General features: G+C 49.3%; 4 protein-coding genes across 10 annotated transcripts; 1 reads left to right on the forward strand and 3 right to left on the reverse strand.

The window, feature by feature from the left end:
* Positions 1–2,070: 2,070 nt before the first annotated feature.
* Positions 2,071–6,779, reverse strand: LOC111833351 (protein sprouty homolog 4-like). Its single transcript, XM_023791541.2, has 2 exons — positions 6,613–6,779; positions 2,071–5,136 (listed from the first exon to the last, which is right to left on the reverse strand). The coding sequence occupies exon 2, from the start codon at positions 5,117–5,119 to the stop codon at positions 4,256–4,258; it is 864 nt and encodes a 287-aa protein (XP_023647309.2). The 5' UTR covers positions 5,120–5,136; positions 6,613–6,779; the 3' UTR covers positions 2,071–4,255.
* A 21,395-nt stretch (positions 6,780–28,174) lies between these two features.
* Positions 28,175–31,282, reverse strand: fgf1a (fibroblast growth factor 1a). Of its 3 annotated transcripts, none has more exons than XM_023791554.2 (4): positions 31,154–31,282; positions 30,095–30,479; positions 29,397–29,500; positions 28,175–29,294 (listed from the first exon to the last, which is right to left on the reverse strand). In XM_023791554.2, the coding sequence occupies exons 2-4, from the start codon at positions 30,261–30,263 to the stop codon at positions 29,094–29,096; spliced, it is 474 nt and encodes a 157-aa protein (XP_023647322.1). In that variant the 5' UTR covers positions 30,264–30,479; positions 31,154–31,282; the 3' UTR covers positions 28,175–29,093. The 3 variants fall into 3 exon arrangements, with proteins under 3 accessions (XP_023647322.1, XP_023647323.1, XP_072573823.1); XM_023791555.2 differs by lacking the exon at positions 31,154–31,282 and adding an exon at positions 30,756–30,912; XM_072717722.1 differs by lacking the exon at positions 31,154–31,282 and having other exon boundaries at positions 30,095–30,656.
* A 2,699-nt stretch (positions 31,283–33,981) lies between these two features.
* On the forward strand, positions 33,982–75,006 carry LOC111833369 (rho GTPase-activating protein 26-like). Of its 2 annotated transcripts, none has more exons than XM_072717723.1 (24): positions 33,982–34,605; positions 51,595–51,690; positions 51,800–51,861; positions 52,478–52,549; positions 53,695–53,796; positions 53,880–53,990; positions 54,084–54,188; positions 54,299–54,428; positions 54,699–54,799; positions 56,015–56,109; positions 58,027–58,192; positions 58,312–58,348; positions 58,677–58,742; positions 59,616–59,690; positions 60,322–60,409; positions 60,546–60,604; positions 61,428–61,533; positions 62,376–62,535; positions 63,372–63,513; positions 63,889–64,045; positions 70,064–70,099; positions 71,471–71,572; positions 72,908–72,999; positions 73,675–75,006. In XM_072717723.1, the coding sequence occupies exons 1-24, from the start codon at positions 34,452–34,454 to the stop codon at positions 73,761–73,763; spliced, it is 2,403 nt and encodes an 800-aa protein (XP_072573824.1). In that variant the 5' UTR covers positions 33,982–34,451; the 3' UTR covers positions 73,764–75,006. The 2 variants fall into 2 exon arrangements, with proteins under 2 accessions (XP_072573824.1, XP_072573825.1); XM_072717724.1 differs by having other exon boundaries at positions 58,114–58,192.
* Positions 75,007–75,008: 2 nt separating this feature from the next.
* On the reverse strand, positions 75,009–114,415 carry nr3c1 (nuclear receptor subfamily 3, group C, member 1 (glucocorticoid receptor)). 4 transcript variants are annotated; one of them, XM_072717726.1, is made up of 9 exons: positions 113,304–114,415; positions 110,554–111,617; positions 84,881–85,047; positions 82,022–82,138; positions 81,296–81,577; positions 80,260–80,404; positions 79,097–79,227; positions 78,585–78,742; positions 75,009–78,407 (listed from the first exon to the last, which is right to left on the reverse strand). In XM_072717726.1, the coding sequence occupies exons 2-9, from the start codon at positions 111,606–111,608 to the stop codon at positions 78,255–78,257; spliced, it is 2,208 nt and encodes a 735-aa protein (XP_072573827.1). In that variant the 5' UTR covers positions 111,609–111,617; positions 113,304–114,415; the 3' UTR covers positions 75,009–78,254. The 4 variants fall into 4 exon arrangements, with proteins under 4 accessions (XP_072573827.1, XP_072573826.1, XP_072573828.1 ...); XM_072717725.1 differs by lacking the exon at positions 113,304–114,415 and adding an exon at positions 112,599–112,929; XM_072717727.1 differs by lacking the exon at positions 113,304–114,415 and adding an exon at positions 112,588–112,929.
* Between the last annotated feature and the right edge of the window lie 12,553 nt (positions 114,416–126,968).

Here is a 126,968-nt window from a genome sequence, read left to right on the forward strand (position 1 = left end):
AGGAGGGGGTGTGGGGGGGGGGGGAGCTGGGGCAGGACAGTGGCTCTTTTGTTTCAGACCCACAGCTGGTCAGGTGTCATGGAGCATGGAGAATGAATGATTCTGGTTGGTTCAGTTGGGCCTGAAGACTCAGGCTTGGCTCGCCACCCCCCTCCCGATTCTCTCTCTCTATCTCCGGACCCCCATCCAGTTGTCAGAGACGCAGATGTTTGCTGCGTTAGCATATCGGTACTTCGCTCCCAGCTGGCCCAAATGGGATCCAGGTGCAGAGATTTGTGGGGCTTAACCACAAGGGACTCACCGCGTGCCAGGAGTCCGGCTCCGGCACGTCAGCAGGGACCCAAGCTGAGGATCCCTGAAGACGCTTCAGAAAGAACTGGGCCCTCACCAGCAACGTCAAGGTGGACTGGTGGGCTGGCTTTCAGAATTCTTCAGGCTAGATGTATTCATAAAAATTCAAAATATATGATTTATTTTTTCTTATCTAAGTCACTTGTGAGCTTTTATTCTGTTTTCTAGGGTTAATGTTTGAGTCACCTGGGAATACTGGAATGGGACACTTTGCTGTCCTGAAACAGACAGAGCAACCTGGCAGGTTTTTAAGTCCTGCTGCTGATCTCTATGAAAGTCATGATATTGTGTTTTTAAAGACATATTCACTTTAAAAAGGTCAAGTTGCATATCATCCGGCCTTACAAGCCTTGCGGGATCTTCTGCCATGAGACAGGGGGAGGGTTAGATATCGCGGTCCAGCTTTCTGGTGTTTCAGAGCCCAGGAAATCGAAACATATGGGCTCGATCGTGAGCAGTCTGAGTCTGTCCTCCGCTGAAGCGCTTTCTGGGCCTGCGGCTGGCAGGAGGTCAGCGTGACTTTGCTGCCACGGGATACGTGTGAGAGGGCTCTGCTGGGCGGAATGACGGACGGACAGGGAGGCAGGCAGGAGGTCCCAGAGCCAAAGGCAAGGGGGGAAGCTTTATAGATATAGCCGGATAGAAAGTGAGAGCAGCAGCTCAGTCGTCGTCAGATTCAGATGGACTCTCACCTGCCGCTCACCCCTGCGTGACTAGCACAGGTTGGGCCAGGTGGTGAGGGGGCCACTGAAGATCAGAAGAATGTTGCTCAAAAGATATAAGAGCAGCCAGCTGCCGCCAACTGCTCTTCTCCCTCAAACACCGTGACACAAACACCCCGGCTAAGCTAAATATGTTTACGGCATGAGGAAGTAACAGCACCGCTGGTGAGCATTTGCACGTCGGAGGAGGATCCGTCTGCCTCCCTTTTGTCCTGGCGGCCCTTTTACTGGGAGACCTTACATTCCTCTGGAGTGGCAGAGATACAGCCCAGCTATGCCTCTGCTGGCAGTGAAGCAGAGGTCTCTGTGGATCTTCTAGGGTGGGGGGCGATGCTGCCTCAGCCATAAACGTCTCAAACTGTTAATGAAACTGGGCTGGAGCTCCAGAGGACACCAAAAAAAGCGTAAAACAGTCACAGGTCCAGCTGATCTTTCAGCGCGCAGGACCCGACCAGCCCAGCGCTATGCCGGAATGTCCGCTGGACGCCGACACCATCCTGAAGGCCATAGTGGTTCTTGGGAATTTTGTTTGCTCTTGATGTAAAACAGAGAGCTCAGTGCCATATCTGCAGCCCCTAACCCATGTCTCGCAGGAAGAGCTCTTTATAGAGTATTGGAGCAACATTCGTCGTTGCTAAACCAGGCTGAACTGAAGGGGTTGAAACTGAGCTGCTGAATGCGTGTTTTAACCTCAGGCAAATTTAGGAAGTCCACACACACACCATAGCGCAAGGTTTCCCTGTAATTAATACGGAAAGACAAGCAGTGGCCTGTCGTCCACGTGAAAAAATCCAGCACCTGCCTTTTCTGCCAAGAGCTGCAGTAGGTTTTTGTGATTTGTCTCTCGTTACAGTTGCCAGTGTAGGGAATGCATTCTCCAACCCGCTGTTTAAGTAAAATGCGGAAAATAGCAGGTAGGGCACCTACAAGAATCACTTAGTGCTTAAAAAGAGTCGTGGTTTGGACAGACATCACTTGCTGGAAGGACAACACAAGGTTATGTTTAACAATATATATATTTAATTTCAATGTACATTCTGTTTTGACAAGGCTTTTAAAACTCTTCATCACAAACAAAAAAAAAAGCAAAAATAAATACTATATAAAATAGAACTTCAAAATAAATATTTCTATAAAGGGAAATTGTGAGTTTCTTAAACATGACAAAAACTAATATAGATTATTTTCTCAACATTTAAATGGCACAGAGAGTACATGAAGCCATCGGTGTGAAAGGAGGTTAGGGGTAATATAACTATCGCTATCCACAGGATATGATCTCAGACAAGTATGGAAGGACCGTCAGATTCAGGCGATGTCTCCGTGGGAGCAAACTGTTCATTGGCCAGTTAATAAGACTACAGTTACAGTGGGACTTGTGGTTACACGTGTGTTTACCAGGCCAGGTGGGTAAAGAAGCAGCTCTTCATTACCAAAATGGATGAAGGCTCCTTTTCCTCATTGAAAGTCAGGGAATCTGGAATGTTCATCATTTTTTAAAATTAATTGTCAACTGGTCTTGGAATAGGGTGGATAAAAGTCAAGTTTGATGGAACCAAATGGAACTAAAGCGATTTGACGAGTCTGTGGGCTCAGAAAAAATGAGCGTAGCCCCATCTTTGCAATGAGGCACCAATTGCATGAGCGAGAGGTATTTTTAATGAAAAAGAAAAGTATTCAAAGAAATCGGTGGTTGCTGCTGTGTCCACCATCAAGCTCCCTGTTCTCAGCCGTACTTAAGTACCACGTAGTTTTGTCCTACAGGACGGCAGCACAACATGTACAAGGAGACAGGTCCCCACGACTGCCACCACTGTCCATCTGCCATCTTCCTTAGGGGGACCCTGATGAGTGACAGCTGTTTGTGGGCTGAGCTTTCATCACCCACTTCTCCTTTGTCCCCCAGGGGTTTGCATATCTGCAGCTAATGCCAGGAAGTGTGACAGACGACTGAGGAACCTTCTGGAAGGTGGGGCAGAGAGGACAGCATCCGTGCATGAATGTAGGGATGCAGCATCCTGAGCTTTTCCGCTCAGTTTGAGTGCACAAAACAAGAGAGAAATAAAATTTTAAATAGCGCTCTATACTCCTTTGGCTAAAGCCCTGGAATACCATAATAATCACTAAAATAGATCTTATGGGAAAACTTTAAGTATTTACAATAAGACTATATCCTTTACAACATTAAGGGCAACAGCAGCACATCGCAGACTATACTCAAAATAGAAACGGCATGTGATGCATGGATTGGGAGATCAGTGACTGATGCTAACTGAGGTCCTGTGTAATACTGTCCCCGTGTTTACATGTAGGGTTTGCTTGATCATAAAGAAAGAAAACAACCGAAAAGGCTTGTGCAAGTCTTGCTACGTTTTTTTTTTTCCCTCTCCTTGAATCGGATGCTTGAAATCCATGAAAACAGCATTTTCCGCTGACATGTTGCAATTCTCATGTCCCCCCTTGGAATCGACGGGGGAGTGAATGCGTGTTATCTGCTCAGGAAGAGTAGCGGAGCAGCCCGCCCCGTGTGCTGGAAGTGAGTGAGATCTCCCTGAGCTCTTTCCCTACAGCCACCCGCGTTCCTGCTTTACCACACATTCTAGGTGCATTACGACTGAATGTCGCAGACATGCTGAACTGTGTTTTTAAATTGGAATCAGATATCCGTGTCTCATAGAACATTTTCTATGTTCGAATAAAGGCCAATAAACACTCCTACATTGTTCATGTGAAATTCAACTCCCTTCTGAAAGGGGAAGCTGGATTATCAGAACAACATTTGGACTGGGGGTGTATAGAGTGGACAAATGTTAATTGGTACCGTTTGTGTTGTCTGCTCGATGGAAGTGAGGCCAATCCCCAGCCAGCAGGCCAGCATGGCTGCTCTGTGCAAGGTCCTTTAACACATTTAGCTGAACTATGAAAACAACCGCATCTGCAGGCAGAGAGAGTGCAGCGTTGTGGAGAGAGCAGGGTGACAGACTGCAGGGACTTAGCCGTCGTCGCTAGGTTACTGCCGTCTTGGTCACATGTTGACCGTTGACCGCCATGCACTGTTGGAGGGCGTCTAGAGTTCAGTCATACGAGGAGAAGGTCAACAAACCCTCTTAAGTACCATAATCTCAGCTGCGGGCTTGATCTCCTCAGAGCCTCCGCAGCTGGGGCTGGCTGGGCCCGGCCTATCAGGAGAGCCGCTTGTCCACACCACCCCCCACGCCGTCCTCCTCGGTGCCCTTACAGACGGGCGGATGCTTGCAGCGGCACCCGGGCCGGCTGGCACGGTCGTAGCACTTCTGCGAGAGCTTGGCACAGCCAGTGGCTGGTGCATAGCAGAGCAGGCAGGGCAGCACCAAAGACAGGGACGCCATGAAGGTCCAGCGGACACAGCAGTGGGAGCCGGAGCAGGCGCAGGGTCTCTCGGCGCAGGATCCCTCGTCATCCTCGTCATCAGTGCAGTGGTAGAGGACGCCTTTGACGAGGCACATGCAGGTGGTGCCGTCCACCACGGTCTGGGCTGAGCACACGCACTCCTGGTTGCACACCCAGCAGGAGGGCAGCGTCCTGGGCAGGGTACACTCCGTGCAGCGACACCTGCCACAGTGGCGACAGTGCGGCGTGTGTCCATCCACGACCCCTGTGGCCTTGGGGGCCTGTGGGTTGGCGAGGCGGGGGGAGCCGGAGGCAGGCCCAGCTGTGGGCGGAGGCGCCGCGTGGTCCAGGAGCCTCTGATCAGAGGAGGTGCTGCCACTGCTGCAGCTGCTGATGGAGCCTGGCCGGCCCCCGAAGGAGATCCAGGGGTGCGTGACGTCACGGGGCTCACAGCGCGGCAGGCAGTCAGGCGGCGCCCGCGCCCCCTTCTGGCTGGGAGGCTGCCGTGACACCACCGCCGGACAGTCAATATAGTCGTTCTCAACGCGAGAGGATTTGATCTGGTCGATGGGGAAGATGGAGAGCGGGTGCTGCAGCCGTCCGTAGCCGTTCAGCAGGGGCTGCACCATGACGGAAGTGGAGACTCCGGGAATGTGGTGAGGGACCCTCGACTCCATGTGAGCATCTGCTAATCCTGCACGGAGACGACAGCTGCGTTACAATCCGCGTCGGAGACCCCAAAACACGGTGTACTGGGTCTAAAAATATCAGTCGACAACTCATTTTTAATGACAATCAAGATGTGCTTTTGATACTCATTAAGCTGTAGTAGTAGATATTGGTTTATCACCTCTCGATAATTTGCATTCAGTTGTTTTAGACACGTTAACCGAATCTTTATCTGCGCAAACAAAAATGAAGTCATAATAAACGCAATGGAATTAAAGCTTTATCCGATGTGGCATGTTCGTATTGGTCTTCTGTAGGAATAATATCCTCAATACACAGCGATTTAACAAGGACAGATCTGCCAAACGCCTGCCAAAGCTCCCCAGCCGCATACCGTCCGAGGCTGATCCACCGCAGGTGTCCGTGCTGCTGGCGCGTCTCCAGCGACTCCGGAACGGAAATTGTGTATTTTATTGCTTTTCAATAAAGTAAAAAAAATCGTTTTATACTACCTTAACCGGAATCCACCTTGGATTTCTGCTAACAGTTTGCATGGTAATAGTGCTTCAAATGTATAATTGGACCGCATTTTATCACCTTTACCAAATATCTTCCAGATGTGAAGTTCTGCCCATATTTATTGCCGTCTTAAATCCAGCAAGGATCATATCTTGATCTCTCGTTCTGATATTACTTTCCAAAGCTTACCTGAGTACATAATTATGCACGCAGATAACTATTTGGAGTCAATATTAATCGCTACAGGTCTGAAGCTTTAGTTAAATCATTGGTGATATCGCGGGTTATTGTATCACTCCAACAGACAAAATTTGCCGAAATTTCATTACAGTGCAAAAAGTATGCTTGACATTATACGTACAAACGTCACTGGACTCCATTAAATCTAGCATGTATTTATGCTGATTTTTGCTCTACAAAGACAACCAATTAGAATCTTGTTCCTTTCCTTATGGATGGACATACACACTCACACACATCTGCAGTTTGACATTTAACATGTAACAGCGGTCCTTCTGCAGTAAGTAGCCGCAGAAATAGACCAGAGATCTGGTCTCGTAAGCTATTCTCTGCTTGACAGTGAGACAGAAATGACGATATTACCCTACCCAGGCTTATAAAAAGACCCAGAGCCATTTAATATCGTCACAGGTGAACAGTGACCGCTGGACTGCACATTATGCTGGTACCGCGATTTCATAATGTGAGGTCTTATCTTATTGTTCTCCACGGTATTAAACCCACTGTAAGCTATCGCCCTTTAACATTTAGAAAATACGCATGCCCCCATTTTCCACGAAAGCCTACTTTTTCCAAACCCAGTGCACCGCACATGAAGTGAGATCCGTGCTTACGTCCATTTCCAGAGTATTGCAAAATAAAACGCTGGTATCTCTGACCAAATAAATGCGACTCGGTTGTAATCTGTGAATAACGAGAAAATACACAAAACATAAAACATAATACAGATCAGAGTGCGTACCTGAAGCAGGAAAATGCGCATTTCTTTTTCCGACCTGTTCAGATGCATAGGTACTCCAAAGCTATCGCTCCAGGTTAAAAACTCCAAAGTCTCCGCTGGCTTGAACCGTACTGCAGTACGGACACGAGCTGAAGCTGCGATGTTGCAACTGCTGGGGGAAATGGCTTTTATGAATGGGAGGGTGGTGGTCGCACTGCGCAGATGCGCTGGGAATTTTTTTATGAATGGGCGGGCATAGCGTTTCAGATCGAGATTATCGTTTTATGAATGGGAGGAATCGGCACGCTACTGCGCAAGCGCCATGTCCAAAATTCATGAATGGAAGGATCGGGGTGTTTTCTTCTGAAGGGCAGCGTTAGAGAGGATTACATGAATGGATGAGCATGTACCTCACGCAACGTTTCCTCTTTATATATGCCTCTGCAGATTGAATTATTTCGGCAGGAGCTTTTGCCCTGAAAACATGATTTCCATGGGGATTTCGTTTGCACTTTTTATTTTACTGACATGACTGATGGACGAAATACACAAAGACAAAAGCAGCGGCGCATAAATTATTTAAAATGACCGCTTCGGAATCGTCCAGCAGGCCCGAAAGCCGTTGTAGTCGGCGAGTTTCGATGTGATATTTCCGTTTCGACTTATACTCCTGATTTGTAATTTCAATACTGTTGTGTATAATATAAAAGTAAAAGCAAACCCTTTTACATTCCTGAAACAAACGTTGTAGCAGACGAAAAGAACGGATTAGTTTGAGAGCTTTCATACTTCAAACTCAACCAAAACCACCATAAAAGCGTATGTAACTTGGCGGCCCGCCAAACCCATAAACTCTGCTCAGTGTTTAGTCACCTCCGGCAGCCAAATAATGAATAATGGATTAATTTTTAGCTCACGGGATGTGCACTTTATACTTTTAGCAGCATGGCTTCTTCGCAGGAAAATAAAAAGAGAGCAGATGGCGAAGCTTGCAGGTCTTTAAACGAAGCTTTCTGCGCTTTGCAGATTTAAAACCTCCCTTAAAATGGATGCGCCACAATTTTCTTTTATCTAAAATGGATTCTAAAGGTTTGTCATTGCTAAGGTAACTGTAAATGGATGGCCAAGTATGAAAAGTACTGTTACGTTACGTTATTGAGATGGACGTTTGTTAAAAAGTCAGTGTGGTGCGTAAGCAGTGAGTGGGCTCGGCCCGCATGGGGGTCTTACAAAAGGACAGGATGTTGTTGATTTGTACCAAAACCCTACTGAGGGAATTACTGTAAATTGCCTTCATCCCGCCGTCTGCTGTTCCTACCGCCTTGTCCCGCTCCCACGGACACCGGCTACGAGCCGCTTAACTGCTGCCAAAGGACGACTGCCGGTTATTGAACTGAAAAAATAAAATAATTAAAACGGTAGTAACGCAACAAATGATGAGATCTGTAGTAAAGAACATTCTAAGTGAAGTAATTCTTTAGTGTTGTGAATGACCTGCATCGAAGGCAAATGCAGAATGCATATCAGTTTTGTGAGACGTTAATTGTTTATTCTGTATAAATCATTTTGTCTTGGGGTCGGCAGACTCGGACAGTCTTTGCCATAGTCCGGTATCCCGGTTCTGTCTACACTCTACAGGATGTCTCCTTCCTTTATGCCCTTGAGCAAAGTAGGAAACCTGAAAATGCAGGTGCCCGAAATGCTGGTGTTTTTTGTGTGTGTCCGTGAGGTTCCCAGACTCCCTCCCCCACAATTACACGTGTCGGGTTGTATAACCCCCCCCCATAGGACCACAGTGCGAGTTGGTGTGGCCGGGAAAGAGAGAAACGTTATTACACACGAGTGCTTTGTCTTAATCCCGTGAGTTATGTGGCTGTCCTGTGTAGATTGGTACGGACCAGCGGTCCTGCAGAAACCAGCCTGATGTCGGCTGTGCCTGTCCCGAGACCCGCGCAGACTGGTGAACACCAGGCACAGCTACCGAACTGACTGGATTTTCAGGTCTCGCAGAGCCGTCCTGGGATCAGGGGTGTTGCAGGGTAGTGAAAGGGTAGGAAGGAAGCGAGAGCAATAGGGGCATCAAGAGGGGCAAAAGAACAAAGAGCACAATAAGGGCCACGGCGCGCCTCAGCCCTGCCCTTACAGGTAGGCTTAGGGGGGGACTGAGACATGGCTTCCTGTGGAGCCCTGTAATCAGCCAGCGCCGACTGAGCGCGCTCCTCAGGCCCTGTTTACTGTATGCCGCCCCCATTCCGCTGCCCCGCTTGCCCCTGTGTTTTTCTGAGACAGAGAACATGACCAAGAATGTGTCATGCAGGAATGGAACTGCGTATTACAACCACCTCCAAATGTTATTGGGAAAGCAAACAGGTGGAAATGTTGGTCAGACCTCAGCATGGATATTCCTGCCATTAATTATGCAGTAATGCTAATGCATTCAGATAAAATGGTGACTTGGGGAAAATTGTGATGAGACATTGACTGGGAAATATTCAACTGCAGCCCTATGAACTGCTATGTTTCTGCCAGGGCTGAACATGCAGCTTGCAGATAAATATATGCATGTAGAATATGCAGATATGGGCAGAGTGATGTTGTCTAACGGGCTCATGTGCGCATTTTAGAGATGTACAACAATTGTTGGTGAGCAGCCCCCGCGGCCGTGGTCATCCTGGTGAAGGTGGTGATCAGATGTCGGTATAGATGTCATCCTCTTAATGTAGTTGGTGTTCTGGTGATGTAGGGGGGCATTTTGGTGTTTCAGGCTGGAGCTGTACTTAGTGCCGGAAATCAGGGGGCATCAGCGTGTGCAGGGAGGTGCAGTGATCAAGGGTGACAAATCACAAGCAGAAATCAGTCCTGCTCCAAACCTGCTATGTACAACTGGTTCTGGGCGCGTGAGTGCGTGTGTGCGTGACTGTGTCTGTGTCTGTGTGCGTGACTGTGTCTGTGTCCGTGACTGTGTCCGTGTGCGTGACTGACTGTGTCTGTGTGCGTGACTGTGTCCGTGACTGTGTCTGTGTGCGTGACTGTGTCTGTGACTGTGTCTGTGTGCGTGACTGTGTCTGTGACTGTGTCTGTGTGCGTCACTGTGATCATGTGTGACCGTGTGCATGGCTGTGTGTGTGTGTGTTGACTGAGTGTGCGTGACTGTGTGTGCGTGTTGACTGAGTGTGCGTGACAGTGATCAGATGTTTTGGCACTTTACATGCTTCCATATGTGATGCAGTTTTACTGAAGGCGGGAAAATGTGATGCATAAACAGAGCTTTGAGTGTCGGTGAGTGCAATGGCGCACAGAATAAAGCGGCACTTATAATGCGGACGTGAGTCACTCTGCGTATGTTTGGGGAAAGACCCCAGTAAGGAGCCTTCCTAAGAGGTGCTGAGCTTTATCTGTACATGGCTGTGACATTGTTTAAAATGGGATAGACCATGCTGCCCTCTACACACTCTTCTGTTTGCAGGAGAGACAAAGGAAAGTGCTTTTTCAGCAGATCGTCAGAGGTGGCATGTAACAGCTATCTTTTAATCAGACAGAGACATCAGAGCACCCTGGCTCTTTGGTAATAATCATCCCAGGAAGTGTGTGTCTGATCAGATCAAAGGGTCCCCCCCACCCCCCGATTCTTATCATGTTTCTGTGTCCTTAGTTTTCACAATTACCCATTTTCAGATTCTGTTCCTCCAGTTTGCACCTCCCCATTAAGACAATGCAGAGAAGAGGCTGTGGCCACAGCTGATTGGCTCTTATTCCAGTGTAAACGCGGATGCGGATTGGCCCTTAATCTCTTCTGTCCCTTGACGGCAGTCCGGGCCCTTTAAAGCAACGCGTATTCAGAGACTCTTCTAATCGGTTTGCGTTTGCACTTTGATCATAAACAATAGCAACATCAGCCCAAAATAAACACTATTTCACTGAGTAGTTTCCCTGCTGAATTTCAGCCTAGTTGTGCCTAATTAAGTTATATGTCATGTAGAGTTATATTATGGCGAAATCAGACATTGAGTGAGGTACAGCTGCTGTTTTATCAGCTAGCGATTATAGGCCTGGCTATTCCCAGTGCATTCCTGGTGTCGTGTCAAGGAATTTCTGGGGAGCACAAATTCTTGGGGCCCTGTGGAGGTGGGGGGCGCGGGGGTCTCCTTGATTGAAGCCCCTGGTCCCTTCCTGTGGCGGTGTGGAAGGCTGGGGGGTCTGCCTCCGCTTTAAAGGAGAGGACGACCTCTGACCCAACTTGGGGTTCTGGGTGAACTCTGTCCACTGGCATGCCCTTTAACGAGGCGTGCCCCAAGGCTGCAGTTCTCCCGCGCGTCGCGTGCATTCTCCGCATTCCGCCCGCCGCTCCGCGCACATTTCATTAGTGGTTGAGGCCCGGCCCCTCGCTGGATCCCTCACAGTGTAGCTGACACAAGGGTGTCTTCCAGTCACCATGATGGTCAGACTTAAATGCCCTGTTCCTTTCGCCTGTCATTACATGTGCATCCTGGGGCACAAAAACGCTTTGATCCTTTGATGCCCTGAATTCCCTTCTGTCATGTGCTGGCTGGTCACCTGATCAGCTCACGTGTGGTCCAGCTGACCCTAACCTTAGCCATAACCTTATAGTGGTCATTGTACCACAGATCAGGAAAAGACACAACCCAGCAAGAACGCCAATGTATAGAAGTGCGAGAAGTGCGTTCTGCGTTTATGTGTTGGGGAGGGGTCTTGGCGTAGTTGAGTGTCTTGGGTGGGGGGGAGTGCACCTAGCTCAGAGCTTCCTGGAGAGTCATGGTGGCTGTCCCTGCCCTTGTCTTTGTCCCTGTCTCTGTCCTTGTCTTTGTCTCTGTCCCTGTCCCTGTCTCTGTCCCTGTCCCTGTCCTTGTCTTTGTCTTTGTCCCTGTCCCTGTCTTTGTCCCTGTCTCTGTCCCTGTCCTTGTATTTGTCCCTGTCTCTGTCCCTGTCCTTGTATTTGTCCCTGTCCCTGTCTCTCTCCCTGTCTCTCAGCCTTGTGCTCGTCACTCGTTTTCATGACCTCACGCATTTTCAGTTTATCACGTTTCCCCGGTGGAGCAGGTCCCCCCCTGCCCTGCGGCACTCCCCTGGCCCGGAAGGAAGAGGAGGGAAATGCTGACTGGCCTCCACCTTCGTCAGCAGGAGGAAGGACAGACTTGACTAACCCTATCAGTGGAGCATCTCGGAGTTGCCGGCAGAGGCTATATTTAAGGTGTGATTCAGCACCGCTGGCTCCAGCAGAGCAGAAAAGATCGGCACCCCTCCATCCAGAGACGCCCTCGTTGACGACAGACATCTAAAATAAGCTCCATCTCGATGGCATGGCCTTCCTAATCTGCGCTGCTCCTGCTATGGGAAAGGGCATCGTCAAGGTCTTGGCTCTGTAAGGCACGTTATCTTCTCATGGTGTCAGGTTCTGTTGGACGTGCATATTTTGGATCTGATGAACAACAAATTTATGGATACAGCAATCCGACAACAGAGGCAGCGTCAGTCCTGACTTTGGAATATCGTGCGTTAGCATCCTGACCTAACCGGCCGGTTGTCCTCAGCCCTGCTGTAAACTTTGAGCCGTGTCTGTGGGAGACTCGCTTCCTTTATTCGAAGATGTAATCCAGCTAAGGCTCCAACTGACGCGAGGAGATGCTGAACTGGCATCTCGCACCGAGGGCCAGGAGGAAGCAGCAGCTTTGTGACTTAATGTGCTGCCAGTTACGCTCCTGCTCCTCACTTCCTGTGACCAGCTGGAGCTTCCCGCCCACCTCAGGGACGCGGGGGCCTCGCAGAGGGACAGCCACACACGGGGGGGGGGGGGCTCGCAGAGGGACAGCCACACACGGGGGGGGGCCTCGCAGAGGGACAGCCACACACGGGGGTGGGCCTCGCAGAGGGGCCGGGCCACCCAGCTGCCATTTGTTCTGTTTGTTCTGGTACTGCAGGCGTGGGGGGGGTGGCAGAGCCGTGCCGCTTGGGCTCCCGGTGACACGACTCATCATCTCAGCCAGTCTCCTTGGAGACCGTCACCCTGGGTCCCTTCTGGGTCACCTGATGGGCGTCCCCAGCGAGGAATGGCAGCAGGAATTCAGTGTCCTGGGTTGTTTCACCTCGCATTTCTGACTCAGGATTTTCCAATTTGCCTTTTTTATTGCTTGCTGGTTTCTCAGATCAAATTGTCTGACCTAAACAGAACAAGACCAGGCTGTCGCCGCTTTGCTGTGGTGTGGGCGTCTGATTGGGCGTCTGATGTCCTGCCACGTGACACGGTGATAGGACCTCTGCAGGTGTCGTGGGAGGGGGGACAGGCGGACGAGGGGAGAGCAAAAGCGGAAAGAAGACCCGGCGTCACCGCGACGGATTGGCGACCGCTGTACGGTTATCGATACGGAGGGACAGGATCTGAATGCCGGTCAAGAGGCCAGCCCAGCAGGGGCCTTTATGCCACCGGGGTCCCACAGCCGGGGGCCCTCAGCCAGCGGCCCTCAGCCAGTGGCCCTCAGCCAGCGGCCCTCAGTGAGTTCTTTGACAGCAGGGGGCCCCGGGGGGCCCAGGTGACATGGGAAACTTCCAAGACTGAATGGGAGCCTGACACACAACACCTGGGATGGGGAGCTTCCGGCACCTTCCGTTCTGGCCCACAGAGGTGGCTTTGTGTGGCCAAAGGGATGCAGGCGGCTGCTGCAGGACAGAAAAGACGCCCGAATTCAGCTGCTTTTTCCCATCTATCAGAAACGCTTTTAGACAGAAATTTTGCACATGGAAAATTGCATTTATGACCTTTAAATTTACCAGTTAAGTGCCACGTTTGTTTATAATGCTGATACAGCCAGACAGGGGTGCAATAAAGGCACGATTCCAAGGGCCCCCGAGTGACAGTGGTCAATAAAAATGTGAACATATGCTATGATTTTGTAGGTTCCAAAATCTCTAACAGCCTCCCTGGAGTCGGATACAAAATCTTTATAATCGGTGCTTCAATTGGAACTAAATTTGAGAAAAATTGGTCAGAAGATGAGCACACAGATAATAGGCCTCATATATAAGATCCGGATTCTTTCTTTAAATTTCTGATTTTTTACACTGTTAATAGTGATGCTTTCCTTGAACATCTGGCTGCTGGTTTTCCGGCTTTCGGTTCAGTCTGACCAGAACATCTGTCAGGTCACTGAGGTCCACAGGTCAACATAAAAGGACAGAGATGAATGGGGGGGGGGCTGTTTATGGTGCTCGTGTAAGGAAGGTGAGGGCTGGCTTGTTAGAGGAATCAGGGCTTCCTCTCCAGGACAGGGCTGTAAATTCCGGTGTGACACTAACATGAGCACGGAATACAGCCACAGAAAAATGACAATAGAAATGTTTTCTTGTGACCTCAGACAGGTAAGCCCTGGTGAAGGTCTTGCTCCCCCGTGACACTGGACGGGTGCTGGTGCTTGCTGCGTCTCGCTCGTGCTGTGCCGTGCTGTGCCGTGCTGTGTCGTGTGCTGCCGGTGCCGTGTGGCACAGGCCAGTCCCAGCACCAGATGGGCACAGCATGATGGCACAAGGTGATGCATTTGACACAAGCCGGTGTCATTTCCACAGGCTCTCCAGATGGCCGCTCTCCTTCTGCAGCCAGAGAGCCTTTCCACAGATCATCTGGAGACTGGACAGCAGGGTGCACACTGCCCCATAATGCACCTCTGATGCTGGGAATGAGGAAGCTGGCTACGTTTATCAATGGATGTTAGATACTCATTCTCTCTCTCTCTGTCTCTCTCGCTCTTGCTCTGTCTCTCTCTTTATATCTCTTTCTCTCTGTCTTTGTGTGTCGCTCTGCCTCTTCTTCTGTCTTTCTCTCTGTCTCTTTCTTTCTCTCTCTCTCATACAAGCACACAAGCTCCCTAGGAAGTGGATATAAAAATATTCCTTCAGACTGGGTTTTCAGGCATGCTAAGCACAGCTTGCTCCGGCTATCGCTGTCTGCTCCAGTTCGCAGTTCTCCCAGTCAGTCTCTGTAGCCGGATTTGACATTTTCCAGGACAATGTTACCATTTCACTTTTCCCATTTGTTCTCTTTTAAACTCATCACCCAAAATGGATATGAGCAAATCTGCTCTCTAACTGTTTTTAAATCCTTAGGAAGAGTATTTGGGTTTTTAAAAGGTTTCTGTGTCATGTATCCCTTCTGCTTGTTTGCTGCATGGAAATACCGACTGGCCCTACCCTCACGCAGCCGGGGTCGTCGCTTATTTGATCCTGGGCTTTTTTTCCAGCCGGAGTGGATCGAATTACCCTGATTGTATAAATAGTATGAATGATTTCCGCTGGCAGATATATAACGCAGGTATCTCTTTACAAAGTTTCCTCCTCTGGCCGGCTCGCTGCCTTTGCCCTGCCTCAGAAATCCCTCAGCCCCTAATCCCCTGAGCAACAAAGGTCTGCTTCTCCGCTTAGCGTGGCGCGGCTCTCTGAGCGCGGCGGCCGGGTCTGTTCTGAAGGCCAAAAGCCTCCTGTTTACAATTTCCCTATTCCTGTTTTTAAGGCTGCTCCGCGGGCCACCACAAAGGCCCGGTTTTGTCCAGCGGGAACAAGGGGGCCATTAGAGGAGAAATGAGGAAGGAAGGAAGGCAGCTTCAAGTGGATGACCCTGGGGGGGGGAGGGGGGGACAAGGTCCCCTCGGGAGGGCACTCGAGAGGGGCACTGAGGCTGTAGGAACCTTTTTTTGGAATGCGTAAGTGGAGCAGGAAAGACGATGACCACTTTTTACATTTCTGTTCACTGGCGCTGGTTCACAATGCCCCCCCACCCCCGGACAGCCACCTTAACCCTTTCAGTGCCCGGCTCCACCCTGCCCCATCCGCGCTGTGTGAGGTCATCAGTTAAGTCAGGCCTTCCTCCCTCACTTCCTCTGCAGATGGACGTCACAGATGGACAGTCCATTCTGTCCCGGCATCGTCATCTGACAGCATCTGCCGCATTTGCGTTTTATTCACATGGTGAGCAGGCAGTGTTTTGGCCCTAAACCCGGGCTGATCCCTGCCCCGGATCCCAGCTCCGTACGTGTCACTCCCAGGCCTGCGGAGCGCCAGCCTCTCTGACGTCAGCTGAGCGAGCGGACCCGGCAGCTGTGGGGTCCTGGCCACGCACTCAACCCAGAAACGGTCCCTCCGGGGGTGGGGGGGGGGGGGGGGCTAGGAGCTGCAGAAGCAGGCACTTTCCAAAAGGCAGATAGACTCCCTGCACACAGTCAGGACCAGTCAGGGATCAGGACTGGGGAGAGGATTTGCTAAGGGTGGCATTTAGGGGCGGGGGGGCTCTAATTAATATGCAAAGGGAGGTAAAGGAGAATGAGGGAGAGAGGGAGAGATTGGGGGAGAGAGACAGAGAGAAACAGAGACACACCGAGAGATAGGGAGAGAGAGCACCTCTCCTTTTCCATATGGCTGCCATTTGTCGGGGGGGGGGGGGCTTCCAGACATAAATAACACTTAAAAAAAGCGAAGGCAGAGCGGAATGCATTTCTTCCGTGGGGACTGGATCTCCGGAGGCCTGGTGTCCTTCACGTCAGGGAGGGAGCAGAGAGGCTGATTCCCCAGGAGGCTGAGGGCGCCACAGGACAGGCTGGGCTGGGGGGGGGGCACACCGGCAGCTAGAGGCCATGCATGCACGTCGGCAGGAGACTCGCTGTAAAGTCAAAAGAAAACGAGCCGGCAGTGGCGCCCGCTCTGGCTTGGAGGGGGGAGGCTGGAGCCAGTGCCTCCCGTGTCCCGTAGGCTAGTGGGGAAACACCTGGAATGAAGGCTGCCTCGAACCTGTGACCCAGCTCTGATTGAAGCTCTCTGCCCTGGCACACCTCGGCTGCCCTCCTGCATGCCTATCGGCCCCGGGGCCCGGAGCCTGGAGCCCGGAGCAGCCTCTGTCAGCGTGCACCATGGTCACTGTGATTAACAGCCGCTCGGCATGCTGTGGGACGCTCGTTCCGGACCCTTCCTTCCTGCTGCAAGTGGAATTCTCATTAAGTCATAACTACTTTTCAAGAGGCGCATTCTTCTCAGGGGTGGGGGGGGGGGAGTTAAGCTGTCCGGCGCTCTCCAATGGAAGCGGATCGCAAAAATGTTACAGGCCGGCCATTTCGGATTCGCCGTGAGATGCGGGGAGAATCCATTAGGCCAGCAGGCAGGCGGCACGAATCGCTGCGGATTATTTTGATATCACACAAGCGGGGATTCAAAAAAAAGCCCCCATGTTTAACTTTTAATTCTCTGCCTTTTCCGTTTTTAAGGACAGGAACAGCCTGGTAGCAGCTGCTGCTTTCGGATTCCTCTCTGTAGCCCGTTTTTGGGCAGTGTGTGTGTGTGCGTGTGTGTATGTGTGTGTGTGTGGCTCTTTGTCCCCAAGCCCTATGATAATCACTCAGCAGCGCCCCCCACAGCCCTGCAGGGAGCCAATGGCAGCGGCAGTGAGGCGGCTAGAGGGTCACCTGATGCTCAGCTTCCTCCCGCCGGGATTCTGTCGCTAACAGCCGACCGCTCTGGGCTCCCTTACCTGGAATAAATGAAATCGCCAGGGCTGATTGGCTTCAGTGCCCCCTTGCTTTGCCCTCTCATTTAGCAATTAGTCGGGGTCCGTGCTTTTGCTGCCGTTTCCTGAGTGCGTGTAAAATGATAGGACCCCCCCGGCAGGGTGTAATGAGGGCAGTCCCACAGGAGACGTTAACAAAGCCCGCGGAGAGGCACCGGAGAAACATGAGCACAAACAAGCGCCGGGGGCCAGTCTGGCACGGAAACGCCAAAGCGTGAAAAGCGGAGTCCCGCGGGGAGCCGGGAAGCTGATGCGTGGCGACATTAAATAGCAGCACTTACTGCTAAAAAAACCATTACAGAATATCCAAAATGGTGATCCTGTCTATATCCATGCATGCATATGAATATACATATGTGGGGGATGTGTTTACCTTGTTATGTAAGCATAAAAGGCGCCATATAAATAAAATGCATTATTATTTTCATTATTATTATATAATATATACCGAAGTGGGATGGCTCCCCTTAAGAGGCACAGAGGCCTCTGGTTTTGGCCTTTCTATCAGAGAAGCAGACAGCTGCTCTCCGGCTCGGTGCTTCCTCCGACTCCACCTCTCTTCTCCTTAACAGAGGAGTGTTTTCGTGGCCCCCGGGGGCCCCCTCGCCGGGAGACCCAGGCTCTGCTCCCAGCGGCCACATCTCTCTCTTCCCCCTTTTCTGTCTTTTGACGGAAGGAGGCAGGGTCACGCGGGGAGTCATTGACGCACGCGCTCAAGGCAGGGGAGCGGAGCGCGTCTGGGCATGCATTTTTGGCATCTGTATGGGGCCCGGGAGCCATTGTGGGTCGCAACAGTTGGCTGACCGCTTCCATTCAAGTGCCGAGCACTCGCTAGGAAAAAGAAAATAAAATAAAGGACTCAAAGCAAAAGTCGGAAGAATGGATCCTTTTTTCCTGGCCCCTGTTGCATCACCCGGGATGATAACGAGGTCGGACTCCCCCGTCGCCCCTCCCTTTGCGTGTCCGCCATGCGTAAACATCAGACGGAGCTCCTAAATGAGGCACGAATGGCGCATGCCCCCCAGAGGTTCTGCGGGGAGGCAGATGCAAACTCCCACCCTCGATTACACTCAGCTACACCACAAATCAAATTTTGTTCTGTGCCACTTTTGTACAAGTCCTGTTATGAACTCCGAAGCGGCAATTTCTGATAATGATGGAGGTGAGCCTGGGATACGCGGCCGCTGTAAGCTTACATGTTCACAGACACACACCCATGGCGCGGGTCTCTGTTAACCTGATAGTGACGGAGGTGAGCCTGGGATACGCGGCCGCTGTAAGCTTACAGGTTCACAGACACACACCCATGGCGCGGGTCTCTGTTAACCTGATAGTGACGGAGGTGAGCCTGGGATACGCGGCCGCTGTAAGCTTACAGGTTCACAGACACACACCCATGGCGCGGGTCTCTGTTAACCTGATAGTGACGGAGGTGAGCCTGGGATACGCGGCCGCTGTAAGCTTACAGGTTCACAGACACACACCCATGGCTCGGGTCTCTATTAACTGGGCAGGTGCAGCTTTATAAAGTGAATGAGCCTTCAGCAAAGTTACAAAGCTGGACTTCAGGCCTCCTGAGGGTTATCATCTGCACCAAAGCATATTTTATTATTTGTATGAGCTCCTGTACATTGGATGTGATATTATATAATGAATGAGAGGCAGAATCATATGGAGCCAGCAGGTCGCCAGTGGCAGGTCACAGCTTCTGTCACATCCAGTCTCAACAGGAGGTACATGAGGGCCCCTCTACCACCAGGAAAGACTGAAGATGAACGAGGCTGGGTCCTTTTCAGAAGGTGTATATCTTTCCAGCCGATTCTCTTAAATGTCAAAAGTCTGTGATCTGAACAAACATTCCGCTGAGGGAAGATAATCAACTGATCTAAACTCAATAGATCGAGAAGGGTGGCCTTGTTCAGATTCTTAGGTATAGACTAGTTGAGATTTGTACAGATTGACCACTATAGACTCAAATTGATTGACCAGTGTGCACTCAAGCTTATTGACTAATGTAGATTAGAGCTGACTGACTAGTGTACAGGTAAGGTGATTGACTAGTGTGGACTGGAGCTTACTGACTAGTGTGGACTGGAGCTTACTGACTAGTGTGGACTGGAGCTTACTGACTAGTGTGGACTGGAGCTTACTGACTAGTGTGGACTGGAGCTTACTGACTAGTGTGAACTGGAGCTTACTGACTAATTTGGACTGGAGCTTACTGACTAGTGTGGACTGGAGCTTACTGACTAATTTGGACTGGAACTTACTGACTAGTGTGGACTGGAGCTTACTGACTAATTTGGACTGGAACTTACTGACTAGTGTGGACTGGAGCTTACTGACTAATTTGGACTGGAACTTACTGACTAGTGTGGACTGGAGCTTACTGACTAGTGTGGACTGGAGCTTACTGACTAATTTGGACTGGAACTTACTGACTAGTGTGGACTGGAGCTTACTGACTAATTTGGACTGGAGCTTACTGACTAGTGTGGACTGGAGCTTACTGACTAATTTGGACTGGAGCTTACTGACTAATTTGGACTGGAGCTTACTGACTAATTTGGACTGGAGCTTACTGACTAGTGTGGACTGGAGCTTACTGACTAATTTGGACTGGAGCTTACTGACTAATTTGGACTGGAGCTTACTGACTAATTTGGACTGGAGCTTACTGACTAGTGTGGACTGGAGCTTACTGACTAATTTGGACTGGAGCTTACTGACTAATTTGGACTGGAGCTTACTGACTAATTTGGACTGGAGCTTACTGACTAGTTTGGACTGGAGCTTACTGACTAATTTGGACTGGAGCTTACTGACTAGTGTGGACTGGAGCTTACTGACTAATTTGGACTGGAGCTTACTGACTAGTGTGGACTGGAGCTTACTGACTAATTTGGACTGGAGCTTACTGACTAATTTGGACTGGAGCTTACTGACTAGTTTGGACTGGAGCTTACTGACTAGTGTGGACTGGAGCTTACTGACTAATTTGGACTGGAGCAAACCAAAGCAGAGTGCAGTGAAAGTTGCTTCCTCATTGTTTTCCTCTGGGCTTTTTATTACTGGAACTGAGAGACAGAGCAACCTTCCTAAACAATAAGGGCCAAGGAGGCCGTCCTTTCCATCTCCTGCGATTGTGTTTCTCAGGAGGTACGACGCCCACTTTCCCACAGGCTGTGGAAAGTGCTCTCTAGTTAATGGAAGAATGCTCTCCAACATTGTTTAGAAGTTAGTTGATGTCGTCAACATGAATTCACTGTTAAACAAGCCTCTGCGACTGGGAATTATGCAATCACCCCACCACGTGCATGTACATACTTGTCAGTTCCCTGGGTGATAATGTCATCTTTTCGGGTCTCACTGTTGTTGTTCACAGAGGAAGCAGGGCACTCCGCCAGCCCCTCCCTTGGCATCAGTGATTGATTATGACGGATCAAAATCAACTCATTACTTGCCTGCCATGAATGTCCCCCAGCTGCACCATGGCCTGTACTTGGCTCCTCATGGGGGGAGGACAGATAAAAGCTGGCCTCTATGTCTATACAAAGCATTAATGCGATCCTTATGTCTGGATGGACTTCTCTTTGCCATAGGCTGCGTAGATCTCATGGAGCAGGCTTGACCGGCTCAGGAAGTGTACTGATTCTCGTTATGCTTTAGAGAGTCTTTCAGAGCTGTAACTGGACTCAGCTGACAAAGCAGAACAAGTACAGGATCATGTAGTCAAGAATGGAGCTATATAATGAGCACTGACATTCAGCACTGATTTTTAAACCCTATTTGTTAGGGACACAGTCAGTGGGCCGTTCAGGACCAGAGAATAAAAATCCAGACCATGATTTTGTTTCAGCCAACCAGTTGAGTTTATACTTTATACTCAACTGGTTGGTGGAAACAAAATCTCGGTCTGGACTTTTATTCTATGGACCTGAACTACCCACCTCTGGACAACGTGTACTGTCAGGTCCGTGGAGTATGCAGACTAAAGTAGTGACCCTCCTCTGTGAGTGTCTTAGACAGTCTCCCTTAGCAAACCACACTGAGACATACTCAGATGAGTCATATATATTTGTTAAAACAAATAGTACAATCAGCTCGACGACGGATTGCTTTCATTGCTTGGTGACAAAGAGCTGCTGTCTTCCAGCTAATGTCATTCATTTCACTCCTTGGGCTGGGAGTGCTTAGCGGTAGCTGCAGTCCAGGGTCACGGCGACAGGGAATGTCTGTATACCAGATGTGACATTCTCGTACTCACCGTAGCAAGCAGTTACCATTTAGCATTCTGGCACGATAATTCCCAGCATCGTCTCGGAATCCTGTCATCGCATTCCACAAGGAAGTCGTGCATTTTCTGAGCAGCACTCAGACGTGTGTAACCTCTTTTGCATCATCCTCCATCACTGAGAGTTTCTCGAGGACTGCAGTGCACCAGTCGCTGTGCTGCGGGCTGGTCCACCCCAGGCAGTGTGCAGAATGGAGCAGCGGCGTGTGGGAGTGAGCCGGCATGCTAAATGCTAAGCATCAGTGTAGCTCCATGGCCAAAACAAGGGAGCCAGACTGACAGCAGGCCGCCCGCACGTGCCAGGATCCCTGCCGGGCTGTCGGACAGGGTTCATCCCTCTCTCCCTCTCTCCGACGCCTAGGCCCACACGTGCGGCAGATGGACCCTCATCTAGCAGTCAGAGCCAACAGTGAAACGCTATAGTGGCCGGGGAGGCCATGCACGCCCCCCCCCCCCGAGTAAAGTAGATACATGGCCACTCCTGTTGCCCCCCCATATCTAAATAATAACAAAATGTAGATGTTTTAAAGGTTATTTTATTTTCTAAGCGGAACCGTAGGAGAGGCATGGTCTCCCCCTTAAATATAACTGCCCCCTGACGCAGAACCCAATCGAAACTTTCTACAGGTGCCACTGAGCCAGACAGACACAGGGGACTCTTATTCTGGAGGATCCACAGTGACTCTCTGTTCGCTGTCTTTTAGGGATGAAAACAAACATAGTAACATTTTCAAATGTTACTATGTTGGGATTTCCACAAAGTATCTATGTCTTTGGAGAATATAAAAGTGCATTCTCTGACGTGTACACTCAAGCACACATAAAGAGTCATACATACAACATACAACACAGCACTACACGGACGTGTACAATCTCACCCACTGCAATAAACACAAGCACGCAATAATTTATGCACACGCATGTAAAAAAAAAATCTCAGTTATTCTAACATTGACACCCAACACAATTCAACACACCAACACACACACATGTTTGTATTCATTTGTATTTATGGGGACTTTCTATTTATTTCTATGGGAAAAACATAGACAATGACGACCTGAACTCCTACAAGCCCTAACCTTAACCATAAGTAACCACGCAAAATTTGCATGGTTTTGACTTTGGCATTTTTAGTTTATTGATTGCAGTCACAGATTTTTATAAAATTGAGTTTCCCCTTGTGGGGATCATTGTAGGGACACACACACACACACACACACACACACACACACAGACCAACTGTCCCAACCCATCTCACAGTTAGTCTCCACGACAACATCCCAGAGGCCCAACCCGTCTCAGTCCACTTCTCAGCAGGAAGCTGGACTCTCACATGATGAGCCCCCAGAGGCCATCGTGAATGAAGCTGCCAAATTTCCCAGAAATCCCTCTGGCAGGACAAACTTCTGAGCAGTTCTGTTGCACTGGGAGTTGAATCGCAGATGAGGCTCCCTGTGAAGGGGAAGCATGTTGTTCTTCATGCTCTGAACCTTGTCCTGCCTTTTCTATTCAGTCAATAAGATGCATTTTTGCAGCATTAGATGAGTGAAGTCAGTTTTCATTTTCATGACTTTAATATAATTTCTGCACAAATCACAAAGTTTCACCACTTGTGTTTTAGCTATTAAAAAATGACCCAACATCACCTAAGACATTTTATGAAACATTCTGCTTTATATTCCCAGTGCTGGAAAATGTGCTCCCTATTACAGGCTTGTCTCTCAGATGATTTCAGGAAGAGTGACGTGTTACTTCATTCACCGTTATTGCACCCTTTTGGATAAACCCAAATGGAGCTTTTCCACTGCCACCAGGGACCGAGCCGGACCTGAACTGTACCTGTGACAAGGCCTCGCTTAGTAACAGGGCCAAAAGTGTCACCAAACCCAGCTGGTTGCATCACCACCCTCCAACTGGTCAAAATGCACGGAACTACTGGTGTTCTGCTACATTCCTCCTATCTGAAGGGAAAAGAGCATATTCTATATATTATTGATCATTAGTAGTATCACACATCGCAATGTATTGATGTATTCCTGATAACAGAACTTGAACATTTCCAACGGGCTGCTTAAAAAAATATGATAGGACAGCTGAACGGAATGCATTGGTAATGTAATTTTGCACAAGCGAATGCTAATTTCTATAGAGTTTGATGCTACCGTAAGATGGTGATTATGGAAATGACCACATAGTAAATCGTGATCTACACCTCTTCGCTTTTATGTCACTGTTGCTCTCCAAATCGGGCAGCGCCTTTACCAAGCACCCTTCTGCAGTGGAAAACCAAAGCGAGCCGGAACCACACCATAACCAGTGCCTCTTCACAGTACTGATCGATTCTGGTATTTCCAGTGGAAAAGCGCCATCATACTTCTGCGTAGAATCTACACCTTTGGTAACCGCGTACCCTGCATTGTAGCCTACACCCGTAGTTGCATTTTTGTGCATTTTACGAGGTAGGGTACAAGATAGCGTAGATTCTACGCAGAAGTGTGAATCTGCCTTTACGCACGACATGGATTCGTCCCTTGAAAGAGCAGAGTTCTAACGTCTGGAAGGTACCAGCCTGGTGACCGGCCTTTTGTGAGGAGGCCCATTCCCCAGAAAGGACTCACTGAACACTTTGGGTCTTCAGGAAAAACTCTGGTGAATGGCTTTTCCTGAGTGTCCCAGAATTAGAACATGGCTGACTTCAAAAGCTCAGTGTGCTTCTGTACATTGTTGTGTGAGAGGGTGATGAATGGCAGCGACTTCCACACTCAGTCATAACGTAATATCCTGTAGACGGATACGCTGGGAATGCCAGATATTTGCCATTAATAGCCTGCTGTTTGTGCACTGCCACAGACATCAGTCTGTTCCCTCTGTCCTCGGTCAAAGAATGACAGGAAGTGGAAGTGACCTTGACTGGGGGGCGGGGGGCTGACCGCCCAGGGAATCATGCTGATGACGCGTGTAAAGCACGCAATTTTCTCTCATCACAAATCTGACAAGCCCCAAACACACAACACAGTCGGCTCTTTCCCAAAATATAAAATGAGACGGAGATGGACTTTCTGTTCTGGTAGCACTGGAGCAGTCGAGCAGATTCCACCCCTGGAAGACGGCGTGACATGGAGAGAGCTGGGAGAGCTGGGAGAGCTGGGAGGCCATCAGAGCTGCTTCACACCGATATGTCTGGGCCAGATCTTTTCCCTTTAAAGGGTCAGAGCTAATAGCCCCACACCGTCATGCACCCTGGCTCTGTGTGTGTGTGTGTGTGTGTGTGTGTGTGTGTGTGTGTGTGTGGGAGTGTGTGTGGATTATGTTTATATTACATTGTGGGGGACATTTGGTCACACACACACACACACACACACACACACACACCCTCAAATCAAAAAATAAAATGCCAAATTCTTGGCTGGTTAGGGGTTAAGGTCGTCATGTTGGGATTACAGTTTTCCCCATAGGAATGAATGGAGAGTCCCCACAAAGATATAATTAAACCTGTGTGTAAAACTTGAAATTTCCCTACTTTTGGGGACATCTTTTGAGGTCCCCATTTGGATAACCTCAGTTTCATGAAAAACTGAGAATGCAATCAAAACAGTAAAAATGCCAAAAGTCTTGTATTTGGGTTAGTTACTTATGGTTAAGGTTAAGGATGGGTAGAGGTTAAGGGTGTCGTGGTTGGGATTAGGGTTTTTCCCATAGAAATGAATGGTGTGTGTGTGTGTGTGTGTGTGTGTGCGCGCCCTTCGTAGCCAGGCAGGGATGGGTTCTCCATGCGATTCTGGCGTCAGCAGCGTGAGTAAGCAGGAACCTGGATGACAGAGCGGAAGGGATCTGCTCCGGTCGGCCTGTATGTGACCGCAGGGGGGCGGGGGGGCGGCTCACAGCGGAGGTCCTGGGAAGGGGCACGACCCACCTGGTCTCCAGATGAAAGCCCACAGCTGAGTCAGACACGGCGCTATTCACTGCACAAGACTGCTGTGAATAAATCATTTAACTTTTTTACGCAGAATTTTGTAATATATATCTGGTTAACATGGAGAAATCTGCCAGAGGAAACAAGTATAAATCTATATTAAAGCCCGGTTTTTGTTTCTTTTGAATTTTTTCCCCAAATTCATACCCAAACCTCGTAAAACAACTTTTCGAATGTATTAAATTATAGCAGTAAGAGACACGCCAACTAAATATTGCGTGAAAGTACTGACTCAGTGTCGAAGAGTCACTGGGAGTCAGAAATGCTTCCTGCATACCTGTCATATGCCCATCACATGCCCATAGTATGCCCATCACATGCCTGTTCCATGCCTATCGCATGCCTGTCATTTACCTGTTACATGCTAGTCATATGCCCATCGCATGCCTGTCATATTCCAGTCGTGTGCCCATCGCATGCCTGTCATATTCCAGTCGTGTGCCCATCGCATGCCTGTCATATTCCAGTCGTGTGCCCATCGCATGCCTGTCATATTCCAGTCGTGTGCCCATCGCATGCCTGTCATATTCCCATCGCATGCCCGTCGCATGCCTGTCATATTCCATTTTTCAGGTTCCCACAAATATCTACGAATGCAATCATAAGCCTAAAAATATTCTGCTTAGTTACTTAAGGTTAAGGTTAATACATGCTCCTTACCTCTGGGTAGGGGTTAAGGTCGTCATGTTGGGATTAGAGTTTTCAGCATAGCAAGGAATGGAAAGTCCCCACAAAGATGTAATTACAAACCCATATATATGTCTGTGTGTGTGTTTGCCTAATTGTGTTTGTGTGTCTGTGTTTGTGTGTGTGTGTGTGCGCATGTACGTGTGTGTGTGTGTCTCTGCTTGCGCATATTTGTGTGTGTGTGGTTTAGAGAGCCAGCAAGCTGGAGTTCAGGGGCTCTAATAACACCTGACTCTTTTTTAGTACTTCTGACCACAAGGGCCGTAGGATTAATGGGGGTGGGGCTGTGGATATCCCACCATCTATTTGGATGAGGGGGGGGGGGGGGGACCGGATGGAGCAGCGGGGGCCACCTGGAACAGGTGGAGGGAGGGAGGCAGGCAGGACAGTGGAAAAGTGCTTCTGCAGTTTAGCTGGGTTGGTTCCCCACCTGGATGGAAACTTTCTGTCCTGTTTTATGGGGCCCGGGGCCCGGGGCCTGGCTGTGCCTGACAGGGGCCCCACAGGAAGCCTGGGCGTCTTCAGCTTTACACTCCTTCTGCAGCATGGAGGCCAGGGGCCAGCAAGGGAGATCTCTCTCCCTCTCTCCCTCTCTCTCCCTCTCTCCCTCTCTCTCCCTCTCTCCCTCTCTCCCTCTCTCTCCCTCTCTCTCCCTCTCTCCTCTCTCTCCCTCTCTCCCTCTCTCCCTCTCTCCCCCTCTCTCCCTCTCTCCCTCTCTCCCTCTCTCTCCCTCTCTCCCTCTCTCCCTCTCTCTCCCTCTCTCTCCCTCTCTCTCCCTCTCTCCCTCTCTCTCCCTCTCTCCCTCTCTCTCCCTCTCTCTCCCTCTCTCCCTCTCTCTCCCTCTCTCCCTCTCTCTCCCTCTCTCTCCCTCTCTCCCTCTCTCCCTCTCTCTCCCTCTCTCTCCCTCTCTCCCTCTCTCTCCCTCTCTCCCTCTCTCTCCCTCTCTCTCCCTCTCTCTCCCTCTCTCTCCCTCTCTCCCTCTCTCTCCCTCTCTCCCTCTCTCTCCCTCTCTCCCTCTCTCTCCCTCTCTCTCCCTCTCTCCCTCTCTCTCCCTCTCTCCCTCTCTCTCCCTCTCGCTTACAAGTCACCCCCCTCGCCAAGCTCCCAGGTTGGGCTGAGGACAGATACAGCCCCCCACATGGGCACGGTGTCTGTGCAAGTTTCCAGACTTGCAGAGCGTTCATTTCACAAATCGAGACTCGACACAGACCCTAGCAACACTTCATTCCCCTGTGTTGTGTAACGAGGTCTTGGGCCAAGTGAAACTGATCAGTCAACACAAGGACAAACCTCATAATAAGGACTTGGCAGGCTGACGGCAGCCCCGTGTTTCTGAACAGGCTGTGGTGAGCCGCCGTTTCAATGCACTTTTAGTTCATCGTATCGGGAGAATGTCGAATAGAAAGGGTAGGAGTGACTGTGTCTTCGTCGCACCTATAATTACCTCTTAATTTACCAAGTACCTGCTCAATTGTATCAAGGGGGAAAAAAAATGTGTGCATATGCGTGTGTGTACTCTCAACCAGAGGACACAGATCACAGCTGCAGTCACACGGCACCCAGCAAACCCACCACCAAGGGCTCAAACACAGAACTGGACCGTATGACCAAATGTTCAGCAAACTGGATCTGTTGAGCCCTTGAAGAAAACGTGCTTGTAACAAACAAAGACGAACTCTACGTTTCCCATGATCTGCTAGAGACATATTTATAAGTAACCCTCTGTGACTATGGGCAGCAGATATCATTTAACTGTTTTCTTGGCTCTTGTTCTGATGCGAACTTCCCCATGTGCCTTTTAAGAAATGTTATACTCAAGCAGGACAGTTACATAACAGAGACTCTTCTCTGCCCCCCTACATCCATGACCTGATATTAGCTGGAATTTGAGCACTTCATCCCATAAACGAAAAAATGTGTTTGAAGTAGCGCCACTATGACGACTTTTACGGCACAATGCTGCCACCTTGTGGCCTCAATTTACAATGATTCAGCGACCGTTCATATGCTAACGTGACGTGCCGAGAAAGGCAGAGAAAGCACTCGGTATAAAACAACCACGGACACCACGAAATATTTACATTACATTTAATTAGCGGGTTACAATTTCAGGTGAGAACATCTTATCGGCTCATATGTGAATACAAGGGTTTATTTAAACGATTCTAAGACATATGATCTCAGACTATCAGTGAAATACAGTACAGTGTGTGATCCTGAACTGTTACATATTAAACTAGCCAGTGTGTTACTCAGAGGTTACTGATATCATAACAGGAAATGACATGTTTGTAATTCACTAATCTCCTCCTCACGTAGGACACAGCAAAGCATCAATTTGGATGCCTTTACCATAATTATTTCATGGCAAGCCTGAATATTTTAATTATATCATTTTCATTAATATTCACTTTATATATAACAGTCAAAGATATAGATAAATATTTATATTTAATGTATATAGCTACATATAGCACCTCATACAAAGAGGTGATACCATTTCAGTTTTTCCACATTTTAACATGTTGATGCACCTAAATGCTAGACACTGTATTGTTGTGGGTGTTTATGGATAAAATTATGCTCTTATTTTACGGTTAACCGGCTGATTAATAAATACATGTATTACAGTAAAGTGAAAAAACAAGTTTCGTGTAAGCACATTTTCTACCCAAATAATATTCAAAAAAAGATCTTATATGTAAGTAAAAAAATAAAGATTTAATTCATCGTTAGTGATATTTAAGTTGTAGTGCACAGTATAAGGACAGAAAGTCACCGAGACTATTCAAGCTGTGAAGGACTGTGTACTTACAGATAAAAGCTGAATCATTTTTATCAGCTATAATCACATGTTAGCGGTGACAGAAATTCCATATTTCTGTGAGCAGCAAGTTTAGTGTTTCATTATGTCAGTAGATGGGAATAAATGGCCTAAAATTACGTTTTACTCGGAGAGGGCTTGGTCTGTCCCCTCTGCGGGCCCGTCTTCATTTGCTTGTGTTGTCTATTATGCGAGGTAAAAAGTAGATAGCCTTCTGTCCCATGTGGGTCCTCGGTCCAGCCTTGGGCCGTCCGTTCTTCTTGATGCCAACATACCAGCCTTGGTCCTGGTACTTCTGACACATGTAGGTGTTGTAGTGATTCTCCTCCAGCTTCTCCAGAAAGTAACAGTCGTCATTCAGGTTGGACTGGAAAAATGTGGAAACAAAGGTGAAGCTTAGCTCACCTTTGCCAGAAATCATTTTACACAATAAAATCAAGGTCAACAAACGATTTGCCAGGAAGCTCACTGTGCCGTAAAGCTGGCCCTGCTCGTTCATGGCCAGGTATAGCGCCGCCTCCCGGCCCTCGATCACCACCACACCGATGCTGACGGCTTTCAGCCGCATCACATCTGCAACAGGGAAGCGGCGCGTCAGCAGGAGATGGGACCAGACGCCATCCTGACACTGTGGCTGAAGCTGGATGTCGAAGCTGCCCGTCTGACACGGCACCCAGATCTCGTTTTCAGCAGTCACACACTCATCACTATCTAAATCCACAAGCTAAGCGATGCAGGTGCTTATTAACAACGTTAACAGCTGTGCCCCAGAGCCCCCGGCTGCCATCAGCCTCCTGAAATCTGATGAAATGCATGCCAAGTAAAATGACTCACCGTATATCACTGGCTAAGATCAAAATACAGCAAAGGTCTGTCATGTGGCCACGTTACCAGAGGCAATGCCGTTCTACATCAAACACCTTTCATTGCTCGTAGATAAGTGGGGGAGCCTTTTAAAACGCCGGTGCTAGAAGAGCAGCACGGCACTAATAAGGCAATGGCGCTGCTTATCAAAATGTCAAAATACCACCCGCCCGCAATTAATCTGCCGAAGGCAAGCGATCGGAGGACGATGGGAGAGTGCCGGCTGCCCCGTCGCCCCGGTACCGGCGCGGCGACCTGTTAACAAACAACTGCTATCAGCCTTAATCTCGCCGGCAGCCTTACTGTAAGCGTCGCCCTCGTCTCTGCTGCCCTCCACCGTGCCATCAGGCAGGATCCGCAGATGATATCCGCCGTTCAGGCAGTACAGGCGCGTCAGCTTCTTGTAATCTTGCATGTCGATCCCGAAATTCTCCGGGCCCAGCGGAAACACCGTTATCTCCCCTTCCGTCATTTTGCTGGCAGCCTCCGGGCGTCCCGATTACGGTAAGAGTAGGTGCGCCTGTAGCGTAGTGACGGGGTATGTACCACTCTCCCGGAGGGGGTCCGCGGGGCGCTGCACTGCCGCCCTCATCGGCCTCCGATCGGGCCCCCGCTTATCCCAGCAATCTGGGAAAGTACCCAGCGCTCCGCCAGTTCTGTAAGCAGCCAAAGGTGCCCCGGGACAAGCCTGTGCGTGTGCCGACAGAAAAAAATAAAATAAATAAAAAATCGAGAAATCACGTAAGATCACATTAAAATTCCGTTAAACCACAAGAAAATACCGGGAAAGCATATCAAATTATCTTTACATGTTTATAATGCAACCAGATACCAGGAGGTCAAAGGTAAGAAAGCCACGATGAATATTTACAGAATGATGCCCCTGCAAATTTCCGGCTAATATCATCAGTCCAGGATCGTCACTAACTTCGCATTCCACATATGTGTTTATTTTAAAACATACCCGCCTCCAGAAGCGATTCTTATCGGCTTTCCTTCATGAAGAAAAGTAGAAATGATTTAACGAGTTTTCCATCTAAGGAAACTCTTTTGCTGCTGTCAGTGCAGCTCACCCATAAATCCACATCAGAACAGTAGCTGTAGTAAACCCCGTTATCATTAAAAACCAGAAATCTGGCAAGTCTCTACATCCAAAAGAATTTTGGAAAAGTGTCAGCGGCTGCCAGAAAAAGCAGCCTGTGGAATGTGAGGGTAGGCTACTGTGTAGAAGGACCATTTTCCTGGAAGTTCATTCTGTTACTGGCCATGGGCAGCCCGACAGCCCCCTGAAATGCAAGCAAGTCGCTCCAAGTGTGTGTCTCCCGTGACAAGCAGCCGGACGGGGAGCTTGAAGAGATTTACCTGTGAAAATGCCCCTGGAGAATCGCCAAAGGTGGCAGCATTTCCGTATACCATGTCTGCAAACGGGATAGTGAATGAGCTCTCAGTGGTCTGCTGGACATCCTGGCTCTGTCTATGTCCTTCGCTCTCTCGCCCACAAGTGTTCATCCCTTATAAGCACACCCTACCCTAAGATGGCTCTCACAAGTCTATATTTATCCCAGCTAGTGAGCTTGGCAGCTGAAAATGGGCAATGTCATATTCCCATCCGGTCAAAGTGAGTGGTACGTCCGGGCAATTCACCTGGTTTGAACTGGAAGGTAGGAAAAGGTTTCAGAAGTTCGTTGAGGACTAAGTGGGAGCCATTTTGTCATTTTGTCTGAAGGTTTCTAAGAGAGGGGCCATAGAAAATGAATGCAAAGCAAACAGCAGGCACTCAAAAGCAACTCACTTTATTTAATTTCTTTCCTTCCTTTTTTCCCGTTCTGTACTTCTCTCTAATGATGTTTTATGTATCACAACACATCCATGTAAAGCGCTTTGGGATGACTCTGTTGTGAAAGGCGCTATATAAAAATAAATTGAATTGAATTGAACTGAGCTCACTTATGAGCAAAATGAACACTGTGAGATCTGGTTAACATCCCCAGCATACAGTGTAACATCACAATCCGAGCTGCAATAATGTGGTCATTGATTTATAAGAAGGTGCCAGCCGTTGCAAAGCCAGCATTCAAGTGATTTGTGTAATTTACTTAGTCACAGGATCCACCATCCCTCAGGAACATCCCTGCTCTTGCTCTGATAAACACTCATTTTAGCTGCAGGGGAGTCTCACAAGGTCACAAGGTCAGTCTCTGCTATTTTCCTTTTTAAATCGGTGACTTTAGGCAGCAGATCCACAAAAGTCAGCCAGCTAGCAGGTTTTTCCTGCATCATGGATCCCATCCAGGCCCAGGACCCCTCAGGGTACATCTAAGGAGGCGTGGTGAGTTACTCTGAGACCTCCAGGGTTGAAGGTTCTCCTTGCTGCCTGGTGTGTTTGCAGTTTGCACGTTCTCCTCAGCGTTTGTGTGGGTTTTCTCCCTCAGTTTCCTGCCGCAGCCAAAAAACATGCTGTTCAGGCGGAATGGCTTCACCAGTGCATGCTGGGATATGATCCACTTTTACCACAACGTAGGGTCGTATATGGGGTTATGCCCATAGTCATGACAGTCAGTATAAGGCTGCTCATGTTGTCACCTGTCTTGGCATGACGTCACCTACCTTGGCATTTCCAAACACTTCATGAGAATTGTGAGGAATTTTTGTACTAATAATTTACTCTAAAGAAACACAATAAATGTGTTATTGGCACAAACATCAGGGATACTCTGCATCTTGTTACACTGTATCAGCTCATCAAGCCCCATTAACAAAGGCAAAGGATGGAGGTCTGAAAAGTACAGATTAAGAAACAATGGTCTGAGGATCCCTGAATAGGATAGGCGGTTACAGAAAATGGATGGATGGATGGATGGTATGAGTGTTTACTGTAACCTGCCTGGATGTTTTATTAAAAATGATTGCAGTTCCTATGCTGTACCCCACAAATTATCCATTTAGTCAAAGCAGTGATGTCATTAAGAGTATCAGTGTATCAGAGTATGCAGTCGCTCTCCCATTCTGGCATGACCCAGCTGCAGAAAGCCTTTTGACAGCGGCATCAAATGCTTAGCAGGGGAAAACTTGAAGCAACATTCTGGCATGTCTAAGAAATGCAGACAGGAAAGGATTAGCTCTAGAATGGCTAAAAAGCCATGTGGATCCATCTCCATGGTTCACGGTGTGTGTGGAGTTTGAATGTTCTCCAGTTGAAAGACAAACAGTTAGGATAATTGGCTTAATTGCCCGTAATGTGTGAGTGTCCTACGATCGACACCGTGACCTTGTATTAGAGAATCAGTTATGGAAAACGTGAATGAGTTATGCAACTTTAACTTTAAGACGTATTTACATTGTTACTCTGCCCGCCTAGTCACACACTAAAAATACACGAATTTTTCAAAATCAGAAGAATCTCCCTAGGCATAAAGGCTCAGTAAAGAGATTACCTAAAAAGGCTGCCATGTGTTACCGCGGGGGGGGGGGGGGGGGGGGCAGTTGTACAGTACTCATATTCGCCAGCAGATGGCCGTAGAGGTGAAGGGATTTTTTAGAATAGGTAAGTGATTTAAAAATGTTCAAACCGGAGCATGGTATATATTTTGACACATTTTGGGTTGTCACATCAACAGGAATCAGGTTTAAAGAAGACTGCCGCAGTACTTATTTTTTATTGTCATGCATTACATTAATTCACTTAGCTTATGCTCTTGTTTCTCCCCATTTGTATATGTGGATATTTCAGAAAAACACTTCAGGTTATATGGGTTTGATGTGCCCTGCGATCGACTGCCATCCCGTCCATGGTGAACCCCAGTCTGTGCCATGTGCTGCCTGGGATTGGCTCTAGGCCTCCCATGATCCTGATCAAGGTAAGCGATTGTTAGATGGATGGATACGTAGACTAATCAATCACATTAATACTCTTTCTGAGTGTGACGCCTTACAACTGTGTCCGAATTTTCACATGACGTTTTACCTTCTCAAAGCCCCTAGACTGAATAGAACGTAAAGGAATACGGCCAGGAAAGGCGCATCTGTGTGAAACGAATTCGCTTCGGATTTAGACTCCCCGCCCAAGCATGACATCATCTTTCTTCAGTATACAGCCAACCAACCAGCGGACGCGGATGGACCTCACTGGGCAGAGGGCGCCGGGATGCTGCACTGACATTGGCCCGTCTAGCTGTCAGTCATATGATGTCCTGATTCAGGGTAGGTTGGTGCTGAGCCTGCGTCTGGATCGCGCGGCCGCGGTTAAAGAGCCGCGGAAGGAATCCGTGTCCGTCGCTCTGTGTTGTAGCCCGTTCGCTTCGCTCCCTGCAGGATGACGGCGTCCGCACATCCCTGTCGCAGGACTGCCGTGCTTACGGCGCTGTGTATGGATTAAACATGGCATAGGTGGGCTTGGAGCCGCGCCAGCCGTAGCGAGTCGCGTACCCACCCCAGCCGGAGAGCCGGCGGTGCTTCGCCCGGCAGCGTAAGCAGCGGTACCCGGTTCGCCAGCGGACATTCTGCGGTCGCCTTGAGGGTTAAGCAGTCAGCGGGGGGCGGCGTTTCTTTTCTTCTCTCCTCCCGGTAGTTTGGATACTGACCAGCTGGCTCGCGAGTAGCGACTCCCCTGAAGGATTTGCTCACGCCCGGCGGCTGCTGCGGCTTTGGTCCCGGCGCAGACATGGGGCTGCCCGCCCTGGAGTTTAGCGACTGCTACCTGGACAGCCCCCAGTTCCGCGACAGGCTGAAGTCTCATGAGCTGGAGCTGGACAGGACGAACAAGTTCATCAAAGAGCTCATCAAGGACGGCAAGGCGCTCATTCAGGCGCTGAGAAGTAAGCCTTTAGCCAGCCGAGCCGCGCCGAACCGAACCGGGAGGCGCTGTTCTGACGGCCAATACCCGCCCCTTGTCGCTTCCGCGCGGTCCGGCAGCTGGCAGTCAGACCGCTGGTCCATCCTTTAATCATTCAGACAGATATCTAATTGATTACTTAATTAATGCCGGTGTCCAGTCACATAGATGGCAGGTGTGATGTCGTCCATTGAGGGCTAATGGATATAATTTCTGGATCAGAACCCTTTGAGCTCTTAACTCAAGGTCACAGTGTCCTGCCGCAGCGGCTCGGTGTGAGGAGATGGACCCGGTTCCAGTTGGACCAGGACACATACGGGGTCTCAACATGCTGTTTCTCTATGTCCAGTGAATATATTTTATTATTGCCGGAACAGGGTTTGGTCACGTGCGTTATTCTTGGTTTTATTTTTATTTAAAGATGTTGTTCTGGTAGTAGGTTAGAGTGGGTTCAGCTGCATGCACACTTTCTAATCTAAAAGCTGATTAAATGCCTTTGCCTGCAGTAGATTCCTCGCGGTAGATGTTTGCGCTCAGAGCCCCTTCGACACCAATCACAGAGATTTCTGGCTGCTATTTTGCGCGTTTTAAATTCTGCTTTGAATTTCTTCAGCATGGTGGTTCAGCCACTCTGAATCCTGGATCCCACAGAGGTTGTTGATAAGTGGGCTAATTTTTCGCTTGGCAGGGTAACTGTTTGGGCATGTTGGTGAGTTTGGAAATTCAGCATAAGCGTGGCGTGCAGCCAAAGTTGACCAGTTCCATCTAAAAGGAGTGATGAAACTCATTGGATGCAACACGCCAAACCTGTTTCAAGTTAAGCATGAGGAACAGACATTGTTCGAAATGAACTGAGAGCTAATTTCACGTTCGGCACATCTTGGTTGCTGGACAAGCCTGTGACCTTCATCTGCCTTCTAGTATTGAGAGATAATTTCATACTTCCCCTGTGGTCCGTCATGTCTGTTGTGTGAACCCGACACAACCTGTCATTAGAAGTCAGGATGCAAGGCTGGACCTCGAACCACAAGCTTCAAATCATGGTAATTACACAAATTCCCCCAAAATTACAGTTTACATTGTCGCTGCAAAAAAAAAATAACGGTTGTCTAGTTTAATTCTGAAATGGTTTAGTTCTGTGAGATAAGGTCCAGTGTGACTTCAAACTATGAGAGAAGGTGTGTACTGGCTTTGATTTCACAACGGGAGCTGGGTGTTGTGTGAGGATAGTCATTGTAGTCATCGTAAGTGAGCTGTAACAAACTATACCAGTCTGCTGAAATACTGACCCACATAGAATCAGGTCAGATGGGTGTGCAGACTGGGAGGTACTGGACCAGGTTTAGGTGACGAGGCTAATGCTGATTACAGCCTCAACTTGTAGATACTGGAGTGGGGGGTTAATTAGGTCTATGCCTTCTAGTTTATGGTTAGACCAATACCAGTGAAGCTAGCTTGAATTGCTTGAAGTCTGTTTTTGATGCATCTTTATTTAATCATTTCGTTAAAGAGTTCTGGTGTTGATGCCAAAGTTTTTAATTAAAATTAATACGTTCTCTGCTTGCCGGCCAGTCCAAGTCTTCTGGAGCTCTTCCGATTTCACTGGAGAGTGCAGTGTGCAGTTCAGTGGCTTCCTTCAGCTAAACCAGACAAGATGATCTCCAGTCGAGAGTGTCACAGTCTGAATCCTACCATCATCTATACGCTATTCCATGTAAAGATCCTTTCCAGAAAATTCTGCAACTCTATCCCACAGGTAGCTTTTCAAATTATTTTCCGTAGATAACAGAAGATGAAGTTGAGGCTTTTTCTTCACTGTGTAGAGGCATTGCAGTCAGCTGGGCTTTGACGTGATCTGACTCTTATCAATGTTTTTCAAGGACCTGCAACAGCTGTTACCTTTTAAATGGATTCATTAATTTAAATGTTATTTAATTGCTCAAGGGCGAGGGATGTTGAATTAGTCATTATTTGAAATGGTTGTTTAAAGGGGCAAATTGGGGAGAAACTATTTAGAAGTCCATGCTTTTCATTGTTACTGGTCTCCTCAGGATGTTACTGGCAGAGACCCTGAAGGTTGCAGTGGGTTAATCTTAGAGGTTGTTTGCTCTCCTATACCCTTTGGGTCGCAGCCCCCCATCTGGTCACCTGAACGGGGACAGGGCGCTGTCATTCTGACAGCACATGCCGGATCGTGTCTCCAGTTCCGCCAGTCTGTCATGCTTTCTCCAGAAGTGCAGGCTACAACAGGCCAGCCTGCAGAAGCAGCTCCGGGGCGGGTTTTCTGCGGGGGGGTGGCGGCGGCGGCACGTTTCCTTCTGGGAGATTCAGCCGATGAATGGAGGTACTCAAGTTACAAGCGGTAATGGCTGTAACCCTCCCATCCCAGTGTCGATGCTTTTTCCCAGAATCCCCTCTGTCTTCTGGGACTGTATTGTGTAAAATCAGGCCAGCTCTTCGAATGTCTCGTTTCTGTGAAAGGGTAGGGAAGATGACCTGGGGGAAATTCAATATTGCCCCTTCCCACCTTGTCATTGTCTTTGTGTTTGGCTTTGTATCACTGCTGTGTTGTTGTATGACTGCTTTTCTCTTTCTCCGTTTTTCGAGACGTTCCTGATGTTTAATTGCTGCTTTGTTGTCCTTCGAGTGAATATAATTCCAGCGTTTATATCCCCTAAACGTTCTTTCCCAAAGCTTAAGGAGGATTCCACTAAGAATGAATTGGTTTGGGTGCAGCGTTTGCAGACTCAGCAGAATTTATACACTTGTGGCTTTTAAAAATGTGTCTTTGAGGTGGATGAGACTGAACTGGGCCGGTTGAAGGGAATGAAAGGCAGGGAGTGGGTTCTGTACAAGGCCGCCATGTGAGGCTGTGCCTGCGTCTCTGTGCCTGCGTCTCTGTGCCTGCGTCTCTGTGCCTGCGTCTCTGTGCCTGCGTCTCTGTGCCTGCGTCTCTGTGCCTGCGTCTCTGTGCCTGCGTCTCTGTGCCTGCGTCTCGATACACAGAGTAAATGTCACTAAGCCCAGGGTGGCTCTGGCCCTTCGACCTGTTAATAATTAAGATTTTCTAAGCTTTTCTTTTATCGGCTAGTTGCTCCATTCCAAGTGTCCCATTTCAGTCTCATAAAAGTGATGCGGGTCGTGTGGCTGCTTCCGTTTGCCCCTGTTTCCGTGTGCCACTGGTGGCAGCCTCTAGCTTCCAGCCGGCCGGGCTTCGCACGGAGAAGAAGCCGTTAAGCGTCTGGCTTGACGTGGCTCCGGAGACGCTGCTCATCCCTCCTCGCGTCCTCTTCAGGTGGGGCTCAGGTTCACCTTAATGGAGCCAGATGAGAGAGCAGGCTGGGAAAGGGAGTGAGTGGAGGGAATGGAAAGAATGAAATACTCGAAGGGATCGGGGGGGCCGTGCTGCTTCCTGGGCCTGGTTCAACGTCTCCTGATCCGGGAAGCCGTCCCACTGCACCTTTGAGGCAGCTGCTGGCCGCCTCGAGTCGTCTGCCTGTTAACGTGGCAAGCTCGAGCTCCAAATGGGGGGCGGTGCTTCCCCCTTCTCCAGCCCGGTGAACAGATAGGGGCCGGTAGGGGTCAGGCCACTGGGGGCTCCAGGGGAGGGTGGGCAGACCGGTGGTCTCCCCTGTGTGACCGAGTTGCCATATCTCCCTGGCATGGTGACCGTCCTGATTGGGAGCCGTCCTGCATTTTACGGTTCAGTTGGGAGTTCCCGCTAGCAGGCCCTTGATGACCTTCAGCTGCAGACTTTCATTTGCTGGTCTTCTGCTCTGAGCGTTTACTGTGATTAACTTGGCTCCCGTCTCCCTTATTTTAAGACACATCTTCTGTTTTGATTGGAAAGCAGGTCTGTGTTGTTAAAAGCACTCGTACTGATGGAGGAGGGGTGAAAGTCTCACACCTTATAGATAAATGAGTTGCCCTCCACACCCCATGGAATTTGAGAGCACCCTTGACATACAGATCCCACATGTTCTCCAGGTTCTGGGTGTCCTCTACCAGCTTCTGCACCCACCTCCCTGGCTCTGGGTGTTCTTGGCTAATTTCTCTAGTGTCTTCCTGGCTTCCAGGCCTGCAGCCCTTTTCCTGGCTCAGGTTGTCCCCGACCAGCTTCTGCAGCTGTCTTCCTGACTCAGGGAAACCCTGACCAGCTTCTGCAGTCGTGAATCTCCCTCGGCTACCAGTAAAGGCTGCTGTGGGGTGTCTTACACACTTTGGGTTGTAGCAGGGCTTCTGGAATGCTGCACCTGGCTTTGCTGCTCTGCATCTTTGTCCTGCTTAGCTGGGCTTTTCCTTAACGTCTGCATTGAATCTTTAAGTGTGCGGACACTTGCTCGCTTCAGAGTAAAGCATCAAGCCTCTTCTGAAAGCAGCAGCTTCCCAGTCCTCCTTCGCCCACTGCTCTGCCAGCTGGATCGCCCCCGGAACGTTCCCTGGGCTTGAGCTCCTCAGGACGCTGGTCTGGCCCCTGTGAGTGACACCGATACCTTCTTGCGTGAGTGTTCCATGGTCCCAGGTGGCTGTAATGAAACCCAGGCGTGCGTGAGCACTGGCGGGATTGGGAGGGGTGTGTAAACGTGCCTGTGGGGAGCGCCGGCAGACGTGTGCCGTCGGAGGAATGCGTATCTGCTAGCTTTAAGCTGCAGGCAGCACTGAGCTCACAGTCTTTGCCTGCTCCATGTCCACGTGTGTGATTTTCACCCAGAGCGACCCGTGACAGATGTGCGGCAGCCTGAGCCGGAGGTCATTCATGGGAGCTCTCTTTTGCTGATCTTGTTCTGGGCTCTGTTCCTTCCCATAAGATGACGTAAGTAGCCCTGTTTACAGCCCCTGCCTGCTGCAGATCCGCACCTTCGCTCCTGTGTCGCTCCCTTCGCAGGATTCCTGCGTTTCGTCAGCTCGCTGTCTGGCAGAAGCACAGGCTGCCGACCAGAGCCTGCAAGCCCCAGCAAGTTATCTTCGCTTTCCTCAGATTCCTGCGGTCTGGCTCACCGAGGGTGACGCGTTTATGTACGCAGGGCGTAGTGGCGTGGCACTGCCATTCACTGGAGGTTATTCTTTAACAGCTGGTCGATCTGGTTTGCCTGTGCCGCCTCCTGTTGGACAGTGTGGCTTAGCTGCTCCCTCAGGGTGAATCGGCCCCTGAACGCTCACGTGATGCCTGATTGGGCAGGTTTGCCGGTAGGCTACTGGGTGACACCCAGCAGACGGTCCCTGGGTCAGGGCTGAGAGGCTGGGGGAATCCGCTCACCCGGTTGATGATCCCGCTTGGATTTCACACCAAAAATGTGCTGCTGTAAGTGTGTAAGGCAGGGAGTCTGGGGATGAGTCCCCTATCAAGTCACACTGTGCTCAACTAGGGGTGCGAATTTGCAAGCATAGTGCAGGTTGTAAATGTCAGGGAGGTTATTATTCTATTATTCATGCTGCTGTCCCCTCTGCCCGCCACTGGTTGCGAGCGGGGAATCTGGGGCGTGGCTGTCTGGGGTTCTGATCAAGATGGCGATGACTCCGTAGTGAGTGACCTGCTCCATGCTTCAGTCTCCTGCTGGGTGACATGGCGTTTGGACAGCTTCCTTCCTCCTGGAAGCCCGCTTCCCGCCCAGAGGAATGAGCTGTGTCTGCAGTACTCTTCCTGTGACCTGGCCTCCGCGGCCGTGGCGGGGGCTTCGGGATGTTGGGTGTGAGGGACAGGCCAGGGCCGTCCGTCCGAGAGCCCCTCCCCCATTCCTCCAGGCTGGCCCGCCTCCCGTTTCCTGGGGCCAGGAGGTGCCACATTGAGTTCCTGCCGCTCCCGATCCTCTGGGTTGAGCGGGTTGTGCCGTCACGCTGTCAGACACACGGCTGACGGATGCATCTGTGCTCCTGTTCGTTTCCGCCCCCATGTCGGCCCCCCGCCTGCAGTCTGCTGGACCCTGCTGGACCTGGCATCCCGGCTGCCATTGGATACAGTCTCTGCTTTCTTGTCTGCCATTGGATACAGTCTCTGTTTTCTTGTTTGCCATTGGATACAGTCTCTGCTTTCTTGTCTGCCATTGGATACAGTCTCTGCTTTCTTCCTCAAACCGCCGGCACTCGCAGGTTTAATGAGGTTTTAGCCGCTGCAGAGAGCTGCAGTTTCCTGCCGCAGGACCGTGTGAGATCATCATCCTCTCAGGTCGTCTCTGCCTTGCCCCCCTCTAGGAGACGGTAGGTGTCACCATCTTCAGATGTGGTGTGCTCACAAAGACGGGATGAACCTGCTGACCCTGAGATCTCCGCTACGTGATCCTGCTTCCGCATCGGGGTCAGGAGTTTGGAACTCCGTTGCTTCTCATTGGGCCATGGAATTGGGCTGCCACAGAATGCTGTTTAAGGGTTGTCTGAACTGGTTTTAGGGGAGATGATAATATTGGATGTGCAGGCATCAGAAGAAAATAAGATGGACACCCTTTTTCCCCTCTTGGTCCTTTTAAACTTAGTGTTGCTGTGTGGCCCGGTAATCTCAGCCTGAGGGCATAGTGGCTCTGTGGAGATCTTGCACTTGCCATTAGGGGTTGGGCTCGAATCCTGACCCCACTCTGCAGTATGCATGCCTCAATCAGCCCATGTGAGTGCATGTGTCCCGTCCAGTGTGGCCCCTGTCTTGTGCTCAATGTTTTCTCGTTGATGGCACCTTGAGCTGGGTAAGCCGTGATGGATGGATGGATGGATGGATGGGAGGCTTTCCAAGCCTCATTTTCACTGGAGCTAATCTGAGCCCATTGGGCTGTAATCCCTCAGGGCATTAGAGTGATTTGGGTCTCAGGCAGAAGAGCAGAATTTCCCCGTTTCCTTGTCAATCATCCCTGGGGACTGAGGATCCACCTGGGCCTGGTTGGTTCTGTGCAGACGCTTCCTCTAAGGCACAGTGTCAGACTCCAGTCCTGGGGGGCCGGAGTCCTGCACATTTTTGGGTTTCCCCTCATTTAACACACCTGATTCACCTCCTTGTGCTAATTACCACACAGCTGTTGAGCTGAATCAGTTCTTTCCCTGTTCCACCACAAATAAGCTACACAGGGCTCCGGCCCCCCAGGACTGGAGTTTGACATCCCTGTTCTAAGGGCTTCAGTCTCTGATCCGAATCGCTGCCCTGTTGTGAAAAGCATTTTATAGGGGAATATATTTTTAGATCACCGACCAAAGTTGTTCCTTTTTTTTTTATTGCTTGTTTGCGGGAAAAAGTGAAGTTAATGGGTATTGCGGCCTCCTCTGATTGGCAGAGGGAAACGCTGACAGGCTTTTAGGCTTTTAAATACTGGGGCGTGTCTGTATTGGCGTTATGGAGGGCCGTGAATGTGGGCTGTTGCAGGGTGACCCTTTTAGGGCGGCGTTGGTGTAGTTACCCCTTAGACACCCAGCAGGACCTGATCCCTGGGCGTTCGCTTAGCTTGTCAGACGGCGTCACGTTATCATTTTACATTTTTAGCGGGGAGGGCAGCAGGAACAGCACGTGCTGGGTGGGGAGGGGGCGAGTGCGGGGGGGGGGTTTATCGGAACGTGGATGCTGGTCAGGCCCCTGCAGGCCCTCAGTAAAACCCTTTTTAAGAATTCCCTCCCCCTCCGCCCCCCCAGAGTGCCGCTGGCTGCTTGACCGCTTTGTGACAGTTGCTAAGACACGGGGCAGCCCCCCCCCCCACTGCGTGAAGGGGGCCAGCGGGGAGGCCGCACAAAGCCGGCCTGTTGGGGTGGCGTGCAGTGCTGTTGCTTTGCTGTGACTCTGGCCCCCAAAGCCTCCGCGGACTCATCCCCTCTGCACCCCCGCAGCTCTGAGACTCTAGGCAGCACTTTTCCAGCTCGGTTTCCGGGCCGAGCGGGAATTCAGTGACTGCTGCGCGGACGCGGTCCAGAGCCCCGGATCCGGCCACCTTCCGCAGGCTTTTCAGTCTTTGTGAGGGGGCCGCAGCTGCTGGACCTGGGCGGGGGGCTTGTTCCCTCCTCGCCTCTGCTCATCTCAGTGCTGCACCCCAGCGGGAGGTGCTGTTCCATCCCTCTGAGAAGCCCTCTGGGCCTCCTTCCAAAGTGGCCTGTCTCTCTCATCCTTGTAGGACTGTCACATTTCCTGTCCTTTGAGCGCCACCCATTCCCCCCCCAATCTGCTTCACCATCTCTGCTCGGGCGCTTGAAGCAGGGTGCCCCTAAGACGGCCCTGGGGCAGTGGTCCGTGAGCAGTGTGGCCCTAAGACGGCCCTGGGACAGTGGTCCGCGAGCAGTGTGGCCCTAAGACGGCCCTGGGGCAGTGGTCCGCGAGCAGTGTGGCCCCTAAGACGGCCCTGGGGCAGTGGTCCGCGAGCAGTGTGGCCCCTAAGACGGCCCTGGGGCAGTGGTCCGTGAGCAGTGTGGCCCTAAGACGGCCCTGGGACAGTGGTCCGTGAGCAGTGTGGCCCTAAGACGGCCCTGGGACAGTGGTCCGCGAGCAGTGTGGCCCCTAAGACGGCCCTGGGGCAGTGGTCCGCGAGCAGTGTGGCCCTAAGACGGCCCTGGGGCAGTGGTCCGCGAGCAGTGTGGCCCCTAAGACGGCCCTGGGGCAGTGGTCCGCGAGCAGTGTGGCCCCTAAGACGGCCCTGGGGCAGTGGTCCGCGAGCAGTGTGGCCCCTAAGACGGCCCTGGGGCAGTGGTCCGCGAGCAGTGTGGCCCCTAAGACGGCCCTGGGGCAGTGGTCCGCGAGCAGTGTGGCCCCTAAGACGGCCCTGGGGCAGTGGTCCGCGAGCAGTGTGGCCCCTAAGACGGCCCTGGGGCAGTGGTCCGCGAGCAGTGTGGCCCCTAAGACGGCCCTGGGGCAGTGGTTCGCGAGGCACTGAGGATGAATGCCTGGACCCTCAACCATACAGTGCTGCCTCCCTCTCCATGTCCTTAATGTGCTGTGATGTTTTCATGGCCGACGTAGGCCTGTGTTCCTGCGGTCGTGGCTGATGGTACTCCGTGTTTGCATGCATGTGGCTGACATGCAGTGGTGGGCAGGGTTCTGCTAACTGCAAATTAGCAAAGTGAACCTTTTCGTTAGCAGAGTAGTGTTTCCGCTAACTTTGAAAACCATTAGTGGGCCAGTTAGCAGATTTACAGTTAGCACAACCAAATTTAGCATAAGCTAACATTTTTTTCACAGTAAATGAAGTTTAGTGGTCTGAAATGTTTGTAATTTCAGGTACCCCAGTTTAAATCCAGCTAGCATGAGCTAGTTGTGGAATGGCTACCTTCCGACAAAAACCATAAACACATATAAACATCTCATAAACAGAATAGCACAGAAAGACAATTTCAATGCAGATTTATTCTGAAGACTCTACAGAATCCAGTGATACCCAGTTGTTTAAGTCCTAAAAATTCATATAATAAAAGTTAACGGTTATCGTTAGCTTCCACAATTTTTTTTTGTGGTTTATAGGTATGGCGTTATGGAATTAAACGACGGAGGTAGCGGTTGCTGAAGCCAACTTTTTCATTTGGCTGTGCCCACCACTGCCAACGCAGCCCGTTTTTGCACGTTTGCGGCCCCACGTTTGCGCACTCATGACCGAAGCTGCCCCTTGTCTGTAAGCTCGTGGCCGACGCCAGCGGCGTGTTTCCGCGCTCTCGCTGTCCCAGCCTGCCTCCCGCATCCCTCCCCGCCCACCCACATGTAAGTCAGTGTTTCCTCCCAATGTGTATTTGTGTAATGAAATGAGATTTTCCACCGCACTCATGCTAATTGTGGCTAAGGGCCCCTGCTGGAGGTTAGCGCTGGCAGTGTTCTTGGCCGTTCCTGAAATAGGTTGAAACGCAGCGTCTCTGCCCCTGAGGAGGGGGGATGACAGACTCGGCCACTGACTCCTCCTTTGCTCTGGTGTGTGATGCATCCAGCCAGAAAACTCGCCCTTCCGAGATGGGGGCACTCCAAGACCCCTCGGTCCCCTTGGCGCCTACTGAGGTTAACCGGCAATCTCTGGCGACTCCCGATCCCTCTCGTCCCTCCTGCCGTGTCACGTCCTGTCCTGTCCCCAGCATGACTCTCCTAGGGGGGGTGTCTCCGTGATTCCACTAGTCTTTAGTAAATCAAAAACCATGGTAGCCCCTGTATCATCAGAACCAGAAAACTTTTATTATCCCGGAGGAAATTGTTTGTAGCTGCAGAGTGTGCAGATAGATAGGCAGCTATCTGTGGAAATGTACGAATGGGAAGTATGGAAGTATTCTAGTGTCCAGCTCCTCCCCCAGCCGCGACGCAGTCGTCTTGACCAGCTTGATGACTCTTGGCATCCATTGCCTTCATACTGAAGCTCCCACTCATGACGGTACTAAAAAAGATGCTGGATACCACAGACTGATAGAACATCTGCAGCATGGTGCCACAGACTGTCAGCTGCTTGCTGTGGCTCCCTGCTGGCTGTGCATTTGGAGGATGGGTGGCTGGATGGAGCCTGAGATGCACAAGCCCACAGCCTCCACTCGTAGCCTGAATCCTCCGTCACAGGCAGCCTGAGCTTCGCTGCTCCTGTCCACGTTAGTGGCTCTGTGACCACAGTCCAGACAGGTGCCCCTGGGTGGACAGGCCTGATGCTGTGTGCACAGCAGCTCAGCAGCGCCCCCTATGCCTCCTGGGGAATGCCAGGAGAACAGCACTCATGTGCATGTGGGTTTGCGTATGTGTGTGGGGGTATGTAGGTGTGCATGTGCAGTTGTGTATGTGGGTCGGCGTGCGTATGTATATGGATGCGTGTGTATATGGATGCGTGTGTGTGTGTGTGTATATGGATGTGTGTGTGTGAGGATGTGTTTATGGATGTGTGTATATGGATGTGTGTATATGGATGTGTGTGCGTGTGTGTGTGCGTGTGTGTGTGCGTGTGTGGATGCGGCTGAGAGGGGCGTCGGCCCTCCGGCACAGTGTGCTGCTATCACGCGGCGCAGATGATTAGATCTGACTCTGACGCAGGATCATGGCTGCTCGCTTTGGCATCTGCTGGTTTTCTGGCCAGACCAGACATCTTACATGTCCGTGTTAGGCGTACGCAGGCGGGCTGAGGCAGCATGCCCCCGGTGATTTATCACACGTGAGGATGCACACGCTTACACCATGACTTATCACTCCTTCCTTTGTCCTGCTGCTTCCTGCATCCCGTCAGCCTCGTGTCTGCGGCTCCATCACTGTCCTGGCCAATGGGGGCTCGGCATGGAGCAGTATGAGCTTAGTGCCTGCCTCCACCAGAAATAGTGATGGGATCGAGACCCCTATTGTCAGCACAGGGCTCTTAGGAAGTCGGATGCCAGTGGAGTGTGGGGGGCAGGGAGGTGATTGAAGGCCTTGCTTATTTTTAGCTGCAGTCACTGTTAATCTTCCTCTGTATGCACACAGGAGTCCAGCAGCAAGATAACAATGGCAGCACAGACTCGGGAAGCCTGCACACGGACCCTAACACGCTCTCACGCTCGCAGCCTGGTGCAGTTGCCCTTCTGCGGGATGCGGATCTGTGGCGAGCTTGAGCTTATGGCCACTCTGGCTGGGGGCTGTGTGGAGATTCACCTGTTACTCCACCTGAAAACATGTCACTCCATCGCTCCTCTCTGGCTTTGCCTCGCCGGGTCTAGATGCCCCCCCCCCCCTCGCAGGGGTAAACAATGTGAGGCACAGTCCCTGCCTGGGACCTTAGTCTCTCTCTGTCCAGCAGAGGGAATAATTCGGTGCAGTGTTACTGGTGATATAGCCCCGCCGAATGGCAGCCATCCAGGCACGTGATTGGAGAATGTGATATTTCTGGGGCGTGCTGATTGGATCTGTGTGGGGGTGGGATGGCTTCAGGAATCTGATAGGCAGAAGAGGGCACGGTACTGCTGCCGATCAATCGGCCATGTCCTCCTCCTGCTGCGGGCGCCTGCGGCACAATGAGGGCACTGTTGTTTTATCTGGGTGCCCGCCGTGCCCACAGGGTGAGGGTGACCTTGAAGGAGGACGTGCCTCTCTCACCCCCGCGATGCCACACCCCCGCTGGCACGTCACCTGCTTCGGGCCGTAATCTCCTGGGTGTCAGTGTGTACATGGCGCCTTTGGCCGGGGGCGTTCAGACCTGCCGGTGCCCTTACAGGGGAGCTGCCCAGGGCCTTACCCACCATGCCGTGCCTGTGCGTGTGTGTGTGTGCGTGTGTGCGCGTGTGTGCGTGCGTGCGTGCGTGTGTGCGTGTGTGTTTGCATCGATCACATTTCGGGACCAAAATGTCTGCAATGTGCGGTAAAACCTGAAACTGCTGCGGCGGCGGTGGGCATGCGCGGGCGGGCGGGCCCTGGGCTGAGGCCCGGCGACAGGAAGCTGCCAGCAGCCCTTTAACGCCACGCTTGCCATCACCGCGCATCACCTGGCACGAGCACTGCTTCAGGTCCCCATTTGGATAACCTCAGTTTTATAAAAATCTGTGAATGCAATCAAAAAAGTAAAAGTGCCAAAAGTCTTGTATTTGGGTTGGTTACTTGTGGTTAAGGTTAGGGATGGGTAGCGGTTAAGGGTGTCGTGACTGGGATTAGGCTTTTTCCCATAGAAATGAATGGACGGTCCCCATTTAGACAGATAGACCAACTTGTGTGTGTGTGTGTGTGTGTGTGTGTGTGTGTGTATTAAGGTTGTCACAATACTACAATTTCAAACTCGACACTGATACCCAGGAAAATTCCATTTCCGAAACCACAGGTAATATTTCTGTCTAGATGTTGGTCGACATTTCTCAGGTTCAATCTAGGACTTTAAGAGAAACTTAAATAATTTTGTTATCCTGTTAAATTAACTCTGTATATTAATGTTACACATGGGCAGGACTGATAACATCTTCTAGCTCCCATGTTAGCATTAACGTTTTATTAGCCATAGCCGCTACCTTAGTGATGAGTTAATTGATAGATGTGCCTGTTGGCCGGTTTGGTAATAGCTAAATGGCTAACGGTATCGTGTGCAGTGGCCTGGTAACGCCAATGCCTGTTTAATACTGATGTTTAAGCGGAAGCTTTTCTGACTGTAAAGACCAGGGTGTCTGTCTTTAAGATGCTTCGCTAAGTTCGCATTGTCTGTATATAGGCTCATGGAGGATTTGTGAAGGAATGGGTCATTGTGAAGAGCTCAGTGAATTGCTGTCATAGGAGGCCACCTTTGCAGTTTCTTCCCGGTTAGATATTCCACAGTCATCTGTAAGTGGTATTATTGCAAAGTAAAAGCGTTTAGGAAACAGAAACTCAGGCACAAAGTGGCAGATCAGGTAAAGTAACAGAGCGGGTCACCGAGTGCGGAGGCACTCAGTGTGTAAAAGCCGCCAGCGCTCTGTTGACTTAGTAACTGCAGAGTTCCAGACTTCCTCTGGCATTAACCCCAGCAAGAAACCCGTGTGCCAGGAGCTTCATGGAATGGGCTTCCAGGGCCGAGCAGCTGCATGCAAGCCTCACATCACCAAGCGCAGTGCCCAGTGCTGGATGCAGTGGTATGAAGCAGACTGCCACTGGACTCTGGAGCGGTGGAAACATGTTCTGAGGAGTGAAGAATCACGCTTCTCTGTCTGGCAGTCTGATGGACGAGTCTGGGTTTGGCAGATGCCAGGAGAACGTTACCTGCCTGACTGCACTGTGCCAGTTGTAAAGTTTGGTGGAGGGGAGATAATGGTATGGGGGTGTTTTTCAGGGGTTGGGCTGGGCCTAGGGGGGAACCCCTTAATGCTTCAGCATACCAAGTCATTTTGGACAATTCTATGCTTCCAACTTTGTGGGAACAGTTTGGGGAAGGTGTGTGTGTGTGTGTGTGTGTGTATACAGTCATGTGAATAAAAAAAGTACACCTTTCAATTAAATGGTTTTGCGTATTGGGGCACCATAAAAAAATCAGGTACTCAGCAGGTCTTAAAATTAGGTAAATACAACACGACATATTACAGTGTCATTATTTATTTTACAAAAATCAAGTCAGATACAGACGGGACATTTTGCACATTTACTGCTTCCATAGGAATTAAGAGGGTAAGTAGCAGCCATGTGCTGATAATCAAATGCACATGATTAATTTATCAACAAGTGTGACCTCTGCTATAAAAGCAGAGGTGTGTTAACTCAGTGGCAGGGAGGCAAGGCATCAGCAATGATCTTAGAGAAGCAAACGCTGCTGCCAGTCGATGTGGGATGGGTTACAAGGCCGTTTCCAAACAATTTAAAGTCCATCATTCCACAGTGAGTAAGATTATTCACAAGTGGAAAACATTCAAGACAGTTGCCAATCTTCCCAGTGTTCGAAGACCCAGCAAATGCATCCCAAGGTCAGACCGTGCAGAGCTCAGAGAAACTAAAAAAGCTCTGACTCTACAGCCCTTAGCGTTAAAGTGTTAAAGTTCATGACAGTACATTTAGAAGACTGAAGAAGTATGGCTTGTTTTGAAGGGTTGCCAGGAGAAAGCATCTACTCTATAAAAACATGGCAGCGTGGTTTAGGCCTGCAAAGTGGGATCCCACTAGACTTCTGGGAACAATATGCTTTGGACAGACAAGACCAAAGTGGAGATGTTTAGCCAAAAGCCACATATTAGCACAAACACCTCATACCAACTGTCAGGCACAGTGGTGATGATTTGGGTTTGTTTTGCAGCCATAGGCCCTGGGCACCTTACAGTCATTGAGTCGACCATGAACTCTTCTGTATACCAGTATATACTCAGGGATGAGAGCCTGAGTGGCAGGTGAAATCCCAGCACCACACTAGTCCAAAAGGACCAGTGTGAGGTTTTTTCCCCAGTGGCTGGGGTACCAATCCTGTTGCCAACCCCCAAGTCATTCCCTGTAATCTGGAGGACCTTCTTATAGGGCTGGATGTAGATTAACATCATACCCAGGATGAAGCCATTGCAGGTTACAGACCTTGCTCAAGGGCCCGATGGCGTAGGATCACTCCTGGCATTCATAGGATTTGAACCCACGACCTTCTAGTTACTGACACAGATCCCTACCCTCAGAGCCACCACTCCTTTTGGCTGGAACATGCTCATGCAACAGGACAATGAACCCGAGCACAACAGCAAGTATACAGCAGAATGGCTGAAAAAGAAAAGAATCAAGGTGTTATATCGGCCCAGTCAAAGTCCAGACCGCAGTCTGACTGAAATGGCGTGGTGTCACCTTGAGAGAGATGTGCACAAACGAATGGCATAGATGTGCACAAACGAATGGCATGAAAGCAGTGCTATAAAAAAGAGTGCGGCAGGATTCCTCCACAGGGATGTGAGAGACTGATAAAATCATACAGAAAATTAGACCTTTTTTTGTTTACTTGCCGATACTGAGTCCTGATATGAGTACTCAAGGCAGTATTTCATTTTCAGTATTGGTTTTTTTTGGTTTTTGGCTCACACAGGGTTTGAGTTTCTGCGACCTTTCAGCAACATTCCAGTTTACAACTCGCAAATGGCCGAAACCGTAAAGTTACTGTTCTTGCAAAATATTTTAATCTGAACATTAGCTTTAATGACCCAGCTCTCATCATCAGGTTTGGCTCTCCCTCTCTGCCAGCCTCCATCTGTTTCTTATGTTGTTTTTTTTAATAATCTCCGGTAATACGCTTCTTTTTTCTCGTCAGTGCGCGCATATGTACGTAATCCCGGGTGCAAATATAAAATCACACACTGTCAATAAAGGGTCGCATATGCGAGTATTTCGGTGGCAGTGTGGAGCCCCTGCACATTATCGACGATTAAGTTATTGCTGCTGAAGGTGGCTCTACAATCTATTTGGTTGTACGTAGCTTTTCACACCCAGCCTTCTCCAATTCTGGCTTCATTTTTGTTAAATGAGTAATGACACAGTGAAATCTGTTGTGCTGTTTTACATCTGAAGTTAAATTTAAATAATTTTAGGACCTGGTAAGGACCAGATTATAATTTTTTTATGTCCTGATACTGCAGTTTCTTTTTCACACGACAGCATATATCTATGCATGCACCTAGCCACCTCACACAGACTGCCTGCCGCTCCCCCCTGCCCCAATACCGCCTGCCGCTTCCTGCTGCTCCCTGCCACCCCGTTCCCACCTGTCGCTCCCTGCCGCTCCCACTGCCCCGTTACTGTCCTCTTGCTCGCCAGCTGGGGTTACAGCTGCTCTTTAGATTCTGACTTAATTTAGCTCAGCACATTTCGGCAGGAAGGCTTGTCACAAATAAGCCCCCACTTCCTGTGTTCTCATCTGTTAATGTTTGATGGAACTTGAATAGGTTTAACAGAGCATGAATTCCAGTAGTTACAGGGGTCTGAACATACTCCTGCACGTTAATGTGTTGTATTGATCCCTTGACTAGTCAGTGTTCAACCTGAACTGAGTTCACATGAGTACTGACTACGGCATGTTCTGTTAGTAGCTCAGCACTGACAGAGAGGGTGTTTATCATTAGAGTAGTGTTGCTGGGTGTTGGGGTGTTTATCATTAGAGTAGTGTTGCTGGGTGTTGGGGTGTTTATCATTAGAGTAGTGTTGCTGGGTGTTTATCATTAGAGTAGTGTTGCTGGGTGTTGGGGTGTTTATCATTAGAGTAGTGTTGCTGGGTGTTTATCATTAGAGTAGTGTTGCTGGGTGTTGGGGTGTTTATCATTAGAGTAGTGTTGCTGGGTGTTGGGGTGTTTATCATTAGAGTAGTGTTGCTGGGTGTTGGGGTGTTTATCATTAGAGTAGTGTTGCTGGGTGTTTATCATTAGAGTAGTGTTGCTGGGTGTTGGGGTGTTTATCATTAGAGTAGTGTTGCTCGGTGTTGGGGTGTTTATCATTAGAGTAGTGTTGCTGGGTGTTTATCATTAGAGTAGTGTTGCTGGGTGTTGGGGTGTTTATCATTAGAGTAGTGTTGCTGGGTGTTGGGGTGTTTATCATTAGAGTAGTGTTGCTGGGTGTTTATCATTAGAGTAGTGTTGCTGGGTGTTGGTCCGATTCAGGAACGCCTTGGTGAACGCTTTGCTCCCTCCTCCTCTGCAGATCTGTCCACGGCCAACCGCAAGTTTGCAGAGTCACTCAACGACTTCAAGTTCCAGTGCATTGGCGATGCCGTCACGGACGACGAGATCTGCATCGGTGAGGCTGAGCTCTTGAGGGGGTGTCCGGGGGGGTGGGGGTGGTGATTGGCTGGGTCCCGCAGCATGCACCTCCTTGCTGACTGCTCCATCTCTCTGACTCCCCACAGCAAGGTCCCTGCAGGAGTTTGCCGGGGTCCTGAAGAGCCTGGAGGATGAGCGGGCGAGAATGGTGAGCATGGGCATTAGAGTGGGTGTGAGGGCGGGGCTAGCTGGCATGAGTGAGGGCGGGGCTAGCTGGTGGGTGTGAGGGCGGGGCTAGCTGGCATGAGTGAGGGTGGGGCTAGCTGGTGGGTGTGAGGGCGGGGCTAGCTGGCATGAGTGAGGGCGGGGCTAGCTGGTGGGTGTGAGGGCGGGGCTAGGTGGCGTGAGTGAGGGCGGGGCTAGCTGGTGGGTGTGAGGGCGGGGCTAGGTGGCGTGAGTGAGGGCGGGGCTAGCTGGTGGGTGTGAGGGTGGGGCTAGCTGGTGGGTGTGAGGGCGGGGCTAGCTGGCATGAGTGAGGGCGGGGCTAGCTGGTGGATGTGAGGGCGGAGCTAGGTGGCGTGAGTGAGGGCGGGGCTAGCTGGTGGGTGTGAGGGCGGGGCTAGGTGGTGTGAGTGAGGGCGGGGCTAGCTGGTGGGTGTGAGGGTGGGGCTAGCTGGCATGAGTGAGGGCGGGGCTAGCTGGTGGGTGTGAGGGCGGGGCTAGCTGGTGGGCGTGAGGGCGGGGCTGGAGGCAGGGAGGGGTGGCGGTCACCCCGCAGCGTGTATTCAGTCTCAGTCTGATGGCGTCTTTCTGCATCCCTGTAGATCGAAAATGCCAGTGATGTGCTGATCACCCCCCTGGAGCGCTTCCGGAAGGAGCAGATCAGCGCCGCCAAGGTGAGTCCTCTTCCCCCAGGTGTGGCTGTTTAGGAGAGGGTGGGGGTGGGGGGGGGGGGGGGGGGGGTTTCTGCTCCTGTGGAGCCCAGGGTGATGATGTCAGAGGTGTCTGGGGGCCTCAATGACACTACATGGTCCTGCAGACCTGAAAACTCCAGGCTCTCAACTGGTATAACCCTGGTGGCAGTGAGAAGTGTGGCAGGCGGCTGGGGGGGAGCAAAAATGTGAACCGTCTGTGGGTCTGAGGACTGGGTTGGGAAGCACTGCTATATTTGGTTGGAAATGGTCTGATCTTATGCATTTTATTTGATACAATCTAAATAAGTAACATGTTAAGCACATCTGGAATTTTTTATTTTTTTTTTTATCCACATTTTTACTTAGTTCATTAAATCCCCAACAACATTTTAAATCATTTTAATCCAATTTATTTCCCAAAATAGTGCAGTTATAGTAAATAGCGAAGTGAGAGAAGAGGAGCACATTCATGGACTAATAAAAAAATCACGATAAGGGATAAACTAGAGAAAAACCTCACAGTATGTTTTTTTTTGCCCACACACACTGTAACCCAATGAAAATGGTCCCGCGACCCACGAGTGGAGAAACTGTGTTTTAAATTGTTTGAATAATAGTGGTTTTTAAATAATCCACTATGAATCTTTCCCTTCTAAACAGTACAGACACTAAGCAGTGGTATCATCTGGCATCTTTATTTGGGACACAGTCCTCACCTGATGTGTGCCGCTGTCATTCAGCCAGCTGCTCACTAAGGCTAATGAACTGCGCCATAATAAAAGCCTGAGTATCCATCTTGCCCACGGGACTTTGAAGGGCCTCCCAGTGCAGGAGGGCATTGTGTTACACTGCCACCTGGTGGCAGACTCGGGAAGTGACTCTGGTCAGTTCATCTGACTCCAGAATGTGTCTCTGTCACTCTCTCTCTCTCTCTCTCTCTCTCTCTCTCTCACACACACACACACACACGCAGCTGAGATGGATGACCCGTGGATAGTCGTATGAGCCAACTGGCCCTGACCTGGCAGAGTATGGACCACTCTGTGTGTGTGTGTGTGTGTGTGTGTGTGTGTGTGTGTGTGTGTCCGCACGCTTGCGTTCCTACTGATGCTCTTCCCCCTGTGCAGGAGGCCAAAAAGAAGTATGAGAAGGAGACTGAGAAGTACTGCGGCGTGCTGGAGAAACACCTGAACCTGTCGGCTCGGAAGAAAGAGGCCCAGCTTCTGGAGGTGAGCGTGGCCGTCACGTCAGAGGGCGGGGCTCCCGCGTGGGGGCCCATTCTCCAGCCTCACTTCCGTGACGCCCCCCACAGGCCGACAGTCAGGTGGACCACGTGAGGCAGCACTTCTACGAGGTCTCCCTGGAGTACGTCTTCAAGGTCCAGGAGGTGCAGGAGCGCAAGATGTTCGAGTTTGTGGAGCCGGTAGGGTCCTCTCCACCGCTGGTCTCTCGTCAGCATCTCCAGCCAATCAGTGGCCTTCTTTCATCCCCCTGCCCTCTTGTGATTTTGTTACAGCTGTTGGCTTTTCTGCAAGGTCTGTTTACCTATTACCATCACGGGTATGAGCTGGCGAAGGACTTCAATGACTTCAAGACTGACCTCACCATCAGTATCCAAAATGTAAGCGTGCTGAGCATGGTAACTCCTGTCCTGCGATTGGCTGATTTCAGTACCATGCACAGCTTCACAAAGAGATGTATTTTTACGGAGTCTCTTCCTGTGGGGCTCAGACGAGGAACAGGTTTGAGGGCACGCGGTCCGAGGTGGAGAGCCTGATGAGGAAGATGAAGGAGAATCCGCACGAGCACAAGAGCGTCAGTCCGCACACCATGCAGGGCTATTTGTTCATACTGGAGAAACGTGAGTGACTCGTGGACCTGGCATGACGTGACATTGATCTGCTCAGCCCATAATTGTAGGTCAAGGCAGCCCCCCCAAAGCAGCTGGGGGGGCAGGTTACAGGCTTCTCCAGCGTAACCCCTGATGATGTAAGCGCCGGGGATGTCATGTGACAGACATGATCCCACAACTCGTCCCCTGCTTCCTGCTCGGCCATTTCCCGGGGGCTATTTTGCTCTGAATTATGCCCCTCATTCCGGGTCTGGTTCTGTTTTTGTTTTGTGCCCTCAGGTTCCTTCGTGTCCACGTGGGCCAAGTACTACTGTAGCTACCACCGCGAATCCAAACGCTTCACCATGGTGATGTTCGACCAGAAGTCCGGGGGCAAAGTGGTGAGCAGCGCCCGCCTTGGCGCGAGCGACTCTGAGTGAGCCTGGCACCTCTAACCCTCTCCTTCACGGTTAGGCGGGGGCACGCTGCCCCCATGCAGTTCCTGACATGGACTGCAGGGGGACACGTCCCTGCCTGACAGGGGTCGCTCTTGGTCTCTGAACCATTGTGTCATGTTTTTTTAATGTTCACTTAATGGCAAATTTAAAGTGAAATTCAGTGAAATGTTTCTGCCCTTTAAAGAAGGGAAAATAGCGGAGCTCCTCAGGCGTGGTGACCTGCCCTGGTCAGAGAAGGTACCCGTCTCTCCCTGGAAGCACGTGGCCTGCCTGAGAAGCGATGTCACTACACACACCTACACACACACACCCTCATATGCACTGACACGTGCACCCACACAGACAGGCACAAGCACACACACACACACACACGTGTACAGACACAGCCAGCTGCTGTGCTTTAGGGTCCGAGCACAGAGCGAGACCTCAACCCCCCCCAGGCTTTGTGGCTTTGTTACGAGCCTCATCTTTAACCCCCACCCGCCTGCAGGGGGCTCCAGTCTGCCAGCAGGCCACACCCTCACTGGGATGGTCCTCTTCCTGTTCCCGTCTCCTTTTCCTCGTCTGCGCCGCTGTCATGTGTGTCGTGATCTGCTTCACTTCAGTCAGTGTTTCTCTAAAGTGGCGAGTCTATTTTGCCAGATGCCGCTTCTGACAGCCATTCAACCAGCCAATCAGGTAGCGCTTTCCTCATGAATATTCATGAGGTTTCCCAGCCAGCCGGCCAGAGGTTGTTCAACATGAAGTAGGAGGATGAATGCTAGTGTTTTCCTCCTGCTTACAGGCACTGTATGTGAATGTAGACAAGAAATAACTATGATAAATGTACTTTTGCTGGATGAATGTACTTTTAAGAATTAAAGGAACTGTCTTTGATCCATGTTATTCATAATTGAACTTTACTGAATTAACATTGTCTGTAGAGTACAGCACAAAGCAGAAAAACAGCCAAAAAAGAAACAACTTAGCTATGTATTAGCGAGTCAGCAGGACACTCTGCTTCTGAAAGGCTTCTGCAGGGGCTGAGGACGTGCAGTGGATGGAGCAGAACCACGTCGCAGCCGGAACACGGCGCCACTGCCCTCGGTGGGATGCTGGTGTTAAAGGTGCACAGCTGGCTTCTCGGGATACCAAACGGTTTTTCTGTCTTCTCTTCAGGGCGAAGAAGAGTCCTTTACACTGAAGTCCTGCACTCGGAGGAAGACTGAGTCCATCGAGAAGAGGTTCTGTTTCGACGTGGAGGCAACGGACCGGTGAGCAGATATGCTCGACGCCCTCAGGCCAGTGTGAATGAACCTGAAGTGGCCGGCAGACGGGGCACTCGAGTCCGCCTGACAGCGAGGGGGCTGGACGCCCTCAGGCCAGTGTGAATGAACCTGAAGTGGCCGGCAGACGGGGCACTCGAGTCCGCCTGACAGCGAGGGGGCTGGACGCCCTCAGGCCAGTGTGAATGAACCTGAAGTGGCCGGCAGACGGGGCACTCGAGTCCGCCTGACAGCGAGGGGGCTGGACGCCCTCAGGCCAGTGTGAATGAACCTCAGCTTTTACCTTTGCATACACAGATCCTAGACTGACACTAGTTCAATACATACTGAGGTATTGGGATCGGGTATCATGACAATGGGGCCAGTCTATTCAGTTTTTTGTTACTGTATGTTTATGTCCGCTCTGTCTGTTAGATGGGGAAGTTTTGCTAGAAGGAAGCTACAATGTCAGCACTTTGGAGGTATTTCATGCCTGCAGTCTACGCCAACCAGTTATGACGGTATTTAAAAAAGCAGCACTATTCCGGTATTTTGAAATACTCCAAGATACAGTTTGTCTGTAACGAAATAGTGCAGTTTGCCGTTACCGTTACACTGCCCGATAATAAATAGTAGTTCTGCTAATAAATTCTTTGGCTCGTAAAAGTGAAAATTTATGTCTTGTAGTACAATCGCGTCCAGGCTGATTTCCACGTCTGTGTAGATCACGCCGTAGTTACGGTGTAGCCTGAATGCGAGGTTACTGTGATATAGGCGGGTTTAATGCACCCCAAGCCACACATTATATACTGCAGTGATTTGTAGGTAAGGTGGTATCTATTGACGTTGTTCCAGGACTTAAATGTACCAGATGGAAACACAATGGTTAATATTTTCTGCCAAGTATATTAAAATATGGCAAAGCAGCTGACTACCTGTAGGGATCCTATGCAGGAGCAACCGGCGCAGATTTGGGGGGTGACTCAGCTCTGCCGTGGGGTGATGTACTTCTGGTGTCCCCCTGCATCTGCTACGGGCGTCCGCCCCCCTCTTACATAACCTGCAGCTTTCAGCACCTGATTAGTGGATGGAAATAATGGCAGTTCAGTTCATTTTAGTTGACAATAATTTGACACACAGTGTTTTGTGAAAGGTTAGGGATTTTTGATAGCATTTGTGAAGTATGCCTATTTGCACAAATGATTTATTCACAACCAAATGACCATTACAGTCAAGCTTGATGTTGCCTTGCACATAAAAGAATGATCCCAGTCTCTTCCACACTGAGGCATACAGCTTATGAAATACTGGTATCGGTTCGGTACTCGGTATCGGCTGATACCCAAAGCCCGGGTTATGGGTATCGGGACTGATGATGTGCCCTCTGTGTTTTGGCCCAAACGCGACACTGTCACCCCTCCGTAGCTTCTGCTCATTTTCCTCCCTAGTTTCCCTTCCTTACAGTTCTTTCTCTTCTCCTTTCTCCTTTCTCCTACCTCCGCAGTGAGGTAAAGCCTAGAGAAGCAGTGGCGCCCCCTGTCAGTGGCCTGACTAACCTGCGTTTTTGGCCCGTATGGAGGGTGAAGGTCGTTCGGCATGGGGGTGGGGGGCGTTGCGATGGCAGAACCTGAACGGCTTGGTGCCGAGTTGGGGGCTCTGGGCCGGACCGCGCGGTTCGGCTTGGTGGGTACCTGGGTTTGGCTATCAGAAACTGCCCGCCACCTCCTCCGGTTGCCGCGGGATACCGATAGCGGCATGCCTAGTGATTCTGCTGCTGTGACACCGCATGGCCAGTTCTGCGTGCCGCCGATGACGTCGATGTGCCTGCAGTGCTGAGAGCAGCCTATGGGGGGCGGCGTGTGTCATAGCTGCTGCCGTAGGAGGGGGGGCTCGGTGGTCTATAAACTGCCCCCCTGGTTTTTTCAGGGCCGCGTGGCCGTGTTCGGCGTGTCAGGTGGTAACCATGGCGACATGCACAGCTCTGATGGCAGCGTTGGTTCTCGTCGATGACAGGAGTGGGGTGATGACGATGCAGGCCCTGTCGGAGGAGGATCGGCGCCTCTGGATGGAGGCCATGGACGGGAGGGAGCCGGTAAGCCACCGCCCTGAGGATACGGGCCGCAGAGACGGAGCCCCCAGGGCGGAGTCCTGGGTGGGATGTCCTGCTCTCGCACACAGGCTGATCCCAAGTGTGTCTGCTTTGATTGACAGGTGTATAACCTGAACAAGGACAGCCAGAGTGAAGGGGGTAAGCACTCGGGCTCCAGGCCGCCGGGATGGGGAGGGGGTGTGTATCATTACCGCTGTGCGAATCCCCAGGGCAGGTGGGGAGACGGAAAGCGAACGCTGATCATCGTGTCACTACACGGCTCTCGAGTTTCAGGCTCTGGTCTCGCATCAGAATTAGTCTTTCCTGAGAATCTCTGCCTAAGAGCGGAAGTGTGACTGAGTTCCTGAGGCCGGCGCTCTCCTGGCCAGCCATTGGTCCCCCTCAGAGACCCAGTGCTTCATGTTACTGTCTCTCTGTCCCGCTGTCTGTCCCCAATCAGTGCGTGACTCAGGTCTCACTTTTTCAGTTGCGCAGCTGGACAGTATTGGCTTTAATGTCATCAGGAAGTTCATCCACGCCGTGGAGACCAGAGGTGAGTCTCCCTGTCCCCAGACCATGTCCCTGTCACACCAACTACGTCCTACATGTCCCTGTCACACCGACCGCGCCCTGCCTGTCCCTGTCACACCAACTGCGCCCTGCCAGTCCCTGTCACACCGACCGTGCCCTGCCAGTCCCTGTCACACCGGCCGCGCCCTGCCTGTCCCTGTCACACCGGCCGCGCCCTGCCTGTCCCTGTCACATCGGCCGCGCCCTGCCAGTCCCTGTCACACCGACCGCGCACTGCCAGTCCCTGTCACACCGACCGCGCCCTGCCTGTCCCTGTCACACCGACCGCGCCCTGCCTGTCCCTGTCACACCGACCGCGCCCTGCCTGTCCCTGTCACACCGCCTGCCAGTCCCTGTCACACCGACCGCGCCCTGCCTGTCCCTGTCACACCGGCCGCGCCCTGCCTGTCCCTGTCACACCGGCCGCGCCCTGCCTGTCCCTGTCACACCGGCCGCGCCCTGCCTGTCCCTGTCACACCGGCCGCGCCCTGCCAGTCCCTGTCACACCGGCCGCGCCCTGCCAGTCCCTGTCACACCGGCCGCGCCCTGCCTGTCCCTGTCACACCGACCGCGCCCTGCCTGTCCCTGTCACACCGACCGCGCCCTGCCTGTCCCTGTCACATTGACCGCGCCCTGCCTGTCACTGCCTCACACCCACGTTCCTTGACTGTATACAGCCTGTAGCAAACCGCATAGCAGTTTTAACTCTTAATTACATATTAATTACAAATACATTTAGATGTGATTGAATTCCGAAGTCTGTCCTGCCGTAGGGCTGTGAGCGTGAAGCCCCTTTACTGGGCTCTCTCTCCTGTGCCGCCATGCTGTCTCTCACCTGACATGCTGCTCGCCGCAGGCATCGAGGAACAAGGCCTCTACCGGATCGTGGGAGTCAGCTCCAGAGTGCAGAAGCTGCTGAGTCTGTCCATGGGTAATGATGCACCTTCCAGGGGGAGCAGCAGGGGTTAATGGCTGGCCACAAGAGCCCTGCCCCCACGGCACCCCCTACTGGAGGCTTGTCTGCCGGCACAGCCATCTATTGGTCTTCAGGGGCTTAACCACAGAGTAGGCCTCTGCTTTCGTGGGGGATTAAAGTTAGGGAGCTGGGAGGACTGGGTGGTCAACTGTTACCTGCGCTGACCACATGCTGCGGGTGGGAGTCGGGTCCAGTCCCCAGAGGGTCGCGCTGGTAGAGGGGCTGCATGGTAGAGCTGTGCCGGGAACGGCACGAGCTCATAATCATGATAAGAGTGACAGTACTGAGAATGATGATGATGACAATAGTATTTGCCTCTGTGTGGCCCACAGTGCCGCCCCCCCCCACCTGCCCCCGCAGCACCAGCTGCACAGCCTGATTTTTATATGATAACAGCAGCTGTGTAGACATCCTCCTCTCTCCCGGCCTGTTTCCTTCCTGTTAGCTGAGAGCTGAGCCTCTGAGGCCGGCCTGCCCCCCCGCCCCCACTGTCCCACACACATGCTCTACCTGTCCCTCGCTGGGGGGCCAGGGGGGTGATGGGGGTTTGTGGCGGGCTGCTGATGTTGCCATCTCTGTTCCGCAGACCCCAAAACCAGTGCGGACGTGGAACTGGGCAACTCGTCAGAGTGGGAGATAAAGACCATCACCAGTGCGCTGAAACACTACCTGAGGTGAGTGTCCCAGAGGGGCCTGCGGCTCTATGCCGTCACTGTCAGGGGGTTGGGGGGGGGGTCCTTACACAGCTGTCCTTTGATGGGGGAGCAGAGCCTCAGCAAAGCGGTGATGTCATTCTCGTCTTCTTCCCAGAATGCTCCCTGCTCCCCTAATGACGTACCAGTTCCAGAGGACATTCATCAAGGCAGCAAGTGAGTCTCTCTCTCTCTCTCTCTCTCTCTCTCTCTATCCATCTCTGTCTCTCGCTCTCTCTATCTGTCTCCCTCGCTCTCTCTATCTGACTCTGTTGTGTGAACTTGGCGATGATCAAAGCCTGGTGTTGAAAGTGTGACGTGCATGGTGTAGTTTGTGGACCGAAATTTTGTTTTATTTCTGCCTCTCTCTCTCTCTCTCTCTCTCTCTCTCTCTGCTAACCATCCCCCATGTGTGTGCTGGGGGCTAGGCCTGGCCTTGGCTGGTCTCCGAGGAAATGCTTTTGCTAATGGGGGTGTCATTATCGCTCTGGTCTAAAGCTTTTCGCTCATTTTGGGAGAAGCTCAGCTGTTAATTATGACCCCCCCCCCCCCACCACCCCCACCCACTACCTGGGTGTCACAGGGATGTGGGAGGGACCCCAGGGCCAGCCTTTGGGAATGGCGTGGGATGAATCTGATATCGGCGGACGTAAACCGCTGTGAGGGCTGGACTGCATCACGGAGCAGTACCCCCCACACACCACTAGGTGGCGCCAGATGAGCACGTGTTTGGGCTTCTGTGCAGCCATATGGCCGAACAGCACGAGTTCGACACGCTTCTGCTACACTGGCAGCAGTTTGCTTTCTAGCTTGGTCATTTCACCATTAATTCTGTGGGCTGTGTGCAGAGCACGGCTTCCGTGTGTGGAGACGACCAGCAATCCTGAACTGGGTTTATCTGTCCCGGCTGCAGGGTAGCTGAGCAGGCCCATTCGCTCCCTCCCCTTGGCTTTTGGGAACGGAGAAGAATGCGTTGTCTTTTTTTCTGTCCCCTCCTCAGAACTGGACAACCCGGAAACCCGGATCGCCGAGATCCACAGCCTCATCCACCACCTTCCAGAGAAGAACAGGCAGATGCTAGACCTGCTCATGATGCACTTGGCAAAGTAGGTCTTCCTGAGTGCCCCCCCCCCCGCTCCTCCTGTCCTCCTGGCTGCCCGTGCCTCCGTCGGCGTTCTCTGCACCTCCTGCAGGTTCTCCTCAGTGTCCCTGTGATGTGAGCTGCATTCACAGTAAGCATTTTGGCCGGGTTTTGGCGCCGGGTGGGACCTTGAGGAACGCCGCCCTCCTTGGCGCCCAGATGCGCTTCCTGTCTGCGGGCCGTGCAGCTGTTCACAGCCCTGGCTAGCTGACACCCTGGAGACGGCTCACTGGGTCCCACGGGGGCTTCTGGCCTGGGGACTGGAGCATGCCTGCGCTGGCCCCCCCTTCCAGGAACCGCCTGGATTCGTTTGGGTGCCTTAGAGCAGAATTTCTCAAGCTGGTCCTCGAGGACCCCCCCAGACAGCTGGAAGGGAGCAGGTGGGGGCTGTGGGTCCCAAGGACCGACTTCAGAAAGTCTGCCTTAGATGATGTCATGGCTTTAATTGAGCAGGGTGAGTTCAGGAGGTGATGGATGTGATTCACAGAGGCGCTCTGGTGTAAGCAGTGTACGGTGGGCGTGCCACTACGTGCCAGGATACCCAGGGCTCGGCAGCGTGCTCCCACGAGATCGATTTCACATCATAGTTTGGCCACAGAGCCACAGAGCCACATCTCTTGGGTTTGGAAAGGCCAGTCCTGAGATGTTTCACATTATATCTGTGACGGTTGTTAATTTCTGAGCCTGATCGCAGCTTTCGGCCAGCCCTCAAATTGGTCTCGTGTTGGACCCGACCCCCCCCCCCCGCCCCCAGTGCTAAGCGTCAGGAGCACCCTGACCTGGCGTTCTCTCTTGCGCCTGCCTCAGTGTAGCCAGGCACCACCAGCAGAACCTCATGACGGTGGCCAACTTGGGCGTGGTGTTTGGCCCGACCCTTCTACGGCCCCAGGAGGAGACCGTGGCAGCGATCATGGACATCAAGTTCCAGAACATAGTCGTGGAGATCCTCATTGAGAACTACGAGAAGGTGAGCGGCAGCTGTGGTCCAGCTCGCTTTTGTTTTGGGTTATGGATTTAGCCAAAATCAGGTAACCTTCTAAGTTACGGTCAAAGTCTCATCTCAGAGGGAAAAGGGTAAATATCTCTCTATCAGTCCACCTCCCACCACAAACAAAAAAAATTCTTACTCGACCTTTATTCCTGTGGACACTGGATTTGAGTCTTGGCTTGTCTGTGTGTCACTTTATATGTGCCGCTAAAAGGTAAAGCTATATACCAGGTTTCCGAAATGGATTTCCATTACTGATTAATTTTAAGGATGTTAATGCCACTGCCACCCCCCAAGCACCCCCCCCCCCATCAAATCTCTGATGACCCTCATTTCCTGATGCATTAATAAATACCTGAATCCATCCATCCATCACCACCCACTTGGCCGGGGTTCGGGTCACGGGGGTAGCAGCTTCAGGAGAGATACCCAGACCTCCCTCTCCCCAGCCACCTCTAGCAGCTCCTCGGAGGGGGGGTGCCAAGGCATTCCCAGGCCAACCTAAATAATTCCTTAATTGCTCATTATCCCCTGAAGAGCGGCGCTCATGAGTCAGAACACCGAGAGTCTTTTTATGCTGTCACGGGACATGCAGCAAAGCCTTCCTCGTATGTCTGTAGCCACCGGTCGCCACCCCCCCTCCTGTCTGAGACGGTCTGTCTGGATGATTCCGGGACCCCAGCCCCCCCCTTTGCTGGGATCCTCACCTGACTGACAGCAGTTCATCTCTCTCCCCTCTTCTGAAATAAGCACATCTATTTTCCCCCTTTTCTCTTTCTCTCTCTCCTTCCCCCCCCTTTCCCCCCACCCCCCAGATTTTTAAGGGCCTTCCCCCGCTGGACGGTGGCCAGCCGGATCCAGTGGGCAACACTGCGAGGCCCCACATGGACAGCCGAGCCCCGTCGTGCAGTGAGCGCCCCCTCACCTTCTTCCACACCCCCCCACTTGCGGAGCCAGGTAGTATCACGCGTGCTGCATCTCCTGCGTCTGCGTGTCCTGTGTCTGTGTCGCCTGCGTCTGCGTGTCCTGTGTCTGCGTGTCCTGTGTCTGTGTCGCCTGCGTCTGCGTGTCCTGTGTCTGCGTGTCCTGTGTCTGTGTCGCCTGCGTCTGCGTGTCCTGTGTCTGCGTGTCCTGTGTCTGTGTCGCCTGCGTCTGCGTACCCTGTGTCTGCATTCACTGTGTCAGTGTGCCCCTGTGTGCATCTCCTGCATGTATGTCCCCTGTGAGTGCTTGCCCAATGTCTGCGTCCCATGCGTCTGCGTGCCTCCCGCATGCATGCCCTGCGTCTGCATGCTCCCAGTACTGACATCCTTCTGCCCTCTGTGCTCACAGCCAACAGGAGGGACAGCGAGGCCCTGAATTCCAGTGCTGAGTCCGTCCATGTGAACTCCAGCAGCGCGCTGGGTCGCTCCCATGGCAACAGTGTCCATGGCAGCGACCCGGAGCTGGACAGCGGCCCCAAGGGCAGGCGGGATAGGCCCAAATCCCTGTGAGTAGCCCTCCGCTGCTGCTCCCTCCAGCCGTCTGTCCATCCATCCATCTACTTGTCCATCTAATTGGAGAGATCGGTGTTGAGTGGTTAAGCCTGGGCCGTGATTGGCTGGCGTGTTTTCTGTCATGGCTCCTGCAGAGTGAAAAGTGATGAACTTAGTGTGTGTTTGTGCATTTGTGTCTGCTTGTCTGCGTGTGTGCATTCATGTCTGCGTCTGTGTGGGTCATGAATCTATTCCATTGTGAGAACCAAATGTCCCCACAATGTGATAAAAACCTGATATTTTGATGTTTTGGGAACTACCTTTTCGGTCCCCACAAGGGAAAATTCAATTCAAGTTGTGTATTTTGTTTGGTTACTTATGGCTAAGGTTAGGGTTGGGATTATGGTTTCCCATAGAAATGAATAAATGGTCCATGTGAAGATCTAAACATGCGTGTTCGTGTGTTCGTGTGTGTGTGTGTGTGTGTGTGTGTGTGTGTGTGTGTGTGTGTGTGCGTGTGCGTGTGCGTGTGCGTGTGCGTGTGTTCATTCACATATGGGGCAGCATGTGGCTCAGTGGGCTAAGCCTGTGTGCCTGTAATCAGAAGGTCACTGGTTCAAACCCAGCCTCAGCACATCTGTGTGTCCTTGAGCAAGGCCCTTAACCCCCAGCTCCCTGGGTGCCCCGACAGGTGGCTGCCCTTCACTGACAGCTTACTCTACAAAGAGCAAATTGAGGGAGGTGTAAAGACAATTTTACAAGATTAATAAAGTATCAATTATTATATATGTATGAATGTGGAGTTTGCATGTTCTCCCTGTGTTGTCGTGGGGTTTCCTCCGGGTACTCCGGTTTCCCCCCACGGTCCAAAGACATGCTGAGGCTAATTGGCGTTGCTAAATTGCCCTTAGGTGTGCTTGTGTGAGTGAATGGTGTGCAAGTGTCCCCTGCGATTGGCTGGCCCCCTGTCCAGGGTTGTTCCCTGCCTCGTGCCCGTTGCTTCCGGGATGGGCTCCGGACCCCTCGCGACCCAGTAGGATAAGCGGGTTGGACAATGGATGTATGTATGTATGTAATTAGCAGTGACATCATGGGCTGGGGGGGGCGGGGGGGCAGCCTTGATCTTCTTCATGACCTTATTCCTCAGCTGTGGTCCAGAGCACATCTGTGCCGTGTAACTTGTGTGTGATACAGAGTTAAATCTGCAATGTTGACCCCTCTCTCTGGACAGAAAGGTGACCTTTAAGGCCACATTTTCCATTTATGTCATTGTTGAAGATGGCTGCCCCCCCTCCCCCATCTCTTGGTTATTTGATAGAATTAGACTGTTCTAAGACTTTAATTACACGGCTGAAAAAGCCTGCGAAAATATCTCCGACAGTGACTCAGCCTTGACAGAGTCTCAGTTTAATATCTCAGCCAGAAACAAAGGCGGGAGCGGCTGCGGGCTGCACGGGCCTTGCTGTGTAGAACGAGGCCCGTTAAGTCGTTCTGCTCCCCGGCCCACTGAAGAGTATCGGAAATGGGATCTGTTAACAGGGATGTATTTTAGACTGAGGAATCCGGGTCGGGCTCCCTTACGCCCAAATGGAGAGCCTGGATCAGTGAGTGTTGCTGTAGAAGGGAAGGGACACCCCCCTCTGGTCTGGGTGCAGGCCCATCGGGAGCCAGGACTTCAGTTATGTATTTACATGGAGCGCTTCCCACACACGGAAGGTGTAAGGTTAGACTCTGGAGGGAGCGGGGGGGGGGGACTGCAGTGCAAACCAGCACAGAGCTGCAAGCCACTGCAGCTACACAGTTTGCAGAAGAAAACAGAGATCTCTTCCCAGTGGTTACCTTGCCACTGCTGCCTGTATTTCGGAAGGAAAGCCTTTATCAAATCTCTTATTTCCTTCTGGAACATTCCGGGGCCCGAAGGTGTCCTGCTAAATAAAGGTGATGAGAGCCGGCGGAGTGGAGCCGAGCTCGGAGCCGCATTAGCCCGTCGACGTATCTCCCCTGCGGTAAGAGCTGACACTTATGGCCCGTCTGTGTCCCAGCTCAGGAAATATGAGGCAATCTGTGCTTAATGTGCATGAGCACTGCCGTTATCCGCCCCCCCCAGCGTCCCGAGCCCCTGTTCACATGGCCGTGACACTAATTGAATGATGCTTGTGGAGATTTATGGGGCCGGGGATCGATACGGATGTCGAGATAGAGGACCATCCGAGCAAACCCCCCCCCCTCCCGAGGACAGAGCGGACAGCGGAGAGATGGGACACGTGAGGCAGCTGGCGGGCTCTTCTGGGGGCGGGGCCTCGGTAAGAGGCATTGTGGGAAATTAGCTGGAGTGTTGAAGGTCAGCCAGCAGGAAGGTCGCCTCCTTCTCCTCCTCTTCCTACGGGAGGCGTGTGTATGATGGGAAGGGCTACGTCGTCTGAGGAGGACTCCGTGTCACCATGTGACCCTGCCATGTGACCGTGCCATGTGACCGTGCCATGTGACCGTGCCATGTGACCCTGCCATGTGACCCTGCCATGTGACCGTGCCATGCGCTGGTCTCTTCTGACCCGGCTGAGTAGCTGGCTTAACACAGCTGCCCTATTTATAGGTGTGAACAGCGCCACCCGCATAACTGTGAGGTCAGTGCGGTGGGTGGGGACACATTAACAAGGTGTCATTTTCCCAGGCCTCCAGGCCCCCGCCGTGGCGATTTAGATGTTTCACCCCCTGCCAGCCTGAGTGTTTGTCTCCCTGCCTGAGTGTTTGTCTGTCTGTCTGTCTGCCTGAGTATCTACCTGTCTGCCTGAATGTCAAAGTGTTTGTCTACCTGTCTGTCTCTCTGCCTAAGTGTCTGCCTGTCTCAATGTCTGTGCACCTGTCTGTCTGTTTGCCTCCCTGAGTATCTACCTGTCTGCCTGTCAGTCTGTCTGAGTGTCTGTCTGAGGGTCTATCTAAGTGTCTGTGCACCTGTCTGTCTGTTTGCCTCCCTGAGTATCTGCCTGTCAGTCTGTCTGAGGGTCTATCTAAGTATCTGTGTCTGTCATAGGGCTGAATTTTTAAAAATCTGTTTTCTGATTCAAATCAATCTTCATTTGCATAATCCGATATCAGTTTGTTATATCCCAAGATTGATTTATGCCTTTAACAGTCTATGGTCTCTTTCTCCGTGGACGTGTGAAGCTTTAACTCCATTAATTTCTCGTGGGCAACCTCACGCAACGTGATCTGGCGACAGAAACAGATAAACATGGTGGGGGCGACTCCACTGAAGGTATCGTCAAGCCCAAAGGCAGAGACTGGGTACATTTCGGATTTCAGAAACAGGAAGACGAGAGTGAAGTTGTATGTAAGGAAAACTGCAGAAATACCACAATTTTAAAGAGACATCATCCAGATGCACAATCCGCATAAAAACGTCTGATCCAAAACATACTGCTCATGTTAAATGAAAAGTTCATTAATGCATCTGGTTTGGGGTAAATTCTTCATACACATATGAATAGTTTTAATAATGCACCAAGGTAGAGGGTTCCTTGCACAATTTACAGCATTAGTTATCTGAGAATCTCTTTCCTATTCAAGCATCATTGCTGTTGTAACTGAAATACCCATAATCAAATCAATATGAAATCAAATTGAAAATTGAATCGAATCAAATCGAGACCTTGTGAATCGGAATGGAATCAATTCAGCAAATCAGTGGCAATAACCTGTCGTAGTCTGTCAGGGGTCGGCCGATTATTGGCCTGGCTGAGTATTGGATCCAGTATTCATCATTTTTATGACTATCTATCTATCTATCTATCTGTCTATCTAACTATCTATCTATCGTGAAAGACAGGCACAGAGGAAGGGCTACCGTGCCACAGACAGGCACAGAGGAAGGGCTACCGTGACACAGACAGGCACAGAGGAAGGGCTACCGTGACACAGACAGGCACAGAGGAAGGGCTACCGTGACACAGACAGGCACAGAGGAAGGCATGTACAGAGCGGAGCAGCTCTGGCGAGCAGATCTTCCGATCTATTTCTGTGATGACAAGCAAGCCCAATGCATGCCAGTGCAAACAGAACTTATTTTAGAGCCATATTGTGAACATATGAGTTGGTGTTTTTACATGTTACAGACAGCCAATGGTCATAGCATAAGTCTCGTAGAGCTAATAAAATTAAGGTTCATTAGTTGATCCATAATTTAGCCAGCCCACTAGCTTGTCACTTAGGCCAGTCATACTGTCATTCAGTGCATTCACATGCTTTATTAACCAGATCATGATCAGTGTATGACCGGTAACCCCATTCCTCAAATGCCATGTAAACGGAATGACTCCATTAAGATCGGCATGTGAGAAACTTCGGGGAGCTATTTTGTCTGTGTCTGTCTGCCTGTCTGTCTGTGTAAATATTGGGCAGATGAAAGTATGTCATTAAGTAGAGAAATGAACATCAAGATCATGAAAGATGGGGTTTGTTTTAGAGGGTGCAGCCCTGGGCTTGTGTGATGTAGGTGTTCAGTTACCTGTGACTATAGTTCCCTATCTGTTCCTATTCGCTCCTGTCTCTGCGTGGTATGTTCCTATTCGCTCCTGTCCCTGCGTGGTATGTTCCTATTCTCTCCTGTCTCTGCGTGGTGTGTTCCTATTCGCTCCTGTCCCTGCGTGGTGTGTTCCTATTCGCTCCTGTCTCTGCGTGGTATGTTCCTATTCGCTCCTGTCTCTGCGTGGTATGTTCCTATTCGCTCCTGTCTCTGCGTGGTATGTTCCTATTCGCTCCTGTCTCTGCGTGGTATGTTCCTATTCGCTCCTGTCCCTGCGTGGTGTGTTCCTATTCGCTCCTGTCTCTGCGTGGTGTGTTCCTATTCACTCCTGTCTCTGCGTGGTATGTTCCTATTCGCTCCTGTCTCTGCGTGGTATGTTCCTATTCGCTCCTGTCCCTGCGTGGTGTGTTCCTATTCGCTCCTGTCTCTGCGTGGTGTGTTCCTATTCGCTCCTGTCTCTGCATGGTGTGTTCCTATTCGCTCCTGTCTCTGTGTTTCACGTGTGCCAGTTTATCCCAGCCCCCCCCCCCCCATTCCCGCATGTCCCTGCAAAGGGAAGTTGCTGTCTGCGCTCCTAAACAAACACTGAGACTTTGGCTGACCCTTCTGTGTGATGCGTGCAGCCCTGCGCTCCCTGACGACTCTGCCGTTCCATGATCTTGCAGACCCTGCGATGGCCCGGCGTCCCGTCCTCGATATCCACGGTCTCGTGGCCCTGGTCTCGATTAGCGGGTGGATGGGCGCTGGTATCACAGGCCACATGTATTACAATTCATCCTTTGACATCTACAGTGTCCATTATAACATTATATATTATAACAAGGTTAAAGATTGTAATCTTTAGTTTGCAGGAACACTCGTGATCCTGCAAAGGCGACTGTCCGGGCTGGTGTTGTTATGCTGATTATTATCAGTAATTATGCAGAAGTCTCTGCTGACTGAGGTGTTTCTGGGTGTTTGACACAGTCTCGATTTATCATAGCATGAACCTGTGAGTCATTTAGCTGAGGGCAGCTCAGGAGGAAGCAGTATTTTAATACATGGTGTGTCTGGCTCCTTACCGTTATTTGCTCATCCACCGACGTCATTGAAGCAGTGACTGATGTGGCCCAATAAAACTTGATGGGTCTTAAGGGTGGAGTTAGATGCCGTTTCGATTAGTAATGTCTGATGGAAATATCAGGCTCACAGGAGACGGAGCGGGAATGAAACCCTCCATATGTATCTTTTCGCTAGAGATCTTCTCTCCCAGTATGCTTGACTGCATCCATCAGTCCTTTTGCTCTCTTCAGAGGTTCAAAACACTCTGTTGTGACACAATGCGCCTGGTGAACAGCATTAACCTTCAGTATCATAAGCACATTGTTGCAAAGATCTGAGATAAAACTGAAGCACTGGAATGAGACGCTGGCCGGAAGGCGAGAGGCCGGTGCTCCAGGCTGGGCCAGACGGGGGCGCCCTCCTGCCTGATGCGAACCTAACCTCTCCTGTCTTACTGCTTACTTTGCAGGGTGAACCCAAAGAGCCGCTCCAGTGTCCCCACAAGGTAGGAGTGGGAGGGGGGTACACGCTGGCCTGTAGACCGCCTGTTTTCCTGAGCTCTTCACAAACATTTATGTACAACCAGGGACATATCGCATATCTTCGGAGATTGGGTATAGAGAGCAAATCTATCGTGGGTTCAAAGGCTTGCTGGACGCCATTTTGGTGGCTGTCCCATCTGTGGCCCCCAGACAACAGGCAGAGGCGGACATGGCCCCTGCAAGGAGCCTGATGAGTGATGGTGTGCTAACGGCTGATGTACCCAGGGAAGCCTCTAGGGGGGGCTCTCCTGCCCTCGCTACACCCAGTCGCACAGCTGCTCTTTGTTGTTAGAGATGCTCCCCATCAGACGGCGATTGTTCTTGTCCCTGAAAGTCGTGAGCTGGTCCCGAAGGCCCACACTCAGGCCTGATGGCGTTCACCTGGTCCGGGGTGACTGCAGCCGAGACCCAGTGTTGTTATAGCTTTGGGTTTAGTCTTCATTTAAAATACATAATTCTGATTCGTTTATAGATAATTTTATATGTTTTTAGTTTAGTTTATATATATTTAGTTGTAGGACTTAGCTAGCCACTACAAAACGTCACAGTATAGTGCTGTTGGCTGTTTCTGAGGCTCGTTGTGCAAAAGAGGCCGAACGCGTGGCGCCATTAAGCAGGAAAGATTAACGTATCATTAATTAATGGCATTACAAAATAGTAATGAAACGTATTTGATGTTTGTTTTTATATTATTTGTTAGTTTTGAAAGTAATATTCATAGTTTTTGTTAAATTAAATTTTTTTCTTATTTTCGCATCAGTTTTCATATTTCCTATCAGTTGACAGAAGTGTCTTCCTGTAGTGTTAGACTTCATGAGCAGTAGTGACCCTGCTGTAGCCTCGCCTGCGTGAGGGTCTCATACTGGTCTCATACTGGCGGCCACGCGTCACGCGTCACCGTCACGCGCCAACGTCCTTCCCTGTAAACGTTGACTGCGGTGCTGCATTAGTTACGAGTCTCAGTGCATCTTGGCGGGGGGGCTTTTGGCTGATTGTAGCTTTTTGAGGGGTGGGGTACAGCGAGTCCCTTGGAAAGTTCTGGCTTAGCTGGGTACATCATTCCTGCTTCCCATGCTGTGGTTGTCCGTGTGCTTCTGCCTTTCAAACGCTGGCTTTTGCGGTTTTATTTTCAGCACATTTTCATCCAAAATTGTGATGACTGAAATTGGGATGTTTTTATTACGGCTTAAGCCTGATTGGAGCTGCTCTGGTTATCCTGGCAGTCGCGGTAATTATGCAGGATATTCTGTATCCTAGCGACTGACCACCTGACCTCACCCTGCCATTGCATTGGCCAGCTGGCGTCTCACTGCTCTCTCGCCTGTGTCTTGCAGCCCGGCCTCCCCCAGCCCCTCCTCCCCACGTTCCCCCTCCTGGCCCATGTTCTCCGCTCCCTCCAGCCCCCAGCCGGGTTCCAGCGACTGCTCCCTGGTCAGGTGTGTCTCTGTGCCCGCTCTGTGCCCGCTCCGCACCCACAGGCTCCTCCAGACATGTTCCTGTTCCCCCTTAATTCCTGCTGTACACCTGCATTCTCAGTGGATCCTCATGTACCAACCATTAGTATCTGGGCAGATCACTGGCCATTTTTCTCATAGCCCTGAGTTCTTTCCACGTGCTGCTCCATGAGCTGGAAATAAAAGCCATTCCCTGCAGGGGGCCAGCGCCGTCACCTTGGCCTGTGACTCCCTGCTTTGGTGACTCTGAGGGGTCACACGGTGCCTGCAGATGGCAGAAGTAGGCCCTGAAAACAGAAGGTGATTCATCCTGTCGACAGGACAAATTAGATTTGCTTAGACGGTTTAATTACAGGTGCATGGAGGGATGGTTTATTTAATTTTGCGATCAGCACAGAATGTGGATTGTTTTGTTTTCATTATGTTCCCATAGAGGCGGATGCTTCTGTCTCGTGTTCATTTGAGACACATTACTTTGCTGCTCTTTCTTAGCAGACTGCACGAGAGCGGGGCAATCTCTGAGCACCTAAGTGATAGACCTTCTTAAGAGGTCATCTTAGAGACTCTTGGTGCTTGACACGATAACACATCAACCACAAAGCGGTGTCCTGAGATTCAGCAGGATCTTCGCCCAGAGAACACAGGGCTTCCCAGCCCGCCGCAGGGCACACACACCGTGAATGAATGAAAGTTCATATAGCGCTTTTCAAAACACCCAAAGCACTTTACAGAACCAATGAGGAGGCACTTCATCCACCTCCACCTGGATGGTGCGACGGCAGCCATTCTGCACCAGTACGCTCACCACACACTAGCTAAGGTGGTGAAGGGGCAGGGGAGGATTAGCTACTGGGCATCGGGGTACCACCCCTACTCTCTTGAAATAATCCCAGGGGTCTTTTATGACCAGTTTTACATCTCATCTGAACAGCATCATTTTTACAGCACAGTGTCCCCATCACTGCACTATGGCACTGGGATCCACACAGACCAGTGATGGGCCAACCTGTTGGCCACACCAACACGTGTTTCAGCAGCATCCCAGCTTTCCTAGTTAATCTTCCATCCAAGAACTGGCCAGGCCCAAACCTGCTTAGTTGGCTGACATAGGCTGACCTGCAGGTGCTATGGCTGCTGACAGCCAGATGAGAGATGCATGTCTTTGGACTGAGAGTGGTATCTGCAGTGCTCAGAGGTAGCCCCCAACCACACAGGGAGGTCCTGCAAACTCCACACCCCCAGAGCGTAGGCAGGATGCTGCACCCACACAGCCTTAGACAGAGAGATTTATTCTGTGGGAATTTCTTTCCCTTACAGCCCTGTGGCACGGAAGGCCAGAGCACTGTACGCGTGCAAGGCGGAGCACCCGTCTGAGCTCTCCTTCACCGCGGGCGCCATCTTTGAAAACGGTGAGTGTCTTTGAGAGACTGTGTGTGTGTGTGTGTGTGTGTGTGTGTGTGTGTTCACCAAACCAGCCACTTGGCACAAAGGGTCCAGAAAGATACTGACTTCAGTCCTATAGTCAGAGCTGACAGCTTGTTACTATGTATCAAATGAGACAGACAAGTCAGCCAGCAAGTAGAAATATTATTTCATTATTTAAACATGCATTTACTCTAACAAGCCTTATTTTATGATAGTTACTTAAATTTGAAACACTGACAGACGAGGTAATTCCTTTCAACCTCGTCGCGGCTTCTGTGATCGCCTCTCATGACGGGGAGTCGTCACTGTGACGCACTGTCCCACTGCAGGACAGCCGGTCCTGGCCAGGCACCTTAAAGTAGCCATTCAGCCAATCCCCTGGTCAGTAGGTAAAGCCCCGCCCCCTTGTGACTCCCATACTGTTCTCCTGGCAAACATGGCGCCGCTGGAGCTGGGGGCCGTGCGGCTCTCGCAGTCTCGCTGTGCTGTAGGGTCTCGTTCAGGGAAGGACTTGGCCAAGGTTTTAGCCTGGGTGTTTCCTCATTATTTTTAAAACTAAACAAACATTGAATTTGAAATTGACATAAGGAATTGCAGCAGTTTCGTTGGGGTGTCACACAAGTGGTGTGTCAGTGACATGTGACCGGCTTCTCTCGCAGTTCACCCGTCGCGGGAGCCTGGATGGCTGGAAGGAACCTTGGAGGGGAAGACGGGCCTGATACCGGAGAATTACGTGGAGTTCGTATGAGCGGACTGGGCCGCGCTCGGTCCCTAGGGGGCGCTGGCCTTCAGGAGGCCTCTCTGCACATGTGTGTGTGTGTCTATGCCATCACGCCTGGCCTCTCATTTCCCCTCCCAGCCCTCACTGTCGTTCAGCACAGCTCCTCCCACGTCGGTCACCTGAGCACTGCCACTGTTTCCGGGCGTCTCACAGAGGCCCGGTCATTATGGGGAGGACGGTTGCTTGGCGACAGGGGAGCCTCGTCTCTGTGTCACCACCCCATCTGAGGTGACCGTGCAGACAGGCAGGTCCCCAGGTGTGACATGTACTGACTGTGCGTCTCTTCATCGCTTGTGCTCCTTCGTTTAGAACTACTACGAATAATCAAATTCTGATGAAAATCCTTAGAAATAACGTACCTTTTCAAATGTTCTGAAATATTTGTACATTTCATTTTGACAAATCTTGTTTGGTTATTTACAGTGATGTAGCCTGGGAATGGGGGGTGGGGGAGTTCAGTGTGAAGAAAGACTCCTTGGGTTGTGCATAAGCCTCTTTAAACATTAAATTAATGTTGCAGGACGGCATGTGAAGTAGCAGATACTTTGATCATATTAACATTGTAAATACATTTGGGGTAAATTTTTTTAAGTAAAAGTTTATATTTTGTATTTTATATTTTGCATACTAACTTAATTTTTTTTAGCTTAATTTTTCGCCCTCTCCCCTGTCCATTTTGACTGTTGAATATTGTTTTTGATTAAATCTTAAACTTTAATATAATTTTTTTCTTTACACAAAGACAGCCGTAGATGAACCCTGGAAGCCATTTTACGAATAGGAGGGTTGTGCAGCTGAATTGTGTTACCATCTGTTAGCCAATTTGTACAGCAAATGCAGAGAGACGCCCATCGCAGGGAGGCTTATATAAGCAGGGGGCTGCAGAGAGAGAAGCCCAGCAAGGCCATTGATAGGGAGCAGCTGTTAATCACCACCTGTACTGGTTAATCAGTGACTGGACCTGGTTTGTGTCTCTTCCTGCATATTAAAATGTTTTGGGTCATATGCCCAAAGACCCACCATAACATTTTAAAAAGTTAAAATACAGTATAAAATGCCATTAAATGGACTTTATTGCTACAGGGGGTAACGTTCAGCTTAAAAATAGCTACGCTGTTTGGACTGAAACAGCACGTTCAGTTTTAGCAAGTCTGTGGAGTAGAAAACGGCTTAAAAGAAAATGAAACCAATAAAAGACGTTAAAACAACACGGAAATGAAAAAGCGGCTTTATTTATTATAGGACTGTTCACTTGGACTGCGTTAAGTGTGACACCTCACCTTATACCCAGGGAATACAACTAATGGCATTTTTGAAAGTACCACACAAACACAGTCCAACATTTAATCAAATGGATGAAAAGATCAACATATTTACTACAGGAGGAATAGAAAACTCTTAAACACACTGTGTACTCTTTACATGGGATTACATTTACATAAGCAAACATCTTAATGAAAGCCATAAACCAGTGAATTATCATCTGCCCTTAATCTTTATAGATACATGTGTTTTATAGAAAATATACTTTTTCAACCAGTATTTATTAATCAGGGTAGTGCAACACTCAGCCCAGTAGGTTACTTTCACACACGGCTCAGCTCTCTGCACAGTAACGTACAAAATGCTCCTTTTAAAAAAGTTACCAGATACCTTGAATCACTGCTGTACAGGGCATGCTTGTGTGTTCTGCTTTGGTCACTATCTTTAATATATATATTTATATATATATGTATATATATAAAACATTCTCCAGTTTATTTAAATTTTGTTAAAATGTGGCACTTAAAACATTTCCCCCAGAGATATAGAATTTACATTTATTTACAAGTGGGTGGTACAAACCTCACATTTGCATATGGCTCTCAGATTGTGTGTGTGTGTGTGTGTGTATGTGTGTGTATGTGTGTGTATATATATATATATATATATATATATATATATATATACACACACATACATACAAACTATATCATGTCATATTAAATTCCGTACTGTATGCACTAGGAACCCATGAAAGTTGAGCAACTTAAAGTGTATCACACAATTAATGATTGGCAGAGCATAGTGCACCAGATAAATTATCTAAAAAGCAATTAAGATTCTTAGTAAGGCTCTCCGTTTCTTTTGAGAAAGTGTATAAAAATACTGTATCAAAATTACTTTACAATGCTCTGTCAATACTTTCTAAACTCACTATATGAGGGGTAAAACACGACTCATCAGAGGGTCCGACCCACAAACGATCACAGCTGTATGTGAAAGTAACCCAAAGGTGTTAATGAACAATCCACCAAAGCACAAGTAGCTGAAAGCAGGCCGCACGCTGCCTGTCATCACGCACACACCGCGGCGCGCAGAGGGGACTGGCCCCTCTGGCCGGAAAGCGCACCAGCGTGAGCGGTGGTGCCTGGCGGCTCGAGACCACGACTAGATGAGATTTGGTGAAACGTAGACAAAGATCTGACTCAGCATTGCACGGGAACGCAAGGGATCGGTACAATCTCGGCCTTTTCTCCGCTACGCCGCCCGTTTGAAGTCTCGATACGGGCACTTACAATGTCGGCCTTTTCTCCGCTACGCCGCCCGTTTGAAGTCTCGATACGGGCACTTACAATGTCGGCCTTTTCTCCGCTACGCCGCCCGTTTGAAGTCTCGATCCGGGCAACTTACAATCTCGGCCTTTTCTCCGCTACGCCGCCCGTTTGAAGTCTCGATACGGGCAACTTACAATCTCGGCCTTTTCTCCGCTACGCCGCCCGTTTGAAGTCTCGATCCGGGCAACTTACAATCTCGGCCTTTTCTCCGCTACGCCGCCCGTTTGAAGTCTCGATACGGGCAACTTACAATCTCGGCCTTTTCTCCGCTACGCCGCCCGTTTGAAGTCTCGATACGGGCACTTACAATCTCGGCCTTTTCTCCGCTACGCCGCCCGTTTGAAGTCTCGATACGGGCAACTTACAATCTCGGGGTGCGGAGGTCAGCGCTGTGGAGCTAGTGACATGTTTTGTGCGGCTATCTTTCAAATTCAATGTTCAGTCAAATTTTAGTACAAAGTTTTGTTAAAGCCAATCATTTGTTACACTACAGAAAGTATGTAATCAGATTCACACTTAGTCACCCATAGGTCAATGAGAGTTACTGTGCTCCGATGATGGTAACCTAACAAGAATATAAAAATCGAAATGGCAGGTAGACAAAAACTGACAAGATAAATGTGCTGGTGTTCAAATAAAAAAAAAAAAGCATTATAAAAATACCTACTGAGTATTACTTTATAGATATACATTTATATTTGAATACAGGTAGATACTGAGCAATGCTGCAAACTGTTCTGGCTGGTGGGGGCACACGCCCAGACGGGTCAGTTACCAAGACAAAAACCCCCAAAGTACGAGCACAGCCTCTCCGACAATCATCGACGGGTGAGGTACACGGGCCTGTCCTCCTCTTAACACCGACGTCTGTTAAGACACACGCAAGCTGAAGCGTTCAAAATACAACTTAAAAAACGTTTGGCACCAAGGGCGTTAAAAAGGGCGCACGCACGCACACGCACACGCACACGCGCACGCGCACACACACACACACACACACACACACACACGTTATCAACCAGAGGATGGCGAGCTGGCAGGGGGTACAACAAGAGACAGTTCACCACATGAGAGCAGGAGGACAAAGCACAGCGACCGCAGAGGAGTGACCTCTGCGAGTGGGGACTCATGGAGGGCGTTCAACACGAATCACTGCGTCTGGACACCGCTGCCGTCCCGCATGCACCACCTCCCGACGTCATGTGAGCCCTGTGGACTGGAAACGTGGGATGACCCCCAACGCCCGAGAGGGGGGGGGGGGGGGGGGTTTGGGGGTTTGCGGGAGAAGCACACGCTAACGCTGACGCTGTGAAATGAGGCCTGATAAGGGGGTGGGGCACGCAAGCCTCGGCCACGAAGACAGACAGCACAGCTTAACGAAGGCACCTTCTCCCTCCTCCAATAAACTCTGTAAACCATTTAAAAACCTGCATGCATTTATCGTCAATCCAACGTCATCTGACTTTCAAAATATTTCCAGGCGATCGAAGGGAATGCTGAACTCACAAAGCACATTCTACTTAAATGGTATGGTGTGGACCTACTCCTCAATAAACCCACTCAGCGCGAGCCGGCGCTTACTGTCCCGTCCGGATCGGGGTTTTTTGGGTAACAGCAAATCTGTCATCAGATTCATCTAGGTGTGGATTCCTGGAAACATGGAAATGTCTGCGCTTGATCATTCATACAGATGGCAGTGATGTGAAACATCTAAAAATATTTCAATACTAGGAGTGTTGTGGGTCTACATCCCTTAGATATTCCGGGGTCTGGGAAGTGTCCCCGCCCTCCGAACCTCCTCGTCCCGTCCCGGCCCGTCCCCCGGCTGGGCTTTAAGGCATCGCATCGCGCTGTAAGGCGGTCACTTCTGGTGAAAGAGCAGAGGTTTCATGCTGCCAGCTTTGAACTTGGGCAGCTGGTTGCTGATGATCTCGGCCAGCATCTCTGGAAACTCCACGCTCAGGGACTTGTTCACAAAGGTGTAGAAACAGAAGTTGAGGAGTCCCCCGACCAGCTGTGGAGACAGGAGGCCGTCAGACACCGCCGGCCGCTGGGAGCCTCGTCTCAGGATGGACACACCCCGGTAGCATGAGTGCTGTCCTTCCCTCCTATTCACGCCGGGAACTCTTCCCACAGAGAAGGTCACTGTCCCCCTTTCAGGCCCCCAATCAGACTGGCCAGGCCCACTCACCTCGTGCATGGAGTCCAGAAGCTTTGTCAGCTGGTAGAACCTCTGCCAGTTCTGGCTGGAGCTCTCCTGCCGCCGGACTATGGCCTTGCCCAGTTCCTTGATGTAGGACATGCGGATCTCGTCAAACACAGCCTGGCTCTTCAGCCCTTCCTTCGGGACTGTGGACAGATGCACCCTGTGGTTAGTCAGGGTTTACGAGATGGGGAGCAAGATGCAGAGCTGGCAGTGGATGGGCGCTTAACACAGCAGATGCTAATAGGTTCCCAATACAGTCTCAGGCAACATGTATGCGCATGAGGCTCGACTGACACAGCAGCACGTGAGCTTATTACTGTCCGTAATTAGCAGAAGTAAAATGGCTTTCCGGTCACTACGGAGACGGAGCGGTGGCCCGGGGTCGCGTGTCCCTATGCAGATGGAGTAGTGTCCTAGGGCTCTGTGTCCCCAGGCAGAGTTAACGCCGTCCCATGGCCGTGTGTCCCTACTCAGACAGAGCGGCGGCTGGGCCTTACTAGTGCTCAGCAGCAGAAGCACCTTCATGCAGAGATACTCCTCATGGGACACCTGGAGCCGGACAAACTCGTTGGAGATCTTCAGCATCTGCTTGCACTGGTCGTTCATGTAGGGCAGCTTCATGCGTTCCCTTGGAGACAAAGAGATGGTGTCAGACGCAGGGCCAGGCCTGGTGTGACTGAGACCTGGTGTGACTGAGACCTGGTGTGACTGAGACCCACGCGACACTGTCTTCACTCACAGACTCCTAAGCAGTATTCAGGGCCCTCGTTTTTCATGCTCGTTACTCTGACTAGGGATTTCCCCCAACCACAAAGAGCCCCAGAGGTGACCTTTTAACTCTGAATATAGAAACAACACAACGGGACGTTTTTAAACTGGGTTATTAAACAGGCCCCCGAGTCACAGCGGAGCACAGGCCGGTGTGTAATTACAAGGTCATCCCAGACAGGCCATGACCGAGAGAGAATTACCATAAACAAAAGAGGCCAAGGTGTGATTTTACAGCAAAATACCTCTGGGGGGGGCACCATCACAAATGTTAAAAGGAAGGGATTCATACTTTAATCATGACAGGGACCGGGTGCCATTATCTATTATGTAATAATTCCATCAGAGGCAGCACAGAGGGGAACTGAGGGTCACATTCAGCCAAAGGGGGTTTACAGTGATATCACAGCCCTCCTCACTGCAATGGCATAGCACTGCAGTGCATCACACACTGCGCTATACCACCACCCGAAGCAACCAGGATCACCAGGTCATCCTTACAGCCTTAAGTGCTGCCCCCTTCAGGAACGCATCACTACGTCCCACGGCCTAATCAGGCATGTGATTTCATGGCCTATCGACGGATTGCTCACAGAAGATTCGGTAAGGCCTGGGTCTGATGGACCCTGTAATCTTAAGAACACACTTCGCCGACTGAAATTTCTCTTGTGGTCCAAATATTAGTTATTAGCTAGTTAAATATTAGCTAGATTAGAGAGCTGCCTGCTGGCTGGAAGTCTGCTGGTTAAACAGAAAACTAATCCCAGAATTAACCCTTAAACGCCTTTAGTGCAGCTCAGTCAAACATGGACACACTGTATGAAATGTTCACTGGTGTCCCAATGTGCCCTCAGCGGCCAGGACGACCCCGCGCCGTTTTGGTGTCACTCACTGATTGATGACGAGGTCAGGGGCAAAGCAGAGCATGTTGCCATTGCACTGCTGGTAGGACCTCCACCCCAGGCTGAAGGACATAAGGAACAGCCAGGAGCACTGCAGCAGGGTCATCTGGTCATCAAGGTGAAGGTTCCGGAAGCCTGCGTGGGACACAGGCTATTACTCAATATGGGTACTTGTGTTCTTATGTACCAATTTTAAGCCCAGATCGAATACTAAGAACCGAAGTATAGAGAAGCGTAAAAAAATTGCCAGATGTTGTTCTTGCCCCTCCGCAATTTCAAGCAAGCAGCGGTTGCATCCTTGCCGAACGAGACCAATCCCAGGGTCATCACAGGGGCAGTGAGCGGGGCCCATCACGCAGCGGGGCAGTGAGCGGGGCCCATCACGCAGCGGGGCAGTGAGCGGGGCCCATCACGCAGCGGGGCAGTGAGCGGGGCCCATCACGCAGCGGGGCAGTGAGCGGGGCCCATCACGCAGCGGGGCAGTGAGCGGGGCCCATCACGCAGCGGGGCAGTGAGCGGGGCCCATCACGCAGCGGGGCAGTGAGCGGGGCCCATCACGCAGCGGGGCAGTGAGCGGGGCCCATCACGCAGCGGGGCAGTGAGCGGGGCCCATCACGCAGCGGGGCAGTGAGCGGGGCCCATCACGCAGCGGGGCAGTGAGCGGGGCCCATCACGCAGCGGGGCAGTGAGCGGGGCCCATCACGCAGCGGGGCAGTGAGCGGGGCCCATCACGCAGCGGGGCAGTGAGCGGGGCCCATCACGCAGCGGGGCAGTGCGCGGGGCCCATCACGCAGCGGGGCAGTGCGCGGGGCCCATCACGCAGCGGGGCAGTGCGCGGGGCCCATCACGCAGCGGGGCAGTGCGCGGGGCCCATCACGCAGCGGGGCAGTGAACGGGGCCCATCACGCAGCGGGGCAGTGCGCGGGGCCCATCACGCAGCGGGGCAGTGCGCGGGGCCCATCACGCAGCGGGGCAGTGAACGGGGCCCATCACGCAGCGGGGCAGTGAGCGGGGCCCACTCCTCACCTGGCAGGGCCTTGGCCCACTTAACGGCGGAGATGACCTGGCGGCCGCCCAGCCTGTTCAGCGTGGTCATGAGGCGGGTGGAGGTGTCGGGGATGGTGCTGTCGTAACCCGCGTAGATGGTCTCCGGCTCGATGGCCTTCAGCAGTGACAACATGGTGGGGATGAGCTGAGGCATGGACTTCGGCACCAGGGTGCGAGGCTCCACCATGGCCGCAGGGGGGGGCTCCACCATGGCCGCCGGCTGCACCCCCTTCAGTCTGTTCATCTTCTTAGTTTTTCTTGCTGCAACCAGAGGGAGGAGCCATCAGAACCTCCGACCCTCCCCCACTCAGAGAGAGGCTGGGCCCGCATTCGCCACCAGCAGCGTGACGATATGCCGGGACACGACGCACTAAGGGACGTCTCTGTACACCCGTGAACACAACCCCCCCCCCCCGCCATGGTGAGGATCATATAGCACCCAGGCCCACCCCTAGTCCCTCCCAGTATCTGTGCTCCCCTCACACAGCGTAATGGGCTTTGTGTTAGTCTGTCCACCCTTCAATTCCCTTTTAAATGTCCTCCATTAGAGTTTCCATGACGACCGAGAGCTTTGCCAGCAGAGGGTGGGGCTTGGTTCTGGCAATCCGTCGGCAGTTTACACGTCTGTACAGACAGCACAGCTCACAGCTGCCGCACGTGGCACCGAATCACGCACACGAGCCGCGAGGGAGGGAGGAGCCGTACCTTCCAGGTTCATGCCGGCCTGCAGACATTTCCGATAACGGCAAGCTGGGCAGTTCTTCCTCCGGATCTTGTCGATGATGCAGTCGTTCCTCCCGGCGCACAGGTAATTATGCTGCCCTGAGTGACGGCAGGAAGGGAGGGTTAGGGTTAGGGTTAGGGCGGGCAGAGACGCCACAGCGATCGCAGCAGGACATAAACCGCAGTGAGCAACTGCGATCTCCCAGAGCCACGGACCTGCCCACCAGCTCCTGCCCTGTGGGAGCCAGCAGCTCCCGTCCTTAGCAGATATTTCCACTGTTACCAAAACGCGACATTGTAACCGTCTAAACGCTAAAGTGCTTGCACACCTTTTATTAGGAGACCTCAAGAGGACAGAAGCAAAGCTGAACAGCACCACGAAAAATATGGGGAAGATTTTATTATTCTAGCAGACATGTTTATCCAATCCAGTGACGTACAACTGAGAAAGCAAAGTCAGACAGTCCCTAGGCCAGCTGGGGTTAGGGGCCTTGCTCAGGGACCCGATGATGACATCACCCTCCCCACTCTATGTTTGAAATTTCACTGGATGTCCCCCCTCCAGCAGCCAGATGCTGAGAGGGTCAGTAAAAGGGAAGTGATGCATTTCCAGCTGTATGCCAACTCGGGGCAGCCGGAGGGCAGGCGAGAGCCACACTATACGCGTGCATACTCCGCAGGGCCCACAGAGGGCGCTGTGCACAGACTTGGCCGGTCTGGCCAACCAGCAGAGAGACGGCAAACCCTCACAGGATGACGGGAAGCAGTGGAGCCTCACTGTGAAGTTCAGGAAGTAAAAATGAACCCCCTTAATCCCAGGGATTTTAGGAATCTTAATCCTACACCCCTTTAAGTAATAATCCCATTAAGAGCAGCTGCTGTGTATGCATGCTTTTCATTAAAAACCACAGAGGCGACATGAGAGACAGAAGGACGATGCTGGGGCTCATGGGGTTGAGTTAATCTCGCTGATATGTCTTAGGCTATGGGGATGTTGCTGTGCAACTCACTCACCGGGTCAGCATGTTGGGTTAGAGACCAGAGGGGCGCTGGTTCAAATCCCAGGGTGGGCAGAGTGATTTCATTGTTGGGCCGTAAATGTGCAGCTAAGAGAGCAGGTGTTATGAAGGCACGGACTCAGCACAGACAGAGGGAGACAAGATAGTAGCACCTGGCCCCTAAAATAAGGACTGAGGGACATGACAGCCCCTCGATCCCTGCTGGGGTGCCATCTATCCAGGCAAAGCCTGGCAATCTAACCACCATAGCAGTGAGTTTGACAGCTTGTGCTTCAACCCCAGCACCCCTGAATGGCATCAAGGATAATGCATCATATTTAGCTGACAAAAGGCAGCGAAAACACTCCCTGATGCAGATAATATCAGCTCCCTGAATAGCAGGGACAAAGCGCAGTCTGCACTGCGAATCAGCCCATTTTCACTGCGAATCAGCCCATTTTCACTGCGAGAGACACTTCCGGGCTTTTTAAAGGACAGGCACAGGTCTCAGGCTGGGGAGGGGCTCCTCTCGATGGCACGCTGCGAAAACGCACCCAGCGGGCGGCCGACGCAGGTCGATGTTAATGACCTTCACTGAACGCTTTCGCTGTAACAGGCCTCTCATCAAAACGGACTTTCATTAAAGTGTTCTGCAGTCTGCCTACTGCTGAAATCAGTTCAACCCTTAAATCCATCTAGCAGAGCTTTTCCATAAAAATAAATTTTTTCATAACTTTTTCCCATTAGACTTTAAAAGAGCGAAACAGAGTCACAGCAAGGAGAAGCAGAGACTCACACGCTCGTGTGAAAGGGGACAGTTTGTTTACTACACTGCACGCCCCCCCCCCTGACCTTTAGCAGAGCCAAAAGGAGCTGATTATCTGCGGATTAAAGCCTGTTCACCATCACACGGCAGGCCAAGTGTCAGAAAACACGATTAAATCTGAAGGGCACGTGTGAGAAGAGGAAGGGGGACAGCCTTTGTAAGGCGGCGCGGAGGAACATGAAGAGGCTCCGCACGCAGGGAGAGAGGGCATCTCGCCACATCGGCTCCCCAGCCACTGTAACTCCCCCAAAACAGAGCTTATAAACCATCAGGATGCCCATGAGCCCTCTGTACACCTCAGCCAAGACTCATTCACATGTTCTCACTCGGTAACTGCATCACTTAAACATTCGGTTAGGCAATGATGATACTGCAAGTTGCTTCGAAGTTTCTCCTGGCAGCCTGGGACAGCGGCCCCACCACCCTGAGCAGGACCTAACTGTAGAAGATAGATGGATGTCTGCAGATTCACTGATAACCTAAAACAGGGATTAACTTTGGGATTAGCTAATATCTCCCTCAGAGGGAGACTCGGACAGAGAAGCAGGGATTCTTTATGGACCGAGATTCTCATTCCATATCAATGACAATTAAAAATTCAACGTTCAATATAGCACAATAATATTTTAAATGGAAACCCATTTTGTACAAATTGTCCAATTTAAAAACTCTATAAACGATTAATCGCTCAAACTCTGGACATTTTAACAGGCCACAGCGATGAGATCCATGTAATTCACCCTGAAGATGAAGTGGTGAAAAGCCAGGCGATGTGCTAGCAGAGGGTGACCTCCATGTGTGAGACCCCGGGAAAACCCCAAGGCGGCAGCAGGTACCGCCGGCAAAGCAAGCCCATGTGTATGGGTGCCGTCTGCAGGCTGGGGCCCGTTAGGGTCAGGAGGCGGAGTCAGGGGCCATCACTGATTTTACAGAAACATCTCCCCCAACTCCTTGCCCTATAGCCCCCCCCTGCCCCCCGCGCCCTGCCCCCTGCCCCCCACGCCCCGCCCCTCTCACCTTCCACAGCCCTCTTGAAGAAGACCTTGCAGCTCCCGCAGGTCAGCACCCCGTAATGGCAGCCGGATGCCTCGTCTGAGCACACCAGGCAGATCTTGTGGACCGCTCCGCCAGCCTTCCCGGGACCCGCAGCCACAGATGCGCTGGCGCTGGATCTGGCCATGGGACTGTGTGACATAAAAAAAAAAAAAAAGAACAGAGCGTTCTGAAAAGTGCGCTTGACACAGAGGGAGGAGAGCCCCGGCAGGACCGCTCCACTGTGCCTCCGCCCTACACTGGGCCCAGAGCCCCCGTTATCCTGCAGACAATCCTCACCGATGGCGGCCGCGGCCTGAACAGGCCGTGCTCTCACGCCACAAGATAGACAGCACACTCCACTGTGACTGGGCCAGTAAATCCGCCTCCTGTCCTGCCCAACTGGGCACACACTCCCCATTACAGCCATGTTCGGCAAGTAGGCGATGCCAAGATGCCCCGTATCGGCAGGGAGACTCAGAGGGCATGTACACAAAAGCAAGTGGCTGTCACAGGACTGTCACATGTGTGTGTCTGTGTGCCTCACGGAAAGCAAGATGGGGTGAAGAGAATTTCCCCACGGGGTTAATGAAATATCACTAATCTAATTTAAAACCTAGCAGCCCATAGAGCCCAATCACACACTAAAGTGGCCAAGCAAGTTACGGGACATGATCTTCCCAGGACATGCAGTGGCAGCTGGACAGATGCACTCTTCCACTAGACCCCAAAGTGGAATGATTTGCTCTGTCTGGGTGTCGGATGTCTTCATTACACAGCTCACGACAGAGAAAACAAACCAGACACTTTAAATCAGGAAGAGGAACATTACAGATCGGTGGCGGCTGGTGACAAAAAAAAACAACCAAGGAGGTAAGAAGATAATACATTTTATGATAGTGAATTTTACCAAAGAACAAAGAAAATGTGTCTTTAAATCACAATAAAATGTTAGAAGTGAGTTATATTATCTGAAAAACAGAGGAGGTCCTATGGCCTTCAGCTTGACGGCCAGGCGCCTGCCAGATACACTGCTGTCAGAGGGCACTTTCACACAAGTTCCAGAACCTGGTTCCGGGTTCTAAGCTCCTGGACGGTCTCGACCAGGAACTTCGGTAGCTCCCAACCACTTCCATGTGTCACTTTCACACCGCTCAACAGGACCTTTATTCTAAGTAAGCGTGGGAGACGCAGAAAGCTTGTAGGTTAAACAACACACAATTTCACACGAAACTACACTTCTACCAAAAACAGAGGCTGAACAAGTCGTTGTGTTAGTTCTTTGTTAGTTATTGGAGAGATCAGCCAGTTAGGCTACAGAGTCATAGGCGACTTTGCGGAACAATTCTTCCATCGATTTTCACGAGATCGATCCTGTGTTGGACGCATTAAGAGGAAAAAGCCCCAAGGTGCCTTTTAATGACACGCAAGGACCCACCAGCGCGAGCGGCTACTGAAACCAGTGCCGGTGGCATTTGCAGGCAGCTAGAGAGACGCAGGAAGCGGCTGTCGTCACCAGTCATGTGACGTCATGTAAGAATGTCATGTGACATCAAGACGAGAGTGCAGGGGCTGGGGGTCTTGAACACCTCCCATCCTGACGTCCACAGCCACAGGAGGTGGGGGAGGGATGTTCATAGAGGCACCACAGTCAGGATCTTACCCAATGAGGTGAAGGGGCAGGTTGCAAGGGGAGACCTTGTTTCAAGTCCAAATACCCAAATCACCCCTTTAATTTAAGGCTTTTATTCTGTGATCCAAATGGTGCCGTTAACGGCAGAGGATTTCTGCACACCGACCGGGAGACTCCCTCAGTACCCCGAGACTGTTTGTGGGCCAGAGCACACCTCAGGACCGGCATGGTTCGACAGCGCCGCCGGGAGTCCGTGTGTCCCTGGCGAGCACCGAGAGTCAAAGGTGCATCTGTAAGGGCTGATAGCGGAGGGGCTGGGGACAGCGGAGGGGCTGGGGAGAGTGGAGGGGCTGGGGACAGCGAGCAGCCGGACGGCCACGTGCCACTCAGGGCCCAAGCTGCCGTTATGTGGCCGACCTTGAGGTTTACGTCACGTGCAGCCAGCTGGCTGCCTATCAGTTACATAACAGTAATTATCCTGAGACGTCTTAGCGGAGGATTAGCCTTTTAGGGTTTATTTAAATATCCAATGACTCTAAGGCGTAAAAACGACACACTTCACTGCTGATTAAGATCTCGTTAATAAGCCACCCGTTTTCGACTTGTCCTTCACATTCTGACAGCTTCCCACAGATGGTGTCATGCTTCAGTGTGCATGAAGCACTAATGGACGGATGAATGTTTTCACTTCAGATACAGCATCACATCTGAGCAATTCTCACAACGCAATAATCTTGCTCTCGTTATCATTTTGCATAAGCAGCCCTAGGCTGTCAACATGAAGGAAGACAGAGGACGTCCCAAAGAAGGACGTCCTAAACAGGGGGGTACAACAGCAGAAGCCCAACCACACGTTGGGACTGGCTCTCTCTCTCACACCGGCCCACACTCAGTCTGAATGAAACATCTCGCTGGCCCCCTTTGCTGCTCCCTGATGGAGCGGCTCCTGATGGGGACATTCAGGGTGACTGTCGCGGAGACGGGGACCTCGTCAGGACTGTGGCCTGACCGCAGAATGACGGCTCACTGGTGTGTTGACAGGACGCTTCTCATCTTGCAGATTTAAAGGTCTTTCCGGTGTGTTACTAGGCAACTAAAATACCTCATTCCGGTCATTTTGTTAAGTGCATCAGGGCAAAGATTCCATCCATCAATCCATTCACGCATCCATCCCTATGCAGCTACAAATCCATGTCAGGGCAAGGGAAGCCCAAGTCCCGTCACCGGCAGGACAGGGCTCTAGGCTGGGTATGCACTAGACAAGAGTGTAGAATCATTTACAGAAAATCTTCAAAATGTTTGGTTTGTGTAGGCGCACACACAACAACAACAAATTTATTTTTGTGTAGCGCATTATCACAACATTAAACACACACACAAACAAACACCACTTGCACACACACACGCCTGTTATGTGCCCGTCCAAACCATTAATATTTTCAATTTTTCACAAACTTTGCTGGTTTGGCAATAAACAAACAACTGGTCATTTTAGTTTTTAAATCTTGCTCAATGTTTTCCAACGGCTCCCTTGAGGATTAATGAGAGATTCTCAGAACTGCACGACTATTCTCGATTGTCAGCTAAAGAGTGAAATTTCTTGGAAGATTGCAAAAGAAGAGAGGTTAAGTTTATGAATATTTTCTATGTAAAACATTTTACATCAGGCTATAAACACAGCATGTTAAAATATGTTTAGGGTGTCTTATCAAGTAACACTTTACAGACCAAGTGTTCCTGACTCAAGTTCAAACCCTGCTTAGCCGGGTGAGAGAAGTGTAACTAATCTGACTTGTGAAACCATTACTTCAGTGCAAGCAGAAAAAAAGATGTTGACAGCAGGACAAAGTTCACAGGATGAAGTTCACACTCCGTCACGATGCCAGCCTGACAGTGCCCCTATCACGCTCCCTTTGGTACATTCCAATAAGGACAGAGAAGTAGCCACAGAAAAATGTCACATCCCAAATGAAAGCACAGTTAGGAGAGCATCACGACGATGACATCAGCAGCCAGGAGCACTGGGGAGCGCTCTCTCCATAGGGCACTAACACATCAGGGGCACTGGGGAGCGCTCTCTCCATAGGGCACTAACACATCAGGGGCACTGGGGAGCGCTCTCTCCATAGGGCACTAACACATCAGGGGCACTGGGGAGCGCTCTCTCCATAGGGCACTAACATCAGGGGCACTGGGGAGCACTCTCTCCATAGGGCACTAACACATCAGGAGCACTGGGGAGCGCTCTCTCCATAGGGCACTAACACATCTGGGGCACTGGGGAGCACTCTCTCCATAGGGCACTAACACATCAGGGGCACTGGGGAGCACTCTCTCCATAGGGCACTAACACATCAGGGGCACTGGGGAGCGCTCTCTCCATAGGGCACTAACATCAGGGGCACTGGGGAGCGCTCTCTCCATAGGGCACTAACACATCAGGGGCACTGGGGAGCGCTCTCTCCATAGGGCACTAACACATCAGGGGCACTGGGGAGCGCTCTCTCCATAGGGCACTAACACATCAGGGGCACTGGGGAGCGCTCTCTCCATAGGGCACTAACACATCAGGGGCACTGGGGAGTGCTCTCTCCATAGGGCACTAACACATCAGGGGCACTGGGGAGCGCTCTCTCCATAGGGCACTAACACATCAGGGGCACTGGGGAGCACTCTCTCCATAGGGCACTAACACATCAGGAGCACTGGGGAGCGCTCTCTCCATACGGCACTAACACATCAGGGGCACTGGGGAGCGCTCTCTCCATAGGGCACTAACACATCAGGGGCACTGGGGAGCACTCTCTCCATAGGGCACTAACACATCAGGGGCACTGGGGAGCGCTCTCTCCATAGGGCACTAACACATCAGGGGCACTGGGGAGCACTCTCTCCATAGGGCACTAACACATCAGGGGCACTGGGGAGCGCTCTCTCCATAGGGCACTAACACATCAGGAGCACTGGGGAGCGCTCTCTCCATAGGGCACTAACACATCAGGGGCACTGGGGAGCGCTCTCTCCATAGGGCACTAACACTCTTTCACCTTTTCAGAAGGAAAAGGTGGCAACCGGCAAGTGTGAAGGAGGTTCGGCCTTTACCACAAGAGTGCCCTCTTACGGGAAGCACACAGACACGTGCTGACGAAAGGCAGCAGGATGCCACTCCAGTAAACCAACGGCGAGATCTTGCACCTCAAGCGCAGCTCTCGATTCCACCCCCACGCACTTGGCACCGAGTGGAACCTTTGGCAGTAAAATGACAACCACAGGTTTCGCAATGACTATCCTTCCCATTTGAAAGTGTGTGAACATTCGGACCTTCAGATAATGCCATGTGCAAACGTCCATAAGCATTAATGTAGAGCAGGAAGCAGTCTGTCCCTCTTCAGTCTGGGCACGTCGTTACTGTCCAGAATAACATTTCCATCGATCGATGAAATGGTCTCATGTTCCTTAGTTAAACATACTTACATTTTTCTGAGTTATCCCTGACAGCTTCAACAGGGCCATAACTGTCTGCTAAAGGCAACCTTGACATTTCATACATGCTGTCTTAATAAACAAATCAATTAGAATAAGAGAAAGATAAAACGTTCAGCTTAACCGCAAAGCAGCCTGTCTATGAAAAACTGACAAGCGCATTCTGCACTCAGCATTTGAATATTATTTTCAGGATTACCTTTTCCTTATTAATTACTGTGTCCGAAGCAACTCCACATAGGAGCACCAGAGAATCTGCTAAAAGTCAGCACAGAGTCGTGAATAATCACCTGCCATCTATTTCTGCGCCAGGACCATCAGACACAGCTACAAACCTCCAAGGGTTAGCGGTCCAAGAAACACTGTACAAACAATCTAACAGGCACTCCTCACACCACAGAGGAGAAAGGGCCGAAAGAAGCCATGAAACGCTGAACCGAGCCCTGACCTCGGCTGCCCGGCGAGTCACGGGGGACGGTTTTACTCAACAACCAACTGCCCCCAAGTCTCGGCAGACGGCTCCACTGCCCAGCGAGTAGAGGCGGACAGCTCTGTCGCCTTGCCTACTGCCCCAGGAGTCACAATGGCCTTTGAAAAGCAGAGGGCAGGAAAGCAGACCACAGCAGACCACAAGCACAGCAAAAGGAACTGTTTGTTCAGTAATATTCAGAAATGATGGCCCATCTTCCCCGCACGCACACCCAAGAAAGGACATGGTTTTAGTAAGGTTCGACCAATTTGAACCCAGATGTAAAAAACACCACAAGAACGATGAGCAGCATCATGCTGTCTACCCAAAGAGAGCACAGGCCTGAAATAACAGCAAAGCTCCAGCAAAACTCCCATTACAGAAGTAAAGCCTCCAGCTTCAATGCTCCATGCTCCTGCTTCAGGAAGCCCACACTGGTCCTCACGTCTGAATACAGCTGTCTGCAAGGCAGCCATTTGCCACTGCTGTTTTAAGTGGGCTGTCCTGCTCTGGACGGGCTGTTCCCTGACTGCTCCCAAACACGACAGGTCAGAAATTGTCACACTGATCAGAGGGTCTTTCCACACAAAGGACAATCCCCGATGTATGCCCCGTGCAGCCATCCGATAAACGATTCGCTCGGATCTGCAGTGTGCGTAGCAGTGGACTTACTCACGAAACTCTGCTCTAACAGATGTCACTCTGGATGGAGCAGCAACTCAGTCCATCAATAAGTCACACAGCAAGCATGGACGGGATAGGTAACACGGTGGCACGGGAGGGTGACCTGCCTTTCTGCTCGCTTACAGGACCAGGAGTAAATAAAACAAACAAACAAACAAAACAAAAAAGTGCCACTTTTAGCCTGCGGGCAAAAGCTGAAATTTTTAACATGTAAAAGTACTCTTCGATATTCACCACGGTACAAAAATAACTCTGTCTCAGCCTGTGGCCACTCAGGACCAGTGTCCGCCAGAGAGGCCTGGACAAGCTCCGCCACAAGAAGCCACTGACTGTAGTATTACTAACCAGGGTAGCAAGAACTGCGGCAGGCTGCAGAGCTCTCTCTTATAGAGCTCCTCAGCTGTGGAATAGTCTTCCAGTGGATGTGCAAGATTCAGGCTCACTCTCAATGTTCAAGTCTAGACTAAAAACGCACCTGTTTAGTTTAGCTTATATGGACTCTAGTTCTAGCTCTAATGCCCCCCCCCCATTAGAACTACTGTATAGTGTGAGGTGTAGAGCTGGGTGGGGATCAGTGCCATTGGCTTTGGATGAGCTGAACTGTCAGTGCTGTCACTCTGGCTTGCTCACTGGGGGCTTTGGGCGGGGAAAACGTAAAGAACGAGACAATGTAATGCTGCGAAAATGCGCTATACGAGTTGAGTTGAGTTGGAGTTGAGTTGGACAGGTCACCAGAGACAGCCAACATTAGGTGCATCAGCAGCAGATACAGCACGTATAAGCCACACAAAGCCTTCCTTTAGAAGCGCAGACAGTAACCAGAGAGAACATTTCACCACCTCAGACTTTAGATGACGTGAACCACACAGACGGCCTATTTACTGCACACACAACACCCACACCCATGTCAAAGTGCCACCTGACTTGCACTGGCACCTTCATGGGCGATGCTGATGCCAGCTGCACTGCAGGAGCACTGCGACATGCTCAGCCTTCTCAGGAACAGGTTCTTGCTGCTTAGGCCGAGACGAACACACAAGTCGCTCTCGCAGTGATTTCCAGCTTGCTACTCGGTCATGACTCAGCGTTTCCTGCACTTTACCAGGCTGGCACATCCCTGGATTCTGGGACTCCCCAAGCTGCATGGCGAGTGGCTGCCAGACATTCCTCTGCTGGGACGATTCACTGGCATCCCACGCTCCCCTCACGTGGGCAGTGCGACTGTCCCTCACGTGGGCAGTGCGACTGTCCCTCACGTGGGCAGTGCGACCGTCCCTCACGCCGCCGTACTGACAGGTGGCTGGAAGACAGGCGGACGATTGCGAGTGGGCCAGAGAAACCCAAAAATAAGTTCAGAAATAACAGCATGAACCTACAGTTTTAGCAACTCTTTGATCAGATACTACAGTATCAGCCCACTGCTTCTGTAAGGGACAAAGTCAGCCATACACCAGACAGGGTTTGGCCCAGTGCAGGTCCGATCGTTTGCCAAATAGCTGACACCAAGTATATTCCACCCTCTCAGCCAACTCTCCACACCTCAGGGCCTCACTACCAAATTTGGGATCATTTTCCTTCAGACGGCCTCTGTGTACTACAATGCACAAGGGGAAACACACAAAGATACACACGTTTGTACTCATATTTTTGTGGGGACCGTCCATTCATTTCAATGGGAAAACCCTAATCCCGACAATGATAGCCATCCTTAGATTTCGGATTGCAGTGACAGATTTTTATAAAATTGAGTTTCCCCTTATGGGGACTGAAAAAGTCCCCACAACATCCAAATAACAGGTTTTAATCACATTGTGGGAACATTTGGTGTCTGTTTCTCTCTCTCTCTCACACCCACACACACACAAAAACACACACACAGACACAGGCAAGGTGAATGGCTCTCCTTAGCAACCAAGCCGCTCGATACAGAAATCGATGACAGGCTGCTGGAAGCCTCCCTAACGCCCCTGAGGCAGTGTGAAGCACAGCAGGGCAGCCGCCACCCTCTAAACTTTACAGCGCCACCTTCAGCAAGCCAGAGGACTTACAGCCCCTCCATTCATAACAGTCACACAGAAGAGATCCAATTATCAGCAGGTCACCTTAAGCTGACACACACGCTACCGGCTTACGTTGCTTCGCACGAAAAACAAAGAGTGGCCTCACAGAAGAGCTCACAATTTAAAAACCTTTTCTCACTTCTTAAATACAAGGACACAGAGCGGTAAAGGTCCCTTAAGGAAAAAAGAGGGGTTGGTGACAATAAAAGCTGTTTTTTTACTGAATTAGATGTCTCTAAAACCTACAGAGAATGGAGGCCGTAATATTGGACAAGAGCAGAACATCCTTCCTCACTGCAGATTCTTGAGATTTTAATACCAGTATCGGGATCAAACTAGAAAAACTATATTGCGCCATCTTTACTTACAACTGAACATTTAACCCACTTCTTATAAAATACTGAGATATATATCATGTATACTGTGATATGGTTTTTCATCTATATTGTCCCACTCTACCTTGAACCAAAATTCAGCCAGTTCTGCATTTTGATCTACTGACTTGTTTTTTCTTTTTTTCTTTCCAAAGAATATTCTTCATCTTCTCTTTCCTGTTCTCTGCACTAAACCAGCCACCGCCTTGGCTCGTGCCCACATGCGAGAACACATGCCACCCCCTGTCTTTCAGCGTTTTTGGCCCAATGAAGCCTGATGAATCAGACCTCTTTCCCGATAGCAGGGGGCGTTTATGCTTTCCGGTAGATGCGGACCGTGATGCTTCGTCTGTTCACCGGACCATGCGTGTTGACACTGGTCTGGAGCACCGAGGGCACAAAAACGTAAACAGTTTTTGCAGAAAATGTTTCTAAATGAATTTGTTTGTCTCACACACATATACCCAGAATCAGCAGTTTTTAAAGGGTTACTGTATTTCCACACAGCCGATGTGACAGCTCCAGCGCATATGCGGTGTCACAGCTCCAGCGCATATGCGGCGTCATCATGTGACCCTCACTTCGGTTTATGGTATGTTGCGCTAAGGCTACAAGCATTTTCGTGATTTTTCACGCTAGACCTACCTCAGACGGAAAATCGTTATTCTCTGAGCCGTCAATTTTTTTTAAAACAAAATGAACCAAATAACGTTTCCTCGCCTTTCTCCTCCATCGGCTTCCCAGGGAGACTGGTTCAATTTTAGCTGAGAATTCTGGCATTTTGTGCAATGGCATGGCACTGTGTACAACAAAGAAAGAATCCTACAGGTCTCTATTAAAAATCTTCGCTTATATTATCCCCCATTTGGGTATCAAACGTCATGCATACGGTAACTCAAACAAACAATGCAGTATGACCCTAAAATTTGGCAGCCCTACTTTTAACACACAATAAAAGTATATAATGTTATTGTGTCATCCTAAATCTTGTTTCAAAAATATATCAATGTACCACTTAAAAAAAATAAAAAATTTATATACTGCTCCGCCCGAGTACTACCCTATTTTGGCCCTTTTGTACTGCTGGTAAGAACTGAGCCATGCCCGAGCCGGCAGTTTTCCACCGCAAACTATCCAAGCCATACTCACACTGACAAGGCCTCGCTTACTAGCAGGGCCGAAAGCATGACCACAACGAGCTGGTTGCGTCACTACCTTCTACAGAGCTACTGGTGTTCTGCTACATTCCTCCTATCTGAAGGGAAAAGAGCATATTCTATATATTATTGATCATTAGTAGTATCACACATCGCAATGTATTGATGTATTCCTGATAACAGAACTTGAACATTTCCAACTGCCTACTTAAAGTACTACAGAACAACTGAACAGAATGGATTAGTAATGCAAATTTATGGATGTGAATGCTAGTTCATCTAGCGTTTGATGCTAACATAAGACCGCAATTCTCACAGACGTGCTAGTGGATATTAGCACATGCCATGTGAACAGTAAATAAGCGTCTCTTTGGTTCTATGTCACTGCTGCTCCCCAAACCCGGTAATGCCTTTACTTAGTCGACCCTTCTGCAGTGGAAAACCGAAGCAAGCCAGAACCGAACCGTAACTAGTGCCTCTTCGTGGTATGGCTTGGCTCCTGTGTGCCAGTGGAAAAGCACCATTACAATATACAGTATTCCACAGGGATTATTTTATTATTAATCAATAAAACCTAAATATTAGCACCCTGACAGTCAGAATAAAACGAGATAACAGGACAGAACAGGGCAAAAAAAATAAACACACTGGCCTCCATGAGTGGTTTCCTTGTGTCTATCTCCAGGTATGACAGGTTTTACGTAACCACATTCCAAGCATACTAAACTTATTTTAATTAGAATGAAACCTGCCACATGTACTGCTGTAGACTTTCATACAAGCAAACCCAAATCTGAACGCTTTCTTGTTGAGATGGACAGCACCTTATGATCTGCCCCGTTTTCTCTTCATTTAGGCCTAACCAAAAACTGTTTCATCGGGCCAAACTCTGCCCTCACTGGTTTTTTTTTACTGCATGGTGGATTGTTTTTTACAGTCTGCACCATACTAGCCCCTACAGATCATAACCATGACTGTAAGAAGAGCACATAAATCATGCAAGTTCTTGCAGCAAAGCGCAGCTGCATTCTAAAAGTCAAACGGTAAAACAGACAAGTTAAGACATTTAGCACTCAAATTTAAAATACCTAAATTCAACATCATCTTAAGACCAATGAAGTATCTACACTGAAACAAAAGGCGGTAATGTCTGCCCAAGGTTGCAATCCCACAACATACTGTTCCCACATTGTAATGGTGAGACTATGATAATTGTTACGGCACACTATTTTACAGTCTCATTTATGGTACAGGTAGGGCACACGGGGTAAGATCTGAGTAACAATACCATTTCTGTGGGCAAACAAAGCCATGCACTCACACTATCACATTTCAGATCACTGCTTCCCACACAGGCCCAGAAATTTTATGGCATAGGGGTGTGTGACTTGATGAAATTTACGCCTTTAATCTGTCTCCACAGAGAGATTGTTAGCATCGTGCTACAGTTCATATTCCATCAGCTGCAGTTCTATGGCTCACAGGCATCTAAAGTTGTTTATAGAGATGTACCGATCAATCGGCCAGGAAGCAGAATGTCAACTCGCAACCACACGCTAACATGTCATTAGCATGGAAGTTCTTCACTGTGAGTGAAGACGACACAGAGCATGTAATTTGTAAACTCAAAGTAAAACTGTGGGGGAACCACCACGAAAATGTGGTGAAACTTCGGAGGGAACCTTAAAACTGATTACTATGCTATACTGTACATATGCTACATAATCTAGTAAAGGAATAATCATTAAAATTGCAAAGTTAGCTAAGGTTTTTTTCCTATGACAGAGTAAAAATGTTTTACTGAAACTTTAACCCCGGCGCTATAATGTCCATACAGTATGAAGGTATGAAAAAGCCTGATCTTAATCTATCTTACTAGATTTTTATGTGCATAACATGCGATGTCGGTATTAATATTACTATGCACCTATTACCCTATTTCCCCAACAATAAGCCGCCCCATTTTATAAGCCACAGAAAATGCTCATTTATGTTTTAAAACTCTAAGATAAGCCGCCCCTTGTTATTAGCCACGGCGTTCATTCTCGCCCTCTGGCCGGCAGCGACGCGCAACGTTCAGTCAAGCGTGCAAATGGGTTAAGCGTGGAACAACGTGAAACCAGAAAGCATACAAAACGGTTTTCGCAAAGCCAGAATCCTTCCTCCACCTACAAGCCTACCAGCAACACAAGCAACATCTGCAATATCCGAGAGCGATTCCAGTGACGAAAGCGTGTCCGACATCAGCGACAGCAAAGCAGCAGGTTGCGATCGAGTTTTTCGGTGACGATGACGACGATTACGATCTGATATTGAAGGATTTGAAGAAAGGTAAGCCTAATAATTTTAGCATTTCAATGTTGCAAATTTTATACTGTAAAATTTATGTGTAGACAGATGATTGACATTGTTTGTCTGCAGTACCCCCACCCTCCAGTCGTTCAAACGAAAATTGAAAACTCATCTTTTCCCAGCCAACAATAAACTTTTGTTCCTTTTATTTCTGTTAAATAAATTTTGCTTTTTTCCTAGCTTGTACTATATACTAGGATGTAACATAATCTAGCAAATGCCTGAAAAAGTTCAGTTTTTACATTGCAGCAACAAACCTGAAAGAGATGAAAGTGAAGAAGAGGCTGGATAAGTGACAGAACACTGAACCAATGATGGCGTCATTCTTAATTGACATTATTTTTTAGTCTACTGGACAATTCATTCATATGCTTTTCGAACTTTCCAAACTGTGGACTTGCTTATTTTAACTGTATCTATGAACATCGTCACTATCGTATGATTTTTTTTAAACAGTACATTTAAATTAAACGAATCATTTGGCTATGTCGTCTTTTTGTGTACTGAATTACACTTTTAGCGAATGTGCTTTCCTGTTTTTAGATAGGCCGCTCCAATATGAAGCTTTGTAAAATTAATGTATAAGCCACGGCCTATCGTTGGGGAAATACAGTATTTGGAAGAATATAGTACACATTTCGTTGTTGTGTGCTGAGGTGTGTCAACCAGGGCTGCAACTAACGATTATTTTGATAATCGATTAATCTGTCAATTATTTTTTTCGATTAATCAATTATTGATCGGGGGGAGGAAAACAAAAACCAATTACATTCGATTTCCAGCATTTCTTAATAACCCAAACTGTCTTTGTACAAAGGTTGTTTCCAGCAGCTCACAGAAAAAAAATAAATGTATGCTACATTAAGAGTACAAAAAAATTACAATTTTGTAGCGGCTGAATCAATGTAATGAAAAACACAAAATATTTTTTATAAAGTGCGTCCAGCATGGTGCTTTAGATAATGTATTCAGTACTCCAGTTTTTTAATGTAAAAGCACAGACTACCGCTGCTGCTACTAAGAATATTATTAAATAATTCTCTAATGTTATTTAATGTTGATACACATACGTGACGGGAGGAGAGAGCACGTGAGCGAGTGTCTGCATTTATTACGGACAAAGTAAACATTTACTGCGGACAAAAAGCCTTTTGCGCATTTTACGCAAAAAATGTGCCGGCTTGCGCGCTCGTGAAACGCCATATAAGACGATTGGTGAATAAAAACCTTTGAACGGCAGACGACAAATCTCGTTTTAAAACGTGTACGGTTGTGTGCACATACCACAGTGATGAACTGTAAATATGATAAACTAAATAGCCTTATGTTCTTTAATAAAAGGACAAGATATAGACCTATTCTATAGGAAAGGCAGCCTTAAGTGACTTCTGTTGTGATCTGGCGCTATATAGAAAATAAAATTCTATTAGGGCGCCCCCCTAATAGAATGGTAGGGTAAACACATTGTGGTATATGTAGCCACATTTGATAATAGTCGATTGTGTTGACATCTTTCCCAGACAACCACGACTTCATATGTGTTCAAGTGCACACATGTGCATGTCTGAAGGGGTGGGGCGGGTAACGTGGTTGGCAGTAACATCATTGGTTGCACTTGAAGTGAGAAGTTATCCAAACCTTCAGTAAATGGCTCATTAATAGGAATGTTCTCAGAGTTGTGGTCTCGGCTGGTCTCGAAATAAAATCCCGAATCCATGACAAGAACGAGTAAAAATCGGCCGATTCAAAGACAAGATCGAGACCTTGAAAAACTGGTCTTGAGTACTACAGCATTTGATATTACTAGAAATTTCTATCATGAAGAAATTAAGCAGTGGAGTAGTGGTAACAAGAAATTTAAGGTGGGTAAAGTATATGCACAGCAGTAAAAACAGTGGATAACTATTCATATCCTTAACATTAGTGATCTCAAAAAAGGATTTGCGTTAAATAATCTGAATAATTGCATAAAATAATCCAAAAACTTCACAATGTCACATAATACATGTGTCTCTCCGACCTAATTTGAGCTACTTATCGTCAAATACAAAAAACAAAAAAACAAGACTGCTGTGTCTGCCTCTGCCATTTTTCAAACGTTTTTGACAATTCTTCCAAAATTCATTATGTAAAGTATTCAAGGCACGCCATTGGTTCTCATCTCCTTTTTCTTTTACGGTGGTCGGTATCCAGCTTAATGGTGCTTTACCGCCACCGCAGCTTTGGTTAGCTTACTGCTCCCAAATCAGGGGGTAACCACTGTACTTATGTGTATAATAACGTAGACCCAACCGATTATTAAATTAGCTGCCAACTATTTTAAGGGTCGATTTTAATCGATTAGTTGTTGCAGCCCTAGTGTCAACAATGAAAATTAATTACTTTAGTATAAAAATGTAGAGGCATGGAGGGGCAGGTCCCTCAAAAGATTGACATTGGTAATATTTTCTCTTTTAGGTTTTATTACCTTATAATACTATATACTGTATATTGTTATAGGACAATTAGTTTGGTTGCACTGTTCAGTAACTTGCAAAATAGTCTTAAAAACCAGCATGAAAAAGAATCACGATAAGATCGTAGATTATGATCCTGCCTGAAAAATATTCATTACGGTGATCGCTTGGGCATGAGAGCTCATGCTTCCACAAAACCCTGCATTTCCATCAGTGACCAACACTGAAACCTACATCACTTAAGGTGATGATACAAAGGGCAACTTTTTGAGCAATGCTGCTGGGTGCCAACCAGGTGAGAAAAAAGGGCAACTCATTTGGAGCTGGATGACCGTGAAAAGTTGCCCACCGCCGATCAAGTTCTTCAAATCGAAATTTGTTGCCCAATATCAATAGGAAAGTACTGAGCAACACTGGTCAGCAACACTGCCTGGCAAAATTGCTCAAAAATTTGCCCTGTGTCACCATTACAGTCCCCCTGGCCTCAGGCAGACCCTGTTCACTGTATGAAGATATGTATGTTCACAGACCGTAAAAACCATGACAACTGACTTGCACAACACAGGGACATGCCCAGATCACTGTGACTTCCTGGCTTGTTTGGCTCCACCTGGCCAGTTACCAGGGGGGTAGGGGCTTAAGCAGTTTGGCCCATATGAGGGGTGTGAGCTGCAGATGTTTCTGCGGGTCTTCTGACCTGGTCAGGCAGCACTCCAAGACACAATTAGCAAAGAAAGCGCTACCCCAAACATCTTCATCTCGGTACCTGCCACCCACAAACCAAGCTGCCCCAGGTACGATGGCTTTCGGCCCATTCATTGAGGGCACCGTAGCACCCCTCCATTCTCGGCACGACACCGCAGTCACACATGTTCATGCATGTTCATAGTAAGCAACGCCGGCAAAGAAACAGTGTATGCTTACTTTTTAAACTCATAAAACTGGACTAGAGGGTTAATCACAGGACAAAATAAACACCCACAGGGGTGTGATGTCATCGTACCTTATGTGCAGACCATAGACTGGAAATTTCCATTATTTTTAACATAAAAACAAACAGTGATGGGAGAGAAAGGTTTGTTAGTGCCTGAGTAAATCCCAAGCGTACAAATAAAGTCTCCAATAAACAGCTTTCAGTGACTAACAGTGCAGAATAACCCTACTGAACATCACTAATTAACACTTACAGGATTTCATTACAGTATATGACCTCATCACATGCTGTATTATGAACCTGCACGTAGACAAAGCAGTTTACATCAATACAATTAATGCCCTTAACATAGAGATACCCAGCATAAGGTCAAACTAATTCAAGGGTTTTCACACACTTTACCAGACTGAAGGAGCCCATGTTATTCTGCCACTTCAATGGCAACTTTCACTTTAAAAGGAGGAGCCAACCTTAAAGAGCAGATTCCCAGATCAAATCTGCCGTCAATCCCCATTCATTTCTATGAGGCATTTTTATTTTTTTTGATTGCATTCACAGATCTTTGTGGGGACATGAAAAATGTTCCCACTAGGGATGCTCCTTTTGACCATTTAACCGTTAACCGAAATAATTAATTTTGACCGAATATTACTATCAGTTAAACGGTTTAAAATGTTTTTATATATATATTTTAATTATTAGTAGTAGTATGAAGTTTTGTGGCATCTCAGCTGAAGATCGCTTTTCACGTTCTAAATACACTGGGTTTGAATCGGCGACTGTGATTACAGGCACACAGGCTTAGCCCACTGAGCCATGAACACAGGTACGAGCTTTGCTGCTGAAAATGGAAACATTGGCGCAAAGCTTCAGCGGCAGAGACGTATCCGTGTGCTATATTGTAGCCGATCGGTGTAAACACTACCCAGACATGTGCTCTTGTTTTATTTCGGTTACAATGGGCGTATTCACATATTTCTTTATCCAATACTAACTGTCGGATTATCATGTTATCATGCGAATAGCGCAATTTGCAAGTGGGAAGGCGATCAGAGCTGCTTCGAGACACAGACGCTTAAGTCAGTCACTCTTGTTCTTTCTATTCGTATCACGAAGCTATAAAAATATATTTAGTTTCTACCTATATATATATATATATATATATATATTTGAAAAGTAGACCGTCCAAGGTTTCTGAGGGTGTTTTTTAAATGTGTATATGATAAAACCTCGCAGAGTTATTTAAATGGTTTGGCGAAATTTCTGTCAGATCCCGCCGGCGGGACCGCCGACCCCAGAGGAATTTAATATTCTAATCTAATCAGTTAACGGTTAATGTTCGGTTAACGAACGGCGGTTGTTGGTTGGGAAAATTAATCGAAATAAGCATCCCTAGTCCCCACAATGTCAAAATAACAGTTTCCCCCATTATCACCAAACAAAACACAAGACTTTTGGCATCTTTAGTTTTTTTATTGGAGTCAAAGATTTAAAAAAAATGTAATTTCTCCTTGTGGGGACCAAAAAATGGTCCCCACAACATCAAAATAACAGATTATCATCAAATTGCGGGGACATTTGGTCCCCACAACATAATGTATATCTGACCCACACACAAACACGCACACGCAACTAGGTCAATGGTCTAAGTTTCCCCTTTTGTACAGTGGGATGAGGAGAGAGCAGAATTGTGTGTCAGGTGATTTATTTGCAGCTTTGGAAACAACTCCTCCCTCCCTTGCAGACCAGAGCATGTGTGTCAAGAGCAAAACAGATTTTTAAGCCATGTTCACAAAGTCAGACAGTCAGCTAAATGGGTGGCCAGACCTCAGAACAGGGTTTCAAAAGGGTCCGATCTCTCCCTTTGAGAGAATGCGTTTGGCGTTCGCTGGCACGAAGAGCTCCGACCAATCAGGCCGGAGCTATAAATAGGCTTGCGGGGGTGTGGCAAAACAAATCAAGCTTGCTGTTCACATCGGCGTGAAAAGAATCCGTCGGAGACAGAAAGAGAAAATGTGGGGCAGGGAGAGGCGGAAGAGCTCGGGTGTGTGAGGCAGACGTTAAAGGGGCAATCAGTCACATGGGAGAGGCGGAAGAGCTCGGGTGTGTGAGGCAGACGTTAAAGGGGCAATCAGTCACATGGGAGAGGCGGAAGAGCTGGGGTGTGTGAGGCAGACGTTAAAGGGGCAATCAGTCACATGGGAGAGGCGGAAGAGCTCGGGTGTGTGAGGCAGACGTTAAAGGGGCAATCAGTCACATGGGAGAGGCGGAAGAGCTCGGGTGTGTGAGGCAGACGTTAAAGGGGCAATCAGTCACATGGGAGAGGCGGAAGAGCTCGGGTGTGTGAGGCAGACGTTAAAGGGGCAATCAGTCACATGGGAGAGGCGGAAGAGCTCGGGTGTGTGAGGCAGACGTTAAAGGGGCAATCAGTCACATGGGAGAGGCGACGGGGCGCTGCTGCAAGCCGGGGTGCAGTACAAACCACAAAAGCAGTGAGACACTGGCAATCACACAGGCAGAGACCACATGAGCCCACAATCAACCCAGACCGGGGAACGGCTGACGTACTGCGGGTCTGCAGCAGCTCACCGCGCCGTTGGTGCATCGGAGAGATGTTATCAATGGCAGCGTCCTGTTCAGGGCAAAGTTTTAACTGAGCGAAAAACACATACAAATAGCAGCAGCAGCAACAGCAAACCACACTGGAGGCAGTTAGCAGAGAGAGAGAGACTCACCAGCAAAACGTGTCAGAAGACATCATCTGCAAAAAAATACACATAAAGGAGTCCAAAGAAGCAAAAATGAGGGAGACCATCTCTCTCAGAGCAACTATAAGCAAACCTCAGCCTAAAGTCTGCCGGAGCTGAACTGGGGTTATTTTTAGATTTATTTCACCACAAAGATAATGGTCAAACTTGCAACACCACAGGTGAAAAAATAAACATACCAAAGCAGTCAGGCCCTTCATAATGTTAAAATGACTAATGCCAGGTAACACATTAAAGCCAAGCTGAATAACGAGTGAATCTGGAACCCAGGTTCCAGCCTCGCTGCTCAGTCTCTGCATGGTTTGTGCACAATCCAGAGCATTATGTCCGGCTCAGAGCCCCCGATTGGAAATTCTCCAAATGCAAGCCTCAGACGGCTTCGAGCCAGGTGGGCTGACGGAAGCGCTCTTAGGTTTTGTGCCGAACGGTGGCGCGGTTACAAAAATCCTCCACAGGTGTCTGGGTTCAGAGAACATAAGACCTTTAATCTTATGTGAGCAGGGAGTTTAATGGGGCTTTTGCAGCCAAAATGAAAACACAAGGCACCTTCCCCAGTAAAAAAAAAAAACAATAATGACATCCTTACTGCTGAAGCATGGAGGTGTCTACTGTGGGTGAGACAACCAACTGCATGACGATAAACAGCTGCTGGTCAGCATCGTTCCAAACATTTATTAGGCTAACATGAAACACACAAATTTACCTTAGCGCACAGACACAGACACAGCTAAAATGACCCGGAATGCTCATACAAATTCATTCAGCTGATAGCTTTACAGACACCTTGCTGTACTAGCAAGACTGTTTTTAGGTCTTCCTGGGAATAAAAAAAAAGCCGTCAGCAGCGGTACTTCAAACCAGCGCGAGCGTAAAGAAAGACACGTGTGTAATCGTACCCCCCCGGCGTCTGCATGCCCTTCAGTCAGATACGCAGCATGCCTGTCATTGGCAGCGAGCATCACATGAAACGTGGCGCTGCAGCTGTGCACGAGGCTGTGATGTGGCCTCCTGCAGCTCTGCCAGGTCGGCCAAGGGGTCTCAGAGGGCCTTAACGTACGGCTCAATGCAGGCAGGCCAAGGTCAGACTGCCTGGTATGGATCCTGCTGTGCTATGGCACACGTGATAAAGCGCCCTCTCACTGACCCAGTCTCAGCAGGGCTCATCAACAGGAAATTAATACTAAATTTAAGATACTAAATGTTTAAATGTAAATGTATATATACACTCACCTAAAGGATTATTAGGAACACCTGTTCAATTTCTCATTAATGCAATTATCTAATCAACCAATCACATGGCAGTTGCTTCAATGCATTTAGGGGTGTGGTCCTGGTCAAGACAATCTCCTGAACTCCAAACTGAATGTCAGAATGGGAAAGAAAGGTGATTTAAGCTATTTTGAGCGTGGCATGGTTGTTGGTGCCAGACGGGCCGGTCTGAGTATTTCACAATCTGCTCATTTACTGGGATTTTCACGCACAACCATTTCTAGGGTTTACAAAGAATGGTGTGCAAAGGGAAAAACATCCAGTATGCGGCAGTCCTGTGGGCGAAAATGCCTTGTTGATGCTAGAGGTCAGAGGAGAATGGGCCGACTGATTCAAGCTGATAGAAGAGCAACTTTGACTGAAATAACCACTCATTACAACCGAGGTATGCAGCAAAGCATTTGTGAAGCCACAACACGCACAACCTTGAGGCGGATGGGCTACAACAGCAGAAGACCCCACTGGGTACCACTCATCTCCACTACAAATAGGAAAAAGAGGCTACGATTTGCACGAGCTCACCAAAATTGGACAGTTGAAGACTGGAAAAATGTTGCCTGGTCTGATGAGTCTCGATTTCTATTGAGACATTCAAATGGTAGAGTCAGAATTTGGCGTAAGCAGAATGAGAACATGGATCCATCATGCCTTGTTACCACTGTGCAGGCTGGTGGAGGTGGTGTAATGGTGTGGGGGATGTTTTCTTGGCACACTTTAGGCCCCTTAGTGCCAATTGGGCATTGTTTAAATGCCACGGCCTACCTGAGCATTGTTTCTGACCATGTCCGTCCCTTTATGACCACCATGTACCCATCCTCTGATGGCTACTTCCAGCAGGATAATGCACCATGTCACAAAGCTCGAATCATTCAAATTGGTTTCTTGAACATGACAATGAGTTCACTGTACTACAATGGCCCCCACAGTCACCAGATCTCAACCCAATAGAGCATCTTTGGGATGTGGTGGAACGGGAGCTTCGTGCCCTGGATGTGCATCCCACAAATCTCCATCAACTGCAAGATGCTATCCTATCAATATGGGCCAACATTTCTAAAGAATGCTTTCAGCACCTTGTTGAATCAATGCCACATAGAATTAAGGCAGTTCTGAAGGCGAAAGGGGGTCAAACACCGTATTAGTATGGTGTTCCTAATAATCCTTTAGGTGAGTGTATATTAGTGCTGTCAAACGATTAAAATTTTTAATCAGATTAATCACAGGGTTGCTGTGGATTAACTTCAATTAATCACGGTTAAACATCATTTATTTTTAATCTATATTAATCACATTTAATTTTGCATGAGCAAACAAACTCAAGAAAAAAGATAATATATATGCACTTAACATGTTTATTGAACATCTTGAACACGAGTTCAAGTGCAATAGCATGGACCCATATCAAAAAGCAAGATTTTTTGCTTAGCCGGACAACTTGTCGGATTTAAGGTACCTCAGTTTAAATGGTCTTTATCTTCGTTCAATTACAATTAGCCAGAACTACCGTAAATCCGACAAATAATCCAACTAATCATGAAATCCAATTCTAGCTCAGTTAATTGCCATTGTTAGCAATATCAGTTGATAACACATTACGCGCCGTGCTTTATGTATAAAACTCTGTAGCAACACGTCCACAGATAAGTTGGACAGTATAGTGTGTGCGACCGATTTAATGAGTCACAAATGAGAAGTAGTGCCTAAACAGTATAAAACTACAACTTTCCCTTCTGTTGATAAAGGGCACAGCCATCTTGGATTCTGAACTCGGGATCCTCTGTGCTGTTCCGATATTTCTCGGATCTCCGAGAAACGGGAGCGCACATGTCGTCACTTCCAGCTTCAAAACTCCGGAACACATCTCGGAATACGAGTTCCGAGGGCAAATGGAACGCACCAAAACTGCCCGAAAATGGGTTGACAGAGAGATTTCAGGGATTTTGAGTCATTCTGCGCTGCGGATGGGTTAATTGCGTTAAAATTTTTAATCAGATTAATAATGATGATGGATTAATCCGCGTTAACCCGTTAATTTTGACAGCCCTAATAAATAAAATACATGAATGTCTTGCTGTCGGGTGGCGAGGGGGCTCTGGAGCCTAGAAGCTGAGCAGCCCTAACACACTTTATTTTTATTTAGGTGACGAGTGCAGGGAGGGGCTGGGATGGCCCAGAATCAGGGTATACAGTCACACGCACCATGAAACTGACACCACCAGATCGCCGTTCTCACTGCCCCAAGTGCCCAGTAGATGCGTGTGCAGTTTAAAAATGCAGCCAGAATCACAGCAGAAAAGCGGATTTTATTTTTTTTGCTCTCCCGCATTTGCAGATAGCTTTAAGCTGACTGTGCCCATTTCACAGGACTGGAAGGAGGAGTGAAAGAGCTCAGCTACGAGCAGAAACAAACTTACTATCAGAACACATGCTGCACTAAGCAGATCCAGGGGTGGTACTTTGTCACCCAATCACACGACCAGCCAAACCTAAACCAACAAATCCCAGGGAGAGCGGACAATCTGAGTGCACGGATCAAATGAATCACTCCACAGCAGCTCAAGGAGTCGGCCCCTTGGATGACGGTCAGGAAGACATTTGTATTCGCGTGCATCCTTCCTCAGCCCTGCTAATATTCAAATCCAGCTGGATCTCGGTCCAGGAAATTCCAACCCAGATAAAGTCAGACTGGAAAACAAGTCTGAACAAATCATACGAGATGATGAAAGCGATGTCAGTGAAAGGACGGCACAACCACAGGGGACGCCCACCTGGTCTCAGCAGACGTGCGATTAGGTGACTACCTAAGCCAGTTCTCTGGTGGCATGCCACAAAAACAGGTATAAATGATTGACAGTAAAACATCTCACGGATCATTTTTTTGTTTTATTGTTGTAAACTTATATTATTCTGCTCACACAAGGCAAAAAGACACACAAGATGCCAAATACATCAGTCCCTAAATATAGACACTTCTCAATTTCTGAATGCAGCACTGCGATCAATACAGTGTTTCTGTGCGCTGTGCCTTTAAGAGTAGTGACATCAAGCGAGGGAAAGTGAAGGTCACTGGTGAGGGTGAACAGGGAAGCTGAGCGGGCCACTGGCCGGTCCACCAAACAAGCAGCAGATCCAGGCGTAGCTCAGACGGCACTGATGATGAACATGGTGCCAGGAAGCAGGTAGACCCCTATCCTTCAGAAAGCCCTTGATCAGTGGGTGGGTGAATACTGTAAGTGCAGCTGATGGATTGTCCATAGCATAACAAGTTGGTATAAATAAAAGATAATGCATACTGGTAAAGCACCATGCCTCCAAGGCAAAGAAAGATCAGAGAGCATCTGTGCGGCTAGTAAAAGTGGGAGTCTGTCCAGCGCGGGGAGAACGGAGAAGAGACACCTAATCAGACAGGCAGGAATGGTGTGCCATTCGTGTGAGAGACTTCAGGTTTCCAGACACCCCACCTTAATCTCCAGGAGAGTAACAGTTTTGGGGTCTTAGCTCAGAGCCTCTGAGGCAGCTGGGGTTAAGGGCCCCGCAGTGATATGATTTCCTGCCTGCCAGCCACAAGATGAGATCCCATGGCCTTCCGTATACGGGAACAGCTTCCAAATTCGCTGAGTGACACCCCAGCCCTATTTCCGGCACCCTCATCCAGCCAATCCCATAACTGGCATCATGGTTTGCCATGAGAACCTTAGAAGTCTGTGTAATGAGCAAGCCAGAAGGAAAATGTATCTATTGATGACAACAGACCAGCTAAGCAGTGGAGGGCCAGCGACCATTAGGGGCTGAGCTAGCCCAAGCATGCCCCTGTCTGTCACTTTCTAAAGCAGAGGTACAGCTTTCTGGAAGCATGTCCAGAAGTTCACTACGGTTTAGTACATCCCGTGCGACGGAGAGCGTTTTAACACGTCAGCTAGTCTGAGGTTAACCATCACAAAGAGGAATACCAGCCAGTGCTATGGGCTCCTTTCAGGGTGCTTTTCCACTGCATTAGGTACCGTACTTTTGGTACTTTCCCATTTTCATTGACTTCCAGTCAAGTACCAGTACCAAAAGTTCCAGCACCCAAAATACCAAACCTGCTGGGGTACTTTTTTGGTACTTTGGGGTGGGACTTGCAAATGTGTTCATCTGTTGATTGGTTATGTAAATACACAAACACAGAACACAGAAACACAATACAACCTTTGTCTTGGAAAAGGTTACAAACTCAGAAAACAATAAATAAATAATTATAATAATAATAATAATAATAAATGCATGAACAAATGAAGAGACCCAAGCTTCAACTGCAGTCTGGTTGGAAGAACCAGAAGATGATCTGGGTGGCATGACACTAAATAAAATAAGTTTGCTATGATATACTGGGCTTGCATGGAATTGGAAAAGAATATTGTGATGTAATTTTGTTTTAATAAATAGGAAGCTTATTTTAAGAAGAGAAATTTCTCATGGTGGGAGTAATTTAATCAGGAAGGATGAAAATGATCATGAATGGCTCAGAAAGCACAGACAGAGCTCATGCAAAAGCAGCGGAGGTAAACTCATTTTTTCAACCAATAATAAAAAATCTTGAAAAGGAACAATCATTAAAATTACAATGCCTGTTAAGTTTTGCACCCTATGACAAAGTAAAAATGTTTGAGTGAAACTTGAATTTCCCAGAGCTATAATGTCTGGACAATATGATTTCGACACAGCTGACTATCGCAGTCCTTGCGATGTGAGAATTACATGTGCATCACATATGATGAAAGCATTAATACTGCACATCGCCCAGCCCTATAATATACTACAGCCATTATTGTAATTCAGTACAAAAGACCCTGCCTTGCATTGAGATGTCATTCAGCAATGGTACCTGCTTTTTCGCCAGTGGAAAACCAACACTTTGAAGTACTGTACTCTTGGTACTTTTCTGAAGTACCAAAAGTGCAGTACCTGGTGCAGTGGAAAAGCGCCCTCAGACTGGTACTGCCGTTAGGCACTCATCACAGCCCGGCCAGACTGCATTTTTATCACTGAAGCACAACCACACGCTAAGGTCTGGCACTCTAGCAGGACCAGAGAGGCGGCCTTGAGGTTCAGACAAAAAAAAAACAGGGAAAAAAAGAAGAATCTTGTTTTCAGTTCCACCCACAGCCAGAAATGACTGTGGGAAAGTAATGAATGCGGCTGGGCTGCGTGACACCCTCCGGCCAAAAGCACAGTGCTGCAAGGCCCTCAGCAAATCTTCCGAGCAGTGGAACAGGTGCACAGTGAAAACCACAGATATATTTCCACTACTCCCAAGAAAAAAAATTACACAAGAGACATCCTCAAAATTTACTGAAGAGCAACACATTTTCAGCACATAAACTAAATATTTCCAAAAGCTGGCCATGCACTCTGACATATGATGTATGCTCAGTAAACACTCGCTACCACAAGATGGTACCTGTCAACCCGTGCCCCCATGTTTATGCATGTTACACGGCGGCGGCTGTCAGGAGAAACCAGGTGTTCTGCATGCTCCGGACCCAGACGGCCATTTCACCACCGCGGTACGGATACACCGGATGCTCGGGAAGCCTGACAAACGAGGGCAGCCCAGCCACCTGGAAACAAGATCTCGGCCTCCGGAGAACAGCATCACAGACAAGCGATGGACTGGCACAGGGAACACGTGCAAATGTATGCATGCATCACAAGACTCGCCAGCTTCTCGTCCCAAATAACCAAAGTGGGGACACACCGGATACGCCAAATCATCAACATCAATACACAAAGTCACTGTCACAGGTATTTATTACCAGATATTTTTCCTTTTCTCTGTGCTTCCGAAACACCTGCAGCACCCAAAGCAAGTGAACCGCTGAGCAGCACCTAAAAAGTAAACCTCCTGCACATGCAGTATGATCTATACAGCCATTACACTTAAGGGTCTCCTTCAGTCCTTTTTGGTAATTTCATGCAATCATGTGTCCTGAACTTATACACCTGGCACCTAAAACCAAAAGAAACGGCCCCCACTTACCTGATGAAGGGAGGAACAAAAGCAAGGCCGCTGGAGAAGGACCCGCTGCCCCTGGGGATCCCAGCCAGGTCCCCGTACACCTGGCAGGTGCCACCCGGCGTTTCCACGGAGGAGGGCAGAGGCCGAGCCACGAAGATGGGCTTCTGGTCAAGCTGGCGGACCGCCGACGAAGCAGAGGCGCTGACGCCGTACTGGTAGCCCTGGCCACCGGAGGTGCTCACGCCACAGATGGAGATCGGCGAGGTGCTCAGGCTACAGTAGGTCTTGGGCTCCATCTCCTGCTTAATCACGCCGGGGGTGCACAGCTGGATGCAGGCATCCTTCTCCATCTTAATCTCTGAGGGGGGGACGCTGGCCTCCGGCGCCCGTTGGTCATCCCCCCCGCCGTTGCTGCAGCCGACGGGCTTTGCGTCCTTCACCGCTGTGCTGAAGTCGGCCAGGAGCGAGTCGTCCACCGCCAGCGTCGAGAGGAAGGCAGCCTCATCGCCCACGTAGAAATCGTTCAGCTCGCAGGGGGAGCCCGTCAGTTCGAAGTCCGGCAGGATGTCGAGGGCGCTGGCGGACGAGAATCCCAAGCCCTTCAGGGTGTCCTTCCCAACCACCTCAAAAGGCTCCTGCTCCAAGTCGGGGGGTGACAGATCCTCCGTTTTCAAGAAGAGGTCCGTGTCGGTCCCGCCGATGAGGGAGTCCATAGAGGTGCTGGTGCGGCCCAGGTCAGCGATGCTCGCCTCCAGGCGAGTTAAGTTATCCTCCAGGCCTAACATGCTTGTGTTCTGGAAGTGCAGGATGGCTGCCTTCTGGTCAATCCCTAGCACCATGGAGTCAGGCCCCACTGCATAAAAGCCCAGGGAGGGCGAGGTGTGCTCCTCTGTGGGAGGGGCGCCGCCCAGCCCGTTGGATACCTCCCCAGAGCTCGACTGCTTTCTGGGAGCGGATGGCACAGACATGCCGCTGCCGGGCATGCTGGGAAACGTCCCTTCTGCCTCCTTGTCACTGTAATCCAAAGTCAGGCCGTCATCCTGCACGTCGCTGCCTTTCAGTCCCACTTGATCCATGTGTCGTTCCTGTCGGGCACCGGAGGGTAAAATAAAAATAACCGGATTAAAAAGCAGTAAAACCCACACCTGCTGGGCACATCACAGCGCCCCTCTGCTGCTCACAAACACCACCTAAAGGGAATGAAGAAAAGTCTGCCGACCTGCCATGGAAGCGAGCCGGACGTCCTGTCTAGCTCAGAGCTACACGCCCCGATCGGGCACCGCAAACCGGGAAAGACTCCCCAAAAGCAGCCAGACTGCTGACAGTTCGCCCCATTACTGCGACGCGCACCAGCCCTTCACCGAGCGACAGGCCTGCCAGTGTTAATTTCAGCTGCCTTTTTGATATGCGTGGGACAGCTGGCTGGTTGATAGGTTATTTTAGTTACTCAAACACCCTGCTAGGAGTTGGCAAGAAAGGCAACTGTCCGTCCGGATCAAATGCTTCATTAAAAAATTACCGTGTGCGAGGCGCTAATGGCAAGGCCCCCTGCTGAAATAAAGTGAATAAACGCAGAAATACGCTCCTGTTTATGAAGAAAGTCAGAACCTCTACAAGACACTAATACTAAATAAAGTAAATGCAAATCGCAATGCAGTTCTGCTCAGGGAAACCGGGGGCTGCCACTTACAGAAAAAGTGACTATTTTAACCCGGGACAAAAACGCCAAATTACATTGCAGAGACGTTTCCGTCTTCGTGTTAAAGCCATAAGGTGCAAGCAAACAGCCCTGTCAGTGGCACTGCCACAGAACCACTAACCTACCAAACGGGTTTATTCACGCCTAAACAGACTAATATATCTTTTTTATTTTAAATCCCACGGTTTGGCACGGTGACTATAACAGCGGCACTTCCTCCCCGTACGCAGCCAGCAGGCCGGCGGGCTCCGGTTACACCACGAAGCTGAAAGCTTATTAACCTGCGCCGATAAGAGGCGCCCGTATCGGCGATGTGAGTCACAGCAGCCCGGCGAGCAACACGGGCCGCGGCCTACCGTTCACGTACGGTGGCAGCGAGGCGCACTCCCAGCCCCGGCATCGCCCCGAATCGCCCTGGCCCCTCTCCCAGCGACAGTCGCGAAGGAAGCGCCGGAGTCTCCCGGACACTCGGACCCTCTCGGTCGTCTTCCCTGGACTTTAACGGCCGTGAGCCGTCAGCCAAACAAACATAAATGGCGAGTTTTCCCGCTCGCTATCCGAAAATGTTTTTCTCGTTCTGACTGACAGAAAAGCAGCCTTCTTCCCGCTACCCCGCCAGAAAGTACACAAAATGGAGTTTACTCCATGCAGCCCTGGCCGGCCCCCGAACACGGCCCCCGGCCGGCCGCCGCCTGCGCTCCGCGAGGGGATGGCGCCTCCTGTCGGCCGCAAATAGCCCCTGCAAGCAGCTCCGCGTGCAATGGGGAAACTGGAGTGCTTCGCCCGCATGTTTTTATGGTTATACGTACCGGTGTAAGGCCGTGGTAAGGGGGGTAAGGCCGTGATAAGGGAGGGCCTGCCCTGACGGCGAGGCCATACAGGCACTAACTGCTAACATGTGTTTTACCCTGTCCTGTCAGTGTCACAACAGATCACCCTGTCAGTCGCTGAGACGTCGAGTGCAGCCGACAAAATTCACTATTTCAGCGATATAAAAAGCGTTTCTTTTTAAAGAACGGGTAAAGCTGACGGATGCATTTTTGTAATGAATAAATAGATTAAATACACGTACCTGGTTTGAGTCGTGAGGTATCTACACCATATTCTGCAGTCAGGGTCATCGAAGAGAAATTCAGCGTTGAAGTTCTGTGACTCACGCCCCCCTGTCAGCCCAGATCTGCGCCGCCGGACCGGGGTTCACCCGCAAGGCGAAATCATCCGTCTAAATTATCTATCGTGAATGCATTCGCTTACGAGGTGCCCGGCTCTAGATGAACAAGCTGCCTTCTCTCTGCGTTACACAGCTAGGTTGGACACAGCAGCCTTTTCCAGGCTCCGTGCATGGCTATCAAAATACCGACGGGGGATCTACGGCAGCGCCGCTTCCTCTGCTATGCAACCGAGACATTAACGGTTACAAATAAAACTACACGTCCCCTATGTCCATATGAATTTAGTCTACCACTTAAAATATCGGCTACATCCTTTCCCCAAACAGTTCACGCCCCACAGCTCTACAACTCATCTAAAACGAAGCAAAGCGGGGTGCCCAAATAAATGTATGGCTTAAGTACGCTTTATGCGGAGGTTTTTTGCTTTTTGCTTTGCTTGTACTTTCCGTTGACAGTGTCAAGGACACATATCGAACATGTGCAGGACCTGACATGAGCCCTGAGTTGCACAGTAAGGACGCGGGCAGCGCGCAGTCTGCACCGGAGTCGGTGCGTCTTGGTGCCGATCAGCCCCAGCCAGCCGCGGTCAAACCCGAAGCGACACAGCAGGCGCGATCGACCACTTCCCTGAAAAGCAAACTTTTTGTCCAGTTAAACCTCTTTGGCAGCTAAAGTACTGAGGCCGCCTATGGCTTCTGAGTCTTTCAAAGGGAGGAACTGGTGTCGAAAACAGGCTGCGATATTCAAGCTTTAATGACGCAGTATAGGCGGTGTGCAGAGAGGGACACGCAGCATGCTCAGTCGCAAATAACCGCACAAGCCGTCCGGGAAAAGGGCATTAAACTCCACCGAGGCTAAGGCACCGTCCTCGAAGTCGGCCCTCGCTGGCGCGCCCCTGTCAGTCGTCGTCCTGCGATTCAGCGCTGCGCCCAGCCCCACGCAGACGCCATGAGTGCGGAAACAGAGCGCACTTCCAGGGCTGAGATTTCGGCGACGAGCCCGAGCGGCTCATGCGCAGAACGCGCCTGTGCTGATCTCAGGCGGAGGAAATGGGCGGTTTGTGGCTGGGTTATCACGGACGGGCAGCATCGAAGTTTTCTTTTATTCTGGTCTGTAATCGCCTTCAGCTACAAATAAGCTTGACCAAATATATAAAGGTCAGAATGGTTAGGACGAATACAGTGCTTGTTTGATTTGAATTAAAATCATTCATCTATTCGGTTTTGTTGCATTATTTTATTAGCAGTTTGTTAGAACGCACGATTTCCACATACCATAAAATACATAAAGAATTTATATCACTGGTATGAATAATGATAGATGCATTTTAAATAGTAATTGATTAAGTTTCAAAGTTATACAAACTAAGTGTTTTTCCACTAATTCCGAAAGAAAGACTATTTCCCAGCTGAAAAAAATCTTTTCTACCACATAATCTGCATTGGCCTTTCAGACATCAAGGCAATCATTATTCTATGTAACCCTAAAAGCTTTCTGTTTTGTAGCAGGCCTATATAAAACCGAATTGGTTGAGTGATATGAAGAACCCAGGGTAAATCACTAGATTATCCCTGCTTTATACTCATTTCCAGCTTTAAACGTAACTCCAATTAGTTGTTAAAAGCAAATGGTCATGGGGGGAAGAGGTACATGCGAAAGGAGCAGGCGACCTCCTAACACCGGGTCTGACTTATCTGACTGAGGCAGCGATGTGGCGGTCGCGGGGTCTCGCGCACCGGCTCCCCTTTATTATTAAAACAGACGGCTGTGCCAGGGCACCCTGCATGGCATTGTCTGCATCCCCGTGAAGCGCGCTCATGCACCAGCTCGTGGACACATTCCGAACGCCTACCGCACTCTCATGCATTTACACCCCCGTGATGGACACTTCTGCATTAATTTTGTGCTGCTAGTGATTTATTAAGCATCATACATCTTATCAGTCTGGGGAGAGACTCTCACCAACAATAGTGACTATTGTATAGTTAGCTGGCCTCCACTACAGAAGATAGGAGTACAAACGAAGTACTGTAAAAATGCATTTGCATCCGGTTTTTGCATTTCTGATGAGGAGACGATCGTTATGCTTCTTTACGTAGTTGTGCTGGCCATTGAAGCGTCTGTAACTGCCTGAATGACTGTTCGCCCGTAAATTAAGGCGAGCCCGCTGTTGGTTTCGTGAGGGTCCATCTGTTACGGTCAGCTGGAAATCTGATCGCATGTTGTGAATGTAAGATTAGCTTTGTGATTAAGTGTTTCAAATTCCTGAGAGAATACGTTTTTTAATGATCATTATTATTATTTGCATTACATGTTATTAACGGTGTTACGTGAGGCTCAGCAAGGTGCCGTTTCTAGCGAGCCGGTAAACATCCCCCGTAGTAGAGAGAATTGCGTGCCCACATCTGGGTCTGAGCTCGGGAGACATTTACTCTCTTTTTGGGTACTGTGTGGGTTGTAGTGTTCTTTCAGTCACGCCACACTTCCAGTGCTTACAGAAAAGTATAATGTTATCAACAGGGGTGAGGCTAGAAATTCTGGCGCCCCTGACAAAATGTACCCTTGCCCCCCACAATTTTACATATAATTTTGCACATTGAAGGGCCCCTGTGTGCCCCCCCCCCCTCTACCAGGCCATCCATGCCCATAAGCAGAGAGTCCAGCGCAGGCAGGTGACAGGCCCCGTACCAGAGCTGCCCCATGGTCCTCTTCAACACAACATTACCATCAACACCAGTACGATACTGGGCCACATTGAGAGTGTGAACTCTTAGCATGACTGATCGGTTGGCCCCCCCAGCACTGAAAATTTCCTGTAAATGTATCCATTTTGGCTCCAGTCATTACTGGGAGACCAAACTGGTCAGGGTTCGAGCCATGCACCTCATTATTTATCTTTAATTGCATTTCACTTCTTGATGTTTTTTCACCAAAGGTCAGTTCCCTAATTCTCTCCTGCAGTACTGATGAGAATGATCTGCAGAGCCCCAACTCTCCTGCTCACATTCACATAACCAATTGTTAATTATGCCCATATTTCTGGATAAGGCGGGCAAAACAATGGCAGGAAACGCGTATCCTCTTGTTGGACAAAGTGCAGACACGGAATCAGAGAGGAGGCATTTTATATTTTTGTCTGTAAGTAAAAGCTCAAATCCAAAAAGCTAAAGTAATCTGTCTAATCACACGAGGGTATTAATACAGCAGTTGTAAAAAGCCACCAGAGGTTAATTGCCATTAAGGGGTTCAAAAGCATGCAAACTGGCAGTTCATTAGGGAGAGCATGTGTGATTTTAACAAGTAGCAGTACAGCATGGGGGGGGGGGGCAGGCGAGTGCTGCTGGCCATGTGGATGTGCTCATCAGCCGCGAGACTGGCCTGTGGACGTCGAGTAGCAGGGGGGGTTTACACAAGGGGGGGGGGGGGCTCCATTCTGCTGGCATTTGCCCCATCTGTTACCACCACAGCCCCCAGATCAGGGGGCATTCAAGGATTCCAGTATTCAAAAGCTTTATTGTCATTTCTATAAGTACAATGAAATGCTTGCGTACCTCCCCTGGAGACTTAAACAACATGTAACGATGAGAAAGAGCGATAATGAAGTAGTGAACAAAAGCATATATACAGTATATACAAGATACAAGCAGGACACAATAAACAATCTATATGCAGAACAAGTAGGACAGCAAGATGCTGAAGTTTACAGTAGCAGTGATTAATAAAGCACAGTGGTGACTGATCGTACTGCAGGTTATCACTGTGTATTCATATTATTGTCTTATTACTACCCAGTCTACTTAGGGTGTCTACTTCTCAAACCATGAGACCCAGGATCCACAATCCAGCGTTATAATGTTAACTAAGCCACAGATTGACAGCCGGAGCCAAATTCCCTGCTGTGTGAGGATATTTGGCCAATAAACCTGATTCTGATTGCCGCTACTGGTGCAGAAATATATTATATCAGGTGTCAAGTAAAATAATACTTAATGACGTGGCTTTGAAACTAAAAAAATACTGGTTTAAGGCCCAGAACAGCTCTGCTACTCTTCTGATAAGAATGGTGTTTGAGTATAAGATTAGAACTTAGGAAAGGTGCTGTCGATGAACGCTGAGCCATTTCAGATGCTACTGCGCTGATGCTGTTGGCCCATGGGGGCATAAGGGCTTCTGGGAAGCTCCAGCATCAGAATCACACGCCCACTGCAGTGCTTCTCTGGCGGCTGCCGTTTATTCCATCGTATGAATGAATCATGTTTAATTAGGGCCTGCGTTTGCACACGGGCTCCTGCAGCCAAACTTAGTCACCGACGCCGTGACGCATTTTGAGCGTAGGTTCAATCCAACACAGGAGAAATGTCATCAGTTTCTTGTAACCAAACTGTTACTGCATGAATGTTCATGGGATCTTAAAGGGGCAGGTCACCCCACACACCAAACGCATCACTGCGCAGAAGTACTCTCGCCGGGGTACTCGTGCTCGTATCCTCTGCGCAGTGATGTGATTGGTGTGTGGAGTTCTGTAGAAGAAAATAGTTTGTACATTAAACTGCTCACTACAAAGTCTGTGGATTATCTTGAGTAACTGGATTGTGATTTGTGGTAAGAGACATTGCTGTTGAGTTTTTCAAATGTATTTTTCTGGCGCTTTAATCACCACAGAAAGAATGTCATTCAGTCCCATTATAACTGAGAGAAGCCCGACATTTCAGCCGATATCTCCAAAACCAGACAGCCAGCAGAACAACCTTTAAACAGCGCTAAACCCCCTCTAAGACATATCTTCTTATTCAGTTTTGTGGTAAACTCCCTTTTTAAATACAAATTATTATCACTTTAAGGATTTAGTTTTGCGGGGGGATCTTTCCACAAAGGGATAGTGTGTATGCAGGTTTTTGGGATAACCTTTAGGTCAGTTATTCCAACCCAGGAGTGAGAACTCATCAGCCAATCAGTCCTATAATTAGTAATCTAATTAGGGAGTTGCAGTGAAAACCCGCACACACAGCGACCCTTTCTGGATAAGATTGCTCACCCCTGAATTATTTGAATTCTATCATAACCATGCATCCTTTTTCCAGAGCTGGGTTGCAGGGCCTAGGGGGATGAGGCAGGGTGCACCCTAAATGTACCAGCGTGCCAGTCCATCCCTGCACACAGACATATTTAAGCAAACTTACAAACTGTCAGTAAATATCTGCAGCATTAAATGCAGTTGGCTCTTATTTCTATAGTATTTTGTGCTATTTTGTTGATGTTCGATATCAAAACCCTAGTATTATTTTCTACTGTTTGATACTATTTGATATGAAAACACATCATTATTATTTCCTGGGAGAGTGTCCAGCCCCGTAAATGGTTACCGTTGGTGATGGATGAGCCAAGGGAGACACATGCAGCTCTCTGCAGCGTCAGCCTGTAAACAAGCTGAGGATGGATCTGTGCACTAACACCTGCACATTGCCTATTTAAAATCAGGCCTGCACATCATCCTCTCTGCTGACCACACTGGCACTAACACCTGCACATTGCCTATTTAAAACCAGGCCTGCACATCATCCTCTCTGCTGACCACACTGGCACTAACACCTGCACATTGCCTATTTAAAACCAGGCCTGCACATCATCCTCCCTGCTGACCACACTGGCACTAAAACCTGCACATTGCCTATTTAAAACCAGGCCTGCACATCATCCTCTCTGCTGACCACACTGGCACTAACACCTGCACATTGCCTATTTAAAACCAGGCCTGCACATCATCCTCTCTGCTGACCACACTGGCACTAACACCTGCACATTGCCTATTTAAAACCAGGCCCGCACATCATCCTCTCTGCTGACCACACTGGCACTAACACCTGCACATTGCCTATTTAAAACCAGGCCTGCACATCATCCTCTCTGCTGACCACACTGGCACTAACACCTGCACATTGCCTATTTAAAACCAGGCCCGCACATCATCCTCTCTGCTGATCACACTGGCACTAACACCTGCACATTGCCTATTTAAAACCAGGCCCGCACATCATCCTCTCTGCTGATCACACTGGAACTAACCCACAGGGTCATGATGGATAATGTGCCTCGTCGATTACAACCCTGCATCCCTGCACCTGGCTGATATCAGCATAAGGAAGTGACATACACTACTGGCTCATTGGGATGTTAGTGTTTGTCAGTGCATGACACACACAACACCGTTAATTACACAGAATTATATACTGTTGCTGTCCAGTGAAAAACATGTACCTCGAAAAATCTATTACTTCAGGACTATTTTCTCAGAAAATACTTTACAAAATAAAGCTTTAAAAAACATCAGGAGGCACCCATATCATCACAAACAAAAATCTCTCATCACACAGCCGTCGGTGAATAGTTTAACGATAAGTTGTCAATTTTACAATTAACACTGATGTTAGTCAGCTAGCTATCCGGTTATCGATGTTGATGGTAGTAATCCATACAAACAACCTTCATGAGTACAAATGTCAGCTAGTACTAACATAAATGCTAAGTTAAATAAATGACTTTTCATTGGTCAGTTAGATGCCAGATACACAGCTCATCACATAGTATAGAGTAGAGATGCGTCATTAATCCCCATGGGGAAAATTCTCTTTTCACTTTCCCCATGAAACCCACATACAGGTGAGAGCAGGCTTGGGGTAACTGTGCAGGGTCAGTCAGCGTGCAACGCCTCCGGACCTGGAGTTGGTCAAGAGCCCACTGACAGACAACTGTTCTGCTAAGGCTAGGCCTTGAACCAGCAACCTTCTGATCAGAGGTACAGAGGCTTAGCCCACTGAGCCACTCACCGCTCCCAGTATGATATGTTCAGTTCCCCTCAGTACCCCATCTTGGAGATTTGGACAGAAAACTAACAATATCATTGTAGACTTTGATTATCACACGCTGCACTACTCATAGTGCGTTACTAAATGTATTTGGAAAACCATTCATGTATCAGGTATCCAATCATGCAGTGTATCAATTCCAGCACACTGTCCAATAAAGGGTCACTGCTAAATTTAAGCTAGTACTGTAGATAGTGAAGCTTTGATGGTGAGATTCGATCTGCAGAAACAAAACATGACATGAAAAAACCAGCGGTGAAAACTCCGCGATATGAACCATCCCATCTGGAGACAGAGAAGGAAAGTCAAGTTCATTTATATAGCGCCTTTCATACACTGCGGCCATTCAAAGTGCTCTACACACAATAAAAATACAGAATACAATGAAATTAAAAAGGATTAAAACAATAGATTTAAAAGAGAAAAAAATAAGGCCTGAAAATAAAAGGCAAATTACAGATAAATTCAGGTAATAAGGTGCCGTTAGAGGGACAGCAGCGCAGCATGGTGTTAAGCTGGGATAAAGCCTGGTTAAAAAGGAATCTTTTCAGCTTGGATTTGAAAATGTCTACAAAGTGTCTGAGGACTAATAAATCGGCAAGTTAATTGTAACTCTTTCATATCCTCCTGAGACCCAAGGAAAAAAGTGTCCTTCAATTTTAGGTTATTTGTCTTTGGAGAAAATAAGACATCTTTCAATTTAGATTTTTTTGAATTTATTTTTATTTTTAATTCCACAGCATGTCCTCTTTAGTGCACAACAGGAATAAATACGTTTCCCAACATCAGTGAAAAGATAGATGCAAAAACAACACGTCCACTACAAAGGACATAAATGAATGGGTGGGAACTCAGGAGGTTACAAGATGTGTTTTTAAACTGGGTGCAAAAAGCATTGACTCACCGCCCAGCTTGGTCTTCTGATCTTGGATGATTTTTCAGATTTTCATCCAGCTCTGGGGGCTTCAGGAAGGGATGCTCAGACTGTCACACGTATGACCGCCGACTGGCTCCGATCAAGTCGCCCTTAAATGGCCGGATCTGGCATGTTTACGGGGCCGTGCTGGTGGAGCTGCACCCTGTCATGCACAACAGCTCATGGTGTGGAAGAGAGACACACAGTGACTGATAAGGTCCCTCTCCGCATTTCCCTGTGTAGGACCTAGTCAGCCTGTTCGGCGTAGTGCTGGACTCTTACTTTGTAGACTGTTGAATGTAACTCTGTAGGAGGGCCAGCACTGGCTCTCTTAAACATTTCAACTTGCAAATTAATTGATGAGAAACAAATAAGAATAGAAAAAGCATTTATCACTGAGCAGACAGAAATACCAGCGTAACCCCAGTGGGGCTCACTGTAAACTGCTAGTTAATCTGGCATTATTTCATTAGCTGACACGTTTATCCAAATTAACATACTTTTTTTTTTTGGTGAATGTAGAGTGAGCAAGTCCCTGGAGTATTTGGGGGTTAAGGGCCTAGCTCAGGGGCCCAGTGGGAAAATCACTCTGCTGACCCTAAGATTTGAACCAGCAAACTATCAACCACAGGCAGAGTATCGTAACCCACAGATTCACACACTGGTTTATGAGATGTGGGAGGAGACATATCTGACGGCGGAGATCTGCTGCAGCCCACAGCAGGGAGGAGGATTGGAAGCTGACAGGTTTTTCTAAAAGTACCTGAAGGAGGAACCTGCTTTTATACCCTTAAAGTAGCAAAATCAAACATGATTATCTGCAGTTCTGCTCTTGGAAGCATTCAGGGTGTTTCACAGTGTGCCCAGGAACAGACGAATGTGGTAACGAATAATCACATGACGAATTAACAGGGTCTGTCTGCGAACAGGGTCAGGGTTAGAAGGGGGATGGATGGATGGATGGATGGATGAATGGGTAGGTATTAAGAGGTCATCTGACAGACTTTAATGCCTAAGAAAGATGAAGAACCTTTAACTAGAATAGTATGATTAAGATTTAGGAAATGGCCATAAAGAAGGTGTCCAAACTAAAGTGAATACGTATATGTTTGAAAGGGCAGAAAGCATTTCTGGGCTGATTATGTGTGAAGTGAAGTGAAGTGAAGCCCACTGTACAGGGTGAGCTGAGCCTCTTTCATGAAAATGCTCCCCAGGTCAAAGGAAGCCAGCAGAGATGGAGAGAGCAGGACAGAGAAGAGCAGGTCGTTCCCACGGTTTCTTCCATCTGCGAGCCCACGTCTGTTCAGCTGTGGGGGCAGACAGGAAGCTGAGGGACAGCGGGAGCAGGGTCCGGGCCAGCCAATGGGAGCAGGTGGCGGCTGACGGAGAGCCTCCCACAGGCCAATGAGGCGGTGAACTTCTGAATGACCTCATCGCTCTGCAGTGAACATACATCCTTCTTCAGACGTGTAAATCACAAGCCAATCCAGCTTAATTAAATGGTCCTCGGCATCACATCGAACTGCGGCCAGCATTACGCTGCAGCAGGCTGAGAGCACATAGCTCATTTGGAAGGGAGAGGACAGCCCAGACCAAGCCACGGAGACCCTGGTCGGGAATTTGGAGCACGGGGATGGCGGTCAGAGTGTCCATCTGATGTCACAAGCTGCCTACGTAGGCAGCTGTAAGATAAAGCAAGACGGGACTCGCCGATCCACATGAGGGGGGCTGTCTCTGTCCAACAGCATCGGATGAGGCGAATGCAACAAAGGGCAATGTTGGTAGAAATAAATATAACGAAGGATAAAAGGATAATGTATGTAATAGAAGACAATGAAAGTGTAAGGAGGAAAAATAAGCAAAAAAATGTAAGTAAACGAAATTAAATTAAATGAGTAAGAACTGTGCAAACAATTAATTAACAATTAATTAACAATCAGGAAACACAATCGCACATATCATGAGGCACATTTCAGGTTTTGTACACTAAAACACGCCGAATTCAGGAATGTAAACCAAAAAAATCTACGAGTTAGGGAACACCCCCTTTTTTGAGGTCAAACTTTGGGAACCTAAAAATTTTTGTCAACTTTAATTAAAACGCACAAAACTTGCAGACAAGCATGCAAAACTGAATGTCCAGCACAAACAAAAGAATGTCACAGCAGAGAAAGTCTGTTCATGTATGTTTTGCTGTATTTCAATAATCAAAAGGTGCACAAAAGTCTTTCTTTGTGTCAAAAGACGGCATGAAATCCCTTGATTTGACCACTGCTCTTATGTAGCCGTCTCTCGCATCAATTCCATAAACAGCACTCGCTGCTTCAGTCACCATCCTTACCAGCGTTCTACACCCTGAGAATGGCATGGTATGTCCACACACTATGGCTTGACAACGATCGAGTCCTTTGCTGGCTCATTGTTTGCAAAAATTAAAACAATAAACATTCACCTGAAAGTCAGAATAGGCTATATTTGCTAATTATTTCACTATCTTTACTAATTTTGCACTAATAGACTAAATTACTTTGATTAAATTATGAAACTATGAAGCTATACATGCCTGGCTTACGATACAAATCTACTGCGCAATTACTTTACAAAGTTACTTTTTATGGACAATTAAGTTGCTAATTTTATGGCAATTAATAGCCTACTGTTAGGAACATACACAATTAAGTTATAAAAGAATCAGAACACAGAAATAAATTAATTTTGACAAATATTTCATAAAAATCTAACCTGACAAAAAGCACAAAGCAGCGCACACAGGAACACGAACCAACTCCTACTCAAACCGAATGAGCTCCATAGTCAAACCAAAACATGTCCGAAATGCCCTCATATACAGACACATATAGGCCTATGCACGCACACATACATACACACATACCCGCACACACACGAACACATACACTCACCTAAAGGATTATTAGGAACACCTGTTCAATTTCTCATTAATGCAATTATCTAATCAACCAATCACATGGCAGTTGCTTCAATGCATTTAGGGGTGTGGTCCTGGTCAAGACAATCTCCTGAACTCCAAACTGAATGTCAGAATGGGAAAGAAAGGTGATTTAAGCAATTTTGAGCGTGGCATGGTTGTTGGTGCCAGACGGGCCGGTCTGAGTATTTCACAATCTGCTCAGTTACTGGGATTTTCACGCACAACCATTTCTAGGGTTTACAAAGAATGGTGTGCAAAGGGAAAAACATCCAGTATGCGGCAGTCCTGTGGCGAAAATGCCTTGTTGATGCTAGAGGTCAGAGGAGAATGGGCCGACTGATTCAAGCTGATAGAAGAGAACTTTGACTGAAATAACCACTCGTTACAACCAAGGTATGCAGCAAAGCATTTGTGAAGCCACAACACGCACAACCTTAAGGCGGATGGGTTACAACAGCAGAAGACCCCACCGGGTACCACTCATCTCCACTACAAATAGGAAAAAGAGGCTACAATTTGCATGAGCTCACCAAAATTGGACAGTTGAAGACTGGAAAAATGTTGCCTGGTCTGATGAGTCTCGATTTCTGTTGAGACATTCAAATGGTAGAGTCAGAATTTGGCGTAAACAGAATGAGAACATGGATCCATCATGCCTTGTTACCACTGTGCAGGCTGGTGGTGGTGGTGTAATGGTGTGGGGGATGTTTTCTTGGCACACTTTAGGCCCCTTAGTGCCAATTGGGCATCGTTTAAATGCCACGGCCTACCTGAGCATTGTTTCTGACCATGTCCATCCCTTTATGACCACCATGTACCCATCCTCTGATGGCTACTTCCAGCAGGATAATGCACCATGTCACAAAGCTCAAATCATTTCAAATTGGTTTCTTGAACATGACAATGAGTTCACTGTACTAAAATGGCTCCCACAGTCACCAGATCTCAACCCAATAGAGCATCTTTGGGATGTGGTGGAACAGGAGCTTCGTGCCCTGGATGTGCATCCCACAAATCTCCATCAACTGCAAGATGCTATCCTATCAATATGGGCCAACATTTCTAAAGAATGCTTTCAGCACCTTGTTGAATCAATGCCACGTAGAATTAAGGCAGTTCTGAAGGCGAAAGGGGGTCAAACACCGTATTAGTATGGTGTTCCTAATAATTCTTTAGGTGAATGTATATACAGCAACATAAAAAAGCTGTCTTCCCAACACAATTTTAGAAGTTGGGTGTGATTTAGTCACCTTTTTCGCACAATTTAATACAATTACGTATACATATTTCCGTATTTTTTGTTTACAGTTAGATACAGAAAAATGGCTGTAAATGCAGTACACACAGTACCGGACATCGTGTCCCCTCACTTCCGCAGACAATTGACTGTTTGTCTGACCATTAAGCGATGCACAAATTGCAATACCGCTGGGCAATTTGTCACTAATTTTCACACTTTCCCACACTAAAAAAGGTGGTGTTACACTTGTCAGAAAATTGATTGCTATACATTTTTTAAATCACAGTTGTGGGTTGTACAAAACATGAAATGTGCCTAAAGATCGCTCACTTCACTACGGGCTACTGTGCAGGCAGTACTGTCCGTTTAAATTTACATCAGCCTGTTTTCTGAGGATCTTTACATAAGCTGTTTAACCACTTACATTTGCATTAAGAGATAATTAATGTAACCCCGCCCCCAGTCGACATCTACGCCACCGTGTAAAGTAGCAGGGGGGGTCTGTGCCAGCTCAGACCCCCAGGGCCCTTGGCCCATGTCTGCTCACGAATGCTATGCCCCTCAGCACCGCTGGACGGGCTCAGGATCACTGTGACCCCGTCTGCACAAGCAACCATTATAAATATGGAACAGCTCGTGCTAAACCTTTCATGCCTGTATTCCACAGTAGGAATCAATTGTGTTTCAATACCCTTCTGTGCCAGTCAGCCGCGGATTCCTGCTTTCAGCATTCTGAATGTGGAAGATGGCGGTCTCCAAATCCAGAGAGGCGGTGGGGAACAGTGTGGATACGGAAAAAATGGCAGGTCTTCATCACGGGGCCCGATGTCAGACATCACACGATACCAAAATGTACCGAGAACATTTAGCAGACCAGAGGAAGGATGTGAGAACATGAGGGTCACAGTGATGGACCTCCATCTCAGAAGAAAATCTTTAGACAGGACCTACATGGGGTGATGTCACAGGTTCCTGTTGGTGGAGGTTGTGGGATTTTATTTCTTTCTTAAGAAAAAGAATTTAAAAAACAATTTACAAAAGGAGAAGAGACCATTCGGTCCATCAAGCTCATTTGGGGAGAACTCAGAGTTGTTAAAAACCTTATCTAGCTCTGACTATATCTGTACTTTATATTTCTGTTCCCTGCATGGATTACCTTACATTTATCTAGGCTAAATTTCATCTGCCATCAGCCTAATCACTATTTAAATCTGGATCCTGTTGTATCCTCTGTACTGCTAGTTCAGTATGAGCTATACCATCCACCTTGGTGTCGTCTGAAAATTTAACCAGTATGTATTGGTGTCAATATCATTAATGTAAATTAGGAACAATAGTGGTCCTAAAATTGAACCCTGCGGTACCCCACTATGAACGCAGGCCCATTGTGACATTGTGCCCATAATAACTACTCGCTGCTTTCTGTCAGTTAACCAGTTTTCAATCCAAGCTGCTACAGTTCCTAAAATCCCTGCAGCTTTGAGCTTAAGCAAGAGCTGTTTGTGGGGGACAACATCAAAGGCCTTCTGGAAATCTAAGTAGATCACGCTGTAGGCCTTTTTGTGATCAATTTTTCTTGTAGCTTCCTCAAAGAAC

The sequence above is a fragment of the Paramormyrops kingsleyae genome, chromosome 10 (assembly GCF_048594095.1).
Source record: "Paramormyrops kingsleyae isolate MSU_618 chromosome 10, PKINGS_0.4, whole genome shotgun sequence".
Taxonomy (NCBI): domain Eukaryota; kingdom Metazoa; phylum Chordata; class Actinopteri; order Osteoglossiformes; family Mormyridae; genus Paramormyrops; species Paramormyrops kingsleyae.

What these genes read in the sequence shown, in the direction of transcription:
- LOC111833351 (XM_023791541.2), bottom strand. Translation starts at nt 5,119, where the DNA reads ATGGAGTCGAGGGTCCCTCACCACATTCCCGGAGTCTCCACTTCCGTC.
- fgf1a (XM_023791554.2), bottom strand. Translation starts at nt 30,263, where the DNA reads ATGACGGAAGGGGAGATAACGGTGTTTCCGCTGGGCCCGGAGAATTTC. An exon ending in AGACGAGGGCGACGCTTACA is followed by an intron (nt 29,501 to 30,094) that starts GTAAGGCTGCCG and finishes TCCCTGTTGCAG; the next exon opens with ATGTGATGCGGCTGAAAGCC. An exon ending in AGGGCCAGCTTTACGGCACA is followed by an intron (nt 29,295 to 29,396) that starts GTGAGCTTCCTG and finishes ACATTTTTCCAG; the next exon opens with TCCAACCTGAATGACGACTG.
- LOC111833369 (XM_072717723.1), top strand. Translation starts at nt 34,452, where the DNA reads ATGGGGCTGCCCGCCCTGGAGTTTAGCGACTGCTACCTGGACAGCCCC. An exon ending in CCATGGACGGGAGGGAGCCG is followed by an intron (nt 58,193 to 58,311) that starts GTAAGCCACCGC and finishes TTTGATTGACAG; the next exon opens with GTGTATAACCTGAACAAGGA. An exon ending in GACATTCATCAAGGCAGCAA is followed by an intron (nt 60,605 to 61,427) that starts GTGAGTCTCTCT and finishes TCCCCTCCTCAG; the next exon opens with AACTGGACAACCCGGAAACC.
- nr3c1 (XM_072717725.1), bottom strand. Translation starts at nt 112,631, where the DNA reads ATGCCGGGGCTGGGAGTGCGCCTCGCTGCCACC. An exon ending in CTTCAAGAGGGCTGTGGAAG is followed by an intron (nt 82,139 to 84,880) that starts GTGAGAGGGGCG and finishes GCCGTCACTCAG; the next exon opens with GGCAGCATAATTACCTGTGC. An exon ending in TTCTGGACTCCATGCACGAG is followed by an intron (nt 78,408 to 78,584) that starts GTGAGTGGGCCT and finishes CTGTCTCCACAG; the next exon opens with CTGGTCGGGGGACTCCTCAA.